This window comes from Onthophagus taurus, chromosome 11, assembly GCF_036711975.1.
Source record: "Onthophagus taurus isolate NC chromosome 11, IU_Otau_3.0, whole genome shotgun sequence".
Lineage (NCBI taxonomy): Eukaryota > Metazoa > Arthropoda > Insecta > Coleoptera > Scarabaeidae > Onthophagus > Onthophagus taurus.
In genome coordinates, this window is record NC_091976.1 from 12725486 (window position 1) to 12847381 (window position 121896).

Here is a 121896-nt window from a genome sequence, read left to right on the forward strand (position 1 = left end):
AAGGTATTAACCAGTAGTACATACATACAAAATTTCAAATTATACGGTTTACTTATACCCGAAATAAAAGATGTAAATTTAATAAAAAAAAAATGTAAATTTTTGCCTCAACTTTGACACGTCATAACTCGAAAACAAAAGAGTTGCGACCCTATGTTTATACAAAAAACTTGTGTTATTTTGGCAAGTACTACGTCCTACGCTAAGTGTCCCAAATTCAACAATTTACGCTTTTTCGGAGGCGAAAGTTGTGAACTATTGCTAGGCTCACGATCCATACCTTGTTCTAAAAAGAACAGATTTCACTTCAAAGAACACAAAATTGACAATAATGAAACGAAACTGTCGAATAATCAATCGGATCAACCTAACCGTCCAATTCAAAATCAAAATTGCTTGTGTGTGAACCTTCCTCACATTCAACCACCTTCCTCGTATTCAATTTAAAATGCTCCTCCTGGTTTAAAAACAGACTATAGGAGGAGTGTATCCGAAGGTTAAATTTACACTATACTCTGTTTTTAAACCAGGAGGAGTACTTTAAATTTGTCACCAGATTGACCTTGCACGTGATTGGTTGAATGCGAGGAAGGTTCACACACAGGCAACTTTGAATTTTGATTTTGAATTTGAAGGTTAGGTTATTGACAATTCGACAGTTTCATGTCATTATTGTAAATTTTGTGTTCTTAAACCCTTTTTTATTATATTTTGAAATAAATACACCCATAACTTCAATGTTAATTTGTATGTTTAGTGTTGACGATAACAAACGAAAATAAATACAATAATAAGTAAATAAATAAATAATAATAATTATTAATTTAAATATACCGCCAAAATATCTAGTGATATTTTCTGGTGATTTTTCCTAGTGTAAATCTGACTTTCGCGTTTACTCCTCCTGGTTTAAAAACAGAGTATAGGGCATCACTAGGAAATATCACCAGAAAATATCACTAGATATTTTAGCGGTAAATTTAAATTAATAATTATTATTTTTTTTGTATATTTTGTTATTGTGTATTTATTTTCGTTTGTTATCGTCAACACTAAACATACAAATTAACATTGAAGTTATGACTGTATTTCTTTTAAAATATAATTTTACAAAACTAAATAAAATAAAATTTATATAGAACTAATAAAATACATATATATGTACATTGTTATGTTTTTTTTTATAAATACATGAAGAGAAATCGCAAGAGTATATTTGAGGGGTAGCAAAATGAACAGTATATTATTTATAGGCTCACGATCCTACGCAGCATACCTTGTTCAAAAAAGAACAGATTTCACTTCAAAGAACACAAAATTGACAATAATGACACGAAACTGTCGAATGATCAATAACCTAACCGTCAAATTCAAAATCAAAATTGAAAATTGCCTGTGTGTGAACCTTCCTCGCATTCATCCAATCACGTGCAAGGTCAATCTGGTGAGAAATTTAAAATGCTCCTCCTAGGTTAAAAACCGACTATAAGTAAAGTTTCCCGATTAAAAACTGAATCAGCCTGTATATTAAGAGGCCTACCTAGTTGGCGAAAATTTCGAAACGAGATTCGCTCGTGAACACGCCTAATGCGGCAAAACCGCTCCATGTGTACTCCATCGGGCTGGCCGGGCTGACGCGCCAGGCCCATGGCGACTAGCAAGGTCCATTGAGTAAACATACTATATAAGGTTATCCAAATCCCTATGAACGCTGTTGTTATGAACGTATCCCTTCCTCAAAGGCCTTGTTGTGACGTCATTGGAAGAATTGTCATTTCTGTTTTCATTTATATACGTAAACCAACACAAACTCTTTATTTCTTGAGTTTAATAACACTTGTTTAATTTTTAAATAATTATTTACATAAATATTATTATTATATTATATTAGATTTATATTATATCATATTGTTATATTTTTCCTCCAATGACGTTACGTTTCCCACCTCACCCCGTCGACGTCAAGTTGTTCGAGTTGGATAACCTTATTATAACCAATACTCAACGGACCTTGGCCGACTAGAACTGTCCGATTGTCGGGTAATTCCCCGACTATCAGCGACGTTGATCTTATTCTTAGTTGAATGCATTTGAATACGAGTCGGGGCCGCTTTTTGGAACATAGCTGTTATTACTAGTATTTCATTATTATCGATTGTTAGTTAAAATTATATATTTTCTCGAAACAAGATGTTGATGGATGCCGATCTTATAAGATTCCTCATTATAAAATTGCACAGTATACCAAATTTTATCTGTATATGACAAATCATTGAAGGTAATCTATACCTTAGCCATTTATTGATTTATACAGGGTGATTTATCAGCTCACCATCAAACTTTGTCATATGATAGCTAATCCAATTACCAAAAAAAATTTTAAAGAGCATATGTCCTATTTTAATTATTTACGAAATTATAACACTTTAAAGTTTTAATTTTTATATCATAATTAACTGCTACATTTTTTTTAAAACACATAAATATTACAAATATTATTCAAAATTTCCTTCTGAAGGAGGAATACATGCTTCACAATGACGAATTAAAGAGTTCTTCAGCCGAATTAAAATGTCTGGTTGATTTCTTGTTTCAGTAGCAGCCATTTGTATTCTGTTTAATAACTGTTCTCGTGTGTTAATTTCCACTTGATACACAATTTGTTTCATATGACCCCATAAGTAGAAATCCAATGGATTAAGGTGGGGGGATCTAAGTGGCCAAGCAAATGGACCATTATTACCAATCCACTTGTTTGGAAAATATTGATTTAACCACTCGACAACTACTCTTCCGCGATGAGGTGGGCACCATTGTGCTGGTACCACATATTTTGAATTACATTAAGAGGTATATCTTCAAGTAAATCAAAAAGTGTATTGTTCAAAAAAATCTGTAATTTACAGCATTCAAACGTCCATCAAGTACATGCAAACCTAGTTAATTTTTGTTAAATATTCCACCCCAAACGTTGATGCTGAAACGTTGTTGAAATTTTCTTGGTCTAATCGCATGCGGATTTTGTAATACCCACATATGTTCATTATGGTAATTATTTATACCATCTCGTGTAAAATATGATTCATCTGTTCAGAAAACATTTGAAATGAAGTGATTATTTTGGGCATGTTACTGCAATAACCATTCACAAAATGCTAACCGTTGCTGATTATCTCCTGGCTGTGGAGCTTGAACGTTCTGTTTACGATACGGATGAAGGACTTGGCGGTTCAATACGCGCCATGCAAAATTTTGACTTACATGTATGTTGTGTGCTATTCTTCGAGTGCTGATATAAGGGTTATCAATGATAGCATTAATTACAGCTTCTTCGTCCTCTACATTAACTACATGCGGTCAAATAGGATTACCAAATAGTTTTTCGAAGTCTTCTGAAAGAATCGCTAAAAACTGAATAATATGGCAAATGACGCTGTGGAAATCTTTCTTGATATTCTGGTACTGATTGTCGCGCATTTCAATTACAAAAACCATACACGAAAATTATATCAACATACTCTTCAGTGCTATAAGCGAAGATTTTGAGTTTCTTCTTGTATGTAATAATTAAACCTTACAGCAAACTGACATATTACAATGACAAGTTTGTTTTTGTTGAATGTTTGATTTTACTGACTAAAAATAAATTCAGAATTCAGAAATTCAGATTTCTATCGCTGCAGAAAACTTTAAAGTGTTATAATTTCGTAAATAATTGAAATAGGACATATGTGCTTTGATAATTGGGTTAGCTATCATATGTCAAAGTTTAATGGTGAGCTAATAAATCACTCTGTATTTAAAGATTAAAGATTGTAAAGAATGTTTACACTAGTTGTCATAATTTTTGCTCTAGCAGTATATGTGGTAGAAATTATGCAACCACTTACAGAACCACCATATATTTTTATACAGGGTGCCCATTATCTGGAACATAGTATATATCTCGGTAAATGTTGACTTTATAAAAAAACATTTTATACAAAAGTTGTTTAATATTTTATTTGCCATAATAGGACAGCATTCATTTGTTGACTTTTATGTCGATGGGTCACACATATTAAACGAGTAGTTAGTATAAACAAAGTTTTTTGCAACTACTCAAGTTTGGATAAACGACTTTGCGTATACAAATTCGTTCTTTATTATTTCGTCGTTGAGAATTCTTTGGTTAAAATATAAATACGAAAATGAAGAAATATTTATTAGAATCAATTAAATAAATAAAAACGAAGTATTTCTGATTTTATTATAACATTCATGAACATTTTTAAGGGGGACTTTATTGTATTAACTGAATATAATGAAAATCATGAATAATAACAAAAAACATAACAAATCTCGCTAATTACTTATAATTAAAAATTACTTATGTTGTAATATAGTAACTTTATTAGTTCTACCACGGCTTTTAAAGTTTTGCGAAACTTTTTTACATTCTTTGTATATTAATGTTCTAATTAATAAATGAAGCATAAAAATTCGATGGTCTTCACAAACAGAAAACCAGTCGGGGTACTTTTTAATAATTTTATATCTAAGTTTTCTCTCCAAAAATTTAAATAAACATCGTTTACTCATTGACATTTTTATGTTTCGCAAACGCGTTTATACTTAATTTGATTACAGTTCTTTGTAAATCGGATGGAATTTTAAGTGCCGTGGGATTGTTAATGTTATAGTTTTTATAAAGAATTAAAATGTCATTATTGTATGTTAGTTCACCTTCTTTCGTCAATAATTCACGGCACATTTCACATGAAAATTTATCAACACACTTTTTGATAATGTATCCTGCAAAATATATTGTAGCACAATCTTCTAAACAGGTCTGTTGCACAACATTTTAAAGGCAGCTTGAAAGTTACGGACAGTGGGATTTTTTTGCATATGGTCCACGCTGTCTATATATAGAAAATTGATTTTCAAGAATATCCTGATTTAGTTTTGAGGTTAGGAGATAATAATAGCTTTTTTTTTGTTGTTAATGGTAAGTAGTATGCCATCAAAACATGGTGGTCTTTTAAAGGTGTCCCTCTTTGAAACTTTTTTGATATTTTCCATCACGTCGGTCGCTCTGCTTAGGGCATCAAATCCGAAAAAGTTCTGCTCCGATAGAGCAGCACAACTTTTCTTTTTAGTTCTAATTTGTTTGCTATTTAAAGCATCAAATATATTATTCATGATGTTTAAAAAATCCGCGGTGCATCTTGCACTTTCAGACATTAATTCGCCTGTTCGCCTGTATAGTGCAAAATAACTCCTATTGCCTACTTTGATAGAAAGTTTATTTGGTGCTACGTTTAATAAATTAAATAATTTTTGGTTTGTAGGGGACTGATCACAAACGATTGCAACAATATGCAGTCCAATATCGCTTATCGATGCTAAAGTCGATTTTATAATTTTTACTAAATTATTGGCCTTTACACCGTTGCATGATAAATAAAAAGAAAGAGGAATTATCCATTGCGAGTATAACCCTCTTAGGCCCACTTTTACCACCTCTAGTTAAAGTGGTTGTTAACTTTAACTAATGGTTAGCGCAAAAATCGGCTTTTACCACCATATTTACCTTGTTGATAGCGCTAACTAATAGTTATTTTCAGTCTATCCTTAACTATCGATTTGGGGGTCCGGTTAAATATTTACCTCATTGATAAACTTGGTTCAAAGTATTTTTAACCAGATGGCGTAACATAAATCTAACCTAAAATCATAATAAACGCTTACATTCGCGCAAAACTCCATAATAGTGAGTAAAACGGTGTTATTGTCGTGTTATAACAGTGTTACACAGCGATAAAATAAAAAATCATGGATTTCGAAAGGTTTGAAATTGATGAGCAAGAAATCTTGGAAATTAATTATCTATTTCCCATTTGGGGTGGACGCGTAATAAAAGACAGAATAAACCACGTAAGGCATCAAACTGATGAATTTATTAAAAGATTTAGATTATCAAAGGAATGTGTGTTTTCATCACATTTTAGCATAAATTGATAATGACATCAAACCACGAACGAGGAGGTAATATATATGTATAGTACCTAGTTTTTATCAGTAGAAGAATTAATAATTAATTTTTTTTTTAAATTCTGCAATCCCTGTTTCAAATTGATTGTTGCTTACTTTAAGATTTTCTTGCTACAGGCAACATGTTATTGGATGTAGCTGACTTTTGTGGAATCAGCGAATCATTAGCTTCAGGTCAATAATAGAAGATTAGTAGTTATCAATTATTTTCGGAACTTATAAAAATAAACCTTATTATTATAAAAAATAATAAAAAAAGCGTTATTTACAATAAATATGTACATTATTATTATTTAAATATCGTCAACAAGTATTTAAAAAATAGATTAACTGTCTTTTTCTTTTCTTAATTTTTTTATCTCCACTTCTTTTTTCAATTTTATCACTTCCATCTCTTTCCTTCTCATTTTCTAACATTAATGTTGTTAACTCTAATCTTTTCTTTAATAAATCATTATAGGTATCCTGGACAGCTTTATTGGACACTACACCATATAAAGCAGACCAATTTTTTATAAATACATAGTAGGTTAGTTAGTATTTTGATTGTACTTTTACCTTTCCTTGTTGTTTGCAAAACCCAAACGTTATTTTCAACGTACTAACGTGGCATTTTCATTCTCGAGGACATTTTTATGATGCGCCACCAAGTCAAGTAAAAGTGTTATTTCTTCAGGTTTAAAATTTGCCCCCCGAATACGCTTTTCGGGCTGATTTGCGGTTTTTATTTTCTCGTGATCGTTAATTGCCACTAACAGAACTGACAGGTTTATGAATATTACCCAAAGAAATTGTATATATAGAAGCCGCATCGTCTATGTTCGCCCGTATACCGGTTTGAAGCAAACGTAAGAGCATTTGTTTGCAAACAAAATAGACCTTGGTCCTAGCGACAGTTGCGTGTACGAATTAGATGAAATTGGTCAGACTTTTTATGTCCAGACTTCTCAAGTGTTTTCAACCGCATAAATAAAAGCGTAGTCCGGCTACAAAATATCCAGAGTTTTAAAACTTCGTGCAGGAAATTATTCCTAATTGATTACATCATATTTACCATTAATTTATTTCATAAATTCTTTGTAAAAATTAATGCCTTACCCGGTATATTAAATTAATATAGTCTTTTAAACAAACTTCTTAAAAAAATTCAACGGAGTTGGTTTCCTCTCATAAAAACTGTTCATCCACCTATTAAAAAAAATTTGGCGTCTACAAATCTGTACCTACCGACGAATAGTCTGGAAGGACAGATTATCGATTATTTTCTATGCAAGAAATTCTAAAATGTATACACCTTATAAGTACGAAAGCTTTCACGACCGGTGTGAATTAAACTAAAATTAGAACTAAAACTATATAGAACTAACACTAGAAACTGTCGGGTTTTGCCGTGCGTCTTTTAATAAAAGACGTAAGAAAAATGAAGCAACTGATAAAATCCACAGGATTTCCAGCAGAACAGCAGAAAGGTTTGTTTGTGCAGGCGCCGGTACCACCAAGAATCCACGGACTACCGAAGATTCACAAACCAGACGTCCCCCTCCGCCCTATCGTCAGCGCCATCAACTCTCCAACATACCAGCTGGCCAAACATCTTGCAAAGATTCTCTCTCCCATTACAGGTAACGCGGAATCATATGTCAGGGATTCTACACATTTTGTGGAATCGGTAAAAGGTGTAAAGCTGGATGCTGGGGATATATTGGTAAGTTTCGATGTGGAATCCCTTTTTACTAGGGTACCATTTAGGGATGCTGTAGAGGGTCTTCGCTGAAAACTCATTTCGGAGGGTTTACCAGAATACTTGCCAGATCTGGTGGAGTATTGCTTATCGTCGACGTATTTCAGCTGGAAAGGAGAACTTTACGAGCAGTTCAAAGGGGAAGCCATGGGATCTCCACTATCGCCAGTTATAGCTAATTTCTACATAGAATTATTCGAAGAGGACGCTTTGAAGAAGAGCCAGTGGAAACCAAAACTATGGCTCCGATATGTGGATGACACGTTTGTGATATGGCAACATGGTCAAAAACGGCTCCAAGTGTTCTTGGATCACTTGAACTCTCAACATCCTATGATTAAGTTCACCGTGGAAACAGAAACTGCCAAAAAACTACCTTTCCTAGATGTGTTGGTCACCAGGACGACAAATGGAGATATAGAACTTGGTGTATATCGAAAGAAGACCCATACCAACAGGTATTTACAGGCATTTTCACATCATCATCCTCAACAGAAGAGGTCCGTAATCCGTACATTATTTCAGCGAGCAGCGAGACTATGTGAAGGAAAGAACTTGAAGAAGGAGCAACACTCTACGAGGCGTGCTGCAGAAGAATGGATACACTTCGAGGGACATCAACCAGGCCATCAAGCAGCGAAAGCAGAAAGAGGACACGGTAAGTACAAAACTTGGATTTATCTGTCTTCCCTATGTTTCAGGTGTAACGGAACGAATTGCTAGGCACCTCAAGAAGAACGACATCGTAGTGCGGTACGGCACGGTCAGCAAAATTCAGAACACACTCCCGATAACCAAGGACAAACTAACTCCATTAAAAGGAGCGGGAGTCTACCGACTATCGGGTAGTTGTGGGAAGGTTTATGTTGGCCAAACTGGACGCAACGTCGAGTGCCGCATCAAGGAGCATGAGAGGGATGTAAGGCTGAAGAAGATCCAGCAGTCGGCGGTTGCGGAACATTGCCATGCAGAGGGGCACCGAATAGACTTCGAACAAACAAAGGTGCTGGCTAGGAACAACAGATACTACCAAAGACTGATAAGAGAAGCCATAGAGATCCACCGACATAAAAATAACGTCAACAGAGAGGATGGCTCTCTGTGCCATCGTTGACTTAGCAGTACATGGAAGATGGTGGTGAACACGAATACCTCTTCCCGCCTCACACCGGACGCGACGCAATTAGTTAATAATTAGCTTGTAATTAGCGTTAACTGATTATTAATTAGTTTTTCCGACTTATATACAGTTACCGATTTTTGATCTCATCACTTCGAACCAGTTTCTGAAGAAGGTTGCAACATGGCATCCGAAATGTCAAACCTTTTATTAAAAGACGCACGGCAAAACCCGACAGTTCCTAGTTTTAGTTCTAATTTTAGTTTAATGTATGCAACTTATTTTACGTTTTTCGTAATAATACGTTAGGGCGCGAATAGTAAAATTTAAATTTTTATGAATGGCGACACATAAAGTCCCTAGATTTACAAAGTACCGCGGTTTATGAAGCCTGTTTTCGAGCCAAAATGGCGGTTTGACAGTTTGTCACTGCATCTCACCACTTATTTACACAAATATTGCCGTCTTGTTGCCGTTGGAGTTGCAAAAATGGCAGTAAAAAGGACTTTCGACTCTTCAGAGTACCACGAGAAAAAAAGAAAGAAAATTTGGCGTAATGTTTTGGTTTGTAGTTTTAAATTTCCCGCTTGCCTTTCCAGCCAAAATGGCGTCAAATCGCGGTACTTTGTAAATCTAGGGACTTTAGCGACACATAAGTCACCCTGCCATCTAGGCATCACGACCACGAACTAAATTCTTTGGATAACTATGTATATCTATAAACAAGGGCTATACAAGGTTGACGGGAGAGAATTGAAATCGTGATTTGTGATTTTGATAGAACTATGACGAATCGAATGCCGTATAGATCTTGATCATCGGGTACATCGTTTACGAGTTATCACCACTTAAAAAAGGTCATTTTTGTGTTATTTTCGTGTACCTTCGCATTATTTTGGCGTTTTAGTGGAATTCGAAGGAGATTTCGAATCGGGCATTTCCTCTTTCGCGTTGGCCAAAGATTAAGGTTTCGGATGAGACATTGTTTATCAAAATCGGTTGACTGGTTCTCTTGTTATAATCAAAATACTATACATGTAAAATCTTATCTAATTGGGGGCTAACTTCGCATAGGTCTATTTGTATGCTTTATAACACGTGCTGTACACCTTGAATTGGTGTCGGATTTGACTGCTGAATGTTTTATTACATCACTCCGGAGCTTTGTTGGTCGTCGTGGAAAGCCGTCTCAAATTTTTTCGAATAACGGTACCAATTTCGTTGGCGCGAATCGCGAACTTCACGAGTTAGAACGTTCCTCCAAGGTTGTTCCAATCAATTAACCGGTATGATTGAGAATGAGTCGATTGATTCATTCCCCCTAATCAGAGCTGGGCAGTAGTTAACTACAAAAATAGTTTACACTAGTAGTATACACAGTAGTTTACACTACTTTTTGTGTAAAAGTAGTTGTATTCTAACTAATTTCGTTCTATTAGTAGTTATACTCGATTATTTTATGCTGGTATATATTCGAAAGTAGTTATCCTCATTGTTAACTACTTTAGGTATTGTAACTATCTTTGTTTATTTTAATACTTTTTAAGTAAAACTACTTTTAAGACAGTTTAAGTACTTCCAAATATCCTTATGTACTTATGTACACATTTCATTCAACACACTAAACCTAAATAAAATTATGCACTAGGCAAGACACGTCACCGTCTCCAAGTTGACCAATAAGAATCGCGCGGTCTCTTCGGCCACGACGACTCATCAAGAAGACATGCTGACAATCTTTTTGAGCAGTTGGTTTTTTTAAAAGCAAACTTAACTTAAACTAAAAGTCGCTTTCAATGTTACAAGATTCTACGTTTATTTGTTTATTATACCTATTTTAATTAGTTTGAAAATCCATGTTGCAAGTTTACAAATTTTGAAAACGGAAAATGAAACTTCTTACTTGCTTCAATTGCAACAAAACCTCTTTACATGTATTCAACCCTAGGATGCATAAACCGGGCCCGGCGAGCATTTAGTTACTAAAGTTATTTTATTGGTTAAGTATCCTAGGGTTAAAAGACATAACATCATAATACCAGCTCAACAAAACAAGTTCTTCCTCTTTAAAATATTTCAATACCTCTTTTAATTCCAAAATACAATCAGTTGTTTCTTCATAATGATCAAGTGCAGAACTAATAAAATCTATAACAAACTTTTTATATGTAGAAATGTTATTAACATTTTAAGATTTCATTTTTGTTTGTTTTTGTTTAACATTTTGAAATTTTTGTTCAATTTTAGGCCACATGTATGTTACATATACCTAAGTTGAGTCATTTTTGAGATTTTAATTTTTTGTAATCAAAAATGTCAACTTTACTATAATGTTACTTTTTATAATTTATAACTCATCTATTCTGACCGCCGGAAAAAAAATGTTGCGGTGTTTATGTATCATCGGAGGATCAATAAGGAAAAAATAAACAGTTTGACATTTGCTAAAGCTATGGTCTATTTCTGTTGGTGTGATGACTCAAACAATGCAACGAACTTGAAAATATATTAGTTAAAAACCTGGCATCAAACATCACAAGTCTGCAAATTTTCAAACCCCACTTCATTTGGTTATTCACTAGGTCACACTAGGCACTTAATTCATGGCACTCTAGGTTAAATATATATGTGTGCATTTTTCAAAAAACCCTAATTATCTCCCAAACTTTAAATATTAGGTATAGGACATATGAGATATAAAAGATGTAAAATGAGACACCGAAGGGGACTAAGTAATAAAATGTGGTGGGTGCTATTTAAAAAAATGAAGCTATGGTACTTCCAAGTTTCGAAAAGTTTACGTGCCATAGTAAAGTGACCAAACGTTCTAGACAGCCGTACTCGGCACCAAAACATACTCCATCATGTTGCTTAAACATGTTCTGAATCCTAAATTGATATCCCAAAAATCGAGTGTTCTCTGATTTTTTGCACAAATGTCTGCTGGAGCAGATTTTTCTAGAAAAATTCAAATAACTCGAGAACGGCAGAATCAAATTGTAAAAAGTAAAGTTATTCATAAACCTTGAAAGCAGACAAATCCAAATATGTAAAAATATATAGGGTGTTCCATTTAAAAAAATAAAGTAGGTGGCGACTTCCGATATAACCGGAAGTACTAGAAATCTGAAAATATTTTAGTCCAAGAGAACGCAATTGATAATATATAAATCTGAATTTTCAAATTTTTATTTTGGCCAGCACCTGTATAGTTCTAATGGACGGTCGTCGTGGATGACCCTGTATAATAAAAAGTTGTTTATTTTATTTTGCATTTATTTATTTATTATTGTAGATCAAAGAGATCTACATACAGATATACATTTTTGCAGTTATAGTTAAAAAAGTACTTAGATATTTAACTACTTGGTAGTTAGTAATCTAAGTACCATATTTTAAAAGTAATTCAACTACCAAGTAGTTAAACTACTTTTTGGTGAAAGTAGTTAGTAGTTATACTCCACTACCTTTTTCAAGTAGTTTGCCCAGCTCTGCCCCCAATGGGGTCATACATACTTATTAAATTTTGAGAAAATTTTTATGTCAAACGATATATGCAAGTATATGCATGAACACAAAGTAAAAGAAATATTTTGATCAATTTTATATTTTGCGTAATTTGAAGTGAAAAATAGCAAATATTCAAACGAAATAATTTCGCGGCTTTTCTGTGACGTAGGAACCGCACTGCCTAAAACAAGTGAAATTGTCCGTTAGATAGCGCTTGCGGTGTGACAGTGTCAAAATAAAACCATGGATGTAATAAAGTCTCTATTACATCCATGAACAAAACATAATAAACATAACCTACAAACACTCTATCTCTTTTCAATACAACCTAAATGACGTTCATCTCTTTCTCGCATTTGAGCGGGTAGCAGGGGACGCAAAAGTGAGAATCGTACGTCATCAACGCGGGAATTTTAAAAGCGCAAATGGGTATATAAATTTTCAATAATTTTTTTAACAATGACTTTGTTCGAAAATTTAAAAAAAAAAATAACGGTAACTATAGTTTTATATAAACTTTCAGAAAATATAATAAAAAAAAAATCGTGTATGACCCCATTAGCCTCCTTTCGGCGGTTTATGGCAAGCAACCAACCACTAAACTTTGCCCACTTCCAATGGGGTCATACACGATTTTTTTTTTATTATATTTTCTGAAAGTTTATATAAAAATATAGTTACCGTTATTTTTTTTTAAAATATTTTCGAACAAAGTCATTGTTAAAAAAATTATTGAAAATTTATATACCCATTTGCGCTTTTAAAATTCCCGCGTTGATGACGTATGATTCTCACTTTTGCGTCCCCTGCTACCCGCTCAAATGCGAGAAAGAGATGAACGTCATTTAGGTTGTATTGAAAAGAGATAGAGTGTTTGTAGGTTATGTTTATTATGTTTTGTTCATGGATGTAATAGAGACACTCTATTACATCCATGGTTTTCTTTTGACACTGTCACACCGCAAGCGCTATCTAACGGACAATTTAACTTGTTTTAGGCAGTGCGGTTCCTACGTCACAGAAAAGCCGCGAAATTATTTCGTTTAAATATTTGCAATTTTTCACTTCAAATTACGCAAAATATAAAATTGATCAAAATATTTCTTTTACTTTGTGTTCATGCATATACTTGCATATATCGTTTGACATAAAAATTTTCTCTAAATTTAATAAGTGTGTATGACCCCATGATAAATTATTAGTAATTTTTATATTATTTACATTTTTTTTTTATTTTTGTTACCTAAGGTGATTATCTATATCTAATAGACAATCAAATAATTTGTTAAAATATGTTTTCTTTAGCGCTTCCCCCCTATACGCTCACTAATTTTTCTTTTGGAAGGCAAGGCAGTCCTTTCAAGGCGGGGGCATGTTGTAATTTGTACCTTTTTTATAGACATTTCTGCTTTTTTTTTATTTTTATGTAAATTAATTTGTCTGTTTGTCAAGAATCATAGTAATAAGAGGTTTATGTTTTGTTTTCGTTGTTGTCTACTTAGGTACAAAAAATCTATTGATAGTCAACGCCGTTAAGAGCGACGTTTGAGTCGTGTCGTATTTTAAGAGGCCTACCTAGCTGGCGAAAAATTCAAAACGAGATTCGCTCGTGAACACGCCTAATGCGGCAACACTGCTCCATGTGTACTCGATCGGGCTGGCCGGGCTGGCGCGCCAGGCCGATGGCGACTAGGACTGTTCGATTGTCGGGTAATTCCCCGACAATCAGCGACGTTGATTTTATTCTTACAATTAGTTGAATGCATTTGAATACGAGTCGGGCCGCTTTTTGGAACATAGCTGTTATTACTAGTATTTCATTATTATCGATTGTTAGTTAAAATTATATATTTTCTCGAAAAGGGATGTTGGTGGATGCCGATGTTATCAGTTTCCTCATTATAAAATTGCGCAGTATACCAAATTTTATCTGTATATGACAAATCATTGAAATTATTGAAGGTAATCTATACCTTAGCCATTTATTGATTTATACAGGATGATTTATCAGCTCACCATCAAACTTTGTCATATGATAGCTAATCCAATTACAAAAAAAAAATGTTAATTAACGTATTAACGTAACACTTTAAAGTTTTAATTTTTATATCATAATTAACTGCAACATTTTTTTTAAAACACATAAATATTATAAATATTGTTCAAAATAGCCTCCTTCTGAAGGAGGAATACATGCTTCACAATGACGAATTAAAGAGTTCTTCAGCCGAATTAAAATGTCTGGTTGATTTCTTGTTTCAGTAGCAGCCATTTGTATTCTGTTTAATAACTGTTCTCGTATGTTAATTTCCACTTGATACACAATTTGTTTCATATGACCCCATAAGTAGAAATCCAATGGATTAAGGTCGGGGGATCTAAGTGGCCAAGCAAATGGACCATTATTACCAATCCACTTGTTTGGAAAATATTGATTTAACCACTCGACAACTACTCTTTCGCGATGAGGTGGGCACCATTGTGCTGGTACCACATATTTTGAATTACATTAAGAGGTATATCTTCAAGTAAATCAAAAAGTGTCGTGTGTCGTGTGGATTCAAAAAAATCTGTAATTTACAGCGTTCAAACGTCCATCAAGTACATGCAAACTTAGTAAATTGTTGTTAAATATTCCACCCCAAACGTTGATGCTGAAACGTTGTTGAAATTTTCTTAGTCTAATCGCATGGGGATTTTGTAATGAACAGATATGTTCATTATGGTAATTATTTATACCATCTCGTGTAAAACATGATTCATCTGTCCAGAGAACATTTGAAATGAAGTCATTATTTTGGGCATGTGACTGCAATAACCATTCACAAAATGCTAACCGTTGCTGATTATCTCCTGGCTGTAGAGCTTGAACATTCTGTTTACGATACGGATGAAGGACTTGGCGGTTTAATACGCGCCATGCAAAATTTTGACTTACATGTATGTTGTGTGCTATACTTCGAGTGCTGATATAAGGATTATCAATGACAGCATTAATTACAGCTTCTTCGTCCTCTACATTAACTACATGCGGTCGAATAGGATTACCTGTTTCTCGAAGTCTTCTGAAAGAATCGCTAAAAACTGAATAATATGGCAAATGACGCTGTGGAAATCTTTCTTGATATTCTGGTACTGATTGTCGAGCATTTCAATTGCAAAAACCGTACACGAAAATTATATCAGCATACTCTTCAGTGCTATAAGCGTAGATTTTGAGTTTCTTCTTGTATGTAATAATTAAACCTTAAAGCAAACTGACATATTACAATGACCAGTTTGTTTTTGTTGAATGTTTGATTTTACTGACTATTAATAAATTCGCTGCAGAAAACTTTAAAGTGTATATGTTCTTTGATAATTGGATTAGCTATCATATGTCAAAGTTTAATGGTGAGCTAATAAATCACCCTGTATTTAAAGATTAAAAATGTTTACACTAGTTGTCATAATTTTTGCTCTAGCAGTATATGTGGTTGAAATTATGCCATCACTTACAGAACCACCATATATTTATATACCGGGTGCCCATTATTTATGGAATATAGTATATGTCTCGGTAAATGTTGACTTTATAGAAAAACATTTTATACAAAAGTTGTTTAATATTTTATTTGCCATAATAGGGCAGCATTCAATTGTTTATATTTCAGAAAACACCCTTATATCAGAAAATTTTTGAAAAAATGCAATAATTGGCGCGTGTTTGGGAAAAGGGGTATAAGTCTAAAAAAGAAGTTTTGAGAAAATCGATGTTAAACTTGTAAATGTTTAAAGATCTCGCAAATTAATATTTGGCCGAAATTTTTGGTGCTTTTTTTTTTAGATAACCATAAAAATGGTGGTCTTTTTAACGGGTTGTCCTAAAAATATAAAATATTGTTGCTATAAGAAAAAAAAATGCTTTTATACCACTATTCATCAAATTTAATAAAAAATTTGTATTTTATGCTCCTTTTCACAAGAAGGTAATTATAACAATTATAAAAATTAACTAAGTGAAACTATTACAAAAGGCAGCAGGTGACAAATAATAAAATCATAGATTTTAAATGAACAAAAAAGATGTAACGTGTGCAGAACTTTCATTTTCTTCTTCCTTTTTCTTTCTTATTAGTTTTCGTCATCGCCACTTTCATCTTCGTCTGAATCAGCGTCAGGTAAAGAATTTCGTAAATCTTTTTTTGTTAATAGATTCTTATAAAAATCGTGAAAGGTTTCATTAACAAAAGGAAGAAGTTCAATAAGATTTGCTTTTTTCTCAGCGGTTATAGGATTTGAGGATTTGTATGACAATGGGATTTTAATACTTTTAGGCCACAAAGTACCTTTTCGTAAAAAATTAATTCTTTTAAACGGTGCATGCACATCAAGGCTTGTCTTGTATTCTACTACACCAGGCTGTTGCGAGTACCTCAACCACTTAATATCTTTCCAGTATACTTTCTCACCGTCAGTGTTAATTTTTCTTTGTTGGAATAGACCTTTAAACAACGCCGAAAATTCAAAAAAGTCATCCCTTTTCATTTCAATCACTTGAAATTTTTTTTTGGAACCACAAAGTCGTACCAAGTTTGCCCAATCTCTTGGATGATCGATTGGAAGTGGATGTTTTTTCTTCTTCTTTTCGATAATTGAGTGAACTCCGTCACATTCCATATGTGTGTGTCCAGGAACTAGAAATTTGTGATCGATGCACTGTACATAAGGAAGATCCTTCATGGCAAGCATGAACATTAAACACAGAAAAGAATTTTTGTTTTGACCAGCACAAGTATCTGAATAAAATGTGATTTCTTTCACATGTTGCGAACTTTGTTTCAAATACTTGTGCAGACAAGAAGCTATTTGGTTGCCACCCCTGGCCGCAACAGCTTCATGCCACATGAAATTGAAAGCCTTTTTGTCATTGCATCGGTATAGTGTGAAATTATACGTCCATAATTGGCGTTTATAAAACGCCACTGAAGTTTCAATTGCCGGAGTGGGAAGACACTGTTGCAAGTCAAAAGTCAGTACTTCTTTAAATGAGTCTGGCAATAATGCTATCTCTTTGTCTTGACGTTTGGCTTCATATGCCTCTTCTGCTTCTCTTTGGTGCTTCTCAAGATTGTTTCTTATTTCTTCTTTTTTGGGAACATTGGAGTTTACTTTAAGTAACATATTATACTTATCACATGATGCACAAGTGTCTTTATTCAACGATTTAATTTTTATTCCCAATTCGTGAAATTTAGTTTGGTATATAAATCTGGAAACTGGCGTTTTGTTTGGAGCGATCCATTTTTTGTACTCGTCGTAAATTTTACTGAGTGTGTAATAGTGAGGTAAGTATTTCTTATCAGATTTTTTTCTACAATAATGACTTTCGTACGAAGGAATAGAAAGAATATGCTGACGAACGAGATCTATATCTTCTTCGGGTATTTTATTGGCAGGTGATGATTTTCCTCTTAAGTCATCGTGTGTGACACCAGCTACCGACGCATTTTTGTTATGCAGCACATCAGTTATAAATCTGTTAGTTTCACCAAACGTTTTCATAAAACAAGCCTTGCACACTCTTTGCTTGCGTCCATCAAGGGGTAAGTGGAAATTATAACTCATTGTCCTATTTTTTTGTTTTTCAGGGTTCACAGTTTTTACTCTCCAGCTTTTTTTTGGTTGAGTTATTATTAATCCAGCCATAAATGCTACACGTTTATTGAAATTTCCCATAGACCAATATTCTTTGAACAAAGTCTGCCTCTCTTCCTCGGTTACCTTCGTTGTACATTTGAGTCTACAGTCCGCTAGTTCCATACACTTTCTTTCTTTTACTACTTTTTCTTTTTTTGTTGTGTACTCAAGTCCTAAATTCCGTTTTAATTTTCTCTCATTCCGGACTGCCCTTGTTTCTTTTGTTTTTGACTTCTTCATTTGGTTTTTATTCGGTTTTATTTTTATTTGTTCTTCCCCGTGTTCTGACTCATCGTTACTTTTACTTTCAGCAATATAATTTGGATCAACATCACTATCATCCACGGGCTCATCTTGATCCTCAGCACCCTGCTCCTCAACACCTTGCTCCATTTCGTGTATCTTATTCTGTCTTCCTGGGTCTACTTGGCTATTCTCACTCTCTAGTGTATCCTGCGACTCTATATCATTATTATTTTGCTTCTCAGGTACCTCATTGTTGTATTCATTGTTTTCCGTCGTGTTCATTTCGTGACTTGATTCGGACACATTAATTTCTTTTATGAGTCTATCAATTTTTATTCTTTTTCCATCCGCTTTAAAGTATGTTTCATAATTTTCATTTTGGAACATGTCATTTGGGTGCTCTAATAATAGTATATCCCTTTCTTCCAAATTTGGGTAATTTTGACTAATATCTTGAATATCTTCTAAATTCTCTATTGCACATTCAGTACTCAGTTCATCAGATTCCAAGAGAGGCTGTGGAATTAAATCAAGAATTTCCACAGAATCATGTTTGCCTAGGCTACTTGTGTTTGCTAACAGCGGCGTTTCTGGGTTATTAGCGCCTTCGTCTAAAATTAAAATTTTTATAAAAACTATAATATTATTATAACAGTTTGATTCAACTTACCGCAACTGAAAGTTGTAGAGGAACTTTTATTTTTCACGTTAGCTCGCAGTCTAGCTATAAAGTTTGCTCTTTTTGAATACGACATAACCTCACAATTTATAAACAGTTTTAATATCGATGAATGTATTGTAGTTTATCTAGTATACATTAAATACTTGCACTATTGTAATGTTAATCACTTTATGACCAAAACAGAAAATTTAGTCAAAGTAGTTTAATAACAATAATTTTTTATTACTAAAAACAGACAGTTCACTTGACTTTAGAAACGTAAAGTGTAATAAATACACTTATTACTCTTGATTCTGGAATAACGCAACTGTGAAAACTGGTACATGTAGATTTATACCGTACAAAATTAAAACACTTCCGTGAAAAACGGGATAACTCTATATATACCTTATTTTGCGTCACAAATTAAATGTAACATGTTAACTTATATCCTTTTTCACCACTAGTTTAAATATAATTTAATAATTTAACCAGATATAGTTAGACTTATATCTATATTCCCGAGTGAAAAAAAATTACACGGAATAACATGTAGACATGTACCATAAAGAAGATTATTTCAATAGTTTACATCAACATGTACCTATTTTCACGACAGTAGTTTTAGAAAATTGGAGTTATACCAGTATTCACCAGATAGAAATCGATAAGCTAGTATTGTAAGACTTATACCACTTTTCCCAGAGGTGCTTTGATCAATTTAGAAACACCCTACACATAGAACTCGAATTTTACATTTTTGAACATATACCACTTTTCCCATACACGCGCCAATTGTTTATTAAGAAAATTTTGAGTTTTTTATGAATTATATATTTTTTTATTATTTATGTTGTATTATTTATTTTAAAATATACCTTTAGTGATATTCTTTACATTTTTATTTTGTATTTATTTTAATAACTAATCTAATAGTAAATGATCAGATAATTGTGCAAATATTCTCATTATTAAAAATTTATTGCCACACTTAAACATTGTTTTGCATTCTACGTAAATTAAATGTTTAAATTTAAATTAGTGATATAAAAATTTTTTGATCTATCCGAAAATATTAATCGTTTCAGGTTTGTTTTTCTTGGTAGACACTACGCCGACGTCTCGGTTACCGAGATACCGGGCTCCAGTATGTCTCGGGCAATGTTTGGGACGGACCAATATTTGCGATGTTGCCGTATTTATACTCCGAAAGCAATTAAAACCGACTAAACGTTTTAAACCCATTTTATTTAAATTTGTTGCATTTAATAAAAAAATTGAACTCTTTAAATATGATTTACTTTACATTTCACTATCTGGTGATGCATTCAGTTTTTAAAAATTTTTTAAAACGTTATTTTAGAAACGTTACGCGACGTTTTTTGAAAAAACTAAATGCATCACTAAAAACTATATAAAAAAATAGAAATTTTGATGTAACAAACATACAAAAATTTTAAACGATGGCTGAATAAAATGGTATTCGTTGTTTTCGCTAATAATTTGTTACAACAAAAAGCAGCAAATTGTTATTCGTTACGAAGAAGTGATAACTAGCGCTATAACATACGTTATATTATTCAACAATCAAATTTACTGAAAGTATTCCAACTTTGATTCTAATTACTCTTTTCTGATTTCTTTAAATTTAAGCTATGTTGTTACACAGCTGTTGCCTTTTTTATTTCGTAGCTTTTTTAATACACCTTAAAACCTATAGTAATACAATAAGTAGGGAATGTGTTTATTTTTAATAAAGTAGATATAACAATAATGAAAGTTTATGAAAATAATGAGTTGTATAGGCAACCCAAAAACTATGTCTTTTTAAAATATGTCTTATTACTCTATATTTTATTTTGTTGGAAATTATCCTTGTATGCAGAATAAGTTAATACTAATAATTTTAATTAAAATAAAATATAATAATTTAATTTCATTAAAATGATAATGAAGAATAGGAACAATTAGTGATTCTTTCTTACGTTGGCCATATTGGATTTTGACGTTAATCTAACAAAAATCAAAGTTAACGGTTTTCTGAATGTTATGTGTTGTATGGTTATGCCGTTGAAACTTATTGCTGAATGTTGTATAGTTGAAATAAAAGTGAGATAGAAGTGATTATATTATATATCGGCATACACAAATTACACATAGAGATGGGAGATAATGGCGAGTTATCAGGTAAACTTATAATTTATAATTGTTAATTAAATGCTTCTTTAAATAAATATGTTTTTATTGTATTATGTTTCGTTGTATGAAATAGGTGCAGAAGTCGATACATCTCTTCATGTTAATAAGCAGTTAGCAATGGCTTTAAATACGGAAAAAGTACAACATGCTCGTACAACAGCAACTTTATGTAGGGAACGCCAAGAATTAATGATGAAGCATCACGAACTTGCTGTAAGTCTAACAATGTGTTTCTATGAATAGTTATATAGAGATAATTTTGTTTAAACTATTAATAAGAGTGAAAGATTCTAAGGTTATGTATAAAAATTGTTTTACCAGATTTAACCATTTAAAAAAGAACAGATAATTTTTACCTTTGGAATTAGAAGTGATAAATAGAGTTGCAAATAATTTAGTCAATAACATATGGTACAGAAAATCTTGTGTTGTTTTGGACATTCTGTGGTATTCGTCTTTGGATTTCTAAAGAGAAGAACAGACAATTTTTACCTTTGGAGTTAGAACCAATAAATAGATCTGCAAATAATTTAATTAAACACAAAATCAGAAAATCAGGTGTTGTTTTACACAGTCGACAGTGTCTTTTTGTTGTTTTATAATAACTAATAAAATGTGAATTTGGCAGTGGTAAATTTCGATACACTACATTCGAATTGAGGTTATTATGTTATATCTACTACCTTAGCTTAAATTTCAATTTTTATCTAGGCCTATCAAAGGGCTTTTAAAGGAATCAAGAAGATTGTTAAGATATCTTGAGACTTTTCAAAGGTTTAAGGATTTCCAATGTTTCATAAGAATTTTAAATATTATTAATAAGAAAAAACTTAATAACTTTTAAAATCTTCTTTCCTGCTTTATTTTAATTTCCTTGGGACCGGTTTCGACCTTTACATTAGGTCATCATCAGCCGAATGGTCAAATCTTAACATAAATCAATATTATATCAAACTTCATTAACATTTTTAAGAAACTATTATTACAAACACTCAACTAGACATTACACTCTTAACGAAAACAGAACAACTCGTCTCAGTACTTGTGGTTATATCAGAAGTGGTGACAACTTTCATATTTCAAATGGAACACCTGTATTTTATTAACCAGTGTGAAGTTACCCATAAATTCCATCCATAAAAAAAACTTTTTTGTTTGTGTATCGATTTTAATGATAAATGGCTCATTACAAAGATCTTGTAGAGTAGAGCCTAACATAGTTTTGGCGGCGCAGATCTTGAGCGGGTACATCTTAAATTCCGCGAAAAACAGTAAAATATATAGAAAAATTCTCTAACTTTAGAGTCCCAAAAATTGAAAACTAATTAACATAATATCAGATATGATTCCAACTCAGCATGCGTATACTGTTTTCTACACAAAAGTGAATTTTGGTCGTCGCTAAATCATATGGGTAATTAGAAAAGTGCAACTAAACACGAACCTGTTTCCAGACGTACGTGACGCCAGGCGGTTCTTTGAAAAGCAAAATCATATCCATAAGTATAACTTTTTTGCTAATTGTCCGATTTTAATGTGTGATACCTTTTTGGAACGGGCTCGTCCTGTAGATCATGTCGTAGTAATGGCGGCGCGAAATTCTAACAATAACGGTGTTCAAACTATTCATAACTAATAAATATAACTTAATACGAGATGTGTAATAAACGCAAAGTCAAACAAAGTGCCAGAAGAGAGTTGAGCGAAACGCTTACGGAACAACAGAAAAGTTGTTAAGAAAGTGATGAACCCAAAAATTAAACACATTAAACAAAATTTGACAATCAGCCAGAAAAGTCATTTCTTTTCAATTTTTAAAATAATTAATTTTACGAAACAAGTTTCCCGTTTAAGAAGTAATATATCCCCACCGTTTGAATGGAAATTCCGCTCCCAGTTTATGATCCCTAATTTTCCTCTATCTCACCCAATTTCAAAAGAAAAGATTGCTGATATCAAAAAGCTTCTACATCTTATGTTTAGGGAAAACTGGGAAAGTACTACCGAAGATTTCATTCATTGATACCGAACTGTTCTAATCTTACAACCAGTAAGTTGAGTAGAAGAAGATGACAGTTTATGACTGTTTAGTTCCTGAAGTTGTCCATATTTAATTATTCATTAATTAATACATTTCTTGTATTTTTAATAAACAAACTTTACTTGCTAATTATTTTTTATTGGTGAACAAAGTCAGGGATAAGATGCTGAGAAATTTAAATTAACTATTCAAAGTTTTTATTCGTTGGTACAAAACCAACTTTATTCTGTCATATTCGTGCAAAACCATATATTATAGCCACTAGGTAGTATTTACTGTCCGGACCCGCCTACTATAATCAAAATTTTGATCATTAGCGCTTACTATTTTCGAATTGAAAATTAACGCTTATTTTCTGCAAATACACCATACATGCGATACATCATTGGAAAGCTAAAAATATGCTCTTTTCTTTAACATCATAATCAAGTATAGTTTGTATTTAAAAAAAACACAACTTTGTGTTGTATCTCAAAAATCATCAAGTATATTTAAAACTTTTCAACGGCAGTATATTCCACTTAAAAAAGTGTCTTAAGAACGTATCAACCCCATTCCTATAATTTGAAAAATAAATGACATATGAGCATTTTTTGAAATCACGAAAATTTGATTTTTTGGCTATAACTTAAAAACAAAAGAAGAGGTTTGATGTTTGCGGGATTGAATTAGTCTCGAAGAAAGAGACCGGGACATGGTACCTACTTTTTTCGTAGCTCTTATAGTTTCTGAGATAGCCTATAATAACACCCAAATTTGCACCACTGTACACTTTTAATTTTACATAACCCCATAAATAAAAATCCATAATAGTTAAATCCGGACTTCTTGACAGCTATGGTTGCGGACCACATCTACCAATCAATTTTTTCCAAATAACGTATTTAAATAATTTCTAATTAAAATAGTCGAATGTGGGCCATAACCATCTTGTTGAAAATATAATTTATTGCGTTTTTCTAAATCCACGCCGTGAAGATAATTAAATAAACAATTTTCTAGTATTTCCAAATATCGGTGTTGATTTAAATTGTCGTTTATGAAGGAAGGTCCAATAACACCGTCTCACGAAACACCACACATTCACTTTCTGGGAATACTGGCGTTTACAAGCTATGCGATAATGTGGATTAGTCTTTGAGCAGAATCGACAATTTTGTGATGTAACCACTCCATTAGTGGTGAACGATGCTTCGTCCGAAAATATTATACTTTTTAAAAAAGTTCTGTCTTTCAAAATTTTCTACCCAAGCCACAAACAATAAGCTAAACGTTTTGCTTCATCACCTAATTCGATAGTGTGGTTAAATTTTAGTTTATACGGCAATATTTTATTTTCTCGATAAATTCTTTGTACATGGGATTTACTTATACCGACTTGAACTGTCATGTTCATCTAAAAGCTTTTTTTCCTTCCTTTTATTTTCCACATTGCCTGTTTCTGACATTTTTTTAACAACTCTCTTAATTGTTTTTGTAGTACTAAAAATCCAAATTTTTCCTCAAATTACCTTAAATCTGCATTGTAACTAATGTTCCCCAATACTATAAATATTTTATGTTGTAATGTAAACATGATCAATTAATATTTGACAATAGGCTAGAGCTAAGCTATCAAATCATAATTGCTAGTTCACTCAGATCATTTGTTTTTATTGTAAAACGGAATATTAGAAAAAAATTTTCAAGAAAAAACTCATTTTTTCTTTTATGTGCTCAATTAATAAAATTCCGCATATGGCTATAATTTAACATAATAAACATTTTATCTTAATCAACTTTTGTTGTACATTGCTCAGAAAGACCACTTTACCTGCAACGGTGAACAAACTTCTTGCGTTAACTTTGGTAGTTTGAGGACATTTGACGTAAAACTTGGTTATATTTCGTTTTGTGACATCCAGACTTTAATTGTAAAAGATGGAGTTATTGATGGCGTTATTTCGGCGCCTACTTTGATTGTAATTTTCAGACTTAATATTTTCAGAAAACGCATTCTTTCTCGATTTTTTTCTTATACAACCATAGGATTTGATATATTCATCGCGTAAAGGGATTTATCCTCTATCAAAATATGCAAAAAAAACATATACATTCCATTTAAAATAACAATGTTGGTTGCCATAGCAACGAAACAAAAAACAATGTAAACAAGCAAATATCGCCAAACAATGCGACACAATTAATAAAGAAACTTTATACGTCATAGTATAGCATTAGGACGGCCATTGATAATTACTGCGGCTTCCACGATGTGATTTCTGAGCTCTTCTTGGGTACTGATAGACGTAGAGTAAACCATAGATTTCAACCTGCCCCACACAAAATAATCTAACGGTGTTAGATCAGGAGATTGTGGTGGCCATTTCATAGGTCCGTTTCGACCAATCCATCGGTTACCATATGTTGTGTTTAAATAATCAGTGGCAAGATGAGAGGGACACCGTCATGCATAAACCACATTCCCTGCCTATCAGCAATCGGAATGTCTTCTAGGAGTTCATACAAGTTACTTTGCAAAAAATTGAAGTAAGATATTCCGGAAAGCCTGGGTGGTAAAAAAAAAGGGCCGATGAGATTGTCACCAAGAAGACCACACCAGACATTTAAGGAAAAAGTATATTGGTAATGAGCAGAAGCAGTCATATGAGGGTTTTCTTTGTGGCAAGTATGGGTGTTTCGAAAATTAATAATCCCGTTTCTGGTAAAACAAGATTCGCAGCAACTAGGAGGCAACTCAGGAAGTTAGGGTTTCGTGTACAGGCTGCCCAAATTCGTTGTCCGCATAGGCCATCTCCGAAGCTAAAAGATATAAACGAAAACTCCGAACAGCTAGCGTCTTTTATCTTTGCTCTATCGGCAAAAACTGAAAATTTTGCGAAAACGACAAACGCGAATATCTCACTTATTACCAAAGATGGAGTATTATAAATAAAACATTATATGGGCAACTTTTTACGAAGAATTCATTGGCGTAGGTAGAATTTTTTCCCCATCGTTTATTATCGAGATTTTAGAAGTGATAACCATACATACTATGATGGAAAATAATGTATCCAATAACTGCCAAAGTTTGTATTTAAAAATTCGCTAACAACTCTGGCATTACTTAACATGACGGAGCACCAGCACGTAATGCCAGAGTTGTTAGTGAATTTTTAAAAACAAACTTTGGTAATAATTGGAAACATTGTTTTCCATCATGGTATTGTTATCACCATAGCAACTTTAACTTTTAAATACATACTATAGTTTTAGAAAGAACAAAAAAAAAGTTTGCTAATTATTCAACAACTATAAGAAATATACCCACCAAACTATATATATTTCTTATCAGAAAAAAATAACGAATTATTTTAGATCATAGTCAACTATAGTTGCCATTTAAAAAAATAAAGTTACTTCTAAAATCTCGAAAATAAACGATGGGAAAAAAATTCTTCCTACGCCACTGAATTCTGCGTAAAAAATTGCCCATATAATTTAACATATAGTTTTATTTATAATCTCCATCTTTGGTAATAAGTGAGATATTCGCGTTTGTCGTTTTCGCAAATTTTTCAGTTTTTGTCGATAGGGCGAAAACAAAAGATGATAGTTGTTCGTAGTTTTCGGCATTAGCAGTTCCTTGAAAAACGAGATCATGACATGTAAGCTACTTTTTATCTATCTCTTTTAGTTTCGGAGATAGCCTATGCGGACAACGAATTTGGGACACCTGTACATTGTCGAATTAACCACTGGCAGAAATTTCTGCGCTTGTTATAGTCTTCTGTTAATAAATCTTGCACATGTGTAACGTGATATAGTTACAACTGTTGCTCACGCAATGTTCGCCATACGCTTGTACTCGAAACATCGAAACGAAGTGACAATCTTCTGGTGCTAGGAGATTACTGAACAGCATCGAGTATCAATTCTTTTCAGTTCGTCGAAACCTTTGTCGACCAGCGTTTATTCGTGTACGTTTTAGCGTGCCAGTTTCCCTAAGACGCCTTTCAATGGTTTCAAATGTTTTACGATTTGGTATTCTGCTAGTGGGAAATTTTTCACGGTACCTTTGAACAGCAGCAGCTCCATTTTCATGTACATCACCATAAATAACAACATGTCTGCAAAAGTGAACAAATGACATTGTGGTGTCTCCCATGATAAATAATAAAAAATTAAATTCTTCGTACAGCACTAGAAAAACCACCAGTGTTAAGCACTAATTAACACATTTAATAGTAGATATTTAATGTCAACCAAAAAAACAACATGCGATTGTCGGTCCATGGCTACTTGATTAACGCAATACTTTCAGATATTTTACTTCAAATTTACATATCTCGGTAATAAATTAATTAATTTTTGTTTATTTTGTGCTGAAGAATACATCCCTAAAATAGTGACGTGCAATTCTGAAACATCCTGTATATTTTAATAATATTTTATAGTATGTCATTTGAATTCACCGTTTCTCTTTCAGTACTAGCTCAAGGCAATTTGGACAACATAGAATCCATTGTTTGGTGTTGCTGGCTTATACTTCGCTAGTATGTTGCCCCTCTCTTGAATAACTGTTTAAAAGCTTATAACATTAAATATTATTGTGTTTTATTGTGACTGTAGCGTCTAAAATATTAATTTAGATAACATTCTGCAAATAATAAGTTTGGAATAGCCCTGATTTATTGGTAGAATGTAATATTTTTTGTTTACTTTATTTCTATATCTGTTGGTGTTATTAATGTAAATGAAATTGTTTTTATTCAAGGTTTTAAGAAACTCAATGAAGTTAATTCTTGAAAATGCAAATAACATATCCTCCCTTTTTTTGAACATATTTAATGAGATACAAAGAGTAATGGGCCCAGCTGAACAATCAAATGTAACCAATGAAAACTCAGAAAGTAACAATAATATAAATATTTTAAAAGATGTGATCGTAACGTCTGCAGAAAAATTGTCACCTTTAAAAACTTTAATTCAACAAGAAATCGAAAATAATGGATCAGGTAACATGATGCTTTTTACTACAACAACTTAATTCTATGATTTTTTTTTTCAACAGATGCAGAAGAAGATGTACATAATGAACCAAATAACTTGAATTCAGAAGACGAACTGGACGAAGAAGCACAAAACAGTGAAAATTGTAAAAAGCGAAGGTTGGAAACGCTTGCAGAAGAAACAGAAAACGAATACATCACTATGCGTTATAAACAACATTGTAGTAATCAAGAAAATGATGAATCATTTAGTAATTTGTCACCTAACATTGTATCTACAAATGAAACACAGATATCACGTAGTTCTAGGAAATTAATCCCAAAGAGAATACCATTGAGTGAAAATAATTCGCTTTTAGCAAGCTCCCCTGAATCATATTTATTATTACAGCAAAATATTCAATCAAAACATTCACCACTCAATGAGAATGTTTCAAAGGTGAGTTTCATATAATTTTATATTTGTTTTAATTATATTGATGTGTTATTTTTGTTAGATTTTAGGAAGTACCAAAAATAGGAAATCACAAAGAAATAATAAGAAACCTCCACATATCACCATAACTAGGGCTTCTAAAAAGAGTAAAAAGGAATTGGATTCTTTTGAGAAGATTTCTGAAGTCTCTACATATAATGATTGTAATATAGAGGTATTTTGTATTCAAGAAAAATTATTTATTCATTAGTTAATTTAATTTATTTTAGAGTCCGCAGAATTCAGAAATTCAACAAGATGATGTAACTTTTAATACGTATATATATACTTACATATTTTAAATTGACTGTTATTTAATCATATTTTGTTTCAGTTTTAAAAAAATACCTTCTTCTGCCATTAATCAAACGTAATTAGTAAAATTACTTATTAATACAAGTGTCATAAAAGTCCGGGAGCCTAACTTTGCGATTTTGTATCTTTGTTCGTTTTTGTTGAATGACTGTAAAATTTTGAATGAATGTAAAAAGAGATCGGAAACATCATCGGAATTTCTCGTAGAGACATTCAATACACGTTATCAGGAGACTGGTAGCACCGAAGATCGTCCCAGAAGTTGAAGACCACAGACTGCTGTGACTCCCAGCATGGTCAAGTGTGTCCAGAACAAGGTCTGCCAGAATTAAATTCAGAAAAGAGCTGAATATGAGCCGTGACTCTGTGCACAAGATTGTCAAACATCGTTTGAGGACTCATAGCATCAAGATGCAATAGACTCACACTTTGATGGAACAGATGAAGGCCACTCGCCTCCAGAGATGTTGCGAAATTCTGAAACGCTTCTCACCGGCGGAGATTGAACAAACATTTAATCGCCAATACGACAGTCTCGCGTGAACGTTTCAAAAATCGAGGTGGCTACCTTTCCCGGACGTGTCATGCCGCTCAGATCATGGTTTGGGCCGGAATGTCGTCAACCGCGAAGAGACCGCTGATTTTTATGGATCAGGGAGCAAGATCAAGGAGATCAAAGATCAGGAACCAGTCTCACTTCAACGGACAATCGTAGACATTCCAACAGGACTCACAGTGGCCATCCTACTTGCCTACTTTGAAGCTCGGCAGCCTGAAGCTCGCCCTTCAGAAGGAATGGGACGATCACGACGTCGACTACCTCTCCACCATAGCCACCATGTTCCCCAATCGTCTGCGGGCTTGTATGGAGGCGAAGGGTTGATACTTCAAATTTTGTACATTTGTGTTTGTCAATGTTTGAATAAAATGTATGCCAAATTTCTTGTCTCTATGTGCTTCTATTGTTTTTATCAGCAGAAATACTGTGCAACCGGACTTTTGTGATACTCTGTATATAAATATTATATTAATAATTAATAATTTTTTAGATCAACACCTTATGCAACTGCTTCAACATCAAACTATAATGGTAATTTTATTACGAGACGTAGAAATAAATTAAGTGATGAAATTAATAGTCCTTCTACCAGTATATTAAAACCTTGTACTGTTAAAGTGGAAAGAATGCCTTTGAGTTCTGCAACTAATTCCATAAATATGACATCACAAAGAGATCTTGTCGTTGATGAATTGTAAGTTAAAAACAGTTATTTTTTTGGTGGTAATTAAACTAACACTAGCACTATCACTAGTCTTTTGAAAAAGGTCACTTCGAACTTGTTTCTGAAGAAGGTTGTAATATGACATCCGAAACGTTAAACACATTTTCTACTTTTGAAAATGTCTCCTCGTTACAAACATACATTTTTGTAATGAAATAGTTCAGGAACAAATCGAATCCGACATTATTACCGTTTTAACCAATTACTATGATTTACGTTCATCAGAATGTAGTAATAAAAATAGATAAATCAACTGCCACTTCAAAATCAGATCGTTCCTATATTATCAACCTTAGAAAGCTAAACTATCGTAAAAATTACGAGTGCGTTTTTTTTTGTTTAGTTTTCTTACATCACACTGCGACGATTGACTCGTCCATCTGGTTCCGTGCCTTACTGGCGCTGCTTCATCAGTTAGTGTTTGGTGCACTTCTTTGCAGTTTGTCATTTTCGCTCTGCTTTTGATCGCTCGTAAATTTTACGATAGTTTGGATTTTGGACTTGGATTTTTTTACAAACCCGTTTTATTTATAGTGGATTATTATTGATTGAAAAGTGTTAATATTTTGTTCTTATGCGTAGTTTTAGTGGTAAATGTAAATATAAATAAGTTCCAAATATGAGTCGGAAGTGTACTGAAAGTAAAATTGAAAAATACTTGCTACAGAGTGATAGTGATACATCTGACAATGATTCTGGATCGGATGATGAAGTACATCATCTGGTATATGACGGCGTTATAAACAGTGATGATACTGATGAAGACCCACACTACGACCCTGATGCAGACTTAGAGCTATCAGACGTTTCAAGTATGGATGAAGAAGAACCTCTACCACCGGTTAGGAAGAAGAAAAGGACTGAGAAATAATACCGATAGAAGTTTTCAGACTTTTTTTAAATGACGAAATCAAAAATAAAATTGTGATTAACACAAACTTGAAAATTCAAGAAAAGAGTGCTAACTATAAGGCACAAAATAAAACTGTTAGTGTGATGAATGATACCGAATTTGATGCTCTATTAGGGTTATTAATTCTTTCAGCTGCCCAAAAGGACAATCATTTACCGCCAAACGAGCTGTTTAACCCAGAAATCAGTGGTAATAGATACCACGTCACCATGAGCTATTCGATGATTATAACACTCGAGCTGATAGGAGAAAAACTGACAACTTTGCTCCTATAAAGGAAGTTTGGAATTTATTTATTGCTGCGTGCCGAAGTTCTTACAAGCCCGGTTCATTTTTGACAATTGATGAGCAGTTGCTCGCATTTCGAGGGCGATGTAACTTTAGAATGTATATTCCTAACAAGCCGGATAAATACGGGCTAAAGTTAGTTTTAATGTGTGACAATGCCACTAAATATATGGTTGACGCCATTCCTTACACAGGTAAAACGTTGAACTCAGAAGGTTTGCCTCAAGCCGAGTTTTTTGTGAAAAAGCTGTCAACAACTTGTCATGGATCCAATCGCAATATAACGGTTGACAACTGGTTCAACTATGTACCATTGGCAACCTCACTCTTAGAGGACTGAATTCTAAAAACAATTCGCTTTCTTAATTACAATTTTTTTCGTAATTTCGCATTCGCTGTCGCTATAAGTACATTCGTAACAACCCTATTCAAAAGACGCAAGTCTTAACCCGAAAGTTTCTAGTTCTGGGTCTAGTGTTAGTTTTAGTGATAATGCTAGGTTAGTTCTAGTTTTAGTTTAATTTAAACATTCATTTTTGTTTAAGCTTTGTTTTTATTTTTTGTAGGGATACTGTTAAAAAAAGATCTAGTAGAGCTGCAAAAGCACAAAAGTCATATAAAGAACCATCATTGATAAAGTAAGTTATTTAAAATAATTGTAATTTATTTTTTAATAAACTTTTATTTTAGGAAATTGAGAAGAGAATGAAGTAAATAAATTAATAAAAATTAAAAAAAAATTAGGCTAAAGTGAAAATTTACAGAAGTGAGATAGTTATATTTATTTGTGATTTAACATTTTTTATTAAATCTTTATGTCATTTAGTTGCCATATTTTCCAATAATAATTTTACCAAACTTACGTTTCCTGTAATGATTTGTTTAAAGGAGTTATATATGGATAATGAAATTAAAATATAAAATTGAGGAAGGTAAATAGTATTGGCTGGTCAAATGACAAGACAATTTTTTTTGTCGTTTTGATTATCTTATTGATGGAGTTAAATTCATATTAAAAATTAGTTAGGGTTAATTATTAAATTAGATTTTTTTTACAAAATAAAGACGTTTTTATATATTAAAATAATAATAATAATCACTTAACATTCTTATACAGCCCTAATCATCCGCCCCCATCACACATTGATGACAAATAACATTTAAAAAGCGTGTAAAACTGTTTTAAAACTCTGTAGTTAATGAAAAATGGAAACATTTCTATTTTTTGTCTTTCGACAATATTTTAAAATGATGAAATGTATTTTATGATTTCGTTCTATTAACCCCAGGTCACTTGCGGCTGAAGCCATTTATAAGGTCATTAATGAAAACAAAGCTCTAACACTAAAACCTTTTTGGAAAACTACAATGTCTCATGTTATTAAAAACATTTCCGAATTGGAATGAAATAAAAGAATCAAAAATGAAGATGAACAAGCAACGGTGGTAGATCTTCAAAATGATCTTCGCGGAATGTTAAAGTGCATTTGAGCAAATGCCAAAATACAAGTGAATTTCGGCATTTGAGCAAACGCAGATTGTATAGTGTAATTCTACACAATCGCCGATTGTGCACCTCCTATTTAATCAAATGCCGATCTTAATAAAGGTTAGTTAGCGGTTAGTTTTTAGGTTATACAAGTCTCAGTCCAGGCAGCAGTACCGACAATCGAGTCGACTGACTAAATTTCGCGCAGCCGTCTACAAACTGACCAAGCGACAACCGATATTCCGCACCATATCACACATCTCGTAAACAAAAAAGAAAGACGTGTTTGTTTTACTCAGCAAATGTAAGTACAAGGTTATGGCTTCTTGTGTTAATGCTGAAGCGTTTAATGATAACCTGAAAATGTGTCTTACTGTTAATAATAAAACTTTACGTACTCTCTTTCATCGAAGAAACTCAATGAAATTATACAAGAAGTGAGGGCTTGTAACAAAAACAGGCTGGTTAACCACTTACACCGCTAGAATACCGACGTCATCATAGATTTGAGGTTTTAACAATAGGAGGGATTGATAATTTAATTCAAAAACGAACGGATTCTATTTCAGTAAAATTCTATTGTCAAATGCATGAAGTGTATGACGTGTATTAGAAAAAGCACACAAGGAGATAAGACATAAACTAACACTTGCTATGGAGAAGGAAGTAAAGAAAAAATATTGAAGAATATTTAAGTTTATCTTGCCATTTAAAGAGAAAAAGAAAGGTTTAGTTTCGAAGCCGATATTAACGAAGAACATTAACAAATGAGGGCAAGTCGATTTAATTGACATACAGACCTAGCCCGATTTATTGACCGTAATTTATTTTAAATTATCAGGATCATCTGACAAAATCCGTATTTTTAAAGCCGCTGAAATCTAAGAGTGCAGAGGAAGGCGCGTATAATTTGATGGACATTTTTTGTATTATTGGCGCTCCATGCATTCTCCATAGCCATAGTGGGTGTGAATTTGCAAGTGCTGTAATTACCAATTTAGCAGATATGTTCGACGCTAAAATTGTATATCAAAAGCCTCGTCATTCACAGAGTCAAGGCTCTTAGATGAAAACAATAAAACCAATAAATGCTCAGATGGGTTGCGCTTTGTGCACTTACAGAAAAATCGCTCATATCATAAAGGCATACAACAATCACCGTACGAGGCCATGTTCGGAGTTTCAATGATGAATGGTCTCAAGGATTCCAACTTGCCCGATACTGTTGTCAGTCATATTGAGAGGGATGATTTGCTTAACAACCAAACCTACATTCAGTCACAAAAAGAAGTAGTAGTTGAAACTGAAGAAATGGATGATAACTTTGACGACATTAATATATAAACAAATCACTCAATAGAGAGAAGAAAGTGCACAAAGTTTAAAACGACAAGCTGAAAAATGCTGAAACGCAGTTCAAAAAAATTTTCATCTGTATGTACAGGTGTCCCAATTTCGATGTCCGCATAGGCTATCTCCGAAACTAAAGGTTTTAGAAAAAAAATGTGTGTCATGATCTCGTTTTTCGAGAAAATGTTAATGCCGAAAACTCCGAACAGCTATCGTCTTTTGTTTTCGCCCTATCGACAAAAACTGAAAATTTTGCGAAAACGACAATCGCGAATATCTCATTTATTATCAAAGATGGAGTATTATAAATAAAACATATGGGCAACTTTTTACGAAGAATTCAGTGGCGTAGATAGAATTTTCTTCCCATCTTTTATTTTCGAAATTTTAGACGTAACTTTATTTTTTTAAATGGAAACCATAGTTGGCTATGACCTAAAATAATTTGTTATTTTCTTCTGATAACAAATATATATAGTTTGTGGGGTATATTTCTTATAATTATTGAATAATTAACAAAAATTCATTTTATTCTATCTAAAACTATTGTATGTATTTAAAAGTTAATGTTGTTATGGTGATAACCATACCATGATGGAAAACATTGTTTCCAATTATTGCCAAAGTTTGTAGTAGTATTTAAAAATTCACTAACAACTCTGGCATTATGTGCTGGTGCTCCGTCATATTGAAAATATATTATTTGAGATATATTTAATGGCAAATTGTCGACCAAAGGCTCAAGGTGCTGCCTTAATATATTGAGGTATTTACCTGATTTTAAGTTTTTATGGTAGATACTATATGCCAAATATGTATTATCTAAAAGCGCACACCATACATTGAACCCCAATCTTCTTTGAACACTCAGAGACTTAATCGGTCCAGATGACATTTTGAACAAACAACAGATTATTTAATTTTTCTAAATATCATCTACAAAATTCTAATCTTAGATTGACATCTCCGGCATGTAAATAATGAGTAAACCCGCTTTGTATGGTTTATACTTATTTTTCTTTCATATTCGGGAGCAGCGGCTTTTGGGTCAGACGTCTTGTTCAATTTCTCTGCGAGATGTTAATGGATTTATCGCAACTGAAGCCAACACATTCACTTCATTCTCTTGCAGGTCATTTTGGTATGTTTTTGCACGTGGTTTGGGGAAGGACCAAAATTTTTTAAATTTTCTGCTAACCGGCAGAAGGTTCTTACGTGCGGTTGTCTTCTTTCCGGATACCTTGTGAAATATAATTCCGCGGCTAACGTCGCATTCTTATTTGATAACATATAGCATTCCATCATGTTACATTTTTCATAATTTTCGAAATTCATTGCAAAGTTTTATCCAGTTTTGTAATACTTTGACACTTAACATGCTGCTGCTTCGTACCAGCACATAGTGCCAGAGTTGTTATCGAATTTTTAAATATAAACTTTGGCAATTATTTGATATATTATGTTCCATCATAGTATGTATGGTTATCACCATAGCAACATTAACTTTTAAATACATACATTAGTTTTAGATAGAACAAAATGAATTTTTGTTAATTACTCAATAACTGTAAGAAATATACCCCACAAACTATATATATTTGTTATCAGAAGAAAATAACAAATTATTTTAGGTCATAGCCAACTATGGTTTCCATTTAAAAAAATAAAGTTACGTCTAAAATTTCGAAAATAAAAGATGGGAAGAAAATTCTATCTACGCCACTGAATTCTTCGTAAAAAGTTGCCCATATAATGTTTTATTTATAATACTCCATCTTTGATAATAAGTGAGATATTCGCGATTGTCGTTTTCGCAAAATTTTCAGTTTTTGCCGATAGAGCGAAATTGGGAATCGAAATTGGGACACCCTGTACTGGACAAAATATTTTATTGAAAATTCCGGATGTTGATCGCGAGCGAGCTGCACCTTCTGAAAATGAAGGCCTATATAAAGTAGGAACAGCAAATGATATTTTAGAGAGGCTATATGCTAGAAATGATTTATTTATTATTACAATTTTCTTTGTAGATTTCAGAAAGTAACTTTATATCCTAGGCTGACGTTCCCACCAGTACAGCTTCGCTTCGACACATTGCTTCTGTAGAAACAAATTTTAAACAAGGGTTTGTCTGTTGTAACTGTAAGACTAACTGCAAAAATTAAAAATGCAAGTGTCTTTAAAGACAAGTTAAGTGTAGCAGTAAATGTCATCAGTCTTTATCATGCTGCAATAAATAAGGTCAATATTTACTTTAATAATTAAGATATTTTTCGTTGTTCTACTCTTATATTTTTTGTAAAAATGTGTTTTATTTTTTGAAACGTTTGGTTTACTATTAAAAAGTAAAAGCTACTCTTATTTCTTTTTTAATAAAAGTGATCTTGTATTGTGTTGTTAATGCCATGTTGCACATTCGTATACATTTATTTCAACCTTATTAAGATCAGCATTTGATCAAATAGGAGGTGCACAATCGGCGATAGTTTAATGTAGAATTAAACTATCCAATCTGCGTTTGCTCAAATGCCGAAATTCAGTTTCGAATTGATAATACAAGCTGATATAGAAGGAATACGAAAATTGTCATAAATTTTTGACAGCGCACCCGCTCGAAGGTTAAAATTATGCAAAAGAAAATTTTATTTCGTTATCTGTTAAATAACAGGAGAAAACTGTTATAAATTATCACAAAACCAATAATTTCACTATCTACGAACATTTCATGGAAAGATTTTTTTTGCCAAACAACTTTTTTATACCTAATTGTTGTTTCCTTTCGCTTCTGAGACTTACTCAACTTCAACCACATTCAGTCGGAATATATGACATCACCTCGAATACAAGATAATACACATGATGTGTAACATATCTGCGGTTAGTTTATTCCTAACCTTAGTTTATAACACTTCCTTGACGTTCTGTGTCGTAAATTTGCTGAAATCAGAGGTAAATTCATATTATTTTTTATATATTTTCAGGCAGTTATAAATATATCATCTTCTGGAGATATGAAAGTTTATAAAAAGTCCAGAACAAAAAAAATTGTGGTGCAGCTTCGATATTAATTTTTTTCCTCCTTGTATTCAATATTAGTAAATTATTTATAATATACGTTCAGAAATCACATCAAATCAATAACGTCTATGAGGTAACTGAGCCTATTTTAATCAAAATATATTCCTTCTTTTTTATTGATCATTCGCTTAACTTCACATTCGAAAAGAGTTTCACTAGAAATATGTAAATAAGAATTAATAAATAATGTCATCGAGGAATGTGTCATACAGCGATTGAATAAATTATTTTCCACGATTTTGAAAGAATTCCAATAATAAATCAAGATATTTTCAATAATATCAAATACATTCACGAAAGATTAAAACGATGAGTTTTTCGTGTAGAAGTTGTAAGATAAAACTTTGATTTCCGTAAAATAAAAAAAAACATCGAAAACGTACCTACGAAAACATACCTTCAACCAAATTTAACACATTTATTTTACATTCAATCTGTTCATTTATCAGATTAGCTGTAATTCTTTTAAAAGTGAATGATTGAAATTTGTAATTTTTTAAGTTAGGTGTGTGATAAGAAGACTTGTAAATAGAATGTAATAGGTTAAAAAGTAGAATGCCAGTTTCAGACTTTTCTTCAACCGCTTATTCTCCACAACTCTTAAGCATAAAAAATCTATATAAAATAGTGGAGAAATATTATTAGATTATTCAAAACATTTACAGTGAAATTCATTCTTTTAATATAAATAACTTTTTGTAATTCGCGACGGTAATGGAAGCTATAACAGTACTCAAACGGGTGCTGTAATGAGACTCCTTACAGCATCCGATGCTGTAATGAGATTTTAGTAACATTTTATGGAACTAGTTCATGTTGGTGTCATTGGGTCATTCATTTTTCTAGTTGTCAATGTGACAATGTTTGTCAATGGATGTTTAAATACGTTCTTAGCATCGAATACAAGGTCCACAATGATGAGGACATTGAACTCTGAGCAATTTCTCTTATTTTGGGAGGTGTACATGAAACATGTTTCTCAAGTGAATACATTTTGTGTTTTGACAGTTTCTAATTGTCAATTCAAATTTCTATTTTCAAGTGTTACGGTATTACCAACTGCTACATACCTATTTTCCTACTTTGTCAAAATTTATTTTATTTTTGAGAAAAAAAAGGATAGAAACGCGAATTACAAAAAATAGCATAAAAAACACGTTTCATAAGACTTAAAGCACTCATTCATTAAAAACTCGTGGCTTCGCCACTCGTTTTTCAAATTGAATTCATACATTTCAAACGTGTCTTACGAAACTTGTTTTTTAATATACTATAACATACCGTCATTATATCGCTATACCGCATTTCCATCCCATATCAACCAACCGACGAAATAATGACCCAAAACAACATATTAGCGGACAAACTACTTTTAAAGTCTATATACATAAAGAAAAGATGATGAAACCTCCGCTGAAGGATACGCAGAGTTAAGGACTACAGAGATATTTGAGGAAGTAGAAAAATTCACAATGAATGAAGTGACGCTGCAGATGAAATAACTGTATAATACAATGCTGGATGACGTACAATCTCCAGAGAGTCGGGGATTCCACTTTTTAAGATAGGAAAATACTCAAACCCTAAGAATTACCCAAGAATTTCCTCGTTTCCCTGTTCCATAGTCGGGAAATTTATTTGGAAGCAAAAATAGCTTTGCTGGTTTGAAAGATGTGTGGCAATTTTTACTATCAATGAAACTAATCTTTTGTTTTTTGACGACAAACAACTCGTTGAGGATCGGGCTCCAGCTCACTGCATGCAAAATATGGTTCCATTTAAAATTTTTGAATCTCTTGCCATTGAATGTGGAAAAACGGTGATTTAATTTTCGATCACCTGTATAAGATACTCTGATGCAAAAAATGACTATCCATTAGATAGTATCTCAAGAGTAATCGTGCCATTTAGAGCTTTTTTGAATTTGCCAAAAAATACTTAAAATCAAAATAACTCGAAAAATGGTAGGTACAAGGTATAAAATCGTCCTCAGGCACGACTGCAACCGAACAACTTAAAAACTAACAATTAAGGTGTTAATAATTTACCGTCAATTTATGTTAAGAGGTAAAATTCATAGGAATAAGTCTTTAGTATTAACCATAAATTCATTCATCCTAGACAATAAGTACCGTACCGTATCGTACCACGATATCATTCTTCTTCACACACTTCGCAATTCACTCCATCACACCTGAAACATAAGGAAGGCAGATAAAACCGGCTGGTGTCGTACTTACAGAGTCATCCTTCTGTTTGTGTGGTTTGGTGGCTCATTAGATATCCCTCATCGTATAGGCTTTCTTCTGCAGTACATCTTCTAGGAATCTTTCTTCAGGTTCTCTTTTTCACATATCCTCTCTGCTCGCTGGAATAAGGCTTGAATCACGGACTTCTTCTGTTGTGGGTGGCCTGCAGGTAACACATACAGGAAGGGCAACTGTTTTGCAGTTTCTGTTTCCATAGTAAATTTTATCATGGGGTGTTGCGAATTGAAGTGGTCTAGAAATTAGTGGAGTTGCTCTTTGCCATGTTGCCAGACCACGAAAGTGTCATCGACGTAACGAAACCATAGCTTCGGTTTCCACGGACTCTTCTTTGATGCTTCCTCTTCAAACATCTCCATGTGAAACTTGGCGATCACAGGTGACTTCGGATTGCTCGTAGAACTCTCCCTTTCAGCTAAAATATGTCGACGATAGGCAGTACTCCACAAGTCCTGGGACATTCTTTGACAAACCCTCCGGAATGAGTCTCCTTTTATTTAAAATATTTTCAAGATGGCTGGTAGTCCCGGTCTACCGGAAGTAGACCACAACTCCGTTATTTTAAATGGAATGCTATAGTTTTTATTGCACATTTTAATTGTACGTAAAAAATATGTTGACTTTCATAAGAGTTATTGGTATAGAGTTTTTCGTTTTCGAGTTATTTTGATTTTAAGTTTTTTTTTGCCAACATTTATTCAAAAAAGCTCTAAATTGACACGATTATTCTTCAGATGCTGTCAAATACATTGTCATTTGTTGTATCAGAGTATCTTATACAGGGTGGCCAAAAATGGGGAGAAAGTCAAAAATTTTAAATGGAACGCCCCATGTTGTATTAGCCTACCCGAAAGGGAATTTGATTCTCTACAAATTATCTATAAACATTCCTATTCCTATTTATTGTAGTTTCTCTCATATTGGGAAATTTACTATATAGGGTATAGTAACATGTTCTTTTGTTTGTACATGTTGTGTGCACAGCATGCTACAGCCTCAATACCTCAATTCCTCCATACCAAAAATTCTCCAAAAAGGATTATTTTTAAGATTGTAATTATAGTAACCTGAAATGAAGAGAAATAAATAAATAAATATGGGAATAAGAATCGTACTTTAATACCTCAGGTGTAAGGCGGCTGTACAGAATATGGCTTCTCGGCGAAATTTATATCTGGAATTATCCGTCGATCCCTACAGAATTCTAGAAACGGGATTCAAATTCGTATAGAACGGTCACGAGAAATTCCTCAAAAAGTAATTTATTAAAGCTTGTTGAAGTGTAGCGGCGCGCCGTCTTGTTGGAATTCAGTTGGGTCAGCATTATCCGGATGAGGTTATCGTTATGGAAGGAATGATATCGTTTTGAAGAAATCTAAACATCTCTCTCCAGTTAAGGTGTCCTCAAAAAAGTAAGGACCCTAAGGATCTTTTGCGGATATAGTGTATTTACTTATACACTCAATGTAAATGTTTTCTCGTCGGAAAAATTATGTTTTTGACTAAGTCTTCGTCATCGTTGCAAAAACTACGTCTAAGAACGTACGTTCTAAGAATGAATTTGCGGTTTTTAAAATTTTATGAACCATTGATTTACTAATCTCCAAATTCGACCCAATGTCCCCCTTACAGTAACATGAGGGTTTTCTTGCCCAGCCAAAACCACGTTTTGTTTTACCTCCCATGAAACATTTGGTCAGCCAGACTTCGAGTAATCTCGTAGATGCCCGTAGATTTATTCGCAGCTAGGCTTACCATACTTTGGCTAATGAGTTGGCGAACAGGATATGTTGCATTAAAGAGTACTTACTAAATTAGTGTTTGACATTTAGAAAATTGTTTAAAACAATTGGTTACCATAGTTACTGAACTCATGGCTACTGCTATTTTTATCATGTCAAGCAAATTTGAAGTAGCTAAATTTAAAAGTAGTTTTTCTCGAAAATTTTCTTAAGTAACCAATATTAAAATATTGACTGTATTTAAATCAGAAAAAAAATCTCTTTCATATTCCGTAATAAAAATGGGGGATTGCTAATTAAAAGAAATATCGATGACGACATAACTCGTTTAAAAATGACGGAAAAAATTTTAAATCTACATCAAAAAGTTACAAAGAATCTTTAAACCCGTTTCAGGGATTTTTCCATAAACTGTTTATAATGATTTTATCGCCTATATCCGCTACTTTACGGACGCATTGTATATGTATACATACAGTGCGTTCACGATGAAAAGAATATAGTATATGTACATTTACCCAGATATGTCTCGGTAAATGTTGACTTTATAAAAAAGCGTTTTATCCAAAAGTTGTTGAATATTTTATTTGCCATAATAAGACAGCATTCAATTGTTTTTACTTCAGAATAGAAATGAGCACGAATATCACTTGAAGTTTTTTAAATGGCAATGCACCTTTTCGTTAGGTTCATTTGATAGAGATTTTTTTTCTCTTTACGATGACGTAAAATTTTAGTAATACAGCAAGAAGTATCATCGACCAACAACGTGAGCAGCAATAGAAAAAATTTATTCAGATTTTCGGTCAGCAGGAATTAAAAGTAAAACAACTTTTTAAAATCGCTAATATTTCGATTGTTAAATTACAATCTTCTTCAGAGCATTTTATTGTTGTAACTCGAAGTGGCGTAAAATCTCAGAAATCGTCGAAAGGGTAATGATCAAAAACATTATTAAAAGTTAAAATTCAAAAAACAGATTAAAATTGAAAAATTAAATATTAAAAACTTAAAACTTCGAGTTACTTCAACTCGAAGTTCTAAGTTAACTTCGAGTTACAACAATAAAATGCTCTGAAGAAGATTGTAATTTAACAATCGAAATATGTATTAGCGATTTTAAAAAGTTGTTTTACTTTTAATTCCTGCTGACCGAAAATTCAGATAAATGTAAAATTTTAGTACCCTTACATCAAAAAATTTTTGAAAAATATGTAATATCATTAATCTAAATATCCGAGATCATCAAGTAACTCGAAGCACCTCGAATTATTGGAGATGTACACTAATTTTTCTTTTATTTGTTTTATTTTGTATGTAAATTTAATTTACGATAATAATTCGAGGTACTTGATGATCTAGATTAATGTTATTGATTAATTTTTCTTAGTAAACAATTTTTGCATTTGTTTCAAAAATTTTTCGATATAAGGGTACTAAAATTTTACGTCATCGCAAAGAGAAAAAAAATCTCTATCAAATGAGCCTAACGAAAGGGTACATTGCCATTTAAAAATATGTGTTATTCGTTACTCATTTGTTTTCTGAACTAAAAACGATTGCATGCAGTCTTATTATGCCAAATAAAATGTTAAACAACTTTTTTGTAATTCGCGACGGTAACGAAAGCTCTAACAGTACTCAAACGGGTGCTGTAATGGGACTCCTTACAGCATCCCATGCTGTAATGAGATTTTAGTAACATTTTATGGAAGCAGTTCAAGTTGGTGACATTGGGTCATTAATTTTTCTAGTTGTCAATGTGACAATTTTTGTCTATGGATGTTTAAACACGTTCTTAGCATCGAATGCAAGGTGCACAATGATGAGGACATTGAACACTGAGCAATTTCTCTTATTTTGGGAGCTGTACATGAAACATTTTTTTCAGGTGAATACATTTTGTATTTTGACAGTTTCTAATTGTCAATTCAAATTTCTATTTTCAAGTGTTACGGTGTTACCAACTGCTGCATACCTATTTCTCTACATTGTCAAAATTTATTTTATTTTTGTTAAAAAAAAGGATAAAAACGCGAATTACAAAAAATAGCATAAAAAACACCTTTCATAAGACTTAAAGCACTCATTCATTAAAAAACTCGTGGCTTCGCCACTCGTTTTTCAACTTAAATTCGTGCATTTCAAGCGTGTCTTAGGAAACTTATTTTTTAATATACTATTTTGTAATTCGCGACGGTAATGAAAGCTATAACAGTACTCAAACGGGTGCTGTAATGAGACTCCTTACAGCATCCGATGCTGTAATGAGATTTTAGTAACATTTTATGGAACCAGTTCAAGTTGGTGACATAGGACCATTAATTTTTCTAGTTGTCAATGTGACAATGTTTGTCTATGGATGTTTAAACACGTTCTTAGCATCGAATACAAGGTCCACAATGATGAGGACATTGAATTCTGAGCAATTTCTCTTATTTTGGGAGGTGTACATGAAACATTTGTGTCAGGTGAATACATTTTGTGTTTTGACAGTTTCTAATTGTCAATTCAAATTTCTATTTTCAAGTGTTACGGTGTTACCAACTGCTACATACCTATTTCCCTACATTGTCAAAATTATTTTTTATCAACTCGTTTTTCAACTTGAATTCGTGCATTTCAAACGTGTCTTACGAAACTTGTTTTTTAATATACTATTGTATAAAATGTTTTTTTATAAACTCAACATTTACCGAGATATATACTATATTCCTTTCGTCGTGAACGCACTGTATAAGTACATCGTTTTAATCCATTTATTTTCTTTTAGATAAAAATGTCATCAAGTCATCAAGACGCCCCTCTAGAACTTTCACCATTAATCACAAATCAAGAATATTCAATTGAAAAAAGCACCAATGGACCACCACCAAACTTATTGTTAGTTAATAATAACACAACCTTTGAACGAAACGTTATTCAAAACAATTTAATATCTTTTTTAAAAAATAATAACCAAGAAGAATTTATAAATTATTTTCAATCTAACGAAGAGATTTGTCGTAAATTTTATCTAGGCAAAAATGGTGAATACATTCTTCAAGAGATATGCGAAAAAAACTTAATAAATATAATCAAATTTTTACTACTAATTCAAACCAGTGAAACGAGAAATAATTTATTTTTGAGAATCATTTCTGAACACGGAATCTACAATATTTTCCAAGAATTACTACTTCAAGAAGAACACTCGTATAGCGATAAATTCCTCAAAGATATTTTGTTAATATTACTACATAACCAAATTGTTTACGAATCAAATGAGGTCCACAACTTTAAGGCTTGTTTAAAATTCCTAGTGAATCAAAATAATTTAAAAATTGCAGTTAACGGAGCTAATATATACGGAAACACACCATTACATTACGCTGTGAAATACGCAGATCTTGAGATAATTACTAATTTGTTAAAACGAGGTGCTTTCTTGGATGTTAAAAATAATTTAGGTGTTATGCCTATCGATAATACTTATCCTGAGGACTTAGAAAAACTTTTGGACGATTGTGTAAAGACTGGAAAACCTAACTGTAAAGTTATCGATCCTTATGGGTGGGATGATGAGATATTTACATTCAATTATGCAAGATTATTTTCTGACGAATCTTCAGAAGCACACGTACTCTTACGTATAAGCGAAAATCGAAATTTACAATACTTAGTAAAACACCCGGTTATTTCCACACTTTTATATCTCAAATGTTTTAAAATGCAAAGGTTTTTTATAATTAATTGTATGTTTCATTTGATTTTTTTGGTCAATTTAATCGGGTTTATTTGGTATAGTTCCTTTTTTTCTTATTTATTATTACCTATTTTAATCATTTTTATTTTAAAAGAATTTACACAAATTTTCTTAGTATTGAAAATTTACTTTACGAACCCGGAGAGTTATTTAGATATTTTTATATTAGTTACAACGGGTTACACAATATGTACTAACTTTTTTTATGAAAATAACAAAACCGATTTAAATTACTATAAACAATTAATGTTGGCCGGATCAATTTTTTCGTCTTTTATCAAAATGATGTTGCTGATCGCTCGCTGTTTACATTTCTCAACATACGTTTCAGTTTTAAAAACGGTTACTTCGAATTTTTTAAAGTTTTTGCTTTGGTCTTCGTGTTTACTTATTGCTTTTACTTTTGGAATCTATATTATTTATCAAAAACCAAGAGGATTTGAAAAAAATCAAAATGATTTAAATAGCGCTAATAAAACAACTGATTTTTTTGATGATCCAATTTTAACATTTTTAAAAATCATCGTAATGTTAACTGGTGAATTAGACGCGAAATCGTTATTAGATGAGGGAAATTTAGAAACGATGTTCAACAAAATCATATTTTTATTTTTCGTATTTTTTGTAACAATAACACTTTCTAACGTAATAAATGGTTTGGCAATAAGTGATATTCAAACAATAAAAACGAAAGCGGAAATATTAAATTTAGTTGATCGAATTAAACGAATATATTATTTGGAAATGGTGATCTCAAAAAGCGCCATTCTATCAAACATCTTTAAAACTCTTATACCAGTTATTATAACGTCATATTTTTGTCACAATTGTAGGTTACTAGATTTGGATACTTTTGATTTAGACTTTATCTCACGTGCCAACGAGAAACGAATATCTCTCTTTACTTATGACCCCTTATTCATCAAATGGATTATTATGATACCTAATGGTGATAAAGGATTAATTTTTCAAAAATGTAAACTATGTGGAAAATATATTTTACATGAACCTAATATTTATATGGATAAGGAAATAGTGAAGAATACTGAGAGAATTATTCGGAAAAGAATGAATTTAGAGAAATAGGTATTATATAGAACTATTTGTAGGTAAATGTTACTGTTACCGTTGTTTGTTTTTAATGAATGTATTTCGATCGCTTAAATACAAAAGAGAGAAAACTTTCATTTATTGTTACCCAATTTATCAAATTCTTAATAATCATAATCTTTATTTGTGCAAAAAAGTGGATACACTCGTACGCCCGTCAAATAGATATTATAATAAATAAGAACCATACAATAGTTAACATCACAAAATACTTACAATTTACAAATCACAGAGAGGATGATACTCTCTACAGATTAAAACTTCTTGTGTGGAATAAAACGCTTTTTTTAATAAAAATCTTTTAATTGTGCCTTAATCCCAGTGGGAGGTAACTCGCACAACCGTCTTGGCAACCTATTTCAAGTTTTCGCCAGCCGGAAAAGGCTGAACATAGATTTTTATTCCCACGTCTATTGTGGGAACCGTGGGAACGAACATCAGAGTACTCTCTGACCTATGCGAAATTATACATGTATAGTATTTTCATTATAACAAGAGAAGCTTTCAACCGATTTTGATGAAAAATATCGCATTCGAATGTCTGATTCACAATCTCCTTCGAATTCCGCTTAAACGCCCAAACAATGCGAATATAACGTTATAACCAAATATCAGTCATATTATCCTGTTATCTTAAATTATTAATAATAAAGAAATCATATAAATATTGAATTAAAACTTATTCAACAATAGTTTTAATATTCTATTCACAGCTATACAGTTGCAATCTCCAAACATGAAGAAGATAGAGTGTAAACTAACGTTTATCACTGTATATTACAATATTACTTATACATGGCCATCACTATTATTTTTCAATACGCTCCTCCCTACATGTATTATAATGAATCTTGTAATTGTCAACCAGTGCAGGCAATGTAAAAGAAAGCTCTTCCTTTTTAGTTATAAAAAGTTTAGCCTGCTTTTATTCGATATATTATGACATTTGAACACATACTTCTTCAACTACGATCGTTACTATGAAAAGAGTTTCCAGTTTCCACAAGCCCAAACTCTTAGACCACCAATTAATGTGACTCGGAACATTGTTTCTCAGCCGCAACAACAACTCTAATCACCCTCTGAACCATCCACATTCATGTCGGTATTCCCAGCCACATCAACTTTTACCCTGCTTGGATCCACATCCCACATCACCAACGGAACAATCGCCCTCAACATTTGAAGTAAGCTGCCGTCATATGACAGCAATTATAGCAATCCAAACTGTTGTTGTAATAAAACAAATAAATGCTACCTTAAACACACAGCAAGTTGTTGTTTTGTCACTATAGGTTTACGAAATTTCTTATATTTTCTTTATGTACCTACTCTTCAATAAAGGAATGAACTTCATCGAATTGTGCATTGAACAATCTAAAATACTGATGAAAGCTTTCAGTATTGCTCTTAAGCTCTCTAACGTGACTTTGGACTCTTGTTTTATATTCTTCTTTCCAATATCTTCTCTTTTTTTTTAATAGTTGTCAGTATTATAAATTAAATATCTTCTTTGTAATCTGCATCACAACGTCATACCACGTGCCACGCTCGGTCGGCTGGAACCGGCCTCGGTTAAATAAAGTGAAATGCATAACAAAGACTGCATGATGTTGATCGATTAACTTGAGGTCGCTTGCCGCCGACGCCTTACAATTAATACCATATCAACACAAAACTGATATCACACAATACAACGCCTCGACCGCAAGCGACCTTAGCATAAGCCGCTTGCGACTTAAATGCAAGATGTCATCCAATCAAGCCAGGATCGCTTGTGGCCAATTTAATACCACATCAACTGTATCATATTGACTGGTGTCAAACAACGTATCACCTCGGCCACAAGCGTCTTCGGCTTAATACACTAAAATGTACGATGTCATATTAAGCCGAGGAATATATCTGCGATAAAACATCAAAAAATATTTCAGATTCAACAGCTGATTGAGCGTGGCACGTGGTATGACGTAGTGATTCAGATTATAGAAAAGATATTTAATTTATGATACTGGCAATTATTAAAAAAAGAGAAGATATTGGAAAGAAGAATATAAAACAAGAGTCCAAAGTCACGTTAATGAGCTTAAGAGCAATACTAAAAGCTTTCATCAGTATTTTTGATGCACAATTCGATGAAGTTCGTTCCTTGGTTGAAGAGTAGGTAATACTTCAAATGTTGAGGTCGATTGATCCGATGATGTGGATCCAAGCAGGCTAAGAGTTGAAGTGGCTGGGAATACCGACATGAATGTGGATAGTTCAATGGGTGATTGGAGTTGTTGTTGCGGCTGAGAAACAATGTTTCGAGTCACATTAATTGGTGGTCTAACAGTTTCGGCTTGTGGAAACTGGATACTATTTTTGATCATTGGAATTCAATTATCGCATGGGATTTGCTACAGTAAAGATCATGGTTGAAGAAGAATGTGTTCAAATGTCATAATATGTCTAATAAAATCAGCCTAAACTTTTTACAATTAAAAAGAAAGACGTTTCTTTTATACTGCCTGCACTTGTTGACAATTACAAGATTCATTATGGTAGATGTAGGAAGGAGCGTATTGCCAAAATAGTAATGGTCGTGTATAAGTAATATTATAAAAGACATTTATGAACATTGAATTTTCAACGCCCGTTTCGCCAAGAATTAAACTTTTGCACTCTACTTTCTTCATGTTTGGATAGTGGAACTGTATAGCTGTGATATAGAATATTAAAACTGTTGTTGAATTAGTTTTAGTTCAGTATTTTATGATTTCTTTGTTATTAATAACACTAACACTGTGCTGCAAACTTTAACTTTTTTTTTGTGTACAGTAGATCGATTGAGTGTTTTTAGTTAACTTTGGGTTGCTGATTTCAAATATGCCTTTCATTGTTTCTGTAACACGTCACGTTCTTTTTTATTCAGGTTACTTATGGCAGCGAGACTTAGGATTTTATAGGGAAACTATAGATGCAATGAATTTGATATTTGTGTCACAATATCAACAGCAACAGTGAGACACCTGAATAAAAAAAACGTGACGTGTTACAGAAAAATGGAAGGCATATTTGAAATCAGCAACCCAAAATTAACTAAAAACACGCAACACAACAACTGTATAAAAATCTTGCAGCACAGTGTAATTTAAACTAACAGAAGAATATGACTGATATTTGATTATAACCAAAATGCAATATTTATACCTTATAAAATCTATACAAGGTGATTCAGATTTTAATTGGGAAACTTTACTAGGACGTAAGCTCCCTGGCGTCCTCTAAGGGGATGAAATTCACAACCCCTGTGAATTTTTTATAAGAACTTTTTAACACCATCGAGTATTAACATGAGAAATCTTTAATGGTATTTTTTGTCTGTTTAGTTTTTTCCTTAAAGATAATAGTTTTCCCATAAAAAAATAAAATATGCTACAGTGTACGGCAAAGCGCTGCTAATATTTAAAAAAAAGTTTGCTTTATAGCTAACTATGGAAGTTGTGCACTTACTAGGATCTAGTACTGACAAAATAACATAAGTTAATTGTGATTTTCATAACAAAAACCATAAATAACGTGAATGTTTGTCTGAGCATATTACGTTGTTTTAAACAATATTGAAAAATTGATTACAAACTATAGAGACAAAAAAGTACCATTAAAGAATGAGTTTTAAAACTCATATTTTCTTATGGTAGTATTCCATTGCGTTAAAAAGTTCTTATAAAAAAATCAAAGTGGTTGTGAATTTCATCCCCTTAGATGGCGCTAGGGAAGCTTAAGGTATGCTTAAAAATAAGGTCTTAACCAGTAGTAAATACGTAAAAAATTATTTTAATTTAAAAAACTAAACTTAACTTTGATCGCTCATTGCTCTAAAACAAAAGAGTTGCGACTCTATGTTTATAATATAAAAAACTTGTGTTATTTTGGCAAGTACCATCTTCTAGTAAAGTTTCCCAATTAAAATCTGAACCCCCTGTATATTTAAGTGATAGTGTTATGAAATTGTCTTGAATGAGTGAAATTCAGAGGAGGTGTTTGTTGAACAAATTTAAAATTAGATATTTTGTATTTATTCTTTGCAAATTGTAACTTTTTTTAAAGAAATCTAATTTTAGAACCAACGTAATCAAAATGGTTCATTCGTTTCTGGTTTTTGTCCTCTTAAATCATTACCAACTGAGATAATGAATTACAGGGTATGTATTTATTAAATCCAAAACTCTTAAAAATTTTAAGCTTATTTAAGATTTAAAACTTTAATTAAAAGTATCTGTCAAGTTGCCACTATGTAGTTACAAGTTAAATGTAAATGAATTAATTTGTTCTACACAAAAATGAGAACGCCAGTTTTTATGGTTTTAATTTGAATTATTTATTTATTTTATTTTGTTTTTTGTAGTTATGGTTTTTTATTTTTTATTAACAAACTTATCACTACGATATTATAATATATTACACTTAATGAATGTGGCGGTTGCCACAAACTACATCTTGCGATTTGAACAAAAAAATTATTGCTTTAATTATCGCTTAATTTGTTGTAATTTGTTGGAAAGTTTACAAATTTGTCGCATTCTTTTTTATAAACAATATTTGAAATATTGCATTTTTGAGGTAGTGCTAACTTGATAGTGGCAATCTATGGTAAAGAGTGGAGATAACAAAAAACGAAAGAGGTCATTAATTGTCGCTTAATTTGTTGTAATTTGTCGTAAAGTTTGTTGAATTGAACAAGATAAAGGTCGCCTGACGATATTCTAAGCCGAATCGAATAAAACATTGGTATTTGACGGACAAAAAAAATAGTAAATAATCGTCAATGCACTATTAATATCAATGACGAATTTTCAAGTTCTGGTGAATATGGCAAAATATACGACAGAAACGTAGGTACCCATCAGGAAAAAGAAAGTATTTGTGAAATATCGAACCATAGTGAATTTCTATCTATATGTACAGATGATAATAAAGAAAATATTCCAGAAATTATAAAAATTGCGACTAAAAAATGTGTAGTGTGTGAAAAATTTTCAAATTTTGAATTCATCTGCGTTTTATGTAAATGTGAAATACATCGTCAATGCTGTGAATTTATCAGCAATGAAGGGGACTATGACAAAAAGAGAATCTGCAGCAATTGTTTAAAGGATGATCAGAAGTTCGCCAGATTAGCGCTTCAACCTTGCGAAAGTTGGAAAGGAAAAGGAACCCAAAGCCGGCGTTCCAAAGCCTACAAGAAATACAGGTCGTCGTGTAGTGCAGGGAACGATTGAATCTCGAAGGATTATACTCGGTTTGGAAGGAACGCTCAGTCCTTCGAATCCCCCCTACGACACGACGGCCTGTATTTCTAGTAGGCTTTGGAACGCCTCTTAAGAAAACAAGGAAAGGAAATACTTTCCTAGGTTCCAATAAGCAAGGTTTAAAAGATTCTTTAATGTTTAAAAAACATCGACAAATCCCGATTTTAAATAATGGATCCTACCTGGGTACCGATCTCATAACGTACAGGCAATCTAAATTAATAATAAACAATACTTGCGGATTTGACAGTATTCTTCAAATTTTACTTGCTGCTGCTGTCCACACATAAAGGGTTATTTTATTGAAGAAAAAGAAAAAAATTATTTATTTAACGCCATTGCATATAGGTACTTTAATTAGAATGAAAATAACAAAAAAAAACATATAGTACAAGAACCTTCTCTAATTAAAGCGACTGAGTGCTGTAATAGTAAGGTAATAAAAATAGTGCCATTCGTTGCAGATCAATTACTATTTAATAAAAAATTCGATCAAATCGGAACAAAAATTGGAACGATGTTAAATGGAAAGTATCACACATAGGTAAGCATTTTATGGATGTCAGATTTATAATTATATTTATTCACTTACGATTATATTTACCCACATCTTCCAAGATTAGTATTGATTTTTTAAATGTTGTTGCTGGTTCTAAATTTTAGGTCCAATGCTGGCACTCGAGACAGCCTTGTAATGGATAGTTTATATCGGTCCATACCACAAATATGCATCCTTTTCTGTTAGTAATTTTCAACTGTCCTTATCCTCCATATGGTATGCGAAGAAAGGGCACTTTATTTCCACAACAACTCCTTGTCCCACGGTTTAGTGGGACAAGGAGTTTTTCATTTATTTTACCATTTAAGTAAGTTTAAGTATTTATTTTTTTGTTATCTCCACTCTTTACCATAGATTTCCACTATCAAGTTAGCACTACCTCAAAAATGCAATATTTCAAATATTGTTTATAAAAAAGGACGCGACAAATTTGTAAACTTTACGACAAATTAATGCAATAGTTTTTTTATTCAAATCGCAAGATGTAGTGCCAACTTGACAGACGTTAATTAAAACATTGGGAATAGATTTCTTTCAAATAAGGTTTTGTAATTTGTATTTTAAATTCACCTTTTCTAAATACATTTCATGCTGTCTCAAGTGCTGCTTTATTTGGATTCTTTTTTATCGTTCCAACAAACAACATTCCTCTATTAGGTTATTCTACTCTATTACCATGCAAGCACTGTTACCGTAATCACTGGCAACTTCTGCGACTTCCAGTTTTGCATTTGGTCTGCAAACTGGCACACTACGCCACAGGGTGGTGTGACGTAGTGTGTGGCTTCGTTGTTAACCATAGTGGACTACAAAAGAACAAAGAATCTAGCAGTCCTTTTAGATTCTACCATCTTTAGTGAATAGTAGTACCGTACCGATGCGTGATATCATCAACGAACCGTCGAGCTGCACGTGTTCCTGGGATGGAGCAGTTATCTCAGATTCTACCGTCCTTAGCGAAAACTTGGCTTGTAAGGTAAATACAAGCGAATTTGTAGCAAATTGACGTATAGTGCAGCTATTACGTTTTGAATGTGACTAATTCGCTATATCTTAAAAAACTCTTTCAATTTATTTGCGATAAATGCTGTTCTTCGCTCAAATATAGTGTTTCCCAAAAGTAACGGATAAATTCGTTAAAACAATTAAAATAGTTTATGGAAAAATCGCTGAGACTGGTTTAACCTACTTTTTTTAACCAATACTCATTGAGCAATAATTACTCATTGTCAGATAAATTCCTATAAGTCTTCTGTTGTTACAAACTCTATTAGATGTCTGTTGTCTTCACAAACCAGTGCTTGGTAATATCTATCAGCTAAATCAAGGGATGTGAAATATTTCTAATTTATCCAAATGTAATGTCAAATATCATGCAGTTAATACATAAACGTTCCCCTTCTGTTCTCTAGTTGATATCAGAGGCTTGATATTGAGTTTGTTCATTGACATCAATTTTCTTTGCAAGTAAATCCGTACAACGTAAATTAGAATATTTATCCGCAATTACTTGGTCATGTTCATTCAGTAACTTAAATAACTCTACTTTGTCACTTTCTGGTATATCTGGTTTGACATCAACTTGATCCTTCAATAACTTCGAATTGTATCTATAATTTCTGGTGTGTGGAGGTTTTCTTTTATTATTTTATTATAAAATCATTACACCATTCCCTCCATTACCTATTTATTTCTAAATCATTACAAACGACGTTTCGGGACTATTCCCAACATCAGGTTTAACAATTTTTGTCATTTAAAGAAACAACAATTCAATGATTTACGTAACTACAATTATTTTACAATGAAAACATGTTTTTTGTTACGAAAATTGATTCCAAGTTTTTTCTTATTCGTGTGTTTTTATTTGTTGTTAATATTTTGGGATTTTCAAAATCAAATTTGTGAGTTCAATGATTTACGTAACTACAATTATTTTACAATGAAAACATGTTTTTTGTTACGAAAATTGATTCCAAGTTTTTTCTTATTCGTGTGTTTTTATTTGTTGTTAATATTTTGGGATTTTCAAAATCCCAAATCGTTATCGTTATCGAATGTTGGCATAATGTTAATAAATAAATGTTTTCTTTTGCGTTTTTATTTGTTTAGTATCGTATTTATGTTGTTGTATACGTTTTTTGAGATGTTGTTTAGATTCCCTTATGTAAATTTTATTGCAATTAGTGCAGTTTAATTGATATACTGTATCTACTCTATCTAATGTCTTGATTTTATCCTTCATATTTGATATTAAGGTGCCAATTTTGTTGTTATTATACTTAGCAAATTTTATTTATGATATTTCATACCTCTTAAAAACATTCGTTACCTTATTTGTTCATGTTGGTATAAATTTAATTTTACAAAATTCTTTATTATTATGAGTGCTTTTATGTTATGAGCAGAGCCCGGACAGTTTAGAAAAATAATCCTAAAATGCCTCCCACTCCAGTCTTAATATTAAAAGCGACAACAACGTACAGTGCCGCTCGTAGAGGCATAAAATTGTACTAGAAACGACCTACGTTCACGAGGCATTCAATCCAGGTTTTACCTGCTTTGTAGTGTTGTAAAAGTTCCGAACAGGCAAGCGGGGTGATGTGATTTATGGCCAAGATGACTGAATCACAAAGAAAAATTAAGAAAATAAATAAGTATAAGCAATCCATTTACTTTACACAATTCCTGTAGTAAATGAAAATAATTACTAATAATTACTGTATTACTTTGGTAATACAGTGGAACGATAAGTCGAACCTCATAAGAAATGAAAATTATACAGGGTGTATCTGAATGACTGCAACAAACTTCAAGGGGTGATTCTTTAGTGAATTTTAAGGATACTTATATATGAACCATGGGCGACTTCGGCTCCCCTAAGGAGCTACACCCCTCCAAAAATGGCGGAAAATTTTGGTTTAATTTCTTTTTCTCAAAAACCATAAACGCTAGGAGAATGAAATTTGGGAAATATGTTTAACTCATAATAGGGCACGTTTTGACCCTATTTGTACTTTTAATCTATCCTTCTAAACTACTAAACGTAACCAACCCATTTGCATTTATGCTAAAATTTTTTTTTATGCAGATGATAAATATATTAGAAAAATTTTACATAGATAGATGAAAGTATTCTATACTGAAAGTATTCTAGTACCGTTTATCAATAATTGCTCGCCTCGTAGTCAAACCTGACTCTCGTTGACCAGGAACATGAGGCATGTTGTATTTAAGAAAACGGACAAATTTGAATGCACTTAATTTTGATATTGAATAATTCTATTTAAATTTGAAGGAGAGTTTCATAAAGCTTTATTTATAAGTTTTATATTATATTAATTATATTACTGAGATTTTTATCTGACGTTTTATTTATAGAAATACTCTAAAATCATTTATTAGATGAACATATAAAAAATCGTGTATTTGATGTTCTTAAAAATATCAAAAAAGATTTAAAATAAAATAAAATTAATATATTTAAAAAAAGGGTGATCCATTCTTCGGCCCACTTCAAACTGGGACGATTTACCTGGGTTAAGGTAAAGGGTAACTTCCTTTAGTCTCAGAAATCGAATTGAATAGAAACAAACGATGTCCCCGTCTTCTTCCAGTACCAGCGTCATGTCGGAACTAACAGCGGACGATTCGCATTAAATCTGAACAGAGCTGTACGTCGTTGTCAAGGCATTCGTTTCGTGTGAAGGGCGCACGTTTGCTAAACTGTCCGGGCTCTGGTTATGAGTGATGTTCCAGAAAGCGATCTTAACACTCAGGGAAATATTAACAATAAAAGCACTAATAATAATAAAGAATTTTGTAAAATTAAATTTATACCAACATTAACAAAATAACAAAATTGGCACCTTAATATCAAATATGAAAGATAAAATCAAGACATTAGATAGAGTAGATACAGTATATCAATTAAACTGCAATAAAATTTACATAGGGGAATCTAAACAACATCTCAAAAAACGTATACAACAACATAAATACGATACTAAACAAATAAAAACGCAAAAGAAAACGGCTTTATGCCAACATTCGATAACTCACAAATTTGATTTTGAAAATCCCAAAATATTAACAACAAATAAAAACACACTAATAAGAAAAAACTTGGAATCAATTTTCATAACAAAAAACATTAATAACGGCAGTTAACTTTAAAACTGACGTAGGACGAATAGGGGCGCATTATGCAGATATTTTAAATAAATTGGTTATACAATAGAGTGAGGGAGATGGAACTGGTTTCCAACAAAGAATAAAAATGAAATTTGACCTTATTGAGAAATTTTTAAAAAGACGTGATGTGTAGGCGTGATGAGATGGGTAGAAATTAAAAGACGATCAATGATAAAATTGAAAAAAGGTTTTGGTAGGAGTCATATTCTACATATTGTGGTTTAGGTGTAATAAATGTTTTCATTGTAAAATAATTGTAGTTTGTTACGTAAATCATTGAATTGTTGTTTCTTTAGATGACAAACATTATTAAACCTGATGATGGGAATAGTCCCGAATCTAAACAACATCTCAAAAAACGTATACAACAACATAAATACGATACTAAACAAATAAAAACGCAAAAGAAAACATTTATTTATTAACATTATGCCAACATTCGATAACTTTAACTCACAAATTTGATTTTGAAAATCCCAAAATATTAACAACAAATAAAAACACACGAATAAGAAAAAACTTGGAATCAATTTTCGTAACAAAAACATGTTTTCATTGTAAAATAATTGTAGTTACGTAAATCATTGAATTGTTGTTTCTTTAGATGACAAAAATTGTTAAACCTGATGTTGGGAATAGTCCCGAAACGTCGTTTGTAATGATTTAGAAATAAATAGTTAAAGGAGGGAATGATTTTATAATAAAATTCGAATTATATGTTACTAGGGGTAGTATTTTTTGAGTAGTTCCTTTTTGATCCAACGAATTCTTCATGATTGCTTTATAGTCTTTAATTTTCTTTTAATTTTAACGTAAGGTATTTAGGTAATTGCATCATGATATATTTATTATATTTCATCAAAGATCCAATAGCTTCCATAAAATATATAACTTTTGTAGAACACTTCAGACATCTTTTTGATCATTTAAAGCAAGAATGCAACGGAAGACCACAAGAGAAGCCACAAGTGTCAGAACCTCGAAGAGAGTAGCTTTGGTAGTATTTGAGACAAAAGATAAAGGAGACCAATTTGATCAATTTGACCTATAGCGCCATTGGAGAAACAAAGAAATAAAAATATATAGGGCTCACTAATATTCTTTATTTAAAAAAATATAAAAATTTGATACAATAAAAAATATAAACTTTGATTTAAAATCAAGCATTTTCTTTTTCATGAAAACGTTTTAAAACGTTAAAATCAGTAACAAACCAACCCGATTGGTTCTTAACGGCTTCTCTAACAACATTACCACCAAAACCTATAAAAGCATGCGCATGATTTGTCGTTTCTAAGTCAGTAACACCATCTCCAATAAAAACGATATTTTTATAACCCTGTTTCTTTAAGTTATCAGCTACGATAGCTTTACCACCACTTCTTGATGTAGGTTGCTCAGTATCATATCCAGCAAATTCTCCATCATAATAAAATTTTAATCTATTAGCATAAATTCTTTCGCTAGGAATGTTTAATTTTAATGCAATTGGAGCAATGAGAGATTTAAATCCTCCAGACACTAAATAAACATGGATTTTTTTCTTATTTAAATATTCAATTAATTCCCTAAAATAAACAAAATTAATTTTATTAATTTTAATAACTATAATATAATTATAATAAATGATTTAAATAGATGAAATTACATTTTTAAATACTTTTATAGAAAGTACCAAAAATACATCAAAATAAATAATTAATAATAAGTATAATAATAAATAAATAAAATTGAATGAGGCTTAATCAATAAAATACTAAATATAACTGATCTGCAAGATCTTCTTTGTAGAAAAGAAAAGTTATATTACCATAATATAAGTACTTAACACTAATTATACATTTTTAGATGATAAGAATAATTTTAGAGATTTTTATTTGAGTTTTATATTGGTGTTACCCAATAACTTACTGTATTCCTTGAGTTAATGTAGCTGGTTTACATTGAAGAAATGTTTCAATTTGTTGTCGTGCAGGTTTAATAATTTTCAATCTCTCTGCTAAAGCTATCTCATAAGGAATTCCTCCACCCATCGCCCGTTTAGTCCATTCAGCAACTTCATTACCTTTTTTACAAAACTCTGCTAAACAATCAATTCCTTCTTCGGTAATTACAGTCGAATCAACATCAAAACATACAGCGTCCACATTTTTCCATACATTTTTCACTAATTCTTCTGTTTCCTTTGTAATAATATTCATGTTTACGTTTGGATGGTTTCGTATACGAAGACGTAATGGAATAAAACGCATGTGCTATCATTATTTCCATAATTATTGTTCATTGAATTACATCATTTTGATAAAGAATGCACTAAAAACAATTTAGAAGTGATATTGAGTGATATCTAGTTGTATTTCTTGGAAATAACACGAAGGTTTCTTTTAATAGAGGTAATCTGTTGTACAAATAATAAATTTCTTACTTTAACTTGTAGATGGAACCACTGTATTGTTAAGTAAACAATTCTTTTCCAGGTTTGCATTTAAAAGTTGATTTAGTATAATTGATAATGGAAAAGTATGTCTAGTTATAATAATGTAAGATTTTTTTTCTATATTATGCATAGCACAATTGTATAACACCTAGTAAATACATACTAATTATTTACTTATTTTTAACACTAAATTAAACTAGATAATGTTTTGCAGCTTTTCCCAGTGGACAAATCTGCTTTACCCATAATATAGATAAATATTGTCATATTTTTACCGTTTTAAGACCAAAACACAAAAACGCGCACACTGCGATACGCGGAACACATGTATTGGGTATTATTGTTTTTGTTATAATTCCGCACTATTGCTCGCGTTTGAATCGACTAGGCCACTAGCTCACTAAATCGAACGGCTTCATCCTCTGAAGGCGACGCAGAACATCCTCGTTGTCGAGAAGCTGGATGGCCTCGATGTTGGGATGATCGTGCATTCTCTTCTCATGTTTAGATGCGAATGATGCAATTTCTGATGACACCGATGCTACTTTCAAGTCGCGATGGAGGTCGGTGTTTCTTACATACCAGGGTGCATTCACTATGCTCCTTAGTACTTTGTTCTGGAATCTTTGAATCAGACTTGCATTTGTCTTGCAGATACAACCCCATAGTTGGATTCCGTATGTCCATTTTGGTTTTAATACTTGCTTGTATATTAGCAACTTGTTTCTTAGTGATAGCGTAGAGTTTCTGCCAATAAGCCAATATAGGTGTCTAAATTTGATATCAAGTTCCTCACGTTTTTTTTGACGTGAGCTTTCCATTTGAGTTTGGCATCCAGCGTCATACCTACTGGGACATAGTTTACTTTGTTGTAAGTAAAGTTTATGTATGTCGATTTATTTGTATTTAGTTTTATTAGCCATCGTTTGGTCCAGTTTTCTATTGAATTTAATGCCAATTGTAACTTATTTGCTGTAACTACTTCATTTTCTGCAACAGCCAAGATCGCTGTGTTGTCTGCGAATGTAGCTGTTAAAGTTTCTGGTACCTGAGGAAGGTCGAATGTGTAGAGTAAGTACAATGTTGGGCCAAGCACACTTCCTTGAGGAACTCCGGCTCGTATTTCATGTATTGGTGAATAAGCGTTTTCATATTTTACTCTAAAATATCGATCAGAAAGATACGATTTTAATAGTTGACTATACGTTGATGGTAGTATCTGGTCTAGTTTGTAATTTAAACCTTCTAACCAGATTTTGTCGAAAGCTTGTGCAACATCCAAAAATACGGCGGAGCAGACTTTATTTTCTTCCATTGCTATTTCGATAGTATTCGTTATTCTATGCACTTGGTCTATTGTTGCATGTTTATTCTGAAACCCAAATTGATGTGTTGGTATTAGGGCTTTTTCTTCTATGAAAGGTTTTAGTCTTTTTAATAGTAATTTTTCAAGCAGTTTTGATAGTAAGGGTAATAATGAGGTTGGCCTATATGATGTAACATCTGTGTAACTTTCCATATGTTTGGGAAGTATTTCTGTTTAAAAGCAGCATTAATTATGTGTAATAGTTTTGTAATCGCCCGTTTTGGTAAATGTTTCAATGTTTGTCCATTAATTAGGTCATAGCCCACTGATTGCTTTATATTTAGTTTTTGTATTTCATAATACAGTTCTTTCATTCTTACACATGGTATATTACTCTGCTGATCACTTTGAAATACGCTAGGGACACTATTTAGCATAGTTGTTGGACTGTCTGATGTAAAAGTTTCTTTCAGATGTTCAGCAAACAAATTAACTTTTTCTTGATTGCTCTTAGCCCAATTTCCATTATTATTTCGAATTGGAGGTGTATGTGTTTTTGGAACTTTAAGTTTTCTTGTTGTCTTCCACACAGAATAATTAGTACTGGCATCGTCAGTAAGGTCTTTTAAGTACTTTTGAATATTATTTTCTTTGTGGCTATCTGTTAATGCTCTTGATTCTGCTGTTATTTTATTTAATTTAGTTTTATCACTAGGAATTCTATTGGTTTGCCATTTCTTTCTTGCTTTCCGTTTTTCTGCAATTTTGTCTCTAATGAATTTAGGATAAATATTAGATTAAGTTTTGGTGTTAAAATTGGTGTTGAGGCCCAAGCTGCGTTTTGTATGTCTTTTAAGAACTTTTCTACTTCATTGTCAATGTCTTCGTTTGTTTTCATAAGAGCATTAAGATGAATTTTATTATCTAATGTTTGTTGAAATAAATTCCAATTAGTGAGTTTATTAGTTAGTGATAAAAAGGGTTCTTTATATAATATAAGATAACGGTTCTTTCATTCGTAGTAAAATTTCATAATTTAGCAGTTTCATAGAGTTGCTTTTTAATGTTTTAGATTATTGATTTCTGGAGACTCAATTCTGATAATATGAAGATTGGTGGGATGATTGAAGAAACTTGTTGAGGCCTGAAAAAACATATGCCAATATCATTGGTATAGGCAAGAGGTCTGTACAGAAAAGTTAAGATAACGGGCGAGGCAACGCAACAGGCAGCAGAAACAGTTGGACAATTTCCATCAATTCCAGTACATTTCCTACCCAATCACCGTAGTATCTGTATAATAAAAATTAAGTTGTGATTTCGAATCTGGGAGTAAATAAAAAACCTTTTAACTAATATCACAGTAAATCACTTTGAAAAATGAAAGCCGTTATTGAATATGATGCCAGTAATCAAAGACATGGAGCAGCAGTCACCAGCCACCAGCAAGATAAGATATTTTTAACCCTTCAAATATCCAATTACATTTACAATCCTTTGTAGTAAATCCTTTGTGTGGCAGGAAAATCGTCATCTCGTCCATTTTAAGCATCTGATTGCAGATAAAATGATAGTAGGATGAAATATTAAGATTTGTTTATATCTAAGAGTTGTTGTGTGATATAAATGTAAGAAAATTACGAAGAATGGTTATAAATAACAAGGAGGAAATTGGAGGATAATCTAGAAAATTACTCACGGAGGAACGGAGACGAGAAGATGAGCGAAACTATTAATGAGTTGAAAGAAACTGGGGTACTGGAAATTATGTAATCTCTAAATATTGCGAATATCTAGGGTTTAATAAGAACTTAAAGAATTCAAAGATATTAGTCAAGGTGTTCCTTTCCAACAGAAAATTGGAAGTCACCAAGCAAGCTAAAGAACACTGAACACTTCGGTAGCACTAATTTATTATTAAGTTAAATTTTTAATTTAATTAAATTTAATTGTTATTTCTAATAGGTAGTAAAGTATGAAATGATTGGAATGGAGCCGTTGCATTTTTTTTTAATGGCTTATTCGATAGTTTAGCAAAATTCAAGACTTATATAATTCTTTACTTTTCAAACTGGGCTTTACTTTTTCCAAAAAATATAATGAAAATTTTAAAAAACTTTGGAGACGTCATCGTCGTTTCGCACGCGATTGGTTGAAATAAAAATCAATAAAGGGTGCATGAGCGAGATGCCTCGCTTTAATATTCGTTTTAAAACGTTTAATAAATAATGAATTAATAAATAAATAATTTTATGTTAAATTACTCTTTTAGTAGCACTCCTAATGATGGTATTATTATTGTTCTTTTCTTCTTCTTTTTCGCAATATCTTCCGCCGTTAGGTCCTCGATCCATTTTTGGTAGTATTTTGTATTTAACGCCACCATCCTATTTACTTCCTCAATGTTCCTTCCCCTCTGCATGCTGAAACGCGCTCTTGATGCTTCCATCATCCTCTGTGGGAGCCTTGTATCATCCATACGGATCACGTGCTCATACACTGCAACTGTCTGTGTAGTTTTCACTAAAGGATCTATGCCTAGTGGTTGTATTTCTGACTCCATCCTCCCTTCTGGTCTTGCCTATTATTCATCTTATGTACCTGATTTCTGCAGTTGTTACTTTGCTTTTGTGCTTATCCTGTGTTGGCCGGGCTTCCGCATACGGGACGGAAGCCTAGCTAATAATCAATATTTACACACATACTGCTTTGTATACAGGGTGATTCTCAATTTATACGCATAAAATTAGGTATTTATTCCTTATGACAAATAATGACTAATTGATGAAAAAAATTGTAGTAAAAGTTTTTTAGTTTCCTAGATATCCGACATCATCGACGACATCTTGATAATGTGTTTCCTGGAAGATGAATAGGTTGAGATGCCTCAATGGCCTGGTCACCGCGATTGCCCGACCTCAATCATCTTGATTTTTATTTTTGGGGTCACTTAAACTGCAAAGGGTACACAACGGAAATTAATACTGAGTAATATTGCAAAATCGGATACCTTCTGCTTCCGAGACAATTCACCACCAACCCTGGTTTAGGCCGCGCTAGTGGAAAATCGTGGATTTGGGAAGCCCAATTATGTATAGAAAATATCGGAAATAACTTTGAAAACTGCTTTCGTGTTATTTTAAAATGTTCTATGTATTTCTACTTTCTTGATTTGAAAGTAAATATCAACTACAAATTTTTCGCTTATTAGTCATTATTCCCGTTGAGGAATAATTCTCCAAGTTTATGCGTATAAGTTGAGAATCATCCTGTATATTACGTTCATCTTTGTATCGGTACCCAGCTTTTTTTATTTATCAATGTTGTATTGCGCTGTTCTTTTGTAGCGTTGGTCATATTCTATTTGTTGACTTGTTTTGCAATTTCCAGACTATTCCCGCCAGTAAAACTATGTCATTCGCATACACAAGACTTTGGAGGCTTACTTCTTCCATTCTCCAGTATTCGAGTTTTAAGTTCAGTGCCCTCTTTTTAAGGTTTGGTCCATAACCACAACAACCAGGAAAGAAACAAAGCTAAGGGAGTCCCCCTGTTTGATTCCTTTTTCCATATTGATATATAATTTTTGTGGAATGTTCGGTGAAATGACGGATAATAACGTAGTGACAAATCCTTCCCAAAGTAGAAAACGGATTTGACAATCAGCTGGGTATTTTCTCAATAGAATTACAACAAACTTTATTTCCTGTGTTAAACACAAATCTTAAACATATTGCTATAAATAATTTCTTATATTATAATTTTTCTTAAAAATAAAACAATAATGTTGCAAACTCTTAGTATTCAGGTATCTTTACCGTTGAGAAACGTTGCTTTCCAGTTCACAAACCAACTATTATGTTCGTGTCACTGGATAAAATCCACGCAAGCATGTAACGGAAGATTTAAAATAGTTACTAGGATTTACAAAAGTTAGAACTAGAAGAGATCACCTTATTCTTATTGCACAAAATGAAATTAAAACAAAAATTAGAAAAGAAACAGAAATAACTTATATACTCTGTATATGTATAAGTTATTTCTGTTTCTTTCGTCCATAAAGCGAAAGAAATGTGAAATCTACTCCAAATAGAAGGAAAACTCTCCTAGTTTCATACCTCCTTTTCTCTCCTCTTCTAAAGAAGCATATAACATAGTTTTTCTATCAATATTAAGTTTATTATTTAAAGAATGTGCCGCACAGGGGACGTAAATGGCAAATATATTTTTATATTTAATGTGTGCTTGGAGAATACCGGCCGAATTAGAAGCATTATCATAAAATTATCGTTTAGAATCTCGTTAATTAATATTTGAATCAGATAATAGTTTTAAATTACAGTCTTCCGTTTCCACGTTTCTATGACCAGCATTATATAAAGACATTCAAATCCTTTCAACGGCACTTTCGTGTTTATTGATATATCTAACTACAATAGTTAATTGATCCGTATGGGAGATATCGGGCGTCAAATGTACTATAATAGATTGAAACTCAATACTTTGACGATAAATGTTGTAAGATGGGATCAAATGTTACTAAAAGTTCTATGCATCCAAAAAAATTTCCACTGTGTTTATAGCCAAACACAATCAGGCCGCCCTAAAGGCAATTCAGACCTACACGTGTGACTCCGCAGTGGTCAGAGAGTTTACCAGCACCATGAGAGAACTCGCTAGGGGCAATGATGTTACTCTATGGTTTAATCCAGGTCACAGAGACATTAAGGGAAATGAAAAGGAGGACAAGCTGCCAAAAGAGGGAGCGAAAACGCTCTTTATTGGACGCCAACCCTGTTGTAGACTACAAAAAAGCCACTTAAAACTGGTAATCAATAGTTGGAAGGCCTCAAAGGTAGCCTTACACTAGAAAGAACTTCCAGGTCACTAGGAAGAGTATGATAACTCCGTCGCAAAAGTAAGACAGAACTGGGATCTAAGGTCGCTCTCAGGCTTCATGACCGGCCATGCTCCCCTAAAATATCACCTCTTCTACATTGGACAAGCTGAGGATCAAACTTGTCGACTTTGTAACGAGTAATATACTGTGTGAATGCGTGGCAAGAGACTGCCTAAGACACAAAATTTTCGGTAAAGTACATCTGATACCTACTGATTTTATAGACATTAAATGTTTATAAAATATCGTTTTCGCGGCATATCTGCTCTGTGATTTGTAAAACAGTTTAGATGCAGTAAAGTTCAGTTTTTCAATATTTGCAACTACGTTAAATATGCTTTTGATTATATATCTGTAATTTTCTGTTCACTTAATTCTTCTCCTAATGTAGGATCGTCATGATTAACACTAAACATATTGTTATTCACTACATCTTTATTTAAATGTTTTTTGACTGTGCTTGGTGCATGTATTTTTGCTCCTACTCCTCCTGTTGTTCTCTTTGTGTGTCTTCTTTTTCTTTCTCATTTAATTGTCATTATTATTATTTTGTTGCCGATGTTAGTTTTCTCATTCATGTTGTCGATGCTTCGTAATTTCCATAAGATCTGTTTCATTTCCTTATCTTTCTTCGATTGATTCGAATCGATTTTCGATTGACCAACTCAAATAACTCACGGCTAACAGATTAAACACCCTATTCTTAACAGCTGTTTAATATTTTTTAAATTAACGTTGAGAAGTAAACATTACTTTAACTTATTTAAATTATCGTGGATATTAAAAATATAATATATTATGTATTAATACATTACGCCGAAATTGAGAAGTATATCTTGAAGAATAACTTGTACACACAAGCACAACACTAACGATAATAACAAAATCATTGGAAAAATATTTTATCTTTCAATATAAGTTTTGTAATGTTTTCAGTATAGAATTACTATCTAATAAAGGGAGTATACTTACATCGGGGCGAGGGGGACATCTGTGATTGATTATGTACTGGTGGATCAGGAAATGTGGGAGAAGGTGGAAAGGTTTAAAGTGGGAGAAGCGGTAGAGTCGGATCACCAACCATTGGAGGTGGAGGTAAAGGGGGTGGGCGGCATAAGGCGAGCGGAACTGGGAAGCAAGTTCATCAGGACAGACTGGTCAGAAGAAGGGGTAGCATTCTACAGGGGAAACCTCGACACTTAGCAACAGAGGATACAAGAGATCAATGGGTTGGAAGAACTTATCCAGGTAGTGCGGGAGGCAACACTGAAAAGGGAGTGTGTACGTAGGGGGGGCAGAGTGGGGAGGAACGACTGGTATGATGGCGAGTGCAAGAAGGCGAAGAGGGAGGCGAGAAGGAGGTTGAGGCAGTGGAGACGGGGGAAGATAGGGGTGGATAGATATAGGGAGGCCAGGAGAGGATACAGAGAGTTATGCAGTAGAAAGAAAATAGAACTGAGGGAGAAGGAGGCGGCAGAGATTAGAGGGATAACAAGGGAAGGGGAGGTCTGGAGGTATCTGAAAAAGAGAAAGAAGGGTAGGGAGAGGATAACCAGCGAAATACACATGACAGAACGGAAGAGTTACTTTATGGGATTATTGGGAGGGGTTGAAACGAGGCTAACGGGTTTGGGAGGCTATGAGGGAGATGGGGGAGAGGAGATAGCAGAAGAGGAGATGGAAGCAGTGCTTAGGGGATTGAAGAAGAGAAAGGCGCCAGAGGAAGATGGGGTCCAGAACGAGGCATGATTGGAAGCATCAAGGGTGGTGAGAGTGAAGTTGTTGGAGGGGATGAATAACGTATGGAGAGAGGGTGGGATTCCGGAGGGATGGAAAGTGGAGATAATTTGCCCAGTATATAAAAAGGGTAATAAGGGAAGGGTAGAGAGCTACAGGGGAATTAACCTACTAGACTCGGCATACAAGGTATACACGAACATACTGCTGGGAAGACTGGAGGAGGAGATGGAATTGGGGGGAATTTTGACGGATGGGCAGGCAGGCTTTCGGAAGGGAAGGGGAGCAATCGACAACGTGTACGTGTTGAAGCATCTGGCAGATAGAGAGCTGGATAAGAAGGGAGGGAAATTGTACGCCCTGTTTATAGATTTGAAGGCGGCTTTTGGTAAGGTGGATAGGGGAAAGTTGTGGGAGGAGATGGGGAGGAGGAGGATCACGGAACACCTAATTGCGAGAGTGAAGGAAATATACACGGAGACTATGGCTAGGATAAAAGTGGCAGATAAGCTGAACGACGTGTTCTGGACGACGACGGGACTGAGGCAGGGATGTCCGCTGATCCCAAGTCTGTTTGCACTGTATACGGCGGACCTGGAGGATAGATTGGGGAAGGGGCAGATGGGAGGGTTGGTGGTGGGAGGTAGAAAGGTGCATATGTTAGCATACGCGGATGACATCGCGGTCATGGCGAGAGAAGCGGCGGAGATGAAGGATATGATAAAGACATTGGAAAGATATTTTAGGGGGAAGGGGCTGGAAGTGAATGCGGGGAAGACAAGGATGATGAAGTTTTGTAAGGGTGGGAGAAAAAGAACAGAAAACTGGAGATGGGAAGGAAAAGATATCGAGGAGGTTAGAGAGTATACTTACTTGGGGTATGTGTTTAGGGAGGACAACAGGGAGGGGTCGCATGTAATAGCTATGGCAAAAAAGGCGAATAAGGTGATGGGACAAGTATGGGGTTGGGGGAAGAGAGTCTTTGGAAGGAATGTGGCAGCGAGGAAGATTATGTTTGAAGGTCTGGTTAGCAGTGTGATGATGTATGGGGCAGATGATGTTCCGTTGTGGAAACGAGGAGAGAGCTAACAGATACTGGATGGCCGATGAGGAGAGGTGGTGTAGGCTATGCAGCGAGGAATGGGAAACGGTGGAACATATGTTGAATGGGTGCAGTGAGTTGAGGGAGGAGGAGTTGGACCCAGGGCAGATCTTAGGAGAGGGGGGAGAGGGGAAACGATGGATGAGAATGGTTGTGGGGGTGAGGAGACAAAGGGATGGATGAGGGGATGATTGGGCCGAGGAGCCGATGGTGTGGAAATGGAGGAAAAGGGTAGAGGATGAAAATAATATTTTAATAATGTAAAGAATTGTAGAATTGTAGACAGATTGTTGTATACAATAAATTCTTAATTACTAACTAATAAAGAAGATTCATCATTGCTTTCAACACAATCTAAAAGTTTATTTCGTGCATTATTGTAAAGACTAATTTATCAGGCAGTAAGAAAGAATCAGAACAAAAAGGTCACGTAGATATTGAGGAAGTAGAAGCAGTACTGCCAGAGGATACGACCAATAAGTAAATGATAGTGCCTGGCGTAAATGTTGTATGCCAAACTAGTCTACTAGACATAGTAAAATATATTGTTCCCTCAAGTTGAATTGCCGACATTTTCTATTTTCTCCAAAAACCAACCCGTTGCGAATGTGGAGTTATGTGAATTAATTGCATCGCACTAGGAAATCCAAACTACCCATTACATACTGATGAGTTAGCCTAATAGACCCTAATAGCACCAAATTTGATAAAAAAAAATATTTACTACATTTAACTAAACTATTTAAATACATCTAATTCTACCCTAATAGAGTCATGTATCACTTACCTAAAGACATAACCATAACATGTGTTCACCAAAACATTGAAAGGCGCAGACTGCAAATAAAAAATACAATGGTAATAAGTATTTTTTTGATAAACGAATAATGTTATCCTTTTCTGGCAGAAATATTATCCAAAAGCGAGTTAATAATGGTTATCGAAACCGTTTCCAAACAACATTTTGGTACACTTGATGAATGACACTTAATATTATGTAGACAAATAAAAAATTCAATTCAAATTAGTCGCTAATATATTTTAATAAAAATGCTAAAACGTTAACGTTCTCAAAACGATTTTTCAATTAATAAGTGAAAAAAATCATAAAACTGTAATGTTACACAGCTTTTATCATTCGTGTTTCAATCGTCAGTTACCAATTCAATTAGACAAGCCACTCTGTCTAATTGAATTCATTAATTGTAATAATAACAAAAAAGGACTCGAAAAACGTTGAGGCGATAAATTAGAGGAGATATCTTTATGTTTTTCTTTAATTAAATTTTCAATCGCAAACCAAGAACTTCCGATTACCGGTTGCACCTGAGCACGCGCAACAACTGGAGTTTTCCAATGTTTCATCCCCTTACAGAGCCAGTCGTTGTGCAGCCCTTCAAAAGTGAACAGATCGTTCGTCTTAAATCCGAAATGCGCGCGAGTTTTTATTTTATTTTAACCTTTGCTTTTTTTATAAATTAACATTTTGAAAATTTCAAAATAAAAAGGTGAGTATTTTTTGATCTTATATTTAATTTAAAATTTATAATAATTTATTTTTGAAACCCTTTAAGATTAGATATTTTCAAATTGGATTGTTGTGTTTGACAGGAAAATTGATTAAGTTTAAAGGGAACTTTTATTATGTATGTTTTCAATTGAGGCAATCTTTTTTTACATTTCTCGTAGCTTATTTTCTGAGAACCCCACGGGCACTTGTTGTGTGTGTTAGGTTGAAAAGAGGAAAATCATAAAATGAACTAATAAAATCTGTCTCGCTTTTTCGCGCTTTATCCCAACACTGGAAAACTCGTAAAAGCATTATAAAAGCCCATACACTTCACCCGCTTATTTTCTAATTAACTGTATCGATGGCATTTTCACGACACCAGCATATCAAAAATTTATTGATACTAAAATTTCTTAAATATGACATTTTTCTTATTTTTCCAATAAATTTCTAAAATCATGTTTTTTTTGCTTTACCTCTTCTATTTCTTTACTCCAAAACATTGCTTGAATATAAAGTTCTTTTTTGCTCATTTACAGTTATTGGATAAAATTAATGATTATGAATTAAATGTTGTTAAAACTATACAATGAATTAAAAATATTTTAGCTCATTTTATACACACCGACGTCGATTTATCATTTACTGCTTTAATTTTTGCTTACTGTTTTCAAATTAATTGTGTTCTTATTTCCACGAAAAATGTTAAGCTTTTTATATTGATTATTTTGATATTTATCCTTAAGTTGGGTTGGGTTGGTTCTTCTACAAAATCTTAATTTTACTATCTACTTTATAGTAATTTAATGCTATGTATTTAATGCCCCTGCTTTAATACAAGTAATATTTACGGGCTCCTATAATATAAACGGAGGGTTACGTAGTGGCTATATAATACGATTTAGGTATGTGGTCCATATCACTAACGGGTTCCGTACGACGCAGAGAGTTGGTGGTGCACACTATTGACACCGTTTGAATGACAACAATAACGCTGCTAGAAGACCAGTTACTGATTACAGAGAAATTGGTATTCCTAACAGAAGGCAAGATAATATTAATAGAAAAGTAGATGTTGCCAGCAAAAGACTAAATTTTACATGTAAGAGATCAGTATCTAGTCTCTTACATGTGAAATCTAGTCTTTAAAGGATTATGCAGTAAAATAATTCCCATAAAATATGACTAAATACTGCTCGCAGAACATTAGATACTGCTAATAAACTGCTAAATGTTACTAAGTGAATACTGTTTACAGTAGAAAAAGTTAACACTCCTAGCAGAAGAATAGATACTGCTTACATAAGATTGCATAAAACTACTAATAAAAGATTAAATATCGCTAATGGAGTATCAGATACTATTTATACAAAAAAAATTAAGTCTCCTTAAGGAGGACTACTTAGACATTGCTAACGCAAGACAAGATACAGCTTATAGAACTTTAAATATGGCTGATAAATGACTAAATATCGCTAATGGAAGACTAGATACTGTTTATAGAAGAAGAAACTAATGACAGAAGACCACTCCTTTAGAGGACATACTGCTTATAAAAGATTAAAGTTCACTAATGATGGACTAGATACTGTTTACGAACTCCTGAGCGAGATCTACATACTGCTGATACAAGACTAGATGCTACTAATAAACGATTAAATATTGCGAATCCAATCCTAGGCACTGCTTACAGATAATTAGACACTTTTAATAAAAGACTACATGTTGCTAATGGAGGAATAGATACTTCTTCTTCTTCTTTGCTCCTTCCGATTTTTTGTGCGGTTGGTTTTTTACTATTTTTGCGCCACGACATTCTGTTTTGGGTTATCGCTTTAGATAAATAATTTTCGCGCTGTTCCTCTATTGTTCATCGAGAGGTATAGAGCTTTTCTTACAACGTTATGTTTGTCTCTGCACATAACGTTGGGGTAACATGTATCCATCGATCCTATGTACCTTTGTCATTCGTCACGACCATCGTAACGTTTTCATTTCGGTCGTATTCAGTCCCATATAACGTAGTGTTCCACATCCGCGTTGTTAAATGAAACATATGAAACAGGATTTACCTACATACATTCTTACATATTTGAAAACTATTAAAAGGGATGTCGACAGTCTTCAACATTTCATAAGAATTTATGCTGGTATCCAGAACTTTTACTTTTGAAAACTGTGGGTGGGTCTCTAACTTTTGATGGAAAATTGAATTGATTGAAATGTCAAAATATCCAACAAAAACATCATGTTGTCATTTGAAGTGTTTTTTACATTTTTTGAACATACTGTATTCGAGAAATATCAAATCTTGCTTCATGAACTATCAAATTTGAGTGAAACCATTACTTTACGTGACTTTACTTTCCAGTTCACGTGCTTGACACGCGCCGGACTGTGAGTTCGCAATTGCCGATAGAAACGATAGTCGGGCGAAAGATGGCGTTAGTTAGAAGTATTGAATAAAGTCCCTAGATTTACAAAGTACCGCGGTTCATGACGCCTGTTTTCAAGCCAAAATGGCGGTTTGACAACATGTTACTGCATCTCACCACTTACTTACAAAAATATTGCCGTCTTGTTGCCTTAGGAGTTACACAAATAGCAGTAAGAAGGGCTTTCGACTCTTTAGAGTACCACGAGAAAAAGAAGGGAATTTTGGCGTAATGTTATCAATAGAACGACATAGTTTTAAATTTCCCGCTTGACTTTCGAACCAAAATGGCGACAAACCGCGGTACTTTGTAAATCTAGGGACTTTAGTATTGAAATTCATTATCGGAATTTTATTATTTACTTTTTTGTATTAAATCCATATAACTTAAACCATCTGTATCATAGGCTCAGATATTTGCGGAACAACTATTTAAAATTAGAACTAACACTAGCACTAGACCTAGATACATACGGGTTTAGCCGTGCGCCTCTTAAGACGGTTAAACCCGAATGTTTCTAGTTCAAGGTTTAGTATCGATTAAAAATGTTCATTGCTGCAATAACATCATACAATGTAATTATATACAGGTTTATCTTTCTAAACGATGCTAGTTCACAGTATCAATTAAAGCTGTTCATTGAACCAATAACATCATACGTTCTTATAATGTACATATTAATCCTGCTAATGAAGCTACTTCATAAAATATTCCTTTATCCAATAAATATTGTTCATCAAGTACATGAACATTATACGTTGGGACAATGATGTTATTTGTTGCTTTAATGCTAACTGTTAATTAACACTATGTACCTTGACTTACCTAATCACGGCATTTAATGTCACGGCAGGACGGTAGTTATAAACATCGTACGCTAATAATTTCTATCAAGGGAAGCTATGAAAATGAAAACTTGTGTCCTCGATTATACCTATAATGTGGCAAGTGGTAAAAATTGTAAGTATGATAAGGTAGTTGATAAGTTTTTCTTATCATAATTTTTTTGAAAGAAATTCGTTGATCACAGGGTATCTTCTATCCTTTCATATTCAGTAATTTTCTAACATAAATAAGGTAATACTGATCAGATAATTAAACACCAAATTCATTTTTTAGGCTTTATTGTACTGCAACACATCATATCTAAATAGGTGTTTTATGGCAACTTTAAACTTTAATTTAAAAATATCCTCGCTAATTGCCACCACAAAAGGTTGTATTAGTGCAGCCACATAGCGGCTGTTACGCCACCATCTAGAATTAACAAAATAACTTCAAACAAGTTGTAAAGAAATCCAATTAAGTAAAGCATATTTAGATGAACTCACCTTCATCATCATCGGTACACATTTCTCGTAATTGATTTACGATGTTGCGTATGCCTTTTTCTTTAACATGATTTTTGTCACTTAGGAATCCATAATTATCTCCTCACATTGCTTCCAATTCATTAATAAACTATCGTGATCAGTATCAAACCCTGCCGAAATGTCCATGTTAATCTGTAAAATAACAGGTTGTAAGCTTTTCTGGTATACCTAATTACGAAAGAGATATTGTTTATACCAAACGAAACCCATATGGCCTTTTATAAAATGGCCATTTTTCAAATAATGTTGAGGTTACCGTTTTAAGGTCTGTAAACCTTAACTGTCTGCAGGCTCTCCAAGCATGGTCAAAATCTTCGGAAGAGAGATTATAATATGTTAATGATCAAATCATTATTATTAACAACTTAAAATACCTACCAAAAGTTATTATTATCAATGCACCTCAATTTAAGTATCCTACTAAAATATTAATAGACATATTAAAAAAAGAAACAAGCAAAGTTGAGCACTTTGAAGAACAAAACTTATTTTATCAAAAATTATCTCAGCTCAAATATAAATCTACAACAGTTTAATAGTTTTTGTAACAGGTAAAACAAAACAGTATTTTACTTACCAAATTGCACAATTTACTGAATTCACTTCACCCAGAAGTTTCGTTATGCGAAGGAACACGTTATATAAGCGAATGAGCTAGCACAGAATGTAGAAACGATTCTTGGAAACAAGCAGAAAGCGGTAGAAACAAGTAAACAAGATTCGTAAGGAACGAATTGCAAATCATAACTTATTGGATTCGTTCAGTTTTTTTAAATGTTTAGTACGTTGCGATAATTAATATTACGTTAATTTTACGAACTTGGCGTTCTTAAATAATATTGTTATTGGCAAAACAAATTATTTTGTCATTATAATGAATAAAATATGTCTCCCTAATAAAATAATTTGTTGAGACAATGATCATTTGTACATTAATATTAATAAATCGGATTCGTAATGTTAATAATTATATTTAACAATTTTTCTTCGATGTGTACATTAAAGTGATGTACTTGTTCATTGACCAATAAACGTATACATTAATAATACGAATTCGTGTTATTGATTTTTATTATCAGCATAACGAAAAGTTTGATTGATTTGCGGTTGTTGCCAGAATAATTTTTGTACATTAATTTCAATAAATTGGTTTTGTAATATTGATAAATGCATTATACCGGGTGTCCCTCAAAAGTGGCTCACCCCCAAATTTTTCTTTATTATTGATGATATAAGAAAACCATTTGGAATGCATAGTTAGGTCGCTAAAACGGATTATTACGACATGAAATCATTCTTTTTGTACTTCCGCTTACACCGGATGTGAGTACTAATTTCGCTATTTTTTTAAATCTATAATTTTTTTTTCTTCAGTTGGGTAGACAGTATAATTTCACATAACTTTTACTTGAAAAAATTTTCACGACCACTTATTATTTTTGAAAAAAAAAATATTTTCGTTATTTATTCACGTTTTAGTACCTTCGGAAAATGTATTACAACTTTTGACGCATAGTAGCTAGGTTAATAGTACAAACTACGTTATGTCCCTCTTGATTTGCTATTCCTCGAGCAGTGATCACTGCTATGCTTTAATTAATGGTTCTTTTTTAATAATGGTGTAAATTTACAGTTGTATTAAATTAGTTTTAAAAGAAGAAAAACGCTATCCAACAATTAAATTTAATTCAATTGTAAGTTCAAAAAAACTAATTTTCTACATTTTCAAAATGTTCCCGCCTCGATTTTGACATAATTGTATCTTGCGTATTGTCGATCTAACGACTCGACGTTATTCCTGCGAAGATATTTAGGTAATACAATTTCTAACTTGATTTATTTTCTAATACCTCACGAGACCTTACTGGTGTATTATACAGCTCATTTTTGATTTTGCCCCATAAAAAGAATCTAAAGGTGTGAGGTCAGGTGATCTGAGAGGTTTTAACCAAAATAAAGTGAACAATCCAAATTATAATGTACAATGGACATTGTAAGTTACTATCAGCTACAGAACATTTAGTGTAAAAGAACAAAAAATAAAGAAAAAAATAAAAAATCAAAAATAATTGAATTAAACTTAATTGTTTGATCGCGTTTTTCTTTTAAAACTAATTTAAAACAACTGTTAATTTACACCATTATTAAAAAAGAACCACTGACTAAAGCATAGCAGTGATCACTGCTCGAGAAATAGCAAATCAAGAGAGACATAACGTAGTTTATACTATTAACCTAGCTACTATGCGTCAAAAGTTGTAATATATTTTCCGAAGGTACTAAAACATTATAAAATAACGAAAATAATTTTTTTTTCAAAAATTATAAGCGATCGTGAAAATTTTTTCAAGTAAAAGTTATGTGAAATTATACTATCAACCCAACTGAAGAAAAAAAATTATAGATTTAAAAAAATAGCGAAATTAGTACTCACATCCGGTATAACCGGAAGTACAAAAAGAATAATTTCATGTTGTAATAATCCGTTTTAGCGACCTAACTATGCATTCCAAATGGTTTTCTTAAATCACCAATAATAAAGAAAAATATGGGGGTGAGCCACTTTTGAGGGACACCCGGTAGAGTCACCAAGAAAAATTTATAACATTTTCATAATATCGATGAAAATTTCAATATGACAATGAAGTTGCTATTAATAAACTCTGTTTATTAATAATATGTACAAAATTTCTTTCAGTGCATGTCGCCATTACACGAGTTTTAATTCTGCAGAACGTTTGTCTAGTTTGTTAAATGTGTTTTGTTTAGTGTATATATAGTGACTTTAATGTTGTTTTTAATAAGTAATAATTATGAGGTTGAAGTTAATTACAATGTTGGGTTGGGTTGGGTTGGATTAATTATGAGGTTGAAGTTAGTTACAATGTTGGTTTCTTAAATTTTGACTTTAAATTGAAATTTAAGTTTAAGTTGAAATTTTAACTTATAAGTCTTTTAAATTGTTCAGAATTTTGTTATTATATGTTTCATTTCTTGTAGTTTATCTCTGAAGATGGTTTTTTGAACCGAAACTAGTCAGATCAATAAAATTTACTAAATGGCCAGTTAAAAGTACAGAATCATCACATTTAATTTCAAACCTTTCTTAACGATAATACTGGTAAAATGGATTACGTACTTAATTTTAATCATATTTATAACAAATATCAGCTGTTCGCTGCCATATTGAAACATTTCATCGTCTGCGCATGCTCGGATTTAGTGGATGTAGCCGTAACCGCCGTTAAGTTAAAAGTTGGCCAACTTTAGGTGTTACAGCTACATCGGCCGCAGCTTTAAGCGGTTGCCTAAACGGTGCTATTCAAACACATTTGTTTATCTTTTCTTACTGCTACGGCTAAGGTTACGGCTACAGCCGTTATGTTTGACATCCTAAACCCACCATTAGTGAGTGCAGGAAGTTAGCCCCCCATTTTTTGATTTTTAAATTTTTCATTGTTGTTCTAGGATTGTCCGATATTGTTCCAAAGCGGTAAATAGAAGAAATAGAAGTTCGGCGAGAAAAACCGAAAAAACGGGTTTTTAGACTAACCCCCATTTTTGGAAAAATCGGATTTTCTTAGTTGTTCTGGATTGTTCTAGTTGTTCTAATTATTGTTCTAGAAAATCAAAATTATGAAATACATCATTACGAAGTTATAACTAAAAATAGGTTTGGCTGCCAAAATGTCTAGTTGATTGCTGTGACCATAGTTTTTCTATTTTCAATTCCATATTACAAATATATACTTATTATACCGTAAGCAATCTGGAACAGTTATTATTATCAGTAGAATAACTCTATAAAGGACACTTTACTCTTTGAAAATTAAATTTTTGTAAGTTTCAGTCAGTAATTCTTGCGTCAGTGGTTTTAAATTACACATTAAAAGTTAATACACATAGAACAATCTAAAATAACTCAAACTTTGCTGATTCAAATTGTTCTAAATATGTTTTACGTTTAAAGTAGGAAAAAAATCTTTTTCTGGCTACACGGACAATAAGTTTGCAAAATCATATCTTCTTAAAAATACAGCAAAATGCAGACCTAAAAAGAAAAATAATAAATCAACAAATGAATAATCCAACTATTCGATCAGCAAACAAAAATACAATAGTTGTATTATGCATTATATATTAAAAACTAAATATCTCTGTGTCCCACCCACACGGAGATATATTTATATATACTATACATATATTTATTATATATTTATATACCTGCTAAAAAAATTTGGGGAGCACTTTAGTTCTAGACAAATCAAATTTGGTTTACTTCAACGGCATATTGGGTGTCTCCGAAATGCGTGTACAACGGAAGACCACAGATTCCTTGACTCAAAATAGGTCGATTTAAGTTAAGTTATCTATATCCAAAGTTGCTTCGTTTTGCCGTTAGAGGACTTCAAAGTTAGCAAAAAAATTTCTTTTATTTTTTATAACTCGAAAACGCGTAAATCAATTGAAACCATTATTCAGAAGTGAGTTCCTCTTAGGAAATCAATTAGAAGTCTCTAAAGATGTTGTCCATAGGGTAATAAAAAAACAATTATTACATCCATACCACCTTCAAAAAGTGCAAGAGCTTTTACCTGTGGATCACGAAATGCGTTTGACTTTCTGTCAACTCATCCAAAACAAAAAAATCCACGACCCACATTTTAGTAGAAGGATTTTATTGACAGATGAGGCAACGTTTATTAGATCTGGTATCACTAACATGCGTAACGATTATGTTTATGCTGAAGAAAATCCGCATATGACCATCAGATGATCATCAGCATCAATTCAAAGTCAATGTTTGGGCTGGAATTATTGGCGATAACATCATTGGACCGGTAATAATACCAAATCGATGGATTGGAAGGGAAGCTGATGCCCCAATGAAATGGCCAGCAAGATCACCAGACCTTACACCGTGTGATTATTTTCTCTGCGGGTCATCGAAGTGAAAAGTCTATGCCTCTACAACTGATAGTGAAGAGGAATTACGAAAAAAAATTTTGTTAGCATTTAATACATCAAATAATCGCAAAACAATGGACAGAGTGCAATTTAACTTTTTACGACGAGTAAATTTATGTATTTTGAAAAACGGTGGACATTTTGAACAATTTTTGTAAATATTTCCTACTTGTTATGTTGGTATTTGTTGAGTTACCTTTTGTTTCTTAGAATTGATTAAAAGTTTTTCTTTCCAGTACTGAAACAACTAAATACGACTACGTTTTTTCCTCATACTGTATGCTTCTAGGATCATTGAATTCCCACGCTTTTGATCAATTAATGATATTGTATTCACGTTAAACATAAATTGCGATTAGTTGAAATCAGTGCCAACTACGGTGAGGTAACTTTTCTAACTGCAATGACGTAAGAAGACTTGCAGATATTTAAAAATACCTTTTTTCTAGCTTAACCACTTATGTAATAAAAATCATATAAGAGACAAAAACGGTTCAGAACTAAATGGGCTGTTCAGAAATTATAATAATGTAATTGTCGCCTGACCCTGTATTTAACCAAAGAAAATTATAAAAACAATGTTACAACTCTTAGTTACTTCTAAATTACACTTAAAAATGTAAATTAATAACGCAAAACAATGTGGAAAAATGTCAAGTATGCTTTGAATTCGCAAATGAAAACCTACTAAAGATGACAAATGAATTCAGTTGTCAATTTTCGTTGATTAGACGCGTCATGACGCATCTGAGTGAAGTGCAAGTTGGTCGTGATGTCGCTCTTATTCAGCATGGCCACTGTGTTCGACATGTAAGCAGGGATTTTCGAGTTTCCCCTTCTGTTATTCAGCGTTTATGGAATCGGTTTCAGGAGACTGACTAACATGGTAGAAGAGCTGGACAAGGCCGAAATCGAAAAACTAAAGCAGCGCGAATGAGGTTTGCTCTGGATCACAGAGATTGGCAACTTGGGACGTCTGTACTGTTTACAGACGAGTTATCACCAAAAACTTTTTGTAAGAACGTGGAATTCAGGTCATGGAATGGCCGGTGTTAAGTCCTGACCTGAATCCTATTGAACACGTCCTATTCAATTGAGAAAGCAAAATAGCAGTAGCTATCTAAAAAATTAATCATTGTCTTAATGAAGTATCTGAAACAATTGGTTGTCATGGTTACGTATGGCTACTGCTATTTTTCTACCTCCAATGAATGGGAAATCATGAAACTTTAAGACAATATTTCTCGAAAATTTTGTTATGTAGCTAATATTAATTTTGGCGGTACCAAATTCAGAAAAAAATCGTCTTCCATATTCCATAATAAAAATGGGGGATTGCTATTTGAAAAAAATAGCGATGACGTCATAACTTGTTTAAAATTGAAAATATTTGAAATTTAAACCAAAAAATCAACCCGTCTCACAGTGGTCACTTTTGACAATTTGAATGAGCGAAAGTCAAATATCCGATTGGACACTTTAAAGCTTTTTATTACATACAAATAATCTTGAATCCTTGAAAGTATCAAATCTAAACAATAAAAACAATACATTTGCTGTACAACAAATGAGCAAATCTCATAATGCAAATATTTACCCAAATTATAATGCATTGCTGCTTGCAAAAAAACAGTGTTATCCAAATGAGATAACAATTAGTGAAATTTCAGCCGAAGTCAAGCTCCAATCGTTAGTTGAACATACAATTCAAAGATTACTTTCCGTTCAAAATGAAGTGCTTGATCATATCACCAATAGTAGTAGTAGTATTATTAAAAAAATGAACATATATCTCAAGTGGGGTTGTGATGGTGCAGCGGGACAAAGTTGTTATAAACAGGTTTTTGAACGCGAAGAATATGATGACTCATTTTTGTTTTCAATTTGTATAGTGCCATTACGAATCATAGGTGTATTTGAAGATAAACAGGAATTTGTTATATGGCAAAATGAATCAACATCATCAACAAAATACTGCCGATCAGTAAAAAAAATTTTTCATAAAGAAACAAAAGAATTTGTTAAAAATGATATTGAAAACATTAAAAAACAAATAGATGAACTGCCTCCAATGACTACTGAATTTCAAACAAATCTGATATCGTGTAATAACTTTACTTCCTTATTTTCTTTAACCATGATTGATGGTAACATTTGCAGTTGGTTATCTGATACGCCCGGTCAAAACTGTCACCTTTGTGGAGCTTCTCCGAAGCAAATGAATGACATAGATGTCGTATTAAAACGAGTGATAAAAGAAGAGTGATAAAAGAAAGCGTTTGAGTGCATTTTACATGTTGCATACAGATTAGAGATATGTAAATGGCAAGTCAGGAAAGAAGATAAGGAAAAAGTAGAAACAAGGAAGAAAGAAATACAAGAAAAATTTTGTCGTAACATGGGTCTTCTGGTTGATATGCCTAAGCCAGGTTTTGGGACAACCAATGACGGCAATACAGCCAGACGTTTTTTCAGAAGTCCTGAATTAGCTTCTCAAATCACAGGTGTGAATGAAAATTTTATGAAACGAATAAGTACCATTTTAATTACCATTTCCTGTGGTTTCGAAGTAAATAGCGTACTATTCAAAACTTATTGTATAAATACTGCAAGGATCTATGTTAATTTGTATCCTTGGTATTATATGCCACAAAGTTTACATAAAATATTATTTCATGGAGCAGATCTAATTGCAAAGTTGGTTTTACCTATCGGCCAAATGTCCGAAGAGGTACAAGAATCACGAAATAAGGATTCAAAAAAAATATAGACAGTTCTTTTCTAGTTCATTGCCTTAAAGCATTTCTTCGTTTATTTATATTTTGTACGTTAATTTTCTTTTATTTTAGTACTTTTTCAGTAATATATGCTTCAATATTTACAAACTGTTCACCTAAAGTAGTGTTCTATCTTTTCGTAAACTTTTTCAAAAGTTAATTATATATTTTATCATACAAAATAATCGCTCACTTAGATCGACAAAAGTGACCACTGTGCGTCTCAGCGATTTTTCCATAAACTGTTAATAGTTGTTTTAACGAATTTATCCGTTACTTTTGGGAAACCCTGTACAATTCTTTATCCGAATTTTAATATTTTATTTTATTAATATATCGGAACAAATATAGTATATATAAATATATAGTGTATATAAATATATCTCTGTGTGGGCGGGACACAGCGATATTTAGTTTTTAATACATAAAGTATAATGCAAATAGTGTATTTTTGTTTGCTGATCGAATAGTTGGATTATTCATTTATTGATTATTTTATTATTATTTTCTATTAAATAAATATAATTTAATATAATAATATAATAAAAAATTATTATTTTTTATTATTTTTCTTTTTAGGTCTGCATTTTGTTGTATTTTTAGGAAGATTTGATTTTGCAAAATTAATGTCCGTGTAACCAGAAAAACATTTTTTTTCCCTAGTTTAAACGTAAAACACACCTAGAACAATCTAAATCAGCAAAGTTTGAGAGAGTTTAGATCGTTATATGTTTTTTTAATTGTTATTGTGTAATTTAAAACCGCTGGCGTAAGAATTACTGACTGAAACTTTAATTTTCAAAGAGTAAAGTGTCCTTTATAGAGTTAGGTATAATAAGTATATGTTTGTAATATGGAATTGAAAATAGAAAAACTATGGTCACAGCAATCAACTAAACATTTTGCCAGCCAAACCTATTTTTAGTTATAACTTTGTAATGATGTATCCCATAATTTTAATTTTCTAGAACAATAACTGGAACAACTCAGAGCAACTAAAAAAATCTGATTTTTCCAAAAATGGGGGGCTAGTCAAAAAACCCGTTTGTTCGGTTTTTCTCGCCGAGTTTTTATTTTTTCTATTTGCCAAATAGAAATGTAGAACAACTCTAGAAAAACAATGAAAAATTTAAAAGTCAAAAAATGGGGGCTAACTTCCCGCACTCAGTGTTAATTCTACTTTTGGTTCAATAACAGGATACAACAATCATTTGCTAAATAACAATTAAAAGTAGCGCTAATACTAGAACTAGAAAGTTTTGGGTTAGCCGTGCGTCTTCATACTAAAGAATAAATATAATACTAAAATCGTGATCTTTTTGTTCAATTTGAGATTATATGTTCTTTAATCTCAATTATCTTAGATCGAAATTTCAATCCAATTTGAAAAAATCCCATTTCAATTAACTTTAAGTGCTTTAAAGCTGTCTCAAGCGTGAAATTGCCGGTCTTCGCGTGTCTTAACATGCACCGCAGCGCTAAATTCCAATGAATGAAAAGAAAAGGGTGCTCTCCTCTCCGACCGATTTACATCCGGATTTAAAACACGGAGGGAAGTGCTCCCCGCTTATCGCGGATTGAGTTTGGACGCAAATCGATGACGCGTCATCTAAAAGGGCTTTGTTACAGAATAGAAGCAGAATGGAAAGGGTCCTCGAAAAGCTCATGGAGGGCGTCGATGAGCTCCGCTTGGTCAACATCAACAGGCAGAATAACGACAGTTTCACCGTGTGCGAAGAAAAGAAACTGTCGTCGTCTTCGAAATCGGGAGAATTGGACGGATGCGAAGTAATGTTCGATTCGATTTTATGTTGGCCCCAAACGCCGCCGAATACAACTGCTGTCCTTCCATGTTTTGATCAATTTAATGGAATTAGGTATGATTCAAAAAGTAAGTAACAATTTTATTTAATTTTAAACTAAAAGATAAAATCTACAAAATATAAACTTATAAAAAATCTTTAACTTAATAAACATCTTATGAATTATTCAAATAAAAATCATAAATAAATGGAATAAGGTATTTTCCATTTTCTATCAAACAGAAAAAAAGGTCAACTGTTTGTCCCCCTTATACATAAAAGGATACAAAAATTTATTTCCTAGGTGAAAATGTTCTTTTATGTTTTTGCTGCAATGTGAATGTTCTAACTACAAAATAAAAAATATGATACCATTATACGTTTTATCTTTAGAGCTAGTGGAAAACTCGGTATGCTCGCGGCCCTTAACACTCCATTTTATTCTCTTTTCCGTATCCGCTACAGCTTTTCGCCCTGCTAAAAACTTTTTAATCACAAAAGCTGCCATCGTTGATATAGTCTAAATAAAATAGGTTATTAATATTCTTCGAGATGATGCTGAACAAAAATGTTGTTAAAAGGAAATAATTATGAAAACTTAACTTAGAGGACGTACAAGTAATTTAGTTTAACTTTGAAACGGTTCTATAATTAGCAATTTGCGGTTGAATAAACTTGTAATTTTGTTGTGTTATTATGTAAAACTGAAATAGGAATATAACAGTTTCTCAATTCTAAACGATTTATAATAAGGCGATTATATTGGGTATTATGATTTATTCAATGCTCGGCTATTGACATTATTTAGTTGAATTTGTGAAAACATGTTGTTTAATACATGTGTGTTTAAATGATGGGCGTCGAAACTCCACTCCCAACGCCATATCCACTTCATTTCGGTACAATATAACGTGTATAATTTTAATGAAATTTCATAACTTTACATGCAATTACTCATTACTAAATTTCGCAGTACTGGCCCACACTTTCTTGATATTAATGATTTATCACTAGATAAGAACATACCTCTTCGGCTAAAATTTAATCCAAAACAATTTTCGTTTATTGAAGATCATTTCTCACAGTGAAGAAAAGTCTTACGACTGGTAGCGTAAAAACTTTCAGAATTCAACGTTAACAATATCTCCTGCTATGTTTTATACGAAAAAGAAAACGTGAAATACATAGAGATTTAAATATTGCAAGAAATTCACATTTCCCTCAGTTAGAATTTAACCTTCCATTTGTGCACATGCAATGCTTCACGCAGAGAAGCAGAAGCAATCGAATTATTTAGGATGAATGAATTGATTGAACAATTTCTGTGAGATTATCGTCTGTATAATTAGATGCGTTTATTGCGGCTGGCGAATTTGGATCTATGATAATCCTTGATATGAGCAAAGACGATAATTTGTGGTGTAATCCGACACCGTGTCCATGTATCATTGTATTCAATCCAATCAATTAAATGTTTCTATAATTTTGTATTTCGAGGTGAATCTGAAACGCCATACCTTAATTAGCGAACGGAAGAAGCTCAATTCGTGTGATAACCCTTCCTGGAATGAAAATACATTTCTTTTAACTAACAAGATGGTGACGAACTAAACACTTATCACCGCTCACCTGATATAACGCAGACATTTTCTTCTTATTGTGTGGACTTGATTCTAAGTCTAAGTTAGTATACATGCAAAACAACATGGTCTATAGAGGATAAGAACGGAAATATGGTGACAAAAAAAAGCAAAATAGTGGACACCTGGAGTAAATATTACTAAGATAAGTTTAAGTCAGGAAGTATAGGACTAGAGAGATGAAATACATTACAAGAACCTCTGGAAACGGGGCGGAAACAAGGAATAACCATAGAAGAAGTAAAGGACAATAATGAACATGGAGGCGACCAGAAAGGACGAAATCAGTCCTGAGATGGTCAAATACGGAGGAACAAAATGGGGAAATAAATCCAAAAAATATGCTAGCAGGCGTGAGATGGAGAAGTCATGCCCAGAGATTGGAAGGAAATTGTCATCATACCACTGCACAAGAACGGAAACATCTAACAAACTGAGTTTAGCTTTAATATGTGGATTTGAGCCATCAGTAATAATTTGAATCATTCTACGGTTTACTTATAACTGAAATAAAAAATAAAATGTAAAGTTTTGGCTCAACTTTGGCCGTTCGAAAACAAAAAAGTTGCGATCCTATGTTTATACAAAAAACTTGTGTTATTTTGGAAAGTAAGTCCTAGTAAAGTTTCTCGATTAAAATCTGACACAGCCTGTATATGTCATAATATACGAAGCTGAATTATGGACGATAATTTCTTTTATCGATAAAACATCGATCAAAAGTAAATGCGCCAGAAATGAAGTACCTACGAACGATGAGCAACAGAACTATCAGAGTAGAATCCCATAGTATACAAAATTAATAGAGAAAAATTCTGAGAAGGATACAGATACCCAAAGAGAATTATGGAGATGAGAAGAACCTAACATTAAAAAAGTAGCCAGAAAGAGACGGAAAACGATGGGACAAATAAAGAACCTATCCAACAACAGGCAAGAATATAGGAAATGGCTCAACACACCGACATCTTAAGGCAATTGGGAGAAGACAAAGAAAGTAAGTATGATTTTCAAATTACAAGTAAAAGTCGAGAATTACATTGATAAAATTCTGAGTTAAAAGAAGAAACCTGTAATTAACCTGTGGCATTACTTCAGATTTTAAGAAAAAACAGATGCTGGGATAACTAAAAGCACTGGTGGAAAAAAGTCTACAATTATCCTATTCAGTCTTCTGTGTTGTAAAACAGGTCTGTAATTTCACCAGTGTCCTTTTAATGCAATAGAATGTAAAGCAAATATTAAGAGGACGATAAAATCTGGTCACTAGCTGTGTGATGGTGTGAGGAAAAGTCTAATCTTACTCCAGTTAAACTCCGCCCTTCAAAATTATGCCTGAAATTAAAACGATTGGACCCCATATAAAAAAATAAAGATTTGAACTTAAAATCAAAGTTTAAGAAGATTGCAGGAATTAACAAGCCTCTAATTATATTTTCTGTTTTAGACTTTAATGTCTAGCACTGTACTGGATAGATGCAATATTGCAAGTACACACTTGAAAAACTTTTAAAATAAATTTGCAATTACATAAACTTTAAAACAACAGGAAAAATAGTTTAGATTCAACCAAGACTAGACTTGCGACGCTATCCGCAAGGATTTTTCCCTCCAACATCTTCTCTCAAATATCATCGACGAACAGGACCAGAGTATAATAAACTTTTTATAACAACTTTAAATTAAATTGATCTTCGCTTTCAGGTAAGTTGATGGAGTGGGATAATGCCCATTCTTCTCTTCTTTCCGTGGTTCAAGTGATTTCATCAGCAATCATTTAATTGACGATCAAAGTACCAACTGCAGTCATTACTTGGTCTCTCGCAGCTTTCAAGCTCTCACAATTATGAATGTGTTAAGCAACATCTAGGGGTAATACTAGACAGTAAATTAAACTGGAACTCCCACATAGACAAGGTGAGGGAAAGGCCATTATGGCTAACCAGATTTGGTATACCGATGCTTCAAAGAGAGTTAGATTCCGGAGTAGACATGGGTATCAGTGGAGTAAATAGTCACATTAAATTGTCCCTGAGCTCGGACATAGTTATTTTTCAAGCAGAATTTTTTGCTATACACTTCTACACCGCTTTGAACCTACAAAAGGGACAGAAAGGTGCATCCATATACATTTTCACAGACAGTCGGGCCGCCGCAAAGGCAATTCAGGCCTACACGTGTGACTCCGCACTGATCAGAGAGCGTACCAGCAACCTGAGAGAACTCGCTAGGGGTAATGATATTACTCTATGGTGGGTTCCAGGTCACAGCAACATTAAGGGCAATGAGAAGACGAACAAACTGGCTAGAGAAGCAGCGAAAACGCCCTTCATTGATCCCCAACCAGGTTGTGGGCTACAAAAAAGCCACCTAAAACAAATAATCAACAGTTGGGAGGCCTCAAAGGTAGCCTTACGCTGGAAAGAAGTTCCAGATCAGACAAGCGAAGAATATGATAATTCCGTCTCAAAACAAAACCAACTCAAACTTGTCGACTATGCAACGACGACTCAGAAACTGGTGTGAAGTTATCCATAAATCCCAGCCATAAACTTAAAACATTAATAATTCCGTAACCAATACGATTTGGGTCAACAAATTTCACACAGGTCACTCTTACCCTCAAGAACAGCTTACAATCCCCATTTGAAAAGCAACGGAAAATATTTCCTCAACTTAGCAGTAGGGGATCAAGTAATATTAAAACTTTTGCGGTACGCAAAGTTTATTCCAAAAACATGTTCCCCTTGGTTTTGTGGAGATATTGTTGAACGACATATCTATATAATGATAGGGACTAATGATATACTCCACGAAACATCACTATCCCAACTAAAGTCCCAATATTGTCACCTCTTCAGCTTCCTTCTTTCCTTAAATCCTAAAAGAATACAAATATACACAATTCCTCCCTGCAAAAACTTCGAATCTGTGAACGTAACGTTTTTTATGTATTTAATACAAATTTCTATACAGGGACGATATTCACTTAAATGAGCAAGAGTTGGAAACGGTGTGGAACGCAGTAACAAGTAACTAGTATTCTCCGTTCGTTACATAATTTTGTTAAAACTAAAACTTCATCAATTTCAGAAGTGCCCATCGGGGTCAAATTCACCCTCAAAGTCCACGACGCGTCATATACATATATATAGTGTCCAACAACAAATTTTTTTCTCGAAAACCGTTAACGGTTACGGTGTTTTAACGATCGATTTATATTGCTAGAGGCAACCTCTAAATCAGGGTCAAATTCACCCCTAAAATCTCATCCGCGGTTTATAAGACTGATTTTTTTTTTTTAATTTGGTTTAATGAGAAGGTGCCCATCAGGATGAAGACAACCCTTTTTCGGGGGTGGGGGTCGAAACAATTTTTTTTTACCAAATTGAGGTTGTAAGCTGTTCTTGAGGATAAGAGTGACCTGTGTGTGAAATTTGGTGACCCAAATCGTATTGGTTACGGAATTATTAATGTTTTAAGTTTATGGCTGGGATTTATGGATAACTGCACACCAGTGAGTCAGAAACGGTTGAATATATACTGTGTAAATGCGTCGCCAGAAACCGTCTAAGACACAAAATTTGCGGTAAAGCTCTTTTGACACCTACCGACATAAAGGAACAAGACCTTGGGGCAATACTAAGGTTCATTAAGGAGGGCCCTTAAGGGGATTTTTTTGGAGGGCTAAAGTTACAATAGATCTTTCAGGTCGCGGTGAAGAGACCTCACCCCGGCAGCAATAATAATAATAACATCTAGGTTGAGGTTGTATGCGCTCGCAACTAGGAAAGTCAATGACCAGGTTGATATTGGTTCTGTGTTCTCATTTACTACCATGCATACGCATATTTCGTACTGTGTCGCACCTATCAGATTCAGCATTTTGGTTCATACCAGATGTCACGCATTCAACCAATCCAAACACTGATCTATATGCGCAGGTGATACGTGTCCTTAATCGAACTGCGATAAGGTGTTTATAACTATCCTGTGTCGTTTTGGCATCTCACAGCCACTACGTTATTGAATTAACAATTTCTATGAGGACTTTGTGTTTATTCTGGGTTGACCACCCATTTTTGCCATAATGCAGCTCAAAATTGGTCGCAACCGTGTCCTCTTTAACGCAGACAGATTTCAAGTATTCGTGTAGCTGTGTGAATTTCTTGAATGATCGATGATCAACAACAATCACTAATGTAGCTAAACTCACCAAATTTAATAAGATCTTTAAGACATACATTAACTCGTCCAAAACATTCAAAATCATTAAGGAAGCAATGACAGCTAGCAGAAAACTGATAAGATCAGATGCAGTTTAGCCATTTCGGATTCGAACACAACGAACAATTCAAAGAGAAGACACTGACTCAAAGTGTAACATAGAAAATTACCAGAAAATAATTGTACCAGAAAATAATGATACTTCACTAAAATCTTCAATCAAATTAAAACTTTTTAAAGATAATTTCAAAAGTGATTGATGTGAATAATTAATCTTCATTTTTTGAACTCACTGTATATTTTACATAATTTACACAACTTTTTAATTTAATACTTGTTACACTTTTACCACATTGTTGTGGTTATGTTTACTTGTTTATTTGCAGGCTCTAAAAAAACGTAGTAATTTTTTATTTCCCATTACGCCGCAGGTCGACTTAAAAACATAATTAATTCATTGCTTGGCACGAACGTTGTTGTTTTCAACGTCGACGTCGAAACGAAACCGGAAAGCATAGAGTACTTTTAAAGGGCACACTGTCGATTCCATTCAATATCCTTTACTTCGTGCCTGTAAATCGGATTGATTATTGTCGCGTTTAATCCTCTCACGCGGTATTAAACCGTTTATTGCTTATAGACAATTTAGGGATTTAATTAAAATGGTGATTTCGATTTTAGACGTAACAATTATATGCTAATCGGTCTATTTTTTTTTGAGAATAAATAGAACTTTATTGTATTGAAATAAATAAATTGAATTTTCTTAGAAAATCGAAGAACTTCGGTATCATTGTAAACTTCGTTACAAAACGCGTATCAAAGGAATCGGGAATTGAAAAGAGAATTTTTCCTCCTTCAATATCGACATATTTTACTCATCATATGTATCGCTTCCTATCGTTGAAAATTCGTTACTTTCATCGCAAATTAGTTATACGTTATTGATAATTCTCCATAAATTTAATAAATTTATTCATAATAATTTATTTCCATTTACACTACTAGTTAAATTACAAATTTATTATTTAAATCTATATTTCATAATATAGGAACAAATAAATGATTTTTATTCAAATTTACTCCCACTTAATAGAATATTTAATTTACTTTTACATTTAAATGAACCGATCTGTGCTAATACGAGAATCGAAATTTAATATTCCCAATGTGTACTTTTTGTTTTTTGTTTTTCAACCTTTAATTTCGTTTTCCCTCCTGAATCATGCAAGCGGCATTCAAATGGAGCTTCGCAAAATAACAAACTTCGATCTCACAGAGTATCAAGTTTACTACACAAAACCTGTCCCTACGGCTTTCAATTATTATAATAGGCAAACATTAATTTAATTTACAAGTTTAAAGTATGTTATGGTATTTAAAGGAGTGCTTTTAACGTTGATGTGAAGCTTAATTGATTTAAATTTTAATGGAATGGGGCCGTTACACATTGTTTTTTAATGGCTTATTCGATAGTTTAGCAAAATTGAAGACTTCTATAATTTTATAAATTCGAAAATTGTCTTACAACTGGTTTATTTTAAGTTTAAGTTCAACCTGACATGTTTCGATCTTTTAAATGACCATCATCGGAGGTATCGTAAAAATGACATATGAGGAATAACATATAACAAAATTGAGTAGCTGCTAGTAGATATGTGTGGAAGATGTTTTTGTGGATAGTATCAGGAAAACCGGGAACCACGTTATGACATAACAAGTTTCGAATTTATTTAATTACCGCACTGGTTAAAGATTGCATCTACTTATTCAACAATTCTATAATTTTGTATTCTTCAAACTGGGCTTTAGTTCAAAAAAAGAAATAATAAAAATTTGAAAAAGCTTTGGAGACGTCACCGTCGTTTCGCACACGGTTGGTTAAAATAAAAATCAATAAAAGGTGCATGAACGAGATGCCACGAGAATCTTATGCGCTAGAAGAAGAGATCCGAACGATGCACGTTTGTGCTTCTTGATTTTACGCGAAAAGCTCGTAAACGTCACCAAAGCTTTTATAGAGGGGATTTCGAATTTTAATATTAATGATTGCAAAAATTGAACAATTTTAGGATCTGAAAATGTTACCAATCCTTCTATTTTTACATAGTTTATCGATTTTTTGAAAGACGATCTTTCTATTCGATTGAGGCTAACGGCCCAATTAATAGAACAAGAAAAAATAAAAGTATTATATAAAAAATATAGTAAATAAATTTAAATATTTATTATAATATAAAATAGTTTAGATCTAATAATATAATTTTTATATTTTCTAGTCGAACGCACAGCAATCGTAATTAGTTGCTTTAATAATGTTGAAGGTCTTAGCTATTTAACTCTTGTGTTATTTAACCCTACAGTGAATACAGTGGGCCTATGACTTATGTGTTTTGCTGTAACATTTTAATTACGTATTCTCTGTAGGGTTAGCAGAATCGTAATTTCTAAGCGAACCACTCTGCTTGATCGAACTCATACTAATGTAGACTCCGTGGCGCAACGGTAGCGCGTCTGACTCCAGATCAGAAGGTTGCGTGTTCAAATCACGTCGGGGTCATATTTTTTTTTTTAATTTTTTAACTAAAACTAGAACTAACACTATCAGTACAACTAATACAAGACGGCTAAACCCGAATGTTTCTATTTCAAGGTTTAGTGTTAGTTCTACTTTTGGTTCAATAAGAATTAAAACTAGAACTAACACTATTAAGTCCATTTGCATCATAGCCTCAGATATTTGCGGAACAACTAAAACAAGCTAACACGAACACTAGAACTAGAAGGTTTCGGGTTAACCGGTGCCATTTAAAAAAGTGTACTTACATTTCTTTTGTCAAAAACAGAGGCGGCGCTACCGGGGGGTGCAAAGGGTGCACTGCACCCGGGCGCAGCCTAAAAGGGGGCGCCGGCGCCTTTCTAATGTTTTCTCCAACAATATCTTATCTTTCTTTTGCAGTATTTAGACCTGTCAGCAGTAGCTAGTCTTCAGAAAGCAGTATTTAGTCTCCACAAAGCAATTTTAGTCTTTAGAAAGCAGTATTTAGTGTTCCAGACGCTGTATTTAGACCTGTCGGCAGTATCTAGTCTTCAGAAAGCAGTATTTAGTCTTCTAGAAGTAGTATCTAGTCTTCTGCCAAAGTTATGTATGTTTTCTCCAAAATATTTTATCTTTCTTTTGCAGTATTTAGACCTGTTAGCAGTATCTAGTCTTCAGAAAGCAGTATTTAGTCTCCACAAAGCAATTTTAGTCTTTAGAAGGCAGTATTTAGTGTTCCAGACGCTGTATTTAGACCTGTCGGAAGTATCTAGTCTTCAAAAAGCAGTATTTAGTCTTCTAGAAGCAGTATCTAATCTTCTGCCAACGTTATGTATGTTTTCTCCAACAATATCTTATCTTTCTTTTGCAGTACTTAGACCTGTCAGCAGTATCTAGTCTTCAGAAAGCAGTATTTAGTCTCCACAAAGCAATTTTAGTCTTGAAAAAGGTGTACTTAGTGTTCCAGATGCTGTATTTAGACCTGTCGGCAGTACCTAGTCTTCAGAAAGCAGTATTTAATCTTCCAGAGTAGTATCTAGTCTTCAGAAAGCAGTATTTAGTTTTTTAGAGGCAGTATCTAGTCTTCTGCCACCGTTATGGTTATTATTTTACCTCTACGGTAAAAATGAGAAGGAGCTCCGTCGTGTTGCAAATACATTCTTAATCGTCTTGCCAGAGGTACATACCACAGTAAACGCGGAAGTTTTTCTTCCAAAAATTGCAAGTACCTTTGTCCAGTAAGACGATCTTTAAAAATAAACGGTCCTATAAGTTGATCGTACAACATTCCGCACCACAGATTAATGCTAAATCTGCTTTGAAAATTACTTTCTATGGTAGCACGAGGGTTAATGTCCGACCATTTATGCAAATTATGGATGTCATCTCGAGTAAATTGTGACTCATCCGTAAATAAAATGTAGCGGTATAAGTTCCGATTATTATTTAACCACTGACAAAATGCTAAACGCCTAGGGAAGTCTTCTTGCTTCAGATGTTGAACACGCTGTAGATAATACGGATGCAGCAGATTTCTTTTTAATGTTCTCCATACCCTGGTATTGGGAATCCCTAAACGTATGGATATCCGTCGCGTACTAATGCAGGCATTGCGCTTGACAATGTCAAGGATGTTCTCTTCCTCTGCAACATTCTGTTGTGTTGCTCGTTCATACTGCATATGAACGCTCGGAAGTAAAATGTGGCTGAAGTTAGATTCACTCGCCAGACACAGATTCGAATATTTACAGTCGATCAAACAAGTAGTGGTGCTAAAATTTTATTTTAAATATGAACTGCTTTTGTCACCACTTGGAAGCGTTTCACTCTGAAATCACGCTAAGTACTTAAGTTGAACCCTCTAGAACCCCCGTGCACGATCAGAACCCACGAATTTAGAGATGGGGATGCAGGGTGAGGGTTTAATTTTGTAGGGTAACTTTAGGATTTTTTTTCTCATCCCCCGTGGAGTGCTTCACTTTGCAACCATGCTAAATAATTAAGTCGAACCCTCTAGAACCCCTGTGCACGATCAGAACCCCCGAATTTAGAGATGGGGATGCAGGGTGAGGGTTTAATTTTTGTTAATTTTGTAGGGTAACTTTAGGATTTTTTTTCTCATCCCCCGTGAAGTGCTTCACTTTGCAACCACGCTAAATAATTAAGTCGAACCCTCTAGAACCCCCGTGCACGATCAGAACCCCCGAATTTAGAGATGGGGATGCAGGGTGAGGGTTTAATTTTTGTTAATTTTGTAGGGTAATTTTAGGATTTTTTTTCTCATCCCCCGTGGAGTGCTTCACTTTGCAACCACGCTAAATAATTAAGTCGAACCCTCTAGAACCCCTGTGCACGATCAGAACCCCCGAATTTAGAGATGGGGATGCAGGGTGAGGGTTTAATTTTTGTTAATTTTGTAGGGTAACTTTAGGATTTTTTTTCTCATCCCCCGTGAAGTGCTTCACTTTGCAACCACGCTAAATAATTAAGTCGAACCCTCTAGAACCCCCGTGCACGATCAGAACCCCCGAATTTAGAGATGGGGATGCAGGGTGAGGATTTAATTTTTGTTAATTTTGTAAGATAATTTTAGGATTTTTTTTCTCATCCCCCGTGGAGTGCTTCACTTTGCAACCACGCTAAATAATTAAGTCGAACCCTCTAGAACCCCTGTGCACGATCAGAACCCCCGAATTTAGAGATGGGGATGCAGGGTGAGGGTTTAATTTTTGTTAATTTTGTAGGGTAACTTTCGGATTTTTTTTCTCATCCCCCGTGAAGTGCTTCACTTTGCAACCACGCTAAATAATTAAGTCGAACCCTGCAGAACCCCCGTACACGATCAGAACCCCCGAATTTAGAGATGGGGATGCAGGGTGAGGGTTTAATTTTTGTTAATTTTGTAGGGTAACTTTCGGATTTTTTTTCTCATCCCCCGTGAAGTGCTTCACTTTGCAACCACGCTAAATAATTAAGTCGAACCCTCTAGAACCCCTGTGCACGATCAGAACCCCCGAATTTAGAGATGGGGATGCAGGGTCAGGGTTTAATTTTTGTTAATTTTGTAGGGTAATTTTAGGATTTTTTTTCTCATCCCCCGTGGAGTGCTTCACTTTGCAACCACGCTAAATAATTAAGTCGAACCCTCTAGAACCCCTGTGCACGATCAGAACCCCCGAATTTAGAGATGGGGATGCAGGGTGAGGGTTTAATTTTTGTTAATTTTGTAGGGTAACTTTAGGATTTTTTTTCTCATCCCCCGTGAAGTGCTTCACTTTGCAACCACGCTAAATAATTAAGTCGAACCCTCTAGAACCCCTGTGCACGATCAGAACCCCCGAATTTAGAGATGGGGATGCAGGGTGAGGGTTTAATTTTTGTTAATTTTGTAGGGTAACTTTAGGATTTTTTTTCTCATCCCCCGTGGTGTGCTTCACTTTGCAACCACGCTAAATAATTAAGTCGAACCCTCTAGAACCCCTGTGCACGATCAGAACCCCCGATTTTAGAGATGGGGATGCAGGGTGAGGGTTTAATTTTTGTTAATTTTGTAGGGTAACTTTAGGATTTTTTTTCTCATCCCCCGTGGTGTGCTTCACTTTGCAACCACGCTAAATAATTAAGTCGAACCCTCTAGAACCCCTGTGCACGATCAGAACCCCCGAATTTAGAGATGGGGATGCAGGGTGAGGGTTTAATTTTTGTTAATTTTGTAGGGTAACTTTAGGATTTTTTTTCTCATCCCCCGTGGAGTGCTTCACTTTGCAACCACGCTAAATAATTAAGTCGAACCCTCTAGAACCCCTGTGCACGATCAGAACCCCCGAATTTAGAGATGGGGATGCAGGGTGAGGGTTTAATTTTTGTTAATTTTGTAGGGTAACTTTAGGATTTTTTTTCTCATCCCCCGTGAAGTGCTTCACTTTGCAACCACGCTAAATAATTAAGTCGAACCCTCTAGAACCCCCGTACACGATCAGAAACCCCGAATTTAGAGATGGGGATGCAGGGTGAGGGTTTAATTTTTGTTAATTTTGTAGGGTAACTTTAGGATTTTTTTTCTCATCCCCCGTGAAGTGCTTCACTTTGCAACCACGCTAAATAATTAAGTCGAACCCTCTAGAACCCCCGTACACGATCAGAAACCCCGAATTTAGAGATGGGGATGCAGGGTGAGGGTTTAATTTTTGTTAATTTTGTAGGGTAACTTTAGGATTTTTTTTCTCATCCCCCGTGAAGTGCTTCACTTTGCAACCACGCTAAATAATTAAGTCGAACCCTCTAGAACCCCTGTGCACGATCAGAACCCCCGAATTTAGAGATGGGGATGCAGGGTGAGGGTTTAATTTTTGTTAATTTTGTAGGGTAACTTTAGGATTTTTTTTCTCATCCCCCGTGGAGTGCTTCACTTTGCAACCACGCTAAATAATTAAGTCGAACCCTCTAGAACCCCTGTGCACGATCAGAACCCCCGAATTTAGAGATGGGGATGCAGGGTGAGGGTTTAATTTTTGTTAATTTTGTAGGGTAACTTTAGGATTTTTTTTCTCATCCCCCGTGAAGTGCTTCACTTTGCAACCACGCTAAATAATTAAGTCGAACCCTCTAGAACCCCCGTACACGATCAGAAACCCCGAATTTAGAGATGGGGATGCAGGGTGAGGGTTTAATTTTTGTTAATTTTGTAGGGTAACTTTAGGATTTTTTTTCTCATCCCCCGTGAAGTGCTTCACTTTGCAACCACGCTAAATAATTAAGTCGAACCCTCTAGAACCCCCGGGTATGATCAGAACCCCCGAATCTAGAAATGGGGATGCAAGGAGAGGGTTTAATTTCTGTAACTAAAACTTTAAATAAAAAATGCGTATAAATATGTATGAGTGTAATCAAATTCTAAGTTAACGCAAATAAAGTAAATAAAAAGTAAAAATATAACGTGAGTATATTTTTTATACGTCGGTGTGACCTCAACTTCGTGATGGCGACGTCTTTGTGGTGCCCAAATCGTATCGTCTACGATCACACTCTGTTTATTAGTCTATTTAGTTTGTTCTTTGTCATTGTGGAACAAGGTGTTCGACGTATCTTTCTGTCTTTTGAGAATTTTTCCACTCTGTGTGCTTTATTTCTTGTAGTTATTAATCAAATTAACAAGTTATTAACTTAATTCTAGTGTCCAGTTCTTTTGTTAGTTTTTAGTTCTAGTTTTCCCTTTGTTTATTGATTTGTTTTTCGACTTTGTTCGTTCCTGGTTCGTTTTATTCTTTAATTACCTTTTCGTTTGATTTTCCTTTTTGATGTCTAATGTCTGTTGATTATAAATAATAAACAATTTAATTAACTTGTTTATATTTCTTCTTAGTTTATATTTTTTTAGTTCTGGTTTGCCTTGTGTTTACTATTCACGTTTCTATTCTATTTAATTATTTCTTTTAATTATTAGCTTAAAAACTTATTAACTTAATAGCATTTGGTTTTATTTCTATTAGTTTTTAGGTCTTGTTTGTATTTTGTATAGTTTGTATTTTGTATAGTTATTTGTACTTTGACTGTATTCTTTTCATTTTCGTTTTCATTTATTTAGTTATCTTTCGGTTTTTAAGTTTAAGTGCTATTTGTGGCGTTTATTTTATCTTGCTAACAATGAAAATCAGAAGGAGTTTTGATGTTGATACTTTTGTTAACGCGCTGATTCGAATAAATGAAGATGTTGGTTTGACGATGTCTGATTTAGAAAAGCGCCCACAACGTTCAACATCAGATTTATATTCTATTATTTGCAAGGAATTAAGAGTTAGGAATAATTTCATCAATAAATTATTTTTTTTTACGCACTTCACAAGGAAAATGTTAAATATCTCTTCAAAATATTCCGAAGTGTTAGAACAAAGAAGAAATTTCCTAACTATAAAAGATATCAGCAAACAAGACAGTCAATCTTCCATCACTTGCAATAATGATATTGAATGTGCAGAACACTTACATTTACTCACAACCCCCCTCAGTAAACAGAAAACAACTTTTGGTTTACAATTGGAGCATTTTATTAGTGTAGCAGATCAAAGCTGGACTGATTTCCAAAGAAGAAAATTAAATGTAAAAAAAATACTCTTACAATTAGAAGTAACATGTGTAGTAGTATTTAAGGGATCCCGAGTCCATAGCGACAAAGCAATAATTGTAGAATATGGTAAGTGCAAACATGAGGGTTGTAGGAAGTTCAGATTTGAATATAAGTTTATAGACAAATCATTAAGACTTATTGTTAAATTTGACAAAAGTTATACTAAACATGATGCTAAGTACACCTATCAAATTCGAAATGTCGAAAGGGACGATTATAAAAATAGATTACAACGCAATTCTGCATATTTAGTTAGATCGCAAGATTTACATAATATCGACGATACTGCTTCGAGAGATGGAAATCTTCAAACTGTGAGAAGTCTGTCAGTGTATCAAAAAATTAAAAGCGAAATCAAAACAGAAGGGGACTACCACATTGACGACTACACGGATCTGCTGTTAACCTCTATAAACGAAAAAGCAGATAACACGAAATATATACAGTACCCTAATGGTAGAACTTTGGTATACCTTTATTCAAAATATGTTATTAACAGTATAGTACCAAAAGGAACTAAAATAAAGGTTTATTTCGACGCTACTGGCTCGTTGGTGCGCCCTTATGTGTCCGAAAAAGGACGACGACCATTTTACTACGCAGGAGTCGTTAATATAAAAGGTCACATAGTTCCTTTATTCGAGTTAATTTCTTCTAGTCATGACGCTGTAACCATATCTTCCTTTCTAAGTCATTTTAAAAGATTTGTTACTGTGAAGTGCAATAGAAAATGGCCAATAATATCTGAACTTGTAACAGACTGGAGTTTTGCTCTAATCACAGGAGCTTGTATGAGCTTCAACAACATGACATTGTACTCATACTTGAAGTTATCATACAACTATTTAGTTGATACAAATCATAGTTTTAATAATTTTGTTGTTTTAAGAACATGTGTATCCCATTTAATGAAAGCTATGTCAAATTATTTACATAAAACCAAAGTAAATAAAAAGAGCGTCGGTATTATATTAGACTTAGTTGTTGTGCTAATTCAGAGTCGAAATCTTACACAGTTAGTAGATAACTTCCGTAGTTTATTATTTATTGTCAGAAGTGCGGTCGTTGACGAGAATGTATTAAAACACCTTAAAATAATGAACAATTTTGTACTAAAAGAATTAACTATAGAAGAATATGATATCATTAATGATTTTGATGTTGATGATTTTGCGACCATGGGTAGTTATGTGAATACACCCTTTTATAATCATTTTCAACAAGTGTATAAAGAAGTAGGGGACGTATTAGATGATTGTGAGAATGTGAATTATCATGAAAAAAATGATTTGCAATGTGTTCCATTCGCAGAGTACCTGTTAAAAAACTATATGCCATTTGTACCTTTATGGACTTCAATCTTAGAAAGTAACATTTCGGGTAATATATTAGAAGATGAAAAATTACCATCCAATTCCAATGTCGAATGTTGGTTTAAGATTTTGAAAAAGAATATAGTTTGCAATGAAACACATATGAAAGTGGGTCGGTTAATTAGAACATTAAAGGATATTATACACACAAAGGTGAAGGAAGTAGAACTAGATATACCACACAAACGTAAAAAGCAAAAGGAAATCATTCATGAAAACAATATTGATGATTTGTTACACAAAGAAAGATGGCGACCAAATATAAAGAAAAGGCAAACACATTTTAATAAAAGGAAACTGCAAAGTTTTCTAGAAAAACACGTAAATCAGGAGATGTCGCTTGTTTCTTGTGTTGAAAAGGGTTCGACGAACAGGCAAGTGATACAATCTTGCACATCATCGCCATCAAAAACTGAAGACACTCCGCTTATACATATTGCCGATAATTCACCGAACACTCGGGAGATGCAATCTCACACATCATCACCATTGTCTTCCCATTCGAGTTATGTGGAGTTTTACACAAATGGATTAATGCGTAGCAATGAATATTACTTTAGCGCAATAGACAAACAAAATAGACATAAACATGCGAAACCATTTTTGATTGGTATTTATACATATTACAAAACTAAAGTGAAGCTTATGAGTGAAGATTATTTTAGATTGTTGTCAAAAAAAAATCTTGGAAAATTGTTTGTAAAAGACACTGCTGATAGGTGGCTATCAGATTCCTGTATTGATGCCTTCGCGTTTGCATATTTGCAAAATTTTACTGACATATATTACGTTGACACAGTCTCAACACAGTTTATGTTTTCAAACAATACCTCTCTGAAGCTACAAATTTATTCGGAATGCTTCAATAAGTACAGATACATATTAATTCCTTATAATATTAATTTTTCGCATTGGACTTTAATTGTTTTAAGTGTACCTAACCACTTAATATATTTTTTTGATCCAGGACACACAAATGCCCAATCCAAAATTTTTAAAATGGTAAAAAAGTTTTTTTTACTTTACAACAATTTCAACAATTCTGATAACCAAATTGACGTGGATGAATGGAAAATGGCACCAAACTGTAAAAATCCCAAACAGTTGGATAGTGTAAACTGTGGCGTGTTTGTGACGTTCTTTATTAACACCATAGGTGAAAGTGGAATACATGATTTGTTTTTAAACCATAAAAACTTTGATCCCGAAAATCACAGAATTTTCCTTCAGAATTATTTATTGGAAAAATCTAGTGATATAAGGAAATATTGCCCTTGTTGTGGACTGTACAATGTATCAAAATACATCAACTGTAACCAGTGTCATCGTTGGTACCATTTCTACAATTGTTCCGATATTCCAAAAACCATTTCATTTGATGCTGCCTCCCATCCTTCCTTTCTTTTTAATTGTTTGTTTTGCCGAACATAGTCCCATGCCAATATTAAAAACATATTTTAACTGTTATTAACTTATATTTGTATTTTTCTGTACCAGCAAGAATGTAAACGTTATTTTTCATAGATATATATTCAAAGTGTTACTTTTATTATTTGTTAATATATTATTTTGTTTATTTTATTATTTGTTAAGACATCATACATTGTCAATGCTTTTAAATTTTAAATAAATCATTGTTTCAACGTTATGGTTGCTTCATCAATATTTTCTTTTATTTCCTAATAAATTAAAAATAAATCCTTACTACGCCCTGAGAGTATAACAATACTTTGCAAAAATGTTGTTCGCGCACGGGCTTTGTAGAGGATCCTTCTAAGTTATTTTACCTGGTTGCAAAGTGAAGCACTCCACGGGGGACGAGAAAAGAAATCCTAAAGTTACCCTACAAAATTAACAAAAATTAAACCCTCACCCTGCATCCCCATCTCTAAATTCGGGGGTTCTGATCGTGCACGGGGGTTCTAGAGGGTTCAACTTAATTATTTAGCGTGGTTGCAAAGTGAAGCACTTCACGGGGGATGAGAAAAAAAATCCTAAAGTTACCCTACAAAATTAACAAAAATTAAACCCTCACCCTGCATCCCCATCTCTAAATTCGGGGGTTCTGATCGTGCACAGGGGTTCTAGAGGGTTCGACTTAATTATTTAGCGTGGTTGCAAAGTGAAGCACTCCACGGGGGATGAGAAAAAAAATCCTAAAGTTACCCTACAAAATTAACAAAAATTAAACCCTCACCCTGCATCCCCATCTCTAAATTCGGGGGTTCTGATCGTGCACGGGGGTTCTAGAGGGTTCAACTTAATTATTTAGCGTGGTTGCAAAGTGAAGCACTTCACGGGGGATGAGAAAAAAAATCCTAAAGTTACCCTACAAAATTAACAAAAATTAAACCCTCACCCTGCATCCCCATCTCTAAATTCGGGGGTTCTGATCGTGCACAGGGGTTCTAGAGGGTTCGACTTAATTATTTAGCGTGGTTGCAAAGTGAAGCACTCCACGGGGGATGAGAAAAAAAATCCTAAAGTTACCCTACAAAATTAACAAAAATTAAACCCTCACCCTGCATCCCCATCTCTAAATTCGGGGGTTCTGATCGTGCACAGGGGTTCTAGAGGGTTCGACTTAATTATTTAGCGTGGTTGCAAAGTGAAGCACTCCACGGGGGATGAGAAAAAAAATCCTAAAGTTACCCTACAAAATTAACAAAAATTAAACCCTCACCCTGCATCCCCATCTCTAAATTCGGGGGTTCTAATCGTGCACAGGGGTTCTAGAGGGTTCGACTTAATTATTTAGCGTGGTTGCAAAGTGAAGCACTCCACGGGGGATGAGAAAAAAAATCCTAAAGTTACCCTACAAAATTAACAAAGATTAAACCCTCACCCTGCATCCCCATCTCTAAATTCGGGGGTTCTGATCGTGCACAGGGGTTCTAGAGGGTTCGACTTAATTATTTAGCGTGGTTGCAAAGTGAAGCACTCCACGGGGCATGAGAAAAAAAATCCTAAAGTTACCCTACAAAATTAACAAAGATTAAACCCTCACCCTGCATCCCCATCTCTAAATTCGGGGGTTCTGATCATGTACGGGGGTTCTACAGGGTTCGACTTAATTATTTAGCGTGGTTGCAAAGTGAAGCACTCCACGGGGGATGAGAAAAAAAATCTTAAAGTTACCCTACAAAATTAACAAAAATTAAACCCTCACCCTGCATCCCCATCTCTAAATTCGGGGGTTCTGATCGTGCACAGGGGTTCTAGAGGGTTCGACTTAATTATTTAGCGTGGTTGCAAAGTGAAGCACTCCACGGGGGATGAGAAAAAAAATCCTAAAGTTACCCTACAAAATTAACAAAAATTAAACCCTCACCCTGCATCCCCATCTCTAAATTCGGGGGTTCTGATCGTGCACGGAGGTTCTACAGGGTTCGACTTAATTATTTAGCGTGGTTGCAAAGTGAAGCACTCCACGGGGCATGAGAAAAAAAATCCTAAAGTTACCCTACAAAATTAACAAAGATTAAACCCTCACCCTGCATCCCCATCTCTAAATTCGGGGGTTCTGATCATGCACGGGGGTTCTACAGGGTTCGACTTAATTATTTAGCGTGGTTGCAAAGTGAAGCACTCCACGGGGGATGAGAAAAAAAATCTTAAAGTTACCCTACAAAATTAACAAAAATTAAACCCTCACCCTGCATCCCCATCTCTAAATTCGGGGGTTCTGATCGTGCACGGGGGTTCTAGAGGGTTCGACTTAATTATTTAGCGTGGTTGCAAAGTGAAGCACTTCACGGGGGATGAGAAAAAAAATCCTAAAGTTACCCTACAAAATTAACAAAAATTAAACCCTCACCCTGCATCCCCATCTCTAAATTCGGGGGTTCTGATCGTGCACAGGGGTTCTAGAGGGTTCGACTTAATTATTTAGCGTGGTTGCAAAGTGAAGCACTCCACGGGGCATGAGAAAAAAAATCCTAAAGTTACCCTACAAAATTAACAAAGATTAAACCCTCACCCTGCATCCCCATCTCTAAATTCGGGGGTTCTGATCATGCACGGGGGTTCTACAGGGTTCGACTTAATTATTTAGCGTGGTTGCAAAGTGAAGCACTCCACGGGGGATGAGAAAAAAAATCTTAAAGTTACCCTACAAAATTAACAAAAATTAAACCCTCACCCTGCATCCCCATCTCTAAATTCGGGGGTTCTGATCGTGCACGGGGGTTCTAGAGGGTTCGACTTAATTATTTAGCGTGGTTGCAAAGTGAAGCACTTCACGGGGGATGAGAAAAAAAATCCTAAAGTTACCCTACAAAATTAACAAAAATTAAACCCTCACCCTGCATCCCCATCTCTAAATTCGGGGGTTCTGATCGTGCACGGGGGTTCTAGAGGGTTCGACTTAATTATTTAGCGTGGTTGCAAAGTGAAGCACTCCACGGGGGATGAGAAAAAAAATCCTAAAGTTACCCTACAAAATTAACAAAAATTAAACCCTCACCCTGCATCTCCATCTATAAATTTGGGGATTCTGATCCTGCACGGGGGTTCTAGAGGGTTTGACTTAATTATTTAGCGTAGTTGCAAAGTGAAGCACCCCCCGGGGGATGAGAAAGAAAATCCTAAAATTACTCTACAAAATTATCAGAAATTAAACCCTCCTCCAGCATCCCCATCTCTAGATACGGGGGTTCTAGAGGGTTCAACTTAAGTACTTATCGTGATTTTAGAGTGAAACGCTCCCAAGTGGTGAGAAAAGTTCATATTTGAAATAAAATTTTAGGACCACTACTTGTTTGATCGACTGTAAATATTCGAATCTGTGTCTGGCGAGTGAATCTAACTTCAGCCACATGGAAGTAAACCAGTTTCTCGGAGAGATTGGAAGGTACTACTAAAAGTCTTCGGCGATGGAACACGCCGATTTGGAAAACGTCGTCGATATTCAATTGAAGCTGCAGTAGCGTTTCTATCACAATTTCCCAGTACAAAAACCATATCAGCATACTCAACAGTCGTAAACTTAAACGGCATTGTACGCAAATAAAATTCAAATAATTTTAGATTAAACGGCAAGCTTGTCAAATTTGACAGTAAGGTAAATAAGTACTTTATTTTACTAATGCAGTCATAGCACACTTATCCTTTGAGCCCCGCGCTGAGCCGTAACGCCATAATTTTTAAATATTATTTTCAAATTCATATAACTCAATAAGTGAAGTGAATCGGACATATGTTCATATGAACTTTTTTATTACACATCATCTAAACAACATGCTCCATTAGTGCCGGGAGAACTTCATGAAACACCCTGTATAAATTGTTTCTATTATATGTGGGTGCCGTCTCTTATGCTTCAACGCTTTTTTAACGTTCGACACACTGTCAAACGCTTTCGTCAAATCTATAAAGTTGTGCTATTCTTACGCGATTGTTGTTATGTGCTTCAAAAAGCGATGTTGTAGGAGGTAGGAAAACAACTTGATGTTGTCTAGGAATAAAATTCCTCAGCAATTTTCTGGATCTGAGGATGTTCCTTTCTTAGAAGTTGGAATAGTGATATTGCTTCCAGCTCTCTTCTGCCGCTCTTCGGAGACAGTGTTGTTTTTTAGTTGTTTAATCTGTATCATTACCTCCTCCGTTGTAAATTGTTGTGTTTCCTCAATTTGTTCAGCATCTACTCTCTCTAGTGTTTGTCCTTCAGCAGAGGTTATATCACCTTTTCTTTCTGTAAGAACTTGTATTTAAACTTCAATCCACGATCAGTTGATACAGCTGTCAGTTGTTCTTCTTCTGTTAAAGTTAAATTCAAATTAAGACAAAATAAGTCCTTATCGTAGCTGTAATACGCGACTAAGTACTTTTCCTCAGTGTGCAAAAGCAGCGTCTGTGTTGGGAGTCCATATTGACAGATACATAGTGTTCGAATAAAGGTGATTTAGGAAGTCGTCATTTAATAAAGGTAACTATTTGAACAATTTGATCTGAAACTACCGTTTATATTTCTCCTAATGTTTTTCAAGCTTCCAATTAACCTTTCAGCATCCGGCAACTTAACTCACTGACCAGAAAAACCACCACCAACGAAATCCAACTTCACTGCCTCCCAAAAACTAGACTGGTTTTATATCAAAATATACAGTACGCGTTATAACTAACCCACCCCCGGTCTAATTTGAAAACGGTTCTAGATACATAACTAATATACGGGTTTTCCATTTAAAAAAACAAAGTTCACCCATTTTCCGGAAAAACTAAAAGTGATAAACAATTTTTAGATTAAATTATTTGGGCTAACCAAAAATAAAAAATCGACGTGATTCGGTTCATGACGATATCTCAAACTGTTTTCAAATCAAACAGAGGGATTACTTATGACGCGTATTGTATATACGGGTTGCTTCTATAAGTTGTGGCATAATTTTAATCACAAATACTAGACTAAAAATGATGACGATTAGTGTAAAAATTTTTGGTCTAAATTCATAAATGGCTAAGATATCGGGGGAAATTTTTAAACATTTTTTTAAATGTTTTCAATATGGTTTGTCTTAAGAAGATAAAATTCGGCAAAGTTACAACATAAGAAATCGTATAAGATCACTTTTCAGAATATGCAACCACAGGATCAATGCTAGATTGTTCATAAAGGTTATTTTCTTAAACTTTTTTATTATGTCGTATACCCTTACATTTTTCAACTGATTCTGAAAGCCTATTTCATTTTGTTTTCGAGTTATTCGCAAGAAGAGGCAACCTCGATTTTAAAATGGTTTCATTATTCGTAGGTGCCTATGAACACAAATTGTAAGTAACACAGTAAAGCAACTGTGAAATTATTACCCGCAGTACTTATACCGTCGTATTCTACGCATTTCATGGATAGACCTGATATAGACACTCGTGGCTCAAAGATCTGCACTTGTGGTTTGGATGTATGTACATCTATTGAAATATTCAGATGTGCAATATCACGCATTTATTATAGCAAGTTCAATCGACAATCTGCGTAGGGAGATGGCGGACTAATTGTAGGGAAAAGAATGGAATTGTTATTAATAAAGGCTATTTATTGCACTTTCGGTTATGCGATTTGATTAAATATTATATATGTATGTATATTTTTCATAATTATAAAGGCACATACATTAATCGTATATATTTCAAAATCAGAAAGTGACTTATTGATTTATATTTTACTTATTTATGAAAACAATGAGGTTTAATTTCCAATTCACCTTCATTGCTTTTATTAGAGATGCTAACTTCTAAGTTAAAACTATAATATCCATCGATGCTTTTTCTGCTTAAATTAACGCGTTATTTTAATCTTAATGAAATTTAAAAAATCGTTTTGATTCGAACGATCAAGATATTAGTAAAACTTGATGACAAGTAAAGATCAAAGGACAGATTAAGTCATTGTAACTAACTAATTATTAATTTCTGACGATTTTACTCGAATTGATATAATCTAATTTTCAAATGGATTCCTTTGGACAATTTACAATTCCTATGCTAATTCGTGCGTACAATGAATGTTTGGCGACAAAGGCGTGCCGAGGTTGATAAAGGCTCTCCATCTTTACTGTTAAAGCGAGAACCAGTACCTAATTACCCTCAGTAGTTTGCATCATCTAAAGGGTTAGTAGCAGTCGTGTTTTGATGCGTTATCTACCTCCAAACTAGAAACCAAATTAGTTTCCTCTTTAAATAAAAGCACAAACAACAACAAACATGTGCTATTGACGTTTCTTTTCTGTTTAATTACAAAGGAAATTTAAAAATCTTCTTTATTTTTTACTTTAGTTGAAAAATGAAAACAGGCACGGTTCGATTAAGATTATAGGCAATCGCCGCAACAAGTTATTTTCCGGTGGAATCGAGTCCATCTAGCGATAATAAATAATCAATAATCGTCTCTCAAGGGTGAAATCGGTTTATAATTTCAACAAAATTTCAAATATAATTGATTTTTAAAGTTTTTTTTTAAGTTGAAAAGGTGGAAAAAATTAATTCATTAAATTTCTTTTTGTTTCAGACAACGCAACCAGATTTTGTAACTCCGATAATACTTGGGATAAATATGCCGATTTTAAAAATTGCACGGAATTAATGGAAGAGGAGCACGAAGTCGAATTAACCACTACGATTTATTTATGCGGATATTCAATAAGTTTGGTCGCTTTGATAATTGCAGTTTATATTTTCATCAGATATAAGTAAGCGAAAATTTTTTATGCTTATCTTTTTTGACACGTCGAAAAGTTTAAACATCTCGTGTTTAAATTTGGATTAACTATCTTATCTTTGCAATTCTCGGAATAAGAAAATATTCCCGTAAAAGGAGCGGTTTTAATATCTTTTTTATTAATTTAGGATTATAAATAATACACGAAATAATAAATTATTACAATGATTTATTTAAAATTCAAAAAATGTAACAAAGATAATTGATTAGAAATTAAATAATCTCACCCTTTTTTGCCACGTCGATGTTTATGAGTTTGCAAAATAAGATGGAGGAGTTGAATCTCACTATTCTATAAAAGTGAAGAGACCACTACTCCACTTACTCAACCGACTCAGAAAATTCTTACAAGAAAATGTTTTCTTAATGTTTTCCTCACAACGTCACGAGTAACACTACTAAACCGATTCTAACGCGTGAAAACCAAGTTGAGAAAAGAGATAATAAAGATGATGCGGTAAATATTTGTTTTTCCATCGCGATAAACCCATTTTAAAGGAACTGTGAAAGTTGTAAGTTTTGTAGACTTCGGGCGCGTCTTAAAAGTGGAAGAAATAGATCTGGCACGAGTACTTAAAAAATAGTTAAAAAGAAAAATCTACATGCCATAGACCTAGCCTTCCACCTTAAAGTCAACACCCGATTTTTCCAGTCGAAACGTCTAAGGCGATGTAATTAGATCAACCGTTTCATATCATCTTTTATAGGCAGGGTTTTCTTATCCTATATTGATATACCGATATCGATAACCAATAGTCGTCGTTGTCATACGTGGCATTTATTTATAAGAAAATGTACCGATAACGGGTTATCTACCTATTTTTTTCCTTACCGCACGTACTCCAACTAAAATCCATAAATGTAGATCAAAATTTTTCGTGTATTTACCCAAAAATTTCTTCGCGTATGATCTAAAAAGTTGTTTAAGATTTTTGGAAGAAAGAAATCGAACAATAAAATATTAATATTTTTATATTTTTTGTGAACATTCTTAAATTTACTACTCAAAGATGTTTGCGTGGAATTTTTACTCTTAATACCTTGATATCATATCAGTAATCAAGTTTAATTGATGGGATTGATAAAAAAAATTGTTGTGAACCAGACAAAAACATGTTTCGTGTTCATCTTTTATTATTTATTTTATTCTATTTTATATTTAGCTTAAATTTCAAGTAAAAGCTAATTCTATATCTTTATTTGTTTATTGTTTACTTTAATTTTTGCTAAAAAAGTGTCAATAGTGACCCCATTATGAGAAATTTAGAGTATTAGTGTGACTATTTAATTTACAGCTATTGTGAAATGTGACCAAAATGAATAAATTAATAAAAATATATTTATTCATAAAATGTTTTATAACAATTCCTTCATTTCTTTTACTTCAATCCAAGTAATTACTTTATGATTATTACAAATAAATGGATTGCAATTTTTACAAATCAATGAAGACTTTCTGTCAGAACTCCTGGAATATTTTCAACAGTGGAAACATCTCATGTTTCCACTGTTATTCCAGTCTAGTTCCAATCTTTGGTTTTCTTGAGAGCTGCTTCAGAGTATCTACACTTGACTTACTTCTATTCTAGTCAATAATTATTTGTGTCTTCTTATTTTTATGGTGTTGGTTTTGGAGGATGGGATCGGCACATGGTTGTTAACATCGGCTTTTGTCGCATGTTTAAATATCGAAACTGTACATTGTGAACGCAAGATTGTAAGGTAGTTCGCTCGCTGGCACTCAGACAAGCCTTAAACGCGCTGAGTGTGACACATATGACTTTTGCAGCTTTTGGGCGTTGGCACTGCGGGAACAAATGTGCACATTTGACTGCGTCAAATATTTGTTTTAAGATTCTTTCTGAATATATATTGAATATTAACGGCTACAGAATAATAGGCTTTGTTAAAAATTACCGTGATCCAGATTATTTCTGCTAATAGTTTTAAGAATACCCTCCTGGACGCCTCTTAAGACGATCTTCAGCGGCTTTTCCTTCGTGAGTTTGCAAAAATTCCATGACACGTTGGATTCTATTACGTTGGTACGATAGTATTCGAAGTTCAACTTTCAAATTTGCCGCTTCTCTATCATTAATACCAGCTCTGCCGTCGATATCTTTATTGATATACATACCTTTGTCCTGATTGACTACTGGTGGTATATGCAGAGCGTTGTTCTTGCTCTTTTCTTCGCTTTCCTGGCTGAAATTTTAACTTAACTGTTTACTTTTCTAGAAAAAATGAAAGATTTCAGATTACCTCTATGTTTGGTATTGATTTCATGTCCTCTTTATTTACGAAATTTTTTTTAAATTCGTTACTACACTTATTATATCTAAGTAGGCGTTTGTACAAGCGGCAACATCTATTGACAAAGAATGTTTGAATCATCTTACTTTATTATTAATAAAAAAGATAGTTTCCAGATTTGATGAATGTATTCCTTGACCTAACTTTAATTTCTCCTTCATCGTTGAGTATGTAGATGATATCTGTGCGGTTCCTTTTGACCGAGTCGATCATGTTCTTTATGTTTTTAATGGTTTTGCACACAAAAACCATTTACCAAAGACTAATATGGAGTCATCAGAAAAGATGATCAAACTAATATCTTGTACTACTACACTAAACCTACGTACTCTGAAAAATCATAAATTTTCACTCTGATCATTCTGTTAATCTCTTGATTAACACTATTGTTGCTAGGCGCGACAGAATTAAATTAATTTCCAACTCTGTTTTTTTTTAGAAAGAAATAAGAAAAGATTGGCCAGTGTTTTTATCAATAATGGTTTCCTGAACCAATAAAAACAATAAAAATAGTTAGAGTAAACTTTCAGTAAACTTGTAGGACGATTCCGCACAACGCTCCCCAAATATGTACATATGTATATGACTCCTTCTTAATCGACCACCGTACAATTGAAAACATTATACACCAATGGCAATTTACTTATTATTTTCAAACTTATATATTCCTGTCGACGCGCATAATTAAACATGTCATGCAATTGTGTTTTGCGAAGATTCCTTATACTATTCGCAGCATCTCCACACAATTCTATAATCCTATGTATCCTTACAGTTTCTGTAACTTTTGTGCAAAACATGCGTTCCTAACATCATTGTAGCTACTGGATTCGGTCTCGTAGCATTGAAAAATACATTGAAAATTCAACTGTTTATTTTCTCATTTGCTTACAAAGGCAGATAAAACAATATCCAAATTACTCCAGTTTAAAATGTAAATGTAGCGGTAAAGAAACAGTTTGAGAATATCCTCATTTAATTGATTATATGATATAATATGTTTATAAACATTGTTTTGATACTTCTTGCCTTTTCACAATTGTTTTCCACAATAACTTTCTGTTTAGATGAAGACCGATGTATTTAACAGCTTTCTTTCACGACTTTTTATCATTAGCCTTCATTAATACTTACTTCATTGCTTCAATCTTTTTACGCTTCATCAGCAACACAAAATAATCAGTATATACAATAATTCTAGCTTCCAAAAAAAGTAATGGAGACAAAAGACCACATTGTGGTAAGCATATATACGTAACTTTTTTTTCATTCCCTTTTCCTAATTAATAGTCTCTATCCTAATTACTTTTATATTATATATTATTGATATATTAACTAATTTCTATTTATTAACCAACAATATCCCCTTTAATAAATTTTCTCGAGCAGTCAATTAATTCTATTATCTAAAGGATTTTAGACGAATATTTTTCCCCTTCTATCTTTCTAGATATTTTGTGTATTGATTTTACTGGTATTTTCCTGTAATCTTTCATGAAAATGGTAAATAGTTAAGTCAAAAAATTAATCACACAATTAAGGGATATGTTGTACACAATAAAACGTACTCTAATCTCAGTCAGATGCAAGACCAATAGGTGTAATACAAAGTTCGATTCTCCTCTCCCATTCTTTTCTTCCTACATAGAATTTTCATTATTACTTAACGTTTCACTGTATAGCTTAAAACTTAAGAAAGATTGCCAGGAGCGTAATGAAAATGAAGAGTGATTAGTTGCGCATCATGCTAAGGACATCACTTTAATTTGCTATCTTGGATAAGTAGTTAACTGACCGTAAGAGTTTTTTAAAATGGTACATATTAATAGACGATGGACTTGTGAGTTTTAGCACGGATACTGAAAATTTAAGTTAAAATTTAGTTTATGATTTTCAGTAAATCTCCTCATTTGGTTCTTTGTCTCCATGAACACTTTTTGGGAATTCTTGAGTTAAAGTTATTATAAGGTTTTGTGGAAGAGGATAATGGATGGTTTCTTTGAGAGATGGCTTCGTTTTTTTTTTAACAATGGATGTATACTTGTCAAAAGAGAGTCATCTCTAAACAGTAATCTGTGTATAACATCCCTATTACACGCCTCTCGGGAAATTTGTCTTATTTCAGCCTTCTATAATAGCTCTCAATGAGTTCACATCAATCTCATGTCCGCTTGCTATTGGTTCCAATATAATTGACATTCTGAAAATTAAGGTTTCGTCAACTGTAGTAATTCTGCTTGTCAATTTAGGTCATTGGAAAAATCTTCTAACCGAATTCTCACCAATGGTATTTACAAAGTCACCTTTAGAAATATCCACTAAGAGACCTAGCTCTTGTCTGAACTTCTCCTGAATTATTTTGTCTCAATTGCAGTCTATTTATCTTTTCCAGATCTTGCTTGCCACTTTACAATTGAAAACTAGTATAACAAGTAAAGGATATTCCTAATGATAGTGATTCTGGGTTCACATCTTTCTTCTTTGATAGATGTTTTAATCTTTTGGAAGTCAATCTTTTAAAATGTTAGCAGCATCTAAATTTTCACTAATTCTCAAGCTAATTTGTGCTGCAAACGTTAACTGCTGTTGATTTGCTTTTAATGGCCAACCTCCTGCACTTGCATCTGCTAAAGGTCATTGGCAAAGCGATAACACCTTGTAACCAACGAACAGTCGCGTTTTCCAATACGTCACTTTTCTTGCAGATCATTAATTTTTATAATCAGATTTAAAACAGGGCCGTTTATGCTTCAGGATTTGTCATTCACATTTGGTAATTTCAAATAAATGGAATTTTATTATTAAGAATCATAAGTTGCGAAAGCCTAAAAATTGTGTCATAAGTAACTGTATACATGTAAGAACCTTCACTTGCAATGTCTCTATCGAAATCTTCTTCTCAAAGTATCACTAACTTTTAGAACGACTAAAAGTAGGTGTCTTTAAAGCTCCATGATTTACAATGTGCAACGTAAACGAGAATCCAAGTAGCTTTTTGTTCTGAAAAGACGGCTTAACCCGAAAATCTCTAATTCTAGATCTAGTGTTAGTTCTGGTAGTAGGAGTAATATAAACTAAAACATAATGTACTAAACCACGATTAAAAGTTAATAATTAATTACACACTCAAATTAATCAGTGGTTTAAGTTTTCAAAATCAGAATTGTCGATGTCGTTAGTCGTACTCAGCTGGGTGTCTGAGTTTGTATTTAAATCCATGTTCGTAACACTCGTCACAACGTCATTCCTTCACTTCCTTGTCGAACCTTCTTTAGTTATGCTGCAACTTATTGCAAGTACAACAGTAACTTTAAAACACTAGGTCAACAAAATCAGCATCAACATGAGAAATGTGTAGAATATGAAGTATTCGATTTTGATTATTTCGATTTATTGGATTCGAAATTGTTTTCACAATTGTGAGATTACGTACATATCTCACAATTGTAATCTTTCCTGCTCTTACGGTTGTCAATTTTTTTTCTATTATTAGGATGAATGAATGAAAAAGTTTATTCAATTAAATTATGTATGGTACGATGAAACAAAATTAAATTTGTTTTAGAACACATTTTATTTCATTCTACAATATATTTCAATTACTTTTTGGAATAAATTTTTTTAAATTTTCAACTTAATTTTGAAAACAATCAACTCTAAACATTGTGAATTAAAAAATCGCAACAACTTAATTTATAAAAATTAAGAAATCGTTTATGGCACAACAAAACTAAATTACATTTTCTTTAAAATGCCGTTAATCTTGTCATGATATCTCAATTAGTTTTAACGATACGATTTTTTAATAAGTAACATCCATAAATGTTAACCGTATTTAAAAAATTATAACAACGATGTTTATGAAATCTATGAAATCACGTTATAGTACCAATAAAACTAAATTAACCCTTTGTGTCCCGACGGTACTTTAAAGTACCGGTAGTTTTAAACATTCATTTTAAACTGTAGTCATCTATTCGGCGCATTTAGAGCTGTCGATACTTTCTACTATACAAGAAAGAATCTGTATAAAAAATGACACAATCCGCACTGTAGGGTTTTTAGGTATATTTAAACTTATTCGTCCAGATGTGAGGTTAGAAGTTTAGTGAAAAGTGGTCTTGTTAAATTTTGTTGTTCAAAAAGGTATCTTTTTGATAAATGGTTATTAAAAGAAAATTTAAAAATTTAAGTTTTGTTCCAACCCAACAATTATTATACATCATTTTAAAGAGAAAGCTTTGAGCTTTAATTTAGAATAAGTCTCATTCCTTAATTTCAATAAATACGGCTTCCAGAAATTTTTAAATTAGTATCTTTTTTGACACTTTTAGGTTATACGAAAACGTAAGTTTTATTTCAAACTTTTTTTTCTCAATATTTTTCCAATCCAACCCAACAATTATTATACATCATTTTAAAGAGAAAGCTTTGAGCTTTAATTTAGAATAAGTCTCATTCCTTAATTTCAATAAATACGGCTTCCACGAATTTTTAAATTAGCATCTTTTTTGACACTTTTAGGTTATACGAAAATGTAAGTTTTGTTTCAACTTTTTTTTTCTCAATATTTTTCCAATCCAACCCAACAATTATTATACATCATTTTAAAGAGAAAGCTTTGAGCTTTAATTTAGAATAAGTCTCATTCCTTAATTTCAATAAATACGGCTTCCACGAATTTTTAAATTAGCATCTTTTTTGACACTTTTAGGTTATACAAAAATGTAAGTTTTGTTTCAACTTTTTTTTTCTCAATATTTTTCCAATCCAACCCAACAATTATTATACATCATTTTAAAGAGAAAGCTTTGAGCTTTAATTTAGAATAAGTCTCATTCCTTAATTTCAATAAATACGGCTTCCACGAATTTTTAAATTAACATCTTTTTTGACACTTTTAGGTTATACGAAAATGTAAGTTTTGTTTCAACATCTTTTTCTCAATATTTTTCCAATCCAACCCAACAATTATTATACATCATTTTAAAGAGAAAGCTTTGAGCTTTAATTTAGAATAAGTCTCATTCCTTAAGTTCAATAAATACGGGTTCCACGAATTTTTAAATTAGCATCTTTTTGATACTTTTAGGTTATACGAAAATGTAAGTTTTGTTTCAACATTTTTTTTCTCAATATTTTTCCAATCCAACCCAACAATTATTATACATCATTTTAAAGAGAAAGCTTTGAGCTTTAATTTAGAATAAGTCTCATTCGTTAATTTAAATAAATACGGCTTCCAGGAATTTTTAAATTAGCATCTTTTTGACTCTTTTAGGTTATACGTAAATATAAGTTTTATGTTAACATTTTTTTCCTCAATATTTTTCCAATCCAACCCAACAATTATTATACATCATTTTAAAGAGAAAGTTTTAAGCTTTAATTTAGAATAAGTTTCATTCCTTACTTTCAATAAATACGGCTTCCAGGAATTTTTGAATTTGCATCTTTTTTGACGCTTAGATTGAGCGAAAATGTTAGTTTTTGCTCAATATGTTTTTTCTCAATATTCTATCAGATTTTCGTCGTTCTGTAAATACAAAAAAAATTATAACTTTATTATTTATTATTACATTTGCTTATATAAACGAATGGTTAAAATAATCGCAGTGTAAACCAAAAAATTAATCGGGGGTAAATACACAAGAGCTTGACTTTTAATCGGATAATTTTATTTTTACACGAAAGTTTTGTTACCATGGAAATAACTCGAAATCAAAAGCATGATAAAATCGCGACAGCTTTAGCTGGAGCGATTTTATCTTTTGATTTTGATTGAGAGTTATTTCCAAAGGGTAACAAAACTTGAGTGAATTAAAAATAAAATTATCCTGATTTAAAATCAAGCTCGAGCGTATTTTAGGGAGATTAATACACGACAATTGCACAATTTATCAACAATTTTTAATTATTTATTAACTATTTTTGACTTAATTATAGTTGTCAAAAATGTGACGTAAACAAAAGTATATATATGGTAGTCGCGTTTTAATCAGTTATAAAATATCACGTGTGATTTATTCAGTTGAAAAACCTAGGTAACTTTTATCCACTTAGAAATTCACGTTATTGGTCGAAATTTTAAACGATCGTTACTCTGATTGGTTGTATATTATTGGAGTGCATTAATCGGGGGTAAATACACAAGAGCTTGACTTTTAATCGGATAATTTTATTTTTACACGAAAGTTTTGTTACCATGGAAATAACTCGAAATCAAAAGCATGATAAAATCGCGACAGCTTTAGCTGGAGCGATTTTATCTTTTGATTTTGATTGAGAGTTATTTCCAAAGGGTAACAAAACTTGAGTGAATTAAAAATAAAATTATCCTGATTTAAAATCAAGCTCGAGCGTATTTTAGGGAGATTAATACACGACAATTGCACAATTTATCAACAATTTTTAATTATTTATTAACTATTTTTGACTTAATTATAGTTGTCAAAAATGTGACGTAAACAAAAGTATATATATGGTAGTCGCGTTTTAATCAGTTATAAAATATCACGTGTGATTTATTCAGTTGAAAAACCTAGGTAACTGTTATCCACTTAGAAATTCACGTTATTGGTCGAAATTTTAAACGATCGTTACTCTGATTGGTTGTATATTATTGGAGTGCATTAATCTACGCGAACGCACAATATTAGCGCAAAATGTGACTTTTTGATTAAATGAATTTTGTGGCTTTATGAGCGACAAGTAAGGTAATAGTGAGATGGTTGTTGGCGCCTGTGAACTAGCTGTGTTAGATGACAAAGCATACAGATTATCGAAAGGCAACCATTACATAAATATGAGCAAAGCCGATTATAATACGCAGATAAGAAATTTATGGTTATAAGTTTATAATTATAGTTATATTTAAAAAATATATAATTCTCAAATGTATACGTTAAACAAGATGACTTGTTGGTCACACCTTGATTCCTGTGAAAATTATCTTTAAAATAGTACAAAACACATACGTTTATCAACTGAAAGTTACCTACTCGAAAAAATAAAAATGTGACCGGTTTTAAACTGATAATAAAACTGGGGTCGAGTAAATATTTGTGAAGTACTTTAAGTCTACCTGTTTGGAAAAGCGAATCAGTATCAAAAAAAAAGTTCTAAAAATTAAATAAATAACGAAACGAGTGAGATTTGACGCCTAATAGCGTTATTAGATAATGTTTTTCCTCCTTCTCACCGAGAAAAGTGTTGCACAAAACTCAAGTCTCGTTCCTAACACGAGTTTTGATGCCGATAGCGTCTCGACTCGTTCAAATATTTACGAACTTCGATCCTCGTTCCATTGCGTATCAGGTTATGAAATATCTAAAGAAGGTCGACTGCAAAGTGAGGCAATTTTTCCCTGAAATTTCCCGCTATGCGATCGCCTTAAATATTACATGAGCTTCTCACTACTTATTATACCATTTTCACGGTTGAAATGAAAACGAATAATTTTTTGTGAATCTTCCAATGATTTGCACTTATAAATTAAATTAAAAGAATTTTTACTATTTCCTTTTTGTATTCTCTTACAGAGATTTAAGATGTTTACGTAACTCGATCCATATGAATTTGATGATCAGCTATATTTTTTCGAATTTCATCTGGATCCTTACGTTATTGGTACAGGTGAGTTTTATTGTTGTTATTTGAGAATGATAAGAAAAGGTGTTTACTTGGAAATGTGAGAATTTAAGGAATTTTCAATTTAAACTGGTCTTAAGCGCTTACTCTATACTTGAGTTTTAATGAAACCTCTTAAGGAAAATCGTAGAAGGTTGGATGAGAGGATTAATTTTAATCAAAGTTTAAAAGAAAAAAAGATAAACATTCTTTTAAAACTAATTAAACTAACTAATTAAAAGAAATTATCGTTTTAATGACGCCCATCAAAACATTTCAAGATATAGATCATATAAATTTAGTCTTTTTAAATAAATTTGAGGGTCAAATTTGAAATATTTTCTGAAGAGAAAAACTAAAGTTTAGGGATAAAGACAGTTCGATGTTTCAAAACTTCTTTCTTTGTTGTTATCGCAGGACATCTAACATAGATATCTTATATTGGGTTTCAGGTGTCTTTGCCCTCAAGCAAAGTTTCCTGCGTGTTCTTACTGCTTCTGCTGCACTATTTCCACCTCACCAACTTCTTCTGGATGTTTGTCGAAGGTAAGCACTTCGTTTTTTAGTTTGAAAGTGCTCTACTTTGATAGAACTTGCAGGAATTTTTATAAAATCTTCAATCTTAATGAAGCAAGTTTGTACTTTATTAAATTTAATGTACGCACTAATTGTTCAGATTCAAATCAATTTAGGTTTTATTTTTAAATCTCAATTAATCATAAAAATCTTAGTTTCTGAGATACGATTTTTTATTTTAAATATAATTTTCGTTACAATTAAGACTTATCATGAGTTACATCATAACAACTAAGTATATTCATTAAGAATTTGTTTATGGTGCAATAAAATTAGATTACATTTTCTTTAAAACTCTTTTTATTTCATCGTAATATGTTGATTAGTTTTTGAGATACGATTCTTTAATTTTCAACGTAATCTTCATAAGAATCAAACTGAACAGTGACATTAAAAAGAATTAACAAGTTTATGTAAATTAAGGAATCGTTTATGGTACAAGAAAACTAGATTAAATTTTCTTTAAAACGCCGTTTATCTCGTCAAGATATCTCAATTAGTTTTGGAGATACGATTTAATTATGTAAGTAACCTCCATAACTATTAAACTTACACAGTTATATTTAATAAAATATAACACAATGATTATGAAATTCAAGAAATGATGTATGGTACAATGAAACTAAATTAAATTTTCTTGAAACCACTTTCTATCGCATCGTAATATTTTGATAAACTACTCAATATAATCTTCATAACTATCAAATTAGTACATTGTAATTTAAAAAATCATAACAATAAAGTTCCTTTTCATCTCGAAACCTTCGATGTTGCAGTAATTAGTAATCTTTTTTTCATTATATTTCAAAATTTCACATCCATCATCGACGCGTATTTCGGCATTTTCCTCCAAATTGCTGTCATGTTCACGTTTATAAACCGACAGCGCCACCATAACTCCCCCCAAATGTCCTCACTATTCCCAAATATCCCTTTCCGTGTACGGGGAGAGTTTATTGGGTAGGTTATTTAACGTTTAATTACGATGTAAATTGGGTTAATAGAAAGTACACTCGCACTCAAACAAATTTAACGTTTTATTTTTATAGGTTTATACTTGTACATTCTCGTCGCGAAGGCTTTCGCCGGTGAAAATATAAGATGGTGTTTGTACGCTTTCATCGGTTGGGGTAAGCCGCAAAAATTTCTAAAATGTTATGATCGTTTTTTCTTTTTTGTGAAATGGTGGTGGAGTAATCCAGGTCGTTTTCGTTTGGGTTATTTCAGGAGCTCCGGGGATATTCGTCGTAATATGGGGGATCGCGAGAACTATATCGATATTCTTGGAAGACTGGGATAATCGTGAACTGGTAATATTTATTTTATTTGTAATGTTTTTATTTTATTCTCCCTTACTTATTTTATATATTAACCACTAAATTATTAAAATCACTTTATTAATCAAATAAAGGGAATATTCTAATAAAATGGCCTCTTTTATGAAAATAGAATGTTGAAAATAATTATTCTTTGTAGCTCTGTTTAATAATGATGAACTGTTTGGTTGTATTGTAAACCCTCTGGAGAGATTTTGCGAAAATTTGCGTTCCACGCGTGCAAAGCTTCAATTAGCTTTCGAGTGCACGCTCAAAAACAAATGGGTAGCAGACCCGGCGAGCTTAATTTGTCGTTATTGCTATCTCTTTAGACTCTTGGAGATTAGAGCTAGAGTAAAGTTAATTGAGAAAAAGAGAGAGAGAGAAAAAGAAAAAGGTCGCTTTCGTCGACGCATCGTCCGCGGGGGGAAATTATTTTTCTCAGAAAAATTCTTTTATTAAAACTTTTTATAATTATAAAATGTAAAAAAAATGTTTTAATAATTTTTTGTTCCTTTTTAATTGGGACACAACACGGTTTTGCAGCAACATCAACGTAACGGAATTAAGACCTGCCCCTGGGCACCACATCCTCTAGATTGGATCTATCAGCTGCCAGCGGTTCTCGTATTACTGGCAAACCTCATCTTTCTCTTCGTAATCATGTGGGTACGTAACAAGAAGCTTTGAAAATGACATTCTTGTTGAAAAATCGATCCTTGTCTTTTTTATTTTTTGGCTCCGCTTAGGTATTGATCACCAAACTTCGATCCGCAACGAACGTCGAAACTCAACAATACAGAAAAGCAGCAAAAGCACTCCTCGTACTAATTCCTCTGCTGGGTATAACTTATATATTGATGATAATGGGGCCTACGCAGGGCGTTTCGAAGCAGATTTATGAATATGTACGCGCTGGAATGTTGTCGATTCAGGTAAGCTGGAATTCGGACTTCCTGTTTTGACCCCGAGATTATAACCCCTCAAGCGTATAAACTCACCATTAACTGTTGTAAAATGTACATAGTAAGCTCACTTACAATTAGCAAACTGAAATTAGTTAAATTAAACCCTAAACTTTAAACGTGTTGTTAGAGATAGAAATATTTTCCATTTGGTTACACAAAATACAATACATATAATAAATTCGGAACCATTCGAAACGAACCCAGTAACTCTATGGAAATTTTTGTAATGAGGTCAATCGTGGTCATCGAGTCGAACGGCACCAACAAAACAACAACCACAAAAAAAGAAGTGTTCTGAATATGCGTGCGATGTCGAAATAAAAAATAATTGAAGTGGAACACGAAAATTACATTTATCGATTTATATGTTGGGAGGTACTTTGACTATTATTTTACTTAAAAAATTCTTTTTATTTTTAGAACAAATCCCTTTTGCTATTTGATCAAGAGTTTTAGTTATACCACATCAAATCCAAACATACGCAGGACACACTCTCAAATCCCAAGATCAATAGGGTCAGGTTCTCGCACCGTTGAACTAACCCAGCTTAGCTTGACAAACGTCGCGTAAAATCGGAACTTTGAACAATAAAGAACCCATAATAAATTGATGAATGCCGCCAAATTTAGATTACTTTCACTCCAATTTTTAATAAATTATTTATTTCAAGGGATTTTCCGTTGCATTCTTTTACTGCTTCATGAACGCCGAAGTAAAAAACACCGTTCAACATCACTTTAGAAGTTGGCATACAACCAGATCGTTAGGTTCGAGACGAACTCGATATAGTAGCCGAGATTTCTCATCGCCCAAATTCAAGGATAGTTTAAGGTAAATTAATTCAAATTTAAAACAATCTTTATATAAATAAATACTTTATTTAAGATTATACCACGCGGGTGGTCTATTTAAGAAGAGAGAATCCGCAACATCCGTAGGTACAACAACTACCCTTATCTCAATTCCAACACACCGAAACAGCTCCCCTCAAATTCGTTGCCCTCTTCTACCACCTGCTACGAATGAAACCGGCTGAGAACGGCAGCCACGGGAGGATCGCAGGTTAACAATGGATATTCTTCTCGAAGAAGAAAGTATGTTACAACTCGACGAGATTTCCCGTGGCAATGGAAACGTGATTGCCGAAACAAATGTGGATGATAATGAAAATGAAATGTAAAAGAATGATGGGTCCAAAGATTCAAAAAGAAATCCTTCCGAATTTATATTATTTTTAATTTTACAATTATTAAATTATCTTATTAATGTACAAAATAAAGAAAATAAAGTAAACGGTGTTAAAACATTTAAAAAAATAATTGTTTCATTTCAAACAACAAAATAATACACGAAAGTAGTTCAACCATCCGTTGATAACAACATATCTCGAAGTGAGTCATAAAAAATCCTCTTGTTATCTGGGGAGATGGCACGAAAACATGACGAAATGTAATCCCAACTTAAGTACGACGCGTTGTCTTTCCAAATACTGTACACATCGTCGGAGCTTATAAATCCCTTTCCTTTTAAATGCGACGGCGATTAAAAGTTTTCGTTTACGTAACTACATAGGTACTTTAAATCTTACCATCCTTATCTAACAATCTGAAGATTTCGATCGCTCGTAGTTCTTTATCCACGACGGTATTGTGGTATTCCATAATTTTTAAAAAATTTTCGATGGGGATTAAGAGGTTGTTGTGAAATAATAGGGAGACTTCGAATTCGGATGGGGTGTAACCAAAAATGGATGTTATGCAAATTAAATATTCACGTTTGGTTAAATATTTTTTGGGTCCTATTAATTTTTGAATAAATTTTTCCATTCTTTTGTATTATTTGATTGACAAATTAAACTGTCATTGAATTTATTACAAAATATTATTAATTATATTTATATTTTTGTGGTCCTGTATATTCATCTTAATGTAAAATGTCTATTAACGGTACTTGACAGAACTTGTCAGAGTAAATTAATCTTATCAGTAAATATAACCGATAATTACTTACTTAATAGGTACCTATTTGTAGATGAATACACTACACCGGGCATGAAAACAACAAAATTACTCGGTCATCCAGTTTCAAACATTGCCAACATGAGACAAAGGACTACAAGAAAATATATACCGTATCAACGTATTCAACGTTGAACTAATGAACATGCCAAATGATACTCGTAGAAACAAGTGTGCCCATATCAGTCAGTTAACACAAATTGAAATTTCTCTAAATTATAAAAACTGAACCGCCTTGAGGTTACTTCGAACCTCACCAGTTTTCATATCCAAATCGCTAT

General features: G+C 33.1%; 4 protein-coding genes, 2 long non-coding RNA genes and 1 other non-coding gene across 7 annotated transcripts; 5 read left to right on the plus strand and 2 right to left on the minus strand.

Annotated features, from left to right (window-relative positions):
* The first annotated feature begins 20981 nt into the window (after window positions 1-20981).
* On the plus strand, window positions 20982-32363 carry LOC111422133 (putative uncharacterized protein DDB_G0289963). The gene is made up of 10 exons (XM_023055364.2): window positions 20982-21180; window positions 21266-21405; window positions 27993-28233; window positions 28290-28666; window positions 28725-28877; window positions 28933-28979; window positions 29037-29072; window positions 30067-30270; window positions 32068-32139; window positions 32192-32363. Exons 1-10 carry the CDS (start codon window positions 21156-21158, stop codon window positions 32208-32210), a joined length of 1314 nt encoding a protein of 437 aa, XP_022911132.1. The 5' UTR covers window positions 20982-21155; the 3' UTR covers window positions 32211-32363.
* A 4853-nt stretch (window positions 32364-37216) lies between these two features.
* LOC111422152 (transient receptor potential cation channel protein painless-like) lies at window positions 37217-46593 on the plus strand. The gene is made up of 2 exons (XM_023055380.2): window positions 37217-37289; window positions 44201-46593. The coding sequence occupies exon 2, from the start codon at window positions 44207-44209 to the stop codon at window positions 46256-46258; it is 2052 nt and encodes a 683-aa protein (XP_022911148.1). The 5' UTR covers window positions 37217-37289; window positions 44201-44206; the 3' UTR covers window positions 46259-46593.
* A 6320-nt stretch (window positions 46594-52913) lies between these two features.
* Window positions 52914-57488, plus strand: LOC139431815 (uncharacterized). The gene is made up of 2 exons (XR_011641852.1): window positions 52914-53111; window positions 57230-57488. It is a non-coding gene; the product is annotated as an uncharacterized lncRNA (long non-coding RNA).
* LOC111422142 (phosphoserine phosphatase) lies at window positions 57413-58656 on the minus strand. Its single transcript, XM_023055372.2, has 2 exons — window positions 58241-58656; window positions 57413-57897 (listed from the first exon to the last, which is right to left on the minus strand). The coding sequence occupies exons 1-2, from the start codon at window positions 58579-58581 to the stop codon at window positions 57489-57491; spliced, it is 750 nt and encodes a 249-aa protein (XP_022911140.1). The 5' UTR covers window positions 58582-58656; the 3' UTR covers window positions 57413-57488.
* A 10552-nt stretch (window positions 58657-69208) lies between these two features.
* On the plus strand, window positions 69209-120907 carry LOC111422149 (diuretic hormone receptor-like). The gene is made up of 11 exons (XM_023055377.2): window positions 69209-69319; window positions 82504-82765; window positions 106585-106765; window positions 116649-116742; window positions 117189-117282; window positions 118362-118442; window positions 118540-118622; window positions 119175-119297; window positions 119378-119563; window positions 120268-120428; window positions 120483-120907. The coding sequence occupies exons 2-11, from the start codon at window positions 82516-82518 to the stop codon at window positions 120631-120633; spliced, it is 1404 nt and encodes a 467-aa protein (XP_022911145.1). The 5' UTR covers window positions 69209-69319; window positions 82504-82515; the 3' UTR covers window positions 120634-120907.
* On the plus strand, window positions 91032-91103 carry TRNAW-CCA (transfer RNA tryptophan (anticodon CCA)). The gene has a single exon. It is a non-coding gene; the product is annotated as a tRNA-Trp (tRNA).
* LOC139431855 (uncharacterized) lies at window positions 120798-121440 on the minus strand. Its single transcript, XR_011641894.1, has 2 exons — window positions 121186-121440; window positions 120798-121120 (listed from the first exon to the last, which is right to left on the minus strand). It is a non-coding gene; the product is annotated as an uncharacterized lncRNA (long non-coding RNA).
* Window positions 121441-121896: the final 456 nt, after the last annotated feature.

What these genes read in the sequence shown, in the direction of transcription:
- LOC111422133 (XM_023055364.2), top strand. Translation starts at nt 21,156, where the DNA reads ATGGGAGATAATGGCGAGTTATCAG. An exon ending in TGAAGCATCACGAACTTGCT is followed by an intron (nt 21,406 to 27,992) that starts GTAAGTCTAACA and finishes TTTTTATTCAAG; the next exon opens with GTTTTAAGAAACTCAATGAA. An exon ending in GATGATGTAACTTTTAATAC is followed by an intron (nt 28,980 to 29,036) that starts GTATATATATAC and finishes ATTTTGTTTCAG; the next exon opens with TTTTAAAAAAATACCTTCTT.
- LOC111422152 (XM_023055380.2), top strand. Translation starts at nt 44,207, where the DNA reads ATGTCATCAAGTCATCAAGACGCCCCTCTAGAACTTTCACCATTAATC.
- LOC111422142 (XM_023055372.2), bottom strand. Translation starts at nt 58,581, where the DNA reads ATGCGTTTTATTCCATTACGTCTTCGTATACGAAACCATCCAAACGTA. An exon ending in ACATTAACTCAAGGAATACA is followed by an intron (nt 57,898 to 58,240) that starts GTAAGTTATTGG and finishes TGTTTATTTTAG; the next exon opens with GGAATTAATTGAATATTTAA.
- LOC111422149 (XM_023055377.2), top strand. Translation starts at nt 82,516, where the DNA reads ATGGAAAGGGTCCTCGAAAAGCTCATGGAGGGCGTCGATGAGCTCCGC. An exon ending in AATTAGGTATGATTCAAAAA is followed by an intron (nt 82,766 to 106,584) that starts GTAAGTAACAAT and finishes TTTTTGTTTCAG; the next exon opens with ACAACGCAACCAGATTTTGT. An exon ending in TCCTTACGTTATTGGTACAG is followed by an intron (nt 116,743 to 117,188) that starts GTGAGTTTTATT and finishes ATTGGGTTTCAG; the next exon opens with GTGTCTTTGCCCTCAAGCAA.